Genomic DNA, 144,179 nt, shown 5'->3' with positions numbered 1-144,179 from the left:
ACACCTAATCACCGTAGCTTTTTGACGGTGGATTATAGTTATGAAATGGCGTGGCTTTACCGAATACATGATAGGAGGCTTCTTTTATTAAACATACTTATTTTTTAAAAATAGCCACCAGCATGTAGGATTAGAAACCCCTTATAATTTTATTTTTTATATTAGGCTACGGATGTGATATGTGAGTCATTTATCTATCGTACCATGATAGTTAACTTAAGTCGATAATTGATGAATTTAACTGATATAATTAACTAACTATTATTTAAATTAAGATTTGTTGGGTAAAGATTTGTGTGAGTTATGACCATATGTATGTAAATTATTATTATAGTGTTTTATTTGTATTAGATTTTCTGTTTACATTAAAGTATGAGTCTGATTCAACTGAACTAATTAAATTATTATTTTAAAATGTAACACTGGAGATGAGGAAAAACGAAGAAAGACTGAACAAGAATTACTGTAGTAAAAGGACAGTTGAAGAAGGCAGAAAGATTCCAGTCTCAAGGTAGTCTTACCGTGACTGAGGTGAGTGTTAAAGTCAAAGCAATTGCAGACCAATGGGAACGTTACCAAAAAAATTCAGTGGAGAGAATTGAAGTGTTTAATTGAAGTAATTGACTTAAGACCATATAATGAGTACGTAAATTATTGATCACCTGTTATTAGTTTTTGTTTTGTTTGTATTAGATTTTATTTTTACATTGAAGTATGAGTTTGATTCAACTTAACTAATTTACTTGTTATTTTAAAATGTAACAATAATGCTTCCCTAGCGATAAGTTAGGTCTCTCTACTGGATCTGAATGAGTTGGGTTATGTTCTAGGCCTGTACTAGTATATATAAATTATTTTTATTTACTATATCATTATAAGCAAATCTACAAAAAAACACGCAAAGTAATACATTATCTACGAAGATAATTAATTGATAAATTTATGAAAGAAGATGGCGGTTTACCAAAAGGGAATTCTTATCTAATTTATATCCAATTTAAATGTAAATTAAGGCGTGCTGATACTTCAGATGTTTCTTTTTCCAAGCCAATTAATTTTATAGTTATAATTAGGGAATACACCTTGGATCAGGTGATAAGAATAAAAAACTGTATTTTCAGCTGTAATTTTTATGCTAGCAATTGGTTTTTCTTAATTCAAAGTTCTGTAGGTGTTGTAACTAATTATAAGGTGTACTTTAACTTATTTGATAAAAATCAATTAAAACAAAGGTAAAATGGTAAACTATCTTATAATGGTATAATGTATAATGGTAAACCTGTATTATCATAGCATTTTATTTCAATACCAAGTTTAAAGGATAGTTGCTAGCTTGTATACTTATTTTTAATTTATGATAATTAGATTTTTTTGTTTTCATAACTCTGTTTTTCTAAGAAATTATTGTTTTACTACATAACTGTTATATCATTTACAACCCGTTAACGGATTCCCATATTGCTTTACACATTGAATACAGTTATATTTAGATGGTGAAATCTGAGTCTTAAGGAAATGTTTAGGATCATATGCATAAAAAGGTTGGTCTGATTCTGTTAATTTTTGTTTCTTATTAAATCATATTTATAACAAAAGAATGTAATAGTTACTTGTAATCAAGCTGGGTTATATCTATTTAGAATGAAAAAAAAAACATTACTAAATATATTATACACAATACTGTGAATACCATTATCAACATTTGTCTTATCCCATGGATTATTAATGTTGAAAAACTATATAGTGATAGTTATTTTTTACCTTTCATAGGCCTAGATACTATCTGATGGAGGCAATTCACCTGAGTGATGAGTCAGATGTGAGATTTCTGAGCCTCGAGAGTCGACCAGAGAGAGATAGTTGCTGATGGATGACGTCATCGCTCTAACTCATCCTCACCTTGGTGGTGTGGCAAACGTTTTTTAAAATTACAAGCAACATGTATTATGTTTGAAAGGAAAATATATCTTTAAAAAAGTTGGAATTTGTTTAATTAACGAATCCAGGTTTTATAATCCAGTTGTCAGTTAAAATCAGTTGTTATAGTACGACTAGCTGTACCCGCGGGCTTTGCCCCGTTTTACTTCATAAGTGAGCTCGTTCGCATGGCTCAATCACGTCCTAGTTGAAGTTCGTTCGCTACGCTCACTCACCTTTAGGCTTTAGGACTTTTTTATGGCTGTTTCGTGTTGTTGGAAATAGAGCACACAATAAGGATAAAAGAGTGTACAGTTAGTTATCCCAGATAGTGGAGTTCATCAGAATATTTTCAACTTCAATCTATCTACTATATTAGCTGAATTTGCGTGAATCCTTAAGAATAACAGTTGATTTCGATGGGTTACATTTAGTAATTAATTACATAATATTATGGTATTATCGGTAACTGCTAGTCTAGGTATACGATATAAATTTAATATTTTGTTTTTCTACAGCAGCTATTATTTACTTCAAAATTTTCAAAAATCACAAGTTTCAGTAGTTATTATGCACAATGTCGTTACTCATGAACGTCAGAATCATATTACTACATTTCAATAGACTTTTTATTATAAAAATTACGAGTTGTGTCCGATAATAATTTATGTTGTGTCCGATAATAATTTATGTTGTGTAAGCCTTATGTAAAAATGTTAGCAGCAATGTACATAATTAGGACTTAAAATGTTAACTATACATACAATGCCAACTAATATTGTTGCATACTTTACTGGTGCTAACAATTGAGCAAGAAAAACTTGAATAGCTTACAACTACTGAATACAGAATAGATTAATTTAATCAGTTTACAATAACTGTATACTTAATAGACATATTGCATTTGCCTTCAAATTATTCATACTTAATTGAAAATCAAAAATTACTGTATTCCAAATGGAGAAATTACATTATATTGTAGTAACTGCATGGTACTGATAATTGCATTTACCAATAATTACTGCATAAAGATTGGACAAATCACATGAGCTTTCAATTACAAAATACAGCATAGCCATCTCTCAGTGACAAACTATATTAGCTGACAATAATTATTGCACTCTAAACTGAGGAATCAGGTTATATGACAGTTACTGCATAATGTCCTTTATACTGTTTAAGTCCTTTATAATTTTGCCCATTGATTCAGAACAATGCTGCTAACATAAGCTGATAGATAAAACAGACTATTTAGGAATACCTTTGCCTCTCAACGATAACTACAAAACCGTAAATATGCAAAAATTATAATAAGGATGTGATTTTTATGAACAAAGTTAATAGAAACACCACCCCCTTCTCAGTGGTCTTATTTTTATGCTTATCAGACTAAACATCGCCAATACCTGTTTAATTCTTTAATGAGCAATTTATAATCATCTTTTTACAAAAACGTTTTTGGAGTAAGAAATCAATTTTATTGGATACTAGCTGTGTACCCGTTCTACGCACGGGGATCTTATAGTAATCAGTTGAAACCTTCTTATATAAAGAACAGCATATTTGAATATTTTCAGATATGCTGGCCAAACTATTTATTATACATTTAACTTCATTTTATGTCGTTATAGTAATCAGTTGAAACCTTCTTATATAAAGAACAGCAGTTGGTTTGCATATTTTCAGATATGCTGGCCAAACTATTTATTATACATTTAACTTCATTTTATATCGTTTGTTGTTGTTCCGGATCGGTATGACAATCAATAAAAGGCTAAATTGCCTGTGTCCGCTAGTCGATCCTAATGTATCCTATTACAGGAGATGCATTTCGGCGAAATTAAATCGCCATCATCAGTCCTAATATAAGGTCTTGAGCTTCCCCATTAGGTGCGTCTTGGAGTTTTTGAAACACATACACGAACTGTACACTTATACACATGACGAATAAAACATAAATACACAATAGGCCTACTTTTATTTTTACTATGGACAAGTAGACGCGCGTCGGTCGTGTGCCGAGTCTCGACTGAAAACGCTCATTTAAAAAATGTAAGTTTCCCAGCAATATACAACACTGATTCAAGGTCTATTTCCCGGTTATCAAAACTCAAGAACAATTTTATACACAAATAATCTCTATTTTCATTTATTGTTACCCTACAAATTATTGCACTTGCGATTAATTAAATCCGTTATGTAAGGAAAAACGTTTTTAATCTTAATTGGTTTGGAATTGCTTTCAAAACGTGATCGGAAATGGTTGCGGTATTTGTAAGCAACATTCAATGTAAACATATCAGTGACAGCTAGAAGAAATAATCTTGATTTGAACAGCTGTTCGTTATTTCATAGAAGAATATGTGCTAAACATTGGGAAAAAAACTTTACAAAAATCGCACAAAATTGGGTTTTTAAACGTCCGTCATGTTATTTATAAAGTGGTGACGCCATATTTTAATGGCTAAAGACAATCTCGCCAATCCAGTGAATACATTAAAATGATTTGGAACTTGATAGGTAATCTCGTTTTTCAGGAGTAGGCCGCGTAAAATGGCTCTTGGGTCGTAACAGACTGGAAGACAGACAGAAATTTAGATGAGACTTGTTTCGGTTTCTCTAATGTATAAAACGTAAAAATAACCTAAAAGTTTATTATTCTAAGCAATGTACAGACAAAACTCTAATTTTATTTATATAGATTAGGACGATTTAAATAATTAAATTCCATGTTGATGGCCCCTGGATTACTATGAATGACTATAATATTGTGGTATAATTACCTCGTCAAGTAATCCAAATGATGTGATGTTAGGCTAAAAACCTACATGTTTTGCCGTTAATACGGCATCGTCAGGGTTCAAACACAGAAAGACATTGCTGTCACACGCACATGTGACTGCGTGTGTGCTAAATAAATAAAAATATAACATATGTTAATGAGTGCTCTGTGTTTGTACCCTGACGATGCCGTATTAACGGCGAAACATGTAGGCTTTTAGCCTAACATCACATCATTTGGATTACTTGACGAGGTAATTATACCACAATATTATAGTCAGATTTAAATAAATCGATTGAAATAAGACATGACGACTAAAACAACCCTATTAATATACGAACAGCTAGAAACGTCATATTATCAAAATTCATCGGAAATGTGTAATTCCAAACAAATATTCTTCATATATTGTTAGGAAAAAGATAAAATTTAAAAAGCAATCAGGAAAAATTAAAACGAACCTACAAACCTACCAAACAAAATTAATATACCTATTATTTTTAAAACATTGTCTAGACCTACTTACTACACATTACCTAATGTAGTAATTTTACAATATTTAAAAACATTATTTTTATACACAATAACTATTATTTATTGTACTTTTGAGGACAAAAATTATTTTTCACATTTAGAGGACTTCAGGAGTGTTATGAGCATGTATCCATGGCAACATGGTTTCAACCTAAAGTAAATTAGTCGAATGCTCTATCGAGGTAAGCCAATCATTTGACTGTGCGGTCAGATGAAACATTTATTACGTTTGGTTAGGACTAGTCAAACATTTATAGCACGCTATTCAATGCCGTCCATTAAATTTCCTTATCCCAACTTTTTGTTGTATTATTTTTTTTTAAACATAACTGGCTTTAAACTTCTGTAACGTTTCAAACTCCGAAAGATGTTTATTGTTTTCATTAATTAGCATTTAGTTATCTTGTTGGTAAGCAAATCTATAATTTTGTTTCATTTGACTATATGTGGTAAACTATTACGCGTACTATTATACTAATCAAATATTATTCCTAGTTATGATCCATTTATTGCTCAAGATTGGTTGTTTGTAGACTAGTCTAAATCATATTTCCTAGCATAATATGATCCATTCAGAATATTATATTCCATGCATTCAACTTTTGCTGTATCCACTGTAGCCAAAAATCTAGCAAAATAAAAGTTATTACATTGTGCGTCAATAAAAGTGTTCACTGTTTTCATGTCCTTGTATGAATAATGATGTTTAAAAGTTAGCTGTACTTTTAAATGGCATGTATGTAGTGTGGACTTTCTTTAAATTTATTTTATTTGATAATATATCAATTTCGGGGTCGTGCTAACTATAGAAACATAATGGACTGTAGCTGGAATATGTTTCCGTTAACTTTTAATTGAGTGGGTTAAATCATTTAATTTAAAATTCTAGTTATTAGAACCTTTTTCCATCTCCATTTTCACATTTTTGTGAACTGTAGTACAAAGAAACAGGGGGAGAGGGCTGGTTTGTGGTTAGAGCGCGGGACTTCGGTCTGTAATGTCCTGGGTTCAAATCCTAGCAAATCCAATGGATTTTATCGAAGTGATAGTGCTGCAACGCCTAGGTCTAGCCTGAAATAATGTGACAAAACAGTCCCAAACTCGTGCCTAGCGTCCTGGGACAAAACAAGTACGAAGAGACAATAGGCACAAGTTTTAAATATTCAAGATAAAGATCCCTTTAAGAATAGTTAGAGAAAACTGCACCAGTCCTATAGGGTTGTTATACACTTAAGTTGGAAGTTTGAAGCAATTACCATTCACATGATGCTCTTAACAATAAGAGTTTCCTCTTCAACCTAGTATTATAGTCATGAGTACTTATTGTTTCGTATTCCGCATTGTAAAGTTAACTTCTGTATTTTTTCTAATGTGACACTTGTACTAAGGATTAAAGGACATTATAATTAATTGACTTTTAAATGTATTTGTGCATCATTTGAATAGACCATTGTAATTTAGAACCCATTCGTGTAGCTGCAGTTCAAATTAAACGTCTGCTTAACATCAGACATAGGTACATCATGGCTTAGGTATTACCATTCTATGACATTAGGGGTTTCGTTTCGAATTTCATATATTGAATGTTTTGTATACAAACTAGTATGAATCAATCCACAGTCTCTAGTGTATGATATGAATAGATTTTTTACTGATAAATTATGCTGTATTTGATCAAAAAAAATAATAAAAATCCCAATCAATATACCCTCAATGGAATATTGCATTCACAAATGCATCGTGTATCATTAATACTTACCCACAATACTTCACAATATCATCACTTCACAATATTCACTTATATTTTACCTAGTCTCAGATGCATTTACTAAAATTTTGTATGATAACCAACCATTCAAAGTGAGTCAGTGGCTCAGTCGGTAAGGCCACGATGGACTCCGGGTCCAAGACAGGGATGACGTGGGTTCGGATCCAGGTATTTGCGATTTTTTTATCAGTACATTACCCTTGTACTGTACCAGCTCACCCCTTGCTATGCTAGATAAGTTATAAGAGGACCAATATTCTTAGGAAAAAATAAAAAAATAATAAGAATTGGCCCAATTTACTATTAATACTTAATACTTTTCTTTGAAATGGCGACCATACAAAGTAGGTATTTTAAGCCAAGTATGAATGGAGATGAGTGTATGATGAGTGGCGCGATCCTGTAGTCTTGTTAGTGACTAAGGCTGACATATTCCTTAGACACAGCTATTAATTAATAGCCCATACAGCTAATGGCGACTACATCTTACACACCATTATAATACTTATCCTCACTCATTGAAATTATTTGCAGTAACTAAATAATTATGTATGCTACCTATTAAAAGAGTAAACCATCGGTAATTATATCTTAAATTTTTATTTTTGTTAGTAAAGCAAATTTAAATCTAAAATAAAAACCACTATAGTAACTAACTATAGCAAACTAACTGTGCGATTTTTACGGTAGCAAACTATAGATGTTTTCAATTAATTTTGCAAATACGAGTTTTAAAGTTTTATGATACAAAGTTTTAAAACCATTAAAAAATATTATAACATTTCCGGCGTGGAATTGTTTTGCTTTAATCTGCAAAGCTGACATTGTGTAAATCAGATTTTCAACAACAAAATGCATTTCTGTTGGGCTTTAGCAACCTTTCGAATTTAACGACAACATTTGACGACTTTTATTGGAGCATAAATTAGCTAATGTAATTTTAAACAAGTTTTTTACTAACAATTAAGAGGTGTTAAACCATAATCAACACATTTAACATCAACAATGGTTAAGTGAAGCTATATTAATAATTTGCTAAAGATTTTTTAACTAGTTATATTGGTTCAATTGAACTACATCAATAAATTTTTCAAATTATTAGAATATGCAGTATATTAACTACAAAATGTAATATTAAGCCATAACAGTTATGTTAATGTAAACCACTTATATAGGAAACTTATAGAGGCTAAGTTTAAACAATAACTACTTAACCCTACCACTTACAAAACTGATATAGCAAGATGGCTAAAGTAAACTAGTCTGGGTTTCTTCTGGGCTAAAATGGGTTATTTCTTTTATACATGACGATTATCGTTAAAAACTTACTAATTTGTTAAGCTTGGATGTAAAGTATTTACAATTATTATTTTGTAAACGGTGTATTTTTTTAATTTAACTTTATAAAGAAAGTGTTTAAAAGAGTTATGGGTTTGCAGCATGTTTCCAAAATTGAAATTATTAACCACGGCATATTCCACTGTTAGAGAACATTTGCCACAAAGGATACGGTGAATAATGTAAAGACTGTAAGTGCTCCTCCATAGTTACCGCTCATATCATCAAACAACGCCTCAATATTTGACGAGACAGATATTCCTGAACACAGATGGAGTACGTTGTACAGATAAAACAATTTGTGGAATGAGGCCATTTTATTGGTTGGCACGCACAAGAACCAGCAGAAGCTATTTAAATACTTCTGAAGATAAATGAAGGTTTTGTTTCTTCACATGGGTTGTGTCATAAAACAGTCTGTTTAAACTAACCTAAGCTAAATAAGCTGGGGATATTTTAAAAATAAAACTTTATGAGTGATTACATGACACTTCTATAATCAATGAATATTTTTAATCATTTAATTATAAAAACCTATTTCGACGCAACATTTTATGTTAATTATTGATGAAATAAAAGGATTACCTTATTTCACAGTTAGGTATCCACAGTTGTTTGTATGACAACTAGTTTAGTTCCTTAGAACTTTATCAGGTCATTGTATGCAACCACGTAATTAATTAAACATTGTGGTATGTCAAAATATTCTTTAAAATACTGTCAAAATCACAATAATCAAATCTTGTCATGTTGATTAAATAATTAAAATGGAATAAAAAGTGATGAAACTTGTTGAAACTGTAAAAGCTGACCAGCACTGTCTTATCACTCACTGTCACTGACTAAATAAAACTGACTCATCAAGGTTAAGGTGATCCTTTTATTTTATCAATAATATATTCTAACCAAGTGTCACAATGAAAAATATTGAATGCAAAGAAATAGAGGTCAACGATTTCGTTTCATTAAAAAGTTTTCAGTTATAAGTAACGGAAATATCCCGAGACATCCAGTTAACGTTTAACCAATAACAAATTATTCCAATTAGGCTAAATAAAAAAAAGAAATGTTTATATTAACATCTAAGAATACACTAAACCTATATCTACGTATATTTATTTTTTAATTCAAACTTTAACTATAATGTATAAAGTAATTTTTATACTAAATAAATTTAAATTGATGTAAGAATACAAAATACTACTAAAATATTGACTAAGATCGTACACACATCATAATAATTATAACATTAAAAGGTTGTTATTAGTTATTAACAATTGTGGTTGAATAAAGAAATCTCTCACTCTAAACTGATTGGTGTTTTATTGTGACAGTAACACATAAAACCATATGGGATTCAGGGTTGTAATAATCCATGTGAAGTCTGCATATCAACTGTCATAAACAATGACATTTATTGTAACGGTTGCATGCAGGCAGACAATCAAAGTTTATGTATTATTGCGAATGTATCAATTTTATATTCAAACATGTCTGCTTGGAATATACATCAATCTCGTAATTGGCAGTTGCTTTACATTATTGTCTAATTTCGGGGTGTAATCAACTAGATATTAAATTGCTACATGTCATTTTTCATCTGCCTAAAAGGGGTGCATTTAATCTGTTCTGAAGACAATTTAGATAGCACGAACTATCGATGGCTTTAATTGTGAAATGCAATGATTTAGTGCTTAATTAACGTAGAAAACATAGGTGTTTTAAGGCAAGAAGAATCTTCTTTAAATTGATGAACTTTAATCACTAACAGCACTTAGTAGTTAAAATAATTAATACGAATAATTATTTCAAATGGTCATGGGAAGGCGCCTAAAAAATGCCTTAGGATTTTATTTATTAATCCATCACAAACATCTATATAGCATTTTGAAACAACCATAACATTGGCACAACAATATAGTGTTATAATTGGTCAGATTTGACAAATTAACAGTTAAAGTAGATTGTCGAGGTTGAGGTAAACGTTAGCTACTCTTACCTTAACAAAACAATTTTTTTGCCAATACGAAATAGTATTTTATTGTAAGAAATAGTAGTTTCTTGTCAACATATTTGTTTCTTAAATGCGACATTGAATTTGTTGATAAATTTTGACTAAATACCTATCGACACTGAATAATAATCCAAGCATGTAGGTGCCGAAACCTTTCTTGTTACAATTAATTTAAACTGAAAAGAATATCTTGCTATCCAACATAAAATTGTAATTAAAGTGTGATCCGCACCGAATCCTCTGTCCTACAGTTCGCTTCATATGCATGAGTCTGTAACGGTATGGACTCGCGGCAATGTTTGTTTGATTTGGTAGTCTATTGCATTCCCTGTTTAGATGTATCGTAAATTTAACATGGTTGCAATACAATAATCTATGTAAAAGATTGAATCAGATAATTATAATTTATAATGCATTTAAAAACTAATAAATTTTTAAATCGTGTACATGTATTTGGTATTCCTTTTAAAAAGTTTTTATTTGTTCGTTCACAAGTAAAGCATTCGTTGCGCACTGTTTGGCCTAATTAATTCAATTAGCCTACTTATAACCTATTTAAAACTCTACTCATCATATTATTGGTCATAATAATTTATTGTAATGTTATTTTGATTTTATAACTACTTACCAAAACTTACATTTACTTTTACCAAAGCTGCTTGTATTGTACTAGGAATAATATTTATAAAAAATATATATTCTCATTAATTCATACTACTGATATACGGGGCTTGTAAATCATTGATAGTAGTAAATAGCTGATAGCTCCTTAATGAATTACTAGTCATTTTGGTATGTACTTGTACACTTGCCTACCTTTATGCTTGAAGAGAATACATAATTTCGTTACTCCATTATTTCAAGGATCAACAGGTGATGGATATGCAGCGTACTCACGACCTGGTGTTGAATATTTAACTTAACCGCAGCGCCTGATGATAGGTTTCTCCGCTTTGTAACTGTTGTTCTGTAATTTGCTGGGAAATTCGCAAACTACTTGTGGAGGAAACTATGTTTCAATAACATTTGTTTATTACAATAAGTGTTTATTTAATTATGTTATCTCATGACTGGCATTACAAAAAAAATCTATACCAATCATCATTCATTTTCAATTTTGTATCTTAGTTACTAAAAAGATGTATGAATAGGAAATATATATGTTATTTAATTCAATTTAAGGTTAACAGTACACACTTCTACGTTATTTAAGTATCAACGTAGTTTTACCATTGTATTATCAAAAGTATCAAGATGGTGATTATTATCAATCTCAAAGAGATGTAAAAAATACTTAGTTGAATTTAAATTACCATTAACAAAATCTCAAAAATTCGTAGTATGGCTTGGAATTTGTAGCCTTGAAAACCAACTTAAAAAAAACCTTTTAAAACGTTAATTTATAAGGTGATCCCAGTTAATTAGCCCTTTATACAACCATTCTTGATACCAAATAAAGATTTATCTATAGATTACTTTGAAAATGAAAATACTTTGGACAACATGTTTATTGCTTCTCAGTTATTATAAGTAGTCTTCATAATAAATAATAAAAAGTAAAGATAACAAATAAAAAACGTATTCTGACGGCAAGAAAAAAAAAGTTTTAAATTGTGCATGTTCCAACCCACATTAGTAAAGTTGTCCCATAACCAACTAACAATTGCTGTATACATTAGTAAGAACTTAATAGCTGTTTTAAATGTGCATACATTTACTATAGAAATATGTGGTTATGTGAAAAAATACATTTATCTGATCGGTCGAATATGATAAAGCATGTGTGAGAAATTGACTTAAAAGACCACTTTGTCCCTTTATTTGAGATATTTGAGGATATCTTATTTTTCTTTTGTCCAATCACATATTTGTTATGGAATAGTTTTGTGGGGTCACTCTAGTGCTGTACACGACATTCTCATAATTCAAAAGAAAATCTTGAGAACTATGTGTAGAGTGGATAAAGTGGAACACTGTAAACCATTGTTTATCAGACTGAATATCATGACAGTAATAAACCTTTACATCTACCAAGTACTTATCCACACAAAACTACACCTTTCAGATTTCACCACCAGAGACCACTTTCATGCACATGACACGAGAGGCAAGGCTAAGCTGGATCTACCCCAACACAGGTTGGCCAAAACAGGTAAATCCTTTAAAGCCAACTGTGTAAGGTTTTTTAATAGGCTCCCCCAAACTGCAAAACTCGTCTCATTTAATCACTTCAAAAAAACTATAAAAAATTGGCTAGTTGAAAACCCTTTTTTATTCGCTTGATGAATTCGAAATGTCAGAGTTTAATGTTAAGTTTTAACCTGTTGTACATAGTTTTTGTTAATTTTAATTTAATGTATTAGCATTTAGTAAGAATATTTGACTGTTCCTATTTCTGTATTGCTATAGATCAATGGAATAAATACTCTTGACTCTTGACTCTTGACTCTTGATTTTATTCAACAAGGGGTTTGTAGCTTGTATGATGTACAAAATTCAGCATTGTCAGTTCCAAATTGAGTGAACTCAAATTTAGTACGAGTAACAACGTACCTACATTATAATAGTTTCTTTATTTTCATAAATGGCACTTAATTATTGCCCCTTAATTATTACTTTTGTTTAACACTCTTACCAATCGAGATGGTCTGGCGACTAGAGATAATATATCGTTATGCAGTTTTAAATTAATAAAACGTCAAGTGAGGTATTCTTAAACGTGTAACCTTTGCACTTTCCTTTCATCCAGAACTAATATCGTAGCTAATTTCTTTACAGACACCAAAGAACATGTGAAACATCATGCTCATTGCATCGTCAGCTTATTAAATAATTACATTGTGTTGCTTGACAATTATTGATCGTAAAATTTAACTAACAACTCAATTTTTAATTGACAAATATTTTACAAGGAAAATATTTGGGAAAATTTGAATGTATAATCTTTTTAACTGGTTTACACCAACAGTCACAATTTATCAAATTAATTAACTAATTAAATGGTGTCTATGAGAAATACTATGACGAACAATATTATTGTTGCGATCAAATCTAAGGCAGCTAGAGTTAGGGTATTTTCTTTTGTTTGACGTCGATTTCAAATTTAATAACACTAGACGCGCTCTACACATTGGTAGATATTCAAGAGAAGGGGTGTAAAGTAACTGAGGTTACATCTATGAGCTTAATTTCAGTTGTAACACAAAATGACGATCGCTCTCAATAATTCAGGCTTCAAAGAATTCTCGTTGAATGATATAAAAGCACAAAGTAGTCTTCATAGCTAACTCTCCACACGTGCATTGACATTATCGTTCGACCTTAGAAGAGTGTGCGTTTGCATGATTTTATATTCCATTCACATGTACATTACAAAAAAATAATGTTCTTCTTCTAAACAAGACCATTTAAAACCGTGTTTATTGGTGTCCATGTTTATTATGAATATACTGTATGTTTCGTTGCTATTAATGCAGGGTGGAAAATGTCCTGGGACAGTTATATCTTAAAAAAGATAGGAGAGCTACAAAACTTGTTGCAAAGTCACAGGGCATAAAAACAATTTTAAAGTATGTAAGTATGTAACTCGCAGATTCTGAATTTTTATTTTATTTAAATTGCAACTGGTAACTGGTTATAATAAATCTAATTAAGTTTAGTTGTGAATGCAGCTTTTTTAATTCAACCATAATTATTATTGAACAGTGTGCATATTTTAGCCTTGTAAAAAGGGAGAGTAATTACTTCCGTTATGTTACTTAATTTTTTTCTAGCACCAATAATGTTTTGAGAGTATCTTTTGGTCATAAGTAATATTTTCAAAATAAATAATCGACATCTGACACTTGTTAAACAAGGTTTAGCGGATGTACTCTCCTTTAGATAAGAACATGTGTTTCTTAAAAAAATTCACATTTTTTTATTTATTAATTAAAGATTGAGGACAGACATTAAATACTATCCTTATTTCGTTTAATATATTTAAATTAAGATAAGATTAATAATGTGATATATTTTTAAGTTGGGATGTTTTTTTATGAAAACTTAAGATCGTCAAGTGGACGAAAACTCGACCAAAAATATGTACAGACTTGTCTATTTTTACCCCAAGATGTAAATAAAACATGTGATAGGAATGTCTTCCAGTTGTTTAGATTTTCTGTTTGTATTTCGTTGTTAGTTAGTCACCAACATGGACACCGAAAAAGGACCGGTGTTGATTTAATTTTAATTTTAAAATAAGTATTGTGCTTATTTATGAGTTTCTTAATGTATAAAGAGATTTTGCACATCTACAGGAAAATTTATTTCCAGCAGTATGCGTAGATTTCCCCCGTGAAGTACACGAGCTGAGAAAAAGGGGGTATAAGAAATATAAAGGGCTGCCTATTAATATATAAGATATTCATTAAATAATTAAAGAATTTTTCTATTCTATTCTATAAATACTCTGAACAAATTTATAAACAAAAACATATGTTAATCCATAATACACGTTTTTCAATACGTTTTTTTTTTGCTTAAATTCAATTTGAATTTTTCTTTTGTTATTTATCTACATCCTGTTTATAACGATTTAAAGAGTTAGTTCACTGATACCTCGTTTACAAATTCACATGAATTAGTGTCATAAGTAAATCCATAAAATATTTCATTTTGATGGTGTAAGGTATGAGTGATGGACGGATATGCAAAGAAATGCTGTTCAGAGATTCCGGGGCAAAATGAAAAAAGTTGAGTGATCGTTTGTCACCTGGCTTATGACCGAATCTTTTAAAACAAGCTTCTCTAAAAAATTAAACAAATATTAACTAATAATGGCAGATTTAACGTTAATTATTTTGAGATATTTTTTTTGAAAACTGTTACTATTACATAACTAAGGATGATAACCTTAAATAATTGAATGAACTGTTCTTGCAGGTTCAATATTTAAACACCCCTCGAAAATATCTACTGTATTTACCTTTAATCATTGCAAGCCTTAGAATAAGACCTTTTGAACTAATTATAGTATTATCTGTATCATCACTACGCTTTTATCAATTCAACATATTTATAACTGAAATTTTTAACTAAAAGTCTGAGGTTCATTTAATAAACTTACCGATCTATGCTATCATTCAAAAAATCCTTTCGTGTACTTGTGGATTATTTTTAGATGATGAGAAATCAATAAATTATTCAAAAGTAGATCTTTAAATATATACTGCAGTCGTGATTTTTTACTTTGTACTTTACACAACTGTCCTTGAAGCGCCGTCAATGAGTGGAAACCTTTGTAAGTTACGGTATTGGTGACGATGTTTAAAAAAATGCAAGTTTCCTTGCGCTAATACAACACTGTTTCACGGTATTTTCCCCGGTTATCAAAACTCAACAACAATCGTTGCACTTGCGATTAATTAAACCGGTTAAGTAAGGCACAACGTTTTTAATCTCACTTGGTTTGGATGTGCTGACAAAACTTGATCGGAAATGGTTGCGGTATTTGTAAACAACTTTCAATGTAAACATATCGGTGACAGCTAGAAGTGAGAACTAATCCAAACAGCTGATCGTTATTTCATAAAATGTAATGTAATAGTAAACATTGGGAGAAAATTTGACAAAAATCTAACGAAATTGGGTTTTTGGTGGTTCGTTATTTTGTTTTCGAAGAAGCGAGTCCATGTTTTTATAGCCAAAGACACTCTCACCAATCCAGTAAATACAGAAAAATAATTAAAACCTTGATCGGTAATCTAGTTTTCTAGGAGTAGGCTGCGTAAAATGACATTTTGGCATTACAGACGGAGTCACAGAATGGACAGACAGACATACAGACAGAAATTGAGATAAGACTCGTTTCGGCTTTCTTAGGCTATGAAACGTAAAAATAACCAAAAACCGCATGATTCTAAGCAATGTACAGACAAAACTGTAATTTTATTTATATAGATTTGTGAGGCTTTTTTGCATCATAGAATAATTAAATGACGCTCCCAATTTGTTAGACAATTGCAACAAAAGGTAAAGTCTAATTGTAGATTCTAATTCAGTTACCATATTTGATTGAGTAACTTATCGCTTTCTAAAACCAAGTCAAGTGTATCTCAATTGTTCACTTACGGAAATAAATGATAATCTTATTAAATTTAATCAAGATTATTATATTTTATTTAAACTAGATTGCTTGTCACGAGTTGCTGAATTTTCTTATTTGCTGCAAGTCCTTAAAATATTTCCAATTGAAATCCAATTTATAGTCAAATTAGGACAAGATGAATCACCAGATGTGTGATTTAGAGTCTATAAAACTTAATAAAGTTCATCTAGAACTAATTATCTAAGTGAGTCATTTCTAGTATATTAAGATTGGTAAATATCTCATTAAGTATATACTTCATATTTACATTTTTTATGATGTATGGTATAAACTTTAGTTACAAATTCATATAGCTACCAAATACCTCTTCAAAAGCGTTGTATTCATTAACGTTTCTAAATCCGCAATTCTCGCTATAGTGGGTTTAGTTTGTTAGTTATAAAATGAAGATTTATTATCATTAAAATAATTTTTTTTTTCCATTGACAATGCAAACTGGCAAGTTAAGTTTAAGAAACGGCTCTCTGGATCTAGCTTGGCCTAGTAACATGAGTATATTCTAGTTTTATTTCAAACTGGATCTAGGGAACGTTGTCAGTGATCGAACTAGCGAATCAACTATTTTGATTTAGATGTTTCGTCTCATTGTAATTTTGTGATGTAACTTCAAACGGAGTGGTCCAAGTTTAACTCAACTAGTCCTGGGTTAGTATCACAAATCAATGTGATGTATCACACAAATTATGAAAGAGCAAGAGTGACGTCATGTCGTCATGTCGTCATTCGTCACAAGTTATCTCTCTGTAACCGCCTCTTGAGGTTTGGGTTCAGACATCAATCATCTCACCACGACACTCTGTTGGATTGTGTCTAATGGGTTTGGATCATTAGATTGCCTAGAAACAATTACAGAACAACTTATGTATATCACATAATATACGTTCAATAAAATCATATTTTTACCATAAAAAGATTTAATAAAATTTTAATAAATTATTTCATTCTTTACAATTTAAAATCACATAATACAGTAAAACTGAAATTACTTTGACGAGGAATTCACGTAAATTAGTGAATCCAAAAACGGGTATTAAACCAATAGTGTATACATACGTGTTAAATAGCTTTTTTATAGCTTATATTATAAAAGTATTTTAATAAAGTAGGCATATTCAGTGATGCTGTATGGGTTCCAAATAAAACAATATACATACACATAAATACAATATACATTTTAATAATATATAAAAGATTTAAATGGTAACACAAAACTTGAACTATACTCCGTTTATGTCCATTGCGCTAATCTTATTGAAGCTATTTGTAATTGGCATATCCAGTAAGTTTTTAGTACAAATTTGAAAGTCATAGAAGTAACCAATGGTAATTTTAATCAAAAGCGCATCTGTACTCATATTGAAGAGTATCGTTTATTATAAAAGTTTCAATATAATATATGCGATATCAATTGATATGCAGTTTCAATATAATATTGTATGTACCGTACTTTGAAAAGGAGGAGGAACTCAAGTGTTTGCATACAGCAATCTGAATAGTTAATCTTCCAATCAATACCTTTGAATGTAACAAAATTCCAGCACATACCTTTATCTAGTTACCAAAGTATTTCAAGTACTGAAAGCAGTATTCTTGTTCGTAAACTGCTATGTTATAATCGATACAGAAATGTTCATGTTAATTTAACTTATTTACATAAACATAGCCATAAGCAACATCAAACAGAACATTCAAATTCACCTAATAATTTTAAGGTGTATAGTAAATGTATTTTCTGGGTAAAAAAATAACTAAATAATTAATGTTATATTATTTAATAAATGGTTTTAAGTTACCTTTGTCAGTAGCTCAAATGGTCGTTATAATTTAGCGACTAATTATAGCGTTATAATTTAGACAAAGGTAACTTAAAACCATTTATTAAGTCTAATAGCTCAGGGGCAGAAAAAACAAAAATGTTTAAATTTATATTATTTAATTGGACTTTTCCAACGTGTCTTGTGTCTCAAACTACACAACGTTTGTGGAGATGGATAAACTCTTCCCGTTATCAAGTGAATTAAATAATATAACATGTAATAAACCAACATCATTATGAATTTTAAAAAATCATTATATTTAAGATAATTACATAACAAGATGTCGCGATGATCTATTTTATGGATAAATCAATTTAATATGCAAGCCCTTCACTACAGCCTAATAGAGGAGGCGGTCGCGTCACTTTATGTGATGCATATTTATAAGCAAACCCACAGTCCGACTTACGGTTGACCAAACTACAGTGTATCCTCAACTTCCCTCCAAAACCCATCAGTCGAATACGTACATGAGTTACAGAGTGAATTACGAACTAACTTTTAAATCTGGTTAGTAGTTATGTGAGAATCAAATATTATTTGGTTTAAAGTAAATAATTATACTGTGCAAGCCCCTGTGCTCTCTGTAGCCCCACAAACATATTACTTTCACATATTATTTTTATATTACAAATGTACAAAGAGCAAGATGTAAAACTTACAGCATGTCAATAGTATTTACTGATCTACAAATTGTTATGCATGTAATTGATTGTACAAATGGCGATTTTGCCGTAAATAAATAAATAAATAAATAAAGAGCAAAGAGGGGGTCGAACAGCTAGTATTACATAAAATAAGTTTGCTTAAAGCTCCCAACCCCTTTTCAAACATACAACAAAAAAGCATGCCAGTCTCGGTTTATTTCCGTTACACCACACAAAATGCTGATCGTCCTCAATCATTCAGGCTTCAAAGAATTCTCGTTGAATAATATAAAGACACAAAGTGGTCTTCAAAGCCAGCTTCCCACACGTGCATTGCCATTATCGTTCGACCTTAGAAAAAGTGAGTGTTTTCATTAAAAGATATTCCATTCATATGTACATACAAAATATTCTGACTTCAAAACATTTGTAGCAGTATTTTTTTTATGTTAGTTAGTATTTGTAACAGTCCATTGAAAAAAATCATCAATACACTCTTAAATTAAACTGATTTTCTACAAAAATTAAAATAAACCAGTTTTAAAAAGTTACATTTTTTGTTTATTATATTTCTACAAAACAATTATAACATTATTTAGACATATGCAAATTAATAACATGTGTTTCTCAAAGTGTTGATAAAAAATAATCCAAAGGGGACTAAGTTAAAAAGTTAAACATTTCCAACATTCTCCCCCCTTTTAAAAAAAATCTTCAAACTTTTTCACAAGTCCAATTTGGTTGGCTTTTTTATTCTTCTCCCACTTTGGGTCTGAACTTGTGTTTCATTAGTCTTCACATTTGTCTCTTCTTTTCCTTTTGTCGTATTATAATGAGTTTCAGGTTCAGGTTGATAATTTTGAGCTTTATGAATGTGGTCATCCTTAGATTGAACTTCAAGTGGATAAAGCCGTTGAATAGGTCGTAAATAAATTCCAGTTTTCGTTCTTACTTTTACAAGTCTTGTTACTTTGTCTTTCCCAGGAAATATTTCGATCACTTTTCCAAGAGGCCAAGAAACTCTTCGTTTATTTTCTGAATGGACGAGTACAATGTCTCCCACATTGATTTCACAAGTTTTGTTTACGTTCTTTTTAGAGGAATTTAGAAAACCCAAGTATTCCTTTTGAAATCTTGTTCTTAGTCCTTCTCGAATACTTAGTATATACTTCCATCTACTGTTCAAACTTGTCTTCTCTAATAAATCTAAATCTGATACATCATTACCTTGTATAGATTGGATGAACATAGATGGTGTCAGGGGTTTTAAATCTTCAGTGTCTTCTGAGATGTATGAGAGGTCTACTGTTCATAATACCTTCACACTCACATACCAAGGTGTTCAGTTCTTCATGATTTAGTGAAGCACTTCCTAAGTTTCGTCTCAGTAGCTCTTTCAGAATCCTCACCAAACGTTCCCAGAAACCTCCCCACCAAGGGGCAGCAGGAGGATTGAATTTCCAAACGATATTCTTTAAGTTGAATTCATTTTGAATTTTACTCCAGTTAAGATTCTTAAGTTGATTACTCAAACCAACAAAATTGGTCCCATTATCGGTATAGATGACATTTACTCTTCCTCGACGAGAAATAAATATTCTTAAGGCTAAAATGAAGGCATCAGTGCTCAATGAAGGAATCAATTCAAGGTGTACAGCCCTATAAACTGCACATGTAAATATTACAACCCAGCATTTCTTCTTCTCTCTTGTTATGAGTGGGCCTGCAAGATCAATGCCTGTGACTTGGAAGCAAGAAGTCAAATTCGTCCGGTCTTCAGGTAGAGGAGCCAAAGGAGCTTGACATGGCTTGGTTGAAAACTTTTTACAGGGTATACATTGATGTGTGACTCGACCAATAGTCCTCCTCCCTTTCAAAATCCAAACTTTTTCTCTCAAAATAACTAATAGTGCTTGAACACCAGCATGCTTACTGTTAATATGTTGTTGTTCAATCATTCGTTCTGTTATAATGTAATTAGATGGTAACACAACTGGGTGAGTATATTCTTTTCTGTATTCTTGATCCAGTAATCTTGTATTCAATCTTATAAGACCATCTTCATCAATAATGGTTTTAACTCCACTTAAATGTTTACTTTTCTTCTCTCCATTGAAACTGTCTCTTTGCACAAGTTTAAACAGTAATTTCTCTGCTTGTTGAAATTCTTCTGACGTTATGTCCGAGCTCTTCTTCTTGGTTTTAAACCGTAACATCCAAGCTATGGTTCTTACAATCGAAGAGTATTTAGAAAATCTTTGTCCTAACATGACAGCAATTGATAAGGTCTCAACGGTGCTTGCGGTAATCACTGACTTCTTCTTTTCACTCTCAACTGTTTCTCTGTCAGGTAAATGATTTTCAGTTGGCCAAGCATTGCTATACAACCATGTTGGTCCATTCCACCATTGTGAATTGAGTAACTGTTGTGGTAAGCAACCTCTTGAAATTAGGTCTGCGGGATTTGCATGACTGGAAACATATCTCCATTGCGATGGATTACTAAACTTATTTATTTCTTTGACTCTATTGTTTACAAATACAGACCATTTCCCTTGATTGGTAATCCAAGCTAGTGTAACAGAAGAATCTGACCAATAGAAACAAGGTAAGTCAGGTTTACCTAGACATTGAAGAGCCAAGGTACAACGTCTTACACCAAGGAGTGCTGCCATCAGTTCCAACCTTGGTAACGTAATTGGTTTCACTGGCGAAACTCTAGATTTGGCTAGCACTAAACTAACATGTACAGCATCATCAGCTTCAGTCCTCAGAAATATACAAGGTATCCAATCTATACAAGGTAATGATGTATCAGATTTAGATTTATTAGAGAAGACAAGTTTGAACAGTAGATGGAAGTATATACTAAGTATTCGAGAAGGACTAAGAACAAGATTTCAAAAGGAGTACTTGGGTTTTCTAAATTCCTCTAAAAAGAACGTAAACAAAACTTGTGAAATCAATGTGGGAGACATTGTACTCGTCCATTCAGAAAATAAACGAAGAGTTTCTTGGCCTCTTGGAAAAGTGATCGAAATATTTCCTGGGAAAGACAAAGTAACAAGACTTGTAAAAGTAAGAACGAAAACTGGAATTTATTTACGACCTATTCAACGGCTTTATCCACTTGAAGTTCAATCTAAGGATGACCACATTCATAAAGCTCAAAATTATCAACCTGAACCTGAAACTCATTATAATACGACAAAAGGAAAAGAAGAGACAAACGTGAAGACTAATGAAACACAAGTTCAGACCCAAAGTGGGAGAAGAATAAAAAAGCCAACCAAATTAGACTTGTGAAAGAGTTTGAAGATTTTTTTAAAAAGGGGGGAGCATGTTGGAAATGTTTAACTTTTTAACTTAATCCCCTTTGGATTATTTTTTTCAACACTTTGAGAAACACATGTTATTAATTTGCATATGTCTAAATAATGTTATAATTGTTTTGTAGAAATATAATAAACAAAAAATGTAACTTTTTTAAAACTGGTTTATTTTAATTTTTGTAGAAAATCAGTTTAATTTAAGAGTTTTGTTACAGGTCGTCCTTCAACCCAAGGAAGTTGTACGATGTAGCGGCCAGTCGAGTCTCTTGTCACAGTATTCTCAAAGAACTCTACCACTTGCTCGTCCTTTTCTCCCTTCTCCAGTTTCACACTTGGGTCTGTGATTCCCATCGTCTCAAGCTCCCAAAACTGCTTAACATTCTGTGAGGACTGTAAAGCAATAAACATAGATGAGACAAAAGATGAATCTCTACCAGATGATTCAGATGAACCAACAATCGTCCAGCCCAATCGTGTTTTTATGGCCACAAGTTGGTCATTTACTTTGTGAAACTCCGAAGTGATAATTTGTGACCAAACATCAGCACCCAATAACACATCAATACTAGCAGAGTCTTCTTCGTCAGAGGTCGATATATCGCTCAAAATGATGTTATCTTGCTCCAAACGTTTTATCAAACTGTAGTCACAAAACTTGGGAATCCGGTTACAAATAACTTGTTGTTCTATAACTTGTAAATCTGTTTTAAAATCCAAGTTTAGTGAACTCAAAGTGATGACATAAGTTTTATGGTATTTAGGTCCAGTTTGCTTACCTCCAAAAACTTCTTGTTGAATTAAAACTCTATCATTGCTTTTGAGACCTAATTATGATACACATTGGCTAGAAACAAAACTCTTTTGTGAACCTGATTCGCACAAGATTCTAACCTTTTTTGATTTCCCATTACAATCAATAAAAGCATTCAAAGTCTGTAAGTAAGTAGTTTTGCTTTTATTGTTTACAGTAGAAAACGAATTTGTTGTATTTTTAACAGGGGTTATAGGCTTGTCCTTAGCACTCGGCTCAGCTAAATTATTCGCATGGACTTTTGGATACAAGATTGCAAAGTGTCCACCCAAGCAGATGTGACATTTCACTTGTAATTTACATTTCTGAGACCAGTTCCCCTTTTTCAAACACTTTATACATGCACCCTTTTTCTTTACAAGTTCATTTCTTTCTGATACTGTTTTATCGAAGATAGAAAAACAATCAGGCGAGTTATGGTTTGTTTTTCCACAAAATATGCAAAGATTTCTTCTTAAGTTGGTATTTAAATCTGTACCTACCTTTGCACTATTTTCAGATTGAGAAACAAGTATTGCTGCTGAAGGTGTGCTTGCCTTAGGTTTACCAAACCGCTGAGTTTTGGTTGAGTCTTTTTTAAGATCCACCTCGTGAGACTTCACGCCAAAACAGTTTTCACGCAACCTCCTCAGCTTCAACTTCGGTTCTTAGACACTGAAGGAGTTCTTTCAAACGGGGTTTGAAAGAACAATAAACAGTTATCTGGCTCTGTTGTGGATGCATTCTTATTAACACGATACCTTTCCCATATTTTAAAAATAGGTTCAGGTATGGCTGTTTCAACGAGAGGGAATAGCATGGCAGCATATTTCTCTTTGGTTACTCCCAATGATTCGAGAGCTCTTAGCTGTCCTTCAAGCCTGTCATAAAGGCATGTGATTGACAAGTTATCAGTCTTATTTAAAACTAGAGCTAAAAGTTCCCTGACATAGTATTCAATAAGGAATTCTTCTTTTCCATATCTAGATTTAAGGAGCTCAACTGCTTTCAAATAGTTTTCTTTTGACGGAGGAAAACCTTCAATTAGTTTTTGAGCTGAGGAGCCTGGCTTCACAGATTGTAGTAAGTAATCAAACTTATCCTCATCCCCTAAACTATTATCATCATGGATTTTACTGAACTGAGACCAGAATCCTATCCAATTTTTAAGTTCACCATCAAATCTTTTAAGTTCTATTTTTGGAAGGCGCCTTTTATTGGAATAGGTTTTATTTGATTCACTACCAGGGTTAGCAACTAACTGCAGTTCTTGAATTTTCAAGCTTAATTGATGTTATTTATGTGGCATACTCATTAGTCCCTATAATTTCTGACTCAATTTCATCCTCTGTTACCTCCTCTTCACTAATTAGACTTTGCAAAACTACATCATTTAAAGAGCAAAGCTTTTCATAAGTTGTATTCAATACATTAAACCTGGCAACAATAGTTCTTAAATCTTCATTTTGGCTCAATAGGTTTTCAATAGCAATTACCTCTTTAGTAAAGACTGACCTGTAAGCTCTTCTTTGAAGTTCAGTCATTTTTATAATAAATCAAAAGTATATTACCTGTACAATGATGAATATTTACTTCAAAATAATAACTCAAAACTATCCTGGCAGGGTCGCCATTAAATGTAACAAAACTCTTAAATTAAACTGATTTTCTACAAAAATTAAAATAAACCAGTTTTAAAAAGTTACATTTTTTGTTTATTATATTTCTACAAAACAATTATAACATTATTTAGACAAATGCAAATTAATAACATGTGTTTCTCAAAGTGTTGATAAAAAATAATCCAAAGGGGACTAAGTTAAAAAGTTAAACATTTCCAACAAATAGATCATCGCTAGTCATTCGTCATTATTTATATTTTGAATATATTCCGAATTGGATGTTTTACTAAATTCATTACTTTTTCACAATTTAAAAATCAAACCTTAATACTATATTATCATTAGCTTACTATCTTTTTACTCAGTGCCAATAATATGTTTACAATAACAAAATCTTAACCTCAAATTGCTGTATAAAATGAGCACCCAGTTCAAACGTAGAGTGTCGTGTCCACAAACGATAAATCAAATTTCATGCTTAATCCATGTCGTTACTTTTCAACTTACTGTGTTCTACTTGTGTTGGTTGTATTAGCTACATGCTAAAGTTTATTTCTACTTATAATTGTTGTCAAACTTGATTCCAAATAGATATGGTAATGTAAAATTAAAGTTTTGGACCCACAAAACAATGAACGAGTGTAGCTGACTTCCTAATTTTCCTGACATCCCGAGTCATTTCTTCTTGTAAGGTAAATAAAGAACAAAGTCTACGTGACAAAAAACAATAAAACTCAAGACTTTTGGAACAGCTAAAGCCAATTTTATTGTTAGTTCTGTCCGGTTTTCTGTAGATGTCGTGTTTTGTTTACAAATTAGTTTCTTGTTATTTTCGTAATTTAAAACCTCGTTTAACCAAATAAAACTATTTTATCATTAACAATAACTCGTCCACTAGCTATTTAACAAAACAGTGAGACACAAATAATAAGACACTAACCCTAAAATAATGTAAACAGACTGTAAACAAAACAGGACATATACAGAAAACCGGAGGGAACTAACAATAAAATTGGCTCCAGCTGTTTCATAAGGATAGGAAATCTACTAAGGGACTATGATTTTTTAATTTCCTGTGTTTTTTTATCTATGGTAGAGCTCATATACAATAGTAGAAAAACTGTTGTTATAAGAATGGAAAGTACATTGCAAACCTACACTAAGTAGGAATTTAGTTGCATTGTATATCTGTTTTTGTTACCAGGTAAGCAAAAAAGCTTTTCGTTTTTTTAATTAATAAACATACAAACATGTAACCAATTTAAATTTATATTCTGTTATATACTTGATCTCGGTCTTTGTCTATAGCTGTTGGACCTGAGCCGTACTGAACAATATTGGTATTCAAAATACAGTGTAGAATTCTGTACATGAAACCCTGCAGTGTAAGCCGTGGTTCTTGTTGAGCTGGAAATATCCTAGTTGCCAATGTTATATTGTTGAATTTGATAGGATCTTGTTCACGGCGTATCATTGTATACATTTGATGGTGCCTCATTCTTATACAGCTTCACAGTGTGGTCCCTTATCTCATTTGTGTAACTGCATTGTAAGCATTTCAATTTAGTGAATACACATTTCAATTTAAGATTGTCGTTCGAAAAACATCCTATTTTTTTATAGTACTGTATTTCAAAATTCGCACTCTCTGTCATTCCTGGAAAAAAACTTCTAAATACCAGTTGCTCTAAGACTGGCCCATTTAGTCATATTAGTAAAGAGCTTTCGATCGTTATAAGACTCGTATGAGCTTCAGCCGCACACTTGCATACTGATCCGAGACCCATCCTCACTTAGGCTTGCAGGAGTTTCTCCAGCCAATATCAGCAAGAACCCAGGAAGGGGCAATCACGTTAACTACTGTTCTGCAGCTTATTAGCTCATTAAATAGTTTTTCCTGCGAATAAACTTATTGAAAGCCAAATTATGTATAGTCAATACTTAGTTTACGATTAAAACTCAACTGTATAGTTTTTATTTTTTCAGATGTGATTCACTTGACTCAGCAACATCTAACACAACAACAACATATAAAACAGACTTGATTAGTATTGTAAAAACTTAAAAGGGATCAGAATAAGTCAAAGGTTTTTAAATTGGTACTAAGCTATAGAATATAAATAATAGAAAATTATTAATAGAATTAATTATTGGGATTCCAAAATTAATACAAAGCGACAGTGGCAGGGAAAGGGTTTTTGTGCGTATGCACAGTCCGCTCGCCACTCTAATTGACACGCTCATTGCCTGACTAGATTGGTCGTGGTACAGTAAAATATAATCTATGGGACACGATGGTCCAATGTTTTAGGAATATTGTATTTACTGCGAGCATTAAATATTAACTTACAACATAAGTTTTGGGTACATATAGAATAGTATTATTAAAAGAGATTATAAAACCATCGACAGTCTGAGCAGCCAAGAGTCTAAGTTAAAACTGTCAGTTGTAATCATTGCTGTTGGAACTTCCCGACTTTTATTGGGCTACTCGAGTCGTTTTTCATTATATTTTGTCATTGTTAGGTGGATACAAGGATATGGACTGGTGGTGCAAAGAAATGTGTTGTGATAATGAGTTGTATACTTTTAGATTTTCCAGTTTAAAGCTCCCTAAATCCCTCATTAATTTTTAATATCTATTTTACTATGTAGTCTAAAACATTTGGATGATTAGGGTTGTTTTAGGAATTATAATGATGACTTAATTTAATTTTGGTGTTGGTTTATTTCCACTCACAACAAATAGGTTCATATTGACATTATTGAAGGAGTTTGACAGAATACCATCCTCTCTTTTACTCCTAATCATAATAATCGTCTACAAGAACGAAGGTTACTATAACATTGATTTCAAGCATGTTCCAGAATGGAAAAGGCCTATTCCCGTAGTGTTGGCATAACTTCACACTTATGTATTTCTTACTGGAAAATTATTAACAGTTTTTATATTTGAAACAACTACAGTTGAGGAATTAGGGTAACCAAAGTTTAACTACTTTCATTATAGTTTAATGAGTAGCTATGAAATAATGATGAGATGAAAATTTAATAGCAATAAAAGGCTTGTAGGAATGTAGTAAAAAGTAGTTTTTTTATGTGATGGGCGTGCAAATTAAAATCCCTAAAGTTAATTTGTACTTTAATCAAATAATATATATTTGATTAACTTCCTTCTGTGACCGAAACAAAATATATAATGATTAAGTTAGTATGGAAGAATAGAGAAGTATAATAAAAAACAATATACAGTAGACCTAAAAATATGATCGAATTTTATATTTGGAATTGGAATAATTTAATGAATGTAAAACAGTTTGACTGAGAAATTAACTAACAAAAGTGTTTCATTAAGAAGTTAAATGAAAAAGTACAATAATACTTAACTAATTGAACCTCTCTTCTCTCTTTTTACTATTCAATATGCATTCAAAATGAAACTCTGCTCTTTTTAAAACAAATCTTACATAGAAGTATAGGATAAGATATAGTTAATGTATTAATACATTTGTTAAGTATCCTTGGTTACATTTTGTAAATAATTGCACCGAAAAAGGCAATAATGGTAAAGAGGTACCATTATAATACAAACTGTTTGAATAAACTTTTAAATAAATAAAAATGTTCTCCTATAAAGGAGACTATGTACATGATGAGCACAAGCCTAAAGACATTTAGTTTTATACTTTTATCTTACTAATATTATAAATGTTAAAGTTTTAGACCTTTGTCTGTATGCCACATTGGAGATCCGTGCAAATTGCTTGACCTGGCAAATTAGTTGGCTATAGGTTGAATATTTCAGAAATATAGCTAATGTACAATAGATTGACATATATCTCATTTTATTTTAAAATTTTTATTTCAACATATTTCAAATATCATATTATTTCAAAGATATGACAATTCCAAACAACCTCAATATGAAAACCTTATCCGTAACTCTTTAGCTTTCGAATTATCAACTTTTAACATGTTTTCTCTATATTAAACGCATTTTTATTTTTTGCAGTATCCCTTTAGATATGTTACACAATGTTACAGTTTAGCTCATAAAGAAAGCAAAATTTTAATCAGAGTAGAGATATCTATAATCTTTAGAAAAATACATCATATTCATCATACTGTATCACCAAATTTGTCCGATAAGGAGCCGCCATTTTTAAACGAATAAACATTGTCCAATTCTAGTTTCACCGGAATGTTTGTATTAAAGAAACCTTTAAAGTAGTGTTTACTAAGACATGTTTGTAGTTAACAATTTTGTTGTGATATTTAAACAAGTGAACCTCTGGTTTTAAAACATCTTGTATTTAATAAAGTGGTGAAAATGTTTTTCAAGTTATTCCTAATAGTTGGTTTAGTGAGATAAATGGTTATTTCATCATTTTGGGACTAGTGGTTTGTCTAAAAGCAATTCGTGGACACCTTACGTGATTCGCCCTTTAAAAGAGTTTTTTTAAAGATGAGGAGTGATTAAAACAAAACACTGACTGCAGGGCCGGATAATACCTAGCGCAATACCTTTTCTCTCAGAAAGAAGAAGTTTGGCGGGATATAATTTAAGATTGTCTGCGTCGCGGCTTCACCATTGTTGTTGCTGTAGCGGGTTATAGTATTTCTTTGCCCAAACAATAGACTATCTTTCTTAAGATGTGTGATTTCTTTTACATTAATTATTTTAGCAGTTTTGAAAATAAGAAGAAAAGTTAATGTTGTTTTATATTTGATGACATAAGGAGTGTGCAAATATTGTATTTTCTTTTGACCAACAAGAGTCCATTCAAAGAGGTTTAGGTTTATCAATGTGTTTTGTTAAGAAATAATATATTTTTTGCCAAACTAGGTTACTCTGTTCCTACATAATTAGACTTTACGCCACACTACTCTGATTTATAGGTTTTACAGCTCTTTGCCGGCTGCTTAATGAACTGAGATTTCATCACTATTGACTATTAGACACTGAAGTAGACATCCCATATGATGTCCATAAAAACGTTTCGGGACTTTTGGATATGCATCATCACACTAAAAAGGGAAGAACAAATTTTATTTCAAGGTATGTCCAACAATGCATACCTAGACATCCGCCATTTTAGCGAATTCCCCATATAGGGAATAAGCTATTACCTTAGTACTCATGGTAAGACCTTGATGCGGGACCGATTTTTTTGTTTGTTTTGTGGTCCCTAGAGGCCAAAAACACCATCCGTTCAAATTCATATATATATATATATATGAATAATACTTAAATAATTTTTCTTGGGTACTAAGTTTATTAATGTTAAATCTTTATTTATATATAATAGCTATATTATTCTATTTTTCATATTTATATATATATATATATATATATATATATATATATATATATATGTGTGTGTGTGTGTGTGTGTGTGTGTGTGTGTGTCCGTTAGCACGATAACTCGAGCAAAAATGATCCGATTTTGATGAAATTTGGTAAAAACGTGTAAACCTACGTTTATTCGAACGAGTTCGCGATCCAGCATGATCGGACCAAGGGAACGGGGGGTTTTAATGGGTAAAAATAGGTTTTTCCCATTTTTGACCCAAAAAACATAAAATTTAGCAATTTCTTTCCAAACCATTTTGTAGAGCTTAAAAAACATATAATTTAGTATATTGAAGCGCTATTATGCGCCTAATGGTTACGGAGAACATTCCAAAAAATTTTAAATTTAAAATTCCCATGTTATTCTTATAGAGAATAAGTAAACTTTTGTAGTTTGCTTGTTTATGAACATATTTTGATCAAATTTGGGAAATGTTTTTATTTCTTACTAACTATTAACATTTTACAAAAAAAAAACAGTTTTATTCTTCCTTATGCAGCAAACCTAAGTACTTGTTAAAACTAATTCTATTTAAATCGGGAATAAATGTTATATTTTTAAGTAGACATTTCAGTGTAAATCCAATCAGTCAAATGGAAATTCGCTTAGTCTGCAGGTTTGCTGTGGTGGGGGTATTGTTTTTTATATATAACTATTTTTACATTAATTTGATGTTTTTCAACCGATGATAATGAAACTTGGTAAGCATGTTAACGTACACAAGCACAAGACCTTTTTATGGACACCCTGTATATGCAATGTTAGTAAAAAAACTACGGCTTATATCAACTACAATACTACCGATTATAACAAATAAAAGATGGATCAAAAAGACGATTTTTATAAATGACATTAATCAAAGTCTGCTCACAGAATATACGGAATACTAGTGTTTCCCGAAAAAACTCGGCCCTCAGGTACTAATATACTAACTCACTGTAGGATTATTGTTACCAGCTGAGTTATGAAGTTATGAATCATCTGCTATTTGGTTTGTTTACATTATTGTTTAGTTTTTGTAAATAAACAGTTTTTGGTTGAGTTTACTTAAAATGAGTTTTAATAATTAATTATTCTATATTGGCGACGAGAAAATGCCTAGGAAAACAGACCAGTCTCAGTATAAGAGTGTAATTGACTGTAGTAACATGTCTTGCATACAAGATAGAATGAGCAGATTTTCATTTAAAGAGTATAATAGTGAACAATTGTGGGAAGACTACATAGCTCGTTTTGAGTTGACCTGCAGAGTTAAGGGACTGGGCGGTGCTAACACAGAAGAACAAGCGGCTCGGAGAGATCTTCTATTGGCAAATGTCGGAGAGGAGCACCTCAGGGCACTGTCGGACCAGATGTATCCAAGGGCCTGGGAGGAGTGCACCTACGACGAAGTCAAAGAGGAAGCCAACCGGTTGTTCAAGCCTACAAGGACCCTTTTTGCGACAAGGTTTGAGTTTGAAAGAGCAATAAGAAAAGATGGTGAGACATTTATTTTGTTTTATAACAGATTGAAGTCTTTAGCTAGAAGTTGTAAATATGGAGATAGCTTAGATGAACGAGTACGAGATAGGTTTGCAGTAGGAAGTAACTGTCCAGAATTTGAAGTCGAAGTCAGACAAAGATGGCCCGAGGGAGTTAATAACCGAGGTGAGCTTGTTAAGTCAACAGTAGTACAGTACTAGAGTTAGCTCAATCTATGGAACGCGCGAGAGAAGAAGTTTCCAAACATTCGTGTAAAAATTAGATTTTTAAAGTAAGTAAAAGACAGTAAGGAAAAGAGGAAACCAGAGGTACAGAAATCAACTGGTTTCAATAGGTGTTATAGATGTGGGTTTACACATGACCCTAGTGAAGATAGGTGTCCTGCTATTTCTGCTGTGTGCAAGAAATGTACAAAGAGAGGCCACTTCGCAAGAATGTGTAAAAGTAAAAATAACTTTTTCAAGAGAACAGATGGTAATTTGAGAAAATTAGATGATTCTTGTGATCAAACTTACGATGATGAGTGTAATTCTGATATTGATGTTAGCGGAACACAAATTAGGTCAGTCAAGAGTAAGGTTCCGAGAGCTACAATAGATGTAGAACTGAACGGGTATAATGTTAGAATGGAGTTTGATTCCGGGGCTCGGGTAAGTGCTATAAGTTTGTCTCTTTGGGATAAGGTCAATTCAAGTGGCGAATCTCTCAAAAAGACGTCTGATGTCATCACTGGCTATGGGAAAAATAAGCTAGAAGTCATGGGTAAGGCTTTTGTGGACGTTACTTTACGTAATCGTACTAAGCGATTGCCAGTTATTGTATTACTAGAAGATGATGTTCCATTATTTGGGTTGCCGTGGAGTGTAGCTTTCAATCTTAATTTGCCTAGGGAAGTAAGGGTTAGGCGTATTGATAATGGAAAGACAAATAGTAAAGAGACAGGCAAGAATGAAGAAAGTTATAGAAAAGAGTTACAAAAAGAAGTTGAGGCATTAACTCAGGAGTTTTCTGAACTCTTTTGTGATGAGCTAGGAACGATATCTGACTCTAATGAAGTTATCCATCTAAAAAGTGGAACAAAACCTGTATCTTACGGGGCAAGACGAGTTCCATTCCCCTTAAGGGGGGCAGTGGAGAGATAATTACAGTGATTAGTACAGGAAGGAGTTTTGGAAGCAGTGGACCCTTCCGCAACACCGATAGAATGGAGTACCCCAACAGTCAACGTAGACAAGGGTGGAGGTAGAGTCAGAATCTGTGGTGATTTTCGTACAACCTTGAATCCAAACATCGTTCCGGAGAGGCACATCTTGCCAACCTTTGATGACTTGACTTCCAAATTAACTGATGGAAAGATATTTTCAGTCATAGATCTTCGAGACGCGTACTTGCAAATGAAAGTACACCCTGAGTCACAAAATTATCTTACGATAGCAACTCATGTAGGCTACTTTCGCTACAAAAGGTTGCCTTTTGGGCTTTCCTCAAGTCCAGCAAAATTTCAAAGGTACATGGAAAGTTTACTAAAAGGACTTAATGTCGGAGTTCTACTTGATGATATAATCATTTCTAGTAAGGATAAGACCACCCATATAACCACTCTTAGAGAAGTTTTGAGGCGGCTAGAATCAAGTGGAATAAGAGCAAAACTGTCAAAATGTAAGTTCTTTCAGAAATCTGTAAAGTATTTAGGCCATACAATAGATGGGAATGGTATTCATCCCTCCGAAGACAAAGTTGAAACCATAAGGAAGTTGACAAGGAAGCACTGGCGTTAGTTTTTGCCGTGAAGAAGTTTAGACAATACCTCAGTGGAAGACATTTCAAGGTGAGGACGGACCACAAGCCATTTGAAAGAATATTTGGAATGCATCGAGATCTTACCAAAGTAGTAAACAACCGTTTGGTTCGTTGGGCTTTGTATTTAATGGAGTATGATTTTGAGATCCAGTACATCAAGGGACAGGATAATTGTTTGGCTTTTTTTGTCTCGGTTTTCACTCAAGACACAAGAAGTACTGTATTAGATCCAGATGAGAGAGAGATTCGAGCACTGGTTCAGGAGAAAATTGACGTAGTTTATCCAAATCACGAACTTGTAAGGGAGTATAAGAAAGACCCAAATATGAAGAAACTTATAGACTACCTGGAATATGGTTGGCCAAAGGATACAGAAAACTTACCATCATCTATGAAACCATATTGGAATAAGAGAGAAGAGCTGACATTAGAAAACGGTATAATCATGCGATTAGGAAGAATTGTGGTGCCACAGATTTTGAGAGAACATGTATTGAAAGAACTCCACAAAGGACATCCTGGAATAGAGGCCATGAGATCCCTATCAAGGTATTATGTTTGGTGGCCTAATCTGAATAATGATGTTGAGGTTTATGTCCGTAGATGCCACCCTTGCCAGAGTAACCGATCATTTGACACAGAAGTACCTCTATATCCTTGGAATGTGCCAAGTGATCCTTGGGAGCGAATTCATCTCAACTTCGCAGGTCCATTTGACAACCGATTCTGGTTAGTAGGAATCGATGCTTACTCAAAATGGGTTGAGATCGAAGTTATGGACCGTACGACAACTGCTGCTCTTGTAAATAGATTAAGGACTTGGTTTTCGAGGTATGGTATTCCTAAAAAGATTGTATCCGATAATGGCACTCCCTTCACGTCCCATGAGTTTAAGACTTTTTGTAAGAACAATAACATATGTCATGTCACATCGGCACCGTATCATCCAAAAACCAATGGTTTAGTGGAGAGGATTATCATAACCTTCAAGAGTCGATATAGTGCTTGCAAACAAGAAGGTCTCAGTTCATCACTTGCACTTTTACAAGTATTGCTTGCGTATCGAAACCCCCCACAAAAGACCACAGGACAACCACCATCAGTCCTTTTCTATGGTAGAAGATTACCAACAGCTTTGGATAGGTGGAGGTGTAATAGCAGAGATAGAATAGAAAATCAGGTGTGGCGACAGAAATACTACCACGACTTAAAATGCAATCCAAAGGAGTTTTCTGCCAAACAAGAAGTGTGGGTTCAAAATGAAACGAAGAAGGGCTGGAGACCAGGAACAGTACAAGAAAGAACGGGAGAGCTATCATACACAGTTTTAGTTGGGGGAGATATAAAGAGAAAACACGCTGACCAGCTGAGAGCAAGAGAAGGTGCAACTGATCCACCTCAATGGAAAATGCAAATGGAACCTGAAAATGATGATGTACATAGTTTCGGAAACTCAGCATAAATTGGGTGGGGAGAAATGTAGGATTATTGTTACCAGCTGAGTTATGAAGTTATGAATCATCTGCTATTTGGTTTGTTTACATTATTGTTTAGTTTTTGTAAACAAACAGTTTTTGGTTGAGTTTACTTAAAATGAGTTTTAATAATTAATTATTCTATACTCACCCAAGAGTATCGGAAAGAATATTCCTTTACGATTTCTAAAAAAATCATTAAAACGTTAATAGGTTAACCAACAGGGTTGCAGCACTATTATTTTTTTTAAGCAACAGCTAATTTGCAACCCAAAGGTGAGTGAGCGTAGCGAACGAACTTCAGCCTGGAGGCGAGTTAGCGTAGCGAACGAGCTAACCTGAAGGCAAGTAAGCGCAGCGAACGAGCTCCAACCTAAAGGTGAGTGAGCGTAGCGAACGAACTTCAACCAGGACATGATTGAGCCATGCGAACGAGCTTATCTTGAAAATGAACGAGCATTCGACATAAAACCACATTAGGACAGCACGACGTCTGCCGGACCAGCTAGTAAAAGATAAAAGTAATAATGAAAGGTAAAATTATAATTATAAACATGAAAAATGACGTCATTGAGAGTTAACTTGCTAAACAGCGTAGGTATGCAGTATGCTAATATAGTTTACAACAAATATAGTTTATCACACAGACGAAAACCGGTGATATCTAGAAATTTTTTGTTTCATGCATTACTAATTTTAGCCTTCAGTGAATATATAGGCCTAGACAAATTTTAATCAATAGTGTGATTTATTTTTAACATATGTACGTTTTACAGCTTGGAAGTTTTGCGATTGTTCAGAATGAATTCAACTAAAAACAATTAATCTAAGAGCTTTGTTTACAGCCACCTAAATTTATGACTCAATTTTTCTGGCTGTCAGCCCAACTGAAACAGATCTCAGTCAGTTATAAATTATTGCAACATTCACAGATTAATTTCATTTTTGACGACAGTTGATTGATTATTACATAGTTATTTTATCATTTTAGAGCTATGTGTTTTAAAATAAACCTTTGGATATTAAATTTATTTTATTCAATATAAAAAAATTGTCTTATTGGATCATTGCTAAAATATTTCCATATACGGGACATATTTATTCCTCGTTTAAATAGCATTAGATTTAAAGACTGCTTAGGTTTGCTGCTACGAGGATGGTAGAAAGTGTTTTTAACATACGTTAATAGTATAGGATGAAATATTAAAATGTTCCAGATTTGATCAACATGTATCCATAAACTAGTAAACCGGTTCTGGGTCTGGGTAACAGCTACTATAGGGAAATTCGCTAAAAAGATATTTTCAGTGTATAATAATTGCATTTTGTAGATATAATATAGCTAAATCATTTACATGCTAGATACATACAGACCACAGCAAATCAAAGCTATCAGACTGTAAAGCGATGTAGACCAACCACAGGTCCCCTGGGTACTCTTGATATTGAATCTAGATTCCAACCTTGTGAACCTCTCTGGAAATTTTCAAACTAAAGATATGTGTTTATTGTTTTGATAGGCTACTAGGTAGCTTCAAAACTATTTAATTTATAAGAAATTTCCAAAAACATTTTAAGGTACATTCGTTTACAAAATGGGCCGTGTGGTAAAGTTGCTCATCTTCACAATTTTCAAGCTTAAAGATTCATTCGCCCGAACTCAAAGGGTCATTTGAGTAAAACATGGGGGACGTTCAAATATTCCAAATTGCACGGTAGCTATGTTTAACTCAGTTATTATTTTTAGTTCAAATTTACAGCATTTTATTTTACTATTAGACGTTTGACTTGATTAGCATATCAACCTTTGCGTACGTTTAAGAGTTACTTCTGACTTCTTGCGGGTCGTCCCTCAATGAGGCAGCGTAACATTGAATAATGTGTTAAAGTGATTTTTACAACCAAAAACTTTGTAGCTTATCTTAGCTTAGCTCTATCTATATTATTACTTTTGTAAAAATGTGACCGTCTTGGAACTTTTTTACCACCCTATTGCATTTTAAAATTTAATTCTAATTAGAGGATTGTATGCTAACCTGGCATTGATAAAACTGTACACATTTGAAAAATGCATCAAATTGCATATATAAAACTATAATAAACTATGTTTTTATATCAACACAAACTACATAAAAATAGCAGGCGTTTAGTAGCATCATACATCTAAGGAAATTGTATTTAGTTAAATAACAGATTGAATCATAAAACGTAAATACACATTTATCTTTGGGCTGGTTCAGCTGTCAAGATTCACAAATAATTAATATGGAAACCCCAAAAGCCTCGAGAATCGTAAATCTTCCTCTCGGATTATTAAAATCCAGGATTTAACGAAACTTCCTGTTTAAAATACAATTCGCATACTATTACTCTTTTATTGGACTGCAATTTACTTTATTAGTTTGTTTTGTTCGTTTTCTTAGTTAACCCCCCAATATGTGTATTATGTTTGTAAATAATCATCTTGAAGAGCAGAATAACTTGCTGGGTATTCAATATTGTTTAGGCACTTTAGGCTGAAAAGGCAATATATTAGTGCTACAAAACTTTTTTTTGTTTAATAGATTGTTTGTTGAGTGTGATAATTATTTTACATCATAAAGCTTTATTTATTTAACAGTAGAGGCGTGAAAAAGTTATCTTTTATTTTCTATTTCTTTTATTAGGCGAATGATTTATAAACCAATTCATAACAAGATATGGAACATATTTTCAACTATAATTTCTACTATGTAGCCTATCTAACTATTATGTATCTGTTTTCTATGTATCTAAGAAATTAAACATTATATTATTCAACGTATCCCTTGCAGTACAAAGATTCTAAGATCATTGTGTACGTGTATACTGAATGTTGAGAACAAAGCCAAACACTTCAAAGTTAGAAAATAAAGATTTTAAGCCAGACTTAAAATAGATTAATAACTTAAAATGAGTAATGTTGCTCTTTAAACATTGCTGAGTGTTCTTTTGGCGTGCTTTACATATATGTGTTATATTCTTTGCAACAAGATAAAGTTGACCGCTACTTTCAAACGGTTTATTCGTTCGTTTTATTTACAGATGACCAATTTTTGGAATGTACATAATTATTTTTACCATTTCTAAGTAGGAAGGTAATCCAGTTAAAGCATCCAGCAACCAGCAAAAATGTTTTACGTATGTAAGGTAATTAAAAAATATGTGTTTATCCTATACTATGTTGGCACTAACAGCGTGTTAAGAAAAGGGAGCGACCTCTTATAAATCGAACATAAACATGTCATTCCTTCAGGAAATATCACAGAGTTAAGAATGTTTTAAAACAATGCTAAGCAACTAATACTGTTTACAATACGTTTTTATTTTAATGACGAATAAATGTTACGGTTTATTTATAAAAACATGTAATTTAAATTTAATTGGTGAAACTTGAAAAAATAACAATAATTTATTTTAATTGTTATGTATGTTCATTAGATTTCAATTCTAAAAGAGTTGTGTAATAATGAATTAATTTTAATTTGACAAAATGTTGGTTCAACAATTGTTATGAATACGCTTTTCTTACAGTTAATTTCTTTTTATTGGGGAATTTGTTAAAAATAATTGTTTAACAATGACATAACAGTTTGATACGTATCACGAGGAAATTGTGTTTGACAACTGTACTATGATTATTACATCTTGTTGCTATCCTTTTAACTATCATGTACCAACTGTAATTGTTGTACTTTAACCCATAGGACAAAGTTTTTATAAATTACGTAGACTAAAGAAAAAACTACATTTAACATTCCATAAATCCTTCAGAACTATTTTTAAGAGGTAAATACAATCCTCATTGTCCCTTATTCATTTTCGATATACGATGTGGGATAGGACGCTATTAAAATTAAAAATCAAAGCTTTGTAATTAGGTATTTTTTTTCTATTTGTTGTTTTACATTTGGGTTTTACATTGTATTATTTCTTCCAAAGAAACTACCGAAGAAAGCCAGTTGAATAAAAGATTTACCGTTTGCTTTTCTGTTTGTCTTGTCACTGGTCGAAAATTGGATGGACATTGAATCAAGAGCAATGTTGTTTTCCTGCTGCAGTGTTGTGTTTTCTTTTCCAAATAATCTTCTGGTCCATTGATCATCTCAGGTTAAATACGGCCTGAAAAACTTAATCTTTTAAACTAAAGGCATAGGGGAGAAAGGAGTTAAGCCGGTATTTCTTTTATATGGACTGAAAAATATTAATCACATTTAAATCAAAATGACACCATTGTTTTTTGTTTTTTTTTGCCTTCTGCTCTCACAGAATATTGGTATTACTAACTTGAATTACTAAGTTTTGTCTGGAATTTAATAAAATCAGTGTAAAATTATCTTTAACTCTAGACTTATCTACCTTAAAAATTCAATTTTATTTATTTATTTGACGGTAACGATGATTTACAATTTGAAAGAACTTTAGGTATCAAGATTTCAGAGTCAAAGGACCAACCAGCCAATAGCAGATTCGGTGTGGCACAATAGAAAAGTATTTGCTGTAGATAATGTATGGAAGAAAATATTACATGATGCAGGGAAGCTGTGCTTCTAATATTAATTTCATTTATATACAGACCGTCCCAAAAGTCCCCGACCGGTTTAATATTTTCTAAACGACAACAGATAAATCAATAAGATTTTGCACATCAACACCACACCTAAAAATGTACTTTTTTAAGGAAATATAAATCTTCTGTCACATCATGGGGACGTCCCGCAAGGAGTCAGAAGGAAATCTTAAATAGAAGCATAGGTTGACATGTACATCAAATTAAAGGTCTTTACTAGCAGAATATAATGCCGCAAATTTGAACTCAGGACAACCGAGTCAGGAATGACAGTGGTTCAAAGGATTAATTTAATTTGCATTGCTATTATACGCTTACTCCTCGGGGGGCACAGCCCTAGGAATCAGAAGAAAATTTTCAACGTAAGCATAGGTCGATATGCACATCAAATTAAAGGTCTTCACTAGTAGATTACAATGCCGTAAATTCAAGATAAAAAAACGCTTGAGTAAAAAATGGCAGTCGTTTAAAGATTCAAAATGGCAGATTCAAGAAATCTTTGAACCACTGTCATTCTTGACTCGGTTGTCCGTTTTAGTTCAAATTTGCGGCATTATATTCTGCTAGTAAAGACCTTTAATTTGATGTGCATGTCAACCTATGCTTCTATTCAAGATTTCCTTCTGACTCCTTGCGGGACGTCCCCATGATTGACAGAAAATTATTGATAGTTCCTTAAAAAAATAGATTTTAGGTGAGGTGTTGATGTGCAAAATCTTATTGATTTATCTGTTGTCGTTTAAAAAATATTAAACTGGTCCAGGACTCTTGGGACAGTCTGTATAAATATCAAAGGTTAATTACAAGCATAAGTTAATTAAAATATCATATCCATGGCCACAAAAAAATCAATAAAACATTATTTTCAGAAAGGTTAGAGACAACCCGTAAGCTATATCATTTAGACCAAAAAAGTTTTTTCAGGTGCTATTCCTGGAACTGATAGGTTAAAAACCGAGCTTAGGCTTCAATTTAACACAGGACCAATCAAATACTTGTTTGTGTGCAATTACACGTAGTCATAGGACACATGTTGTTGTTTGCTGAGGTTTATTAAAACTGTACGTTTATTTGTACAATCCCAGTTATACATGTAATGTTGAGTCTCGCTTAGGCCATAGTAGGTAAAGAGTCATTTACAGTTGCCACCACAATAAAATGTACACTTTGCAATGTAGAAGATTGTATTTTTAGCACTCTTATTTAGTATGACAGTGATATTTATTAACTTCAATAGTGCAAATAAACGTGGTTCTATCTGGTTTTCAATCGACATTGTTTCTGGAACAGCCCAATAATAAAACTCGTAAATCAATGTCGATTCTAACTGGAAATAGGATCAAAGTGTGATTAAGCCCGTTATATCCTGCACAAGGGATTTCCGATGATTCGTGTGTATCAGTCTTTAATATTGTTGTAAAAAATATAGGTTTTCCTTAACCAGAATTCATAATAAAATTAACCATTTTTCTTTTCTTATTCAATATTATCCATGGCATTAAAATAAAATATTTAAATTTTTGTTTCCAAATTTATGTTTCGCTGTCCGTTGTATGGCCCGGAAAATGCTTAACCCAGAAAAAAACGTCAAATATTGTTCGTGTAATATGGAATTTTATCAGTGTGATGTAATATATTATTATATATTTTATGTAATATATATTCTAATACCTACGTGTTTTGAATCATTATCAAATTAAACATTTTTCTGTTCCTTATAAATAGTACTACTTTTACAATTAAAAGTATTATCAGTTATAATACAACTTTAAACAAAACTGAAAAAAATTAAATTTCCTTACGGATTGAATGTAAAACTTTGTCTCCGGTGGCAGAGGTATATAATAAATTCAATGCGATTCTATACTACATCAAGTCTGTGAATAAATTATTCGGAAAACTCTCTCTCTCTCTAGTCAAAATATTTTTTTTTCATTTAGGGGGGGGGGAATTGAACGGAAGCCGTTGTTTAAAAAGGGATTTCGAAGCATTTCCAAACAACTGTTGTATACGGATTATTAGCTTCAAATCAGTTATATTTTCCTTTGAGGTCGAACTAAATATGTCTCTTCACCGAAAGCTTTGGATTATCGGTTCCACGTAACCAATAAGGAAGATTTATTTTTAGAGCGGAAACGTTCGATTTAAAGTACATTTTTACTACTTTAAATTATAAAATCTATTATTTAATGTAAGAAACTGTCCCCTAGCATTTAACATCATCATAAGAGCATAAACAGTTAATGCGTTTTAAATTATTGCATTAAATATCGCTTGATTTAAGGCAAAGAAATATTTTGTGAACGTTTTTTTTTTAACTTTTTTTCATTAACACTAATGAATCGTTGAACCGTGTAAGGCTCTCACCAAAGTTTTTCCATAAACTACAGGTGGATCAATCTGTTTGAAATACAAGTTCAAACTCAATTAAATCCATGCGATTCGGAAACTTTACGCTTATTTAGTTTACCTCTAAGGCTTTTCACTTAAACAATACACCTGGTTGAAAGGTATTGCTTAGCCCATCTATTGTTAGCATCGAACTTGTTTTATTGTTTTCTGGTCAAAACTTCAGACCTCGTAACTGTTTAGTTAACAGATTGTTATTGTTATGTTGATTTGGTTCCTTCATTTGAGGCTCTCTCTGGCCCTCTAGGTGTTTTACTATGCATTTCTCTTTTAATGTTCTTATAAAATAATACAATACATTTGTTCAGAAAAACAAAACCTAATTTAAGAGCTAATTAATACATTTATTTTACAATTTATTTTTAATGAAATTCATTTTGGAGTGATAAATCTTCTGTCTATTTAGTTTAAAATAATAAATTATTCAGAAACGCATTCATAAGATGAAAATCTCAGCAGTCGTCTATTCATGTAACGGAAAAATGCCTTTTCCTACAGTCACTCGACAAAGTGGGCTTCCTTGCACAGATTATAGTACAGAAGGCTTTACTTAGACGCACAATTTTTACTTTGGCATACGGTTTTTACTTTGGCGCACACCAGTATTCCAATCAAACAACACAAAACAGCGTGCTTTTATTACGCACGTAATCCGTGTACGCTTGAAAATAAGTTGGCAACAAAGATATAGCCACTGTGATCGGCTGGTGCATCGTTTCCCGTTTCGTCCAAAGTTTGGATTTAGCCTCACCTAAAAACGTGTTATACAGTTATAATTATGTATTTTATTTATAGTAGCTGTATGAGAAATAAAATGTGTAACACGAGTGCAAACTGCCTTTGATGCACTCGAGAAACTTTCCACACTCGCCTTAGGCTCGGGCGTAAACATTTCTCTCGTGAGCAGCAAAGTGCCACTTCGCCCACTAGTTACACAAATAACTATTTACATTCAATGCGAAAATACTTGCATTGGTGAAATTGAATTTTAAGGGAGTGACGACGTGGTTGACGCCGAAAAACACCATCAACTATCATGACGCCAGACTACATGAACAAGTACAGTGTACGTTTGATGACTTGCAACTGGAGTTGTGGTTATCACCCTAGGCTGAAGCGTTTGCGAGGGATTTAGGGCCTACATGTATTTACGTAAAGGCACGGTAAAGTAAATAACCAATATCGAACTTAAACACGGTTATCTGTTAAATTCGCATATCTAAATATGTTCATTATACAGCGTATTGAAAAACGCTATCTTATTTTCCTACTATAGAATCTTAACCTATCTGGCATATAATCAAAAACAATCAACTCAGGGATTAAATCATTTTCCTACATTCTTGCATTTAAATGTAGTAAATGTACTATAGGTGTAGAAGTACATAGCAACTAGAAAATTATTTCTTTACAAAAGTATTCCGGTGATAAATTACTTTCAAACTAAGAGCTGATTGATTGTAGCAAAGCCGAGTTTAAACTCTTTAGCCGTCGTCTCCAACACGCAATTCAACGTTGGCCAAGATTAATGGATACCCTCAAAAGCATCCTGGCTTCATATTTTTTTACTATTCTTAGCCCGATATATAAGGACCAGTTAGTTAATCCAGGAGATCATAGGTTAAGCCGCCTCTTATTGATGGTGCTCTGTTGTTGCTTCACTTTCTTATTTGACTATTCATGCTGTTATAGTGGGATATGTCTTTCTAAGAAATTACGTTCTACACTCTTCTAACTGGGAGGTTTACTACATGTAAACACCTGAATATAATATATTCTTATACTAAATTAAATTATCTTTTTTAGTTCATTTGCCAGAGAAGCTTTGTCTAAATACATAAACTTGAACAATTCCTAAATTAAAATGTATCCCTTTCAAGCATTTTAATCACCTTTAAAGGTTGAAAGCCAATTTCAAGTTAAGAGCAAAAGGAATAAATAGAACTAATGTTTGAATACGAACTGCTTTTTTAGGTATTTCGTTGGTACAGAAAAAAACTTTACACTTTATTGTTGTAAAACAGAATATACGAATCAAAATTTCCAATTTGACCTAACTGCATTTCAAACAAAAAAATAATTACAAATAAACAACAGGTGCGTAATGCTCTGTTACCTTGGAGAGTACGAAAATTGCTTATCTTAAACTTAGTATTTATGGCAGAGGCTTAAGAACATTGCGATATTAATGTAGTTTAAGTTCTAGTAATAAGGCTTAACAAACATAAAAAGATAACAATTATGAGTAATTAATATAAGATATTAAAATGATGAGCTTCAGGTATATTTTTTATACAACATACGTTACATGAAATATATTAATTTATATACTTGAATCTACACTAGGCATTTTAGTCCCATACTTATATGGCATTTTATGTTTGTGTTAGCCCAAGGAACAAGTCCATAAAATATGTCCAGACAATTTGGAAACACCCTGTATATAATATCTCTTATCTATCTATAATAAATACATGAAACATGTGGCTTGAAATGTTGTGATCTAAACTGAGAGACCGGTGGGTGGTTAATTACTATTCTATTCATTTGCCTATTTTCATTCCCTTAACTAAACATTGATTATCATGGACAATTGGCCTTGTTAATGTTTTCATTTAATAAACCATATCAGTTTTGAGTCAGAGTCTCATAGCTAGAAGTTAACCATCAGTTCAATCACAGATCTTACATTGTCCGGGACACAAAGGGATAAGCAGACTATTGAGTCGTTTATGCCTTATTGTTGGACTAAAGACAACCTTTTGTTGCTTGTTGGGGTTTCAATGATCCTTTACCTTTTGTTGATGTAAAGTGAATGTGACATATTTAGATGCCAACAAAGTAAACCATGCTCAGATAATAAGGTTTCTATAATTATGGTTGGTTAAAGATGAAAGTAACGAGCTGTTTCGTAGAAAAGGTTTAAAAGGAGAGTCAGTTAAGTAGTTCGCACTCTTGTTGAAACGAGATTTTTACATTGCCTTCTTATGGTATTAATATGTTTTTTTTTTAATATGTTTAAAATATTAAAAAATCAGAGTATTCTGGTTGAAAACGTTTCATTTTAAAAGGCCCCCGAGTTCTCGAGTAAAATTGTATTTAAAACCATTCCAATGCCCTTCCAACGGGGGAGCGAGCTGGTCTAGTGGTTACTCCGGTTCCTGGGAGACTCCCGGGTTCAAATCCTGCCAAATCACCAAATGGATTTTATCGAAGTTATAATGCCGTAACCCCTAGGTCTAGCCTGAAGTAATGTGGAAAACAATTCCGAGCTCGTGTCTAGCGTCCTAGGGAAAAATGCCCCTCCACCCAAAAAAAGAGACAAATTGAAAACAGGGGCTGTTTATTCGAAATGTAAAAAAAACTCCAACTAGTAACACGTAGCGACAATAGTAATTTGCAATATGTCACAATGCATTTTTTCGTGTTTACTTGCTGTAAATATGCGATTAGGTTTGAAAGCTATGTGCTTTACAAGAATTATGGAAAAAAACTAAACAGTACTATGTAAATAGTTACAATAACAATATTAATAGTAATGATAATAATCAACTGAGCAACAGATTGACAATGAAGCAAACTTAGTTTTCCCTGGATGCTCACTTTGTTGAATCACAGTTATTTGCGTTATTGGTTTCCAAGTTTGGACATTATAAACTATGTTGGAAAGGTATTTTGTGGTTATTATGTGGCTCCTCTATACACATAGGCTTTGTTATAACTAAAGCTAATGTTTATAACTCTGTTATTATTCAAACAAATTCAAATATCATTTTATATCGTGAGCGATAAACGAAAAAATATCTTGTCATCAAATAATCTAAATTGAAGTAAAAAATATTATTTCTACTACAATTCAAAGAACTAAATAATATAATACTCTGAGCCCTTGAAGGAACTTGACAAACTTTCAATATAATCCATTGTTCCACATTTAAGACGAAGAAAATTCGTTTAAACGGTGTAACTTCCCTGGGGGTTTTCAATTTAGGCCCTTTGTCTTTAAATTGGAATTCATGTTAGCTTCTTCAGTTCATAGAACATATCCTGTATTGTTAAGTCAATACGTTAAACATTGGGTATTTCTTAATTTGTCCAACTTAAGATTGACTTATAAAGATATTTTGTACTAAGCTATAAACATTTGCTGAAAACACATTTTATTACCTTCCCTATAACAGGACACCTAATTATTCGTTAAAGTAATCCTATACTCTAATACGAGTTATGTCTGTTTGTCAGTCAGTCTGTCTCTCTGTATGTATGTCTGTCTGTAATCTATATCTCGAAATCCAGAAGAAGGATTTTGACTAAATTTTGGAAATAGGGACTTGTAGCCCTTCAATCGTGATTGGTGACAGTCACTACCTCAGGAAAATTTGTATTTTGCCACACAACTCATTTGAAAATTAAAAATTTATCATTGGTGTAATAGGTTGCCAAGTGACTCTGTGGGTTGAACAAAATAACAAGGAAAAAGTAAACCATGGACTTGTAACATGTGTTTTAAACTAGCCATCCACAGTATTTTTGCAAATTACATAATACAGTACAAAGAGAAAAACACCAGTTGTAACTGTTGAGCAGAGATTACACTAAAGATAACTCGATATAGGGGGAATTACGTGTTGGTGTCGTTTGACTGCACTGGCGTCAACTAAATGTTTCAACATAATTTGGACAGCTGTATTCAGTTGAATAAGTAATTGTATTACAATAATCTTTATAGTAAACAATATACGCTTGAATCGGACTTATCTGTCTTCACCTAATCAATCATACGACAGTATTTAAGAGAGTACGCTCATGCTGAATTTTTTCCTTTATATTGCTTTTCCAAACTCCTAATCTCCTCCTTCTAATATTATTTACCTCGTACTGTTATTTAAATAGGGAATAAATGTTATTTATTTTTTTAAGGAAATGTTTAAATGAAAATTCTAAGAGAATGGAAATTTTCTCAGTCTTCAGATTTGGTGCGATGGGGAATTTTTTTTACCGAAACCAGATGGTAGTAAATCTGTAAGTAGACACAACGAAATATATTGTTTTTTAAACACTCATATAACCCCACTGTTCACGTTAACATTGACGTTACATTGTTGGGTGTACACTGTAATCTGGTAATCCTGTACAATCAACCTCGCCCGTGTTTGGGTTTAAGCCGACAACGACAGCTTCTGGTGATTAATTATTGTAAAGTATCGGTTGTTGGCAAAAACTCAAACAATGTAATACACAAACTTTCATAGGCAAAATTTGCTTGTATACAGGTTTTCTACTTTACAAAAGGACACTATGAATTTGAATTGAATTAATTTTGAGGGCTGTATGAGTGTATGGGTGCATGAGACAAGCTTAGTTTTGAGTAAAACATGATTTGATCAGCAGTGTTTTAATGTCTTTCACGAACACATAGAGAATTAAACATATCATTATATTCTTGTACATATATGTTTGCTTTAAGCAGAAGGTTTATTGATTTTACTGTTACAGACTATTCTGAGGATATTCTTCTTATATTTAATATTTTCATATGTTTACCATTGTACAGGTAGCCTATATTATAAGCCTAGTCTAAACATATATTCGATAAATATGTTACAAAATACTATACGACGATTGGTTTGACGTATGAAGTAGTGAATGATTAGATTATTCACAATACGAATTATTTATATTTCAAAGTAATCAATATTGTATATATTTTTATAAATAATGAAAACTGTTGGTTTTTTTTATAAAAAAAAGGGTTAGTATGTGTTCCTGCAGGAGACATCAGTTAAGGTTCGGACATTTCCCTTGAGATTTTAAGGCTGTGTTTTATTGTAAAAAGACTATCTGGTTTGTGGGAAAGAAATATCACAGTAGCAATTGCTTTTATAATGGATAACTTACGTTTAATCCATGATTAAGTACAGCAATTAACAATTTAACATATTTTTCGCTTCTGCAATAACTATTAATCCATTACATCTCCAAACGGTTGAAGTATCCTGCCTTCGTATAGGTATAGATTCTTTTTACAAAGTCTTATGTTTTGTAAGAATAAAAAAAAATAAGTACAGTACGATATGTAGAGCGCTGTGGCAGTAAGGTTGAACTTTGATATGACTAATAAAGTAGAACCTTGATAACAAGACTCCTTATAGGGATTATAAAATAAGACTTGTTAACAAGGTTGACTTCTTATCGAGGTTTTCAATAACATGATTAGGGGTAAAATAATATCAAGGGGATTTGAAAATTACTCTTGTTATCAAGGGTGACTTGTTATCGAGGGTCTTGTTCTACTGTTATCATCAAGGTTCTACTGAGTGATAAAATAGCAGTGTTGTCTAACTAGTAACTTAACCAGAATCTATCTACAACGCCTGTTCATATCTTAGCAATCTAAAATCACTTCCCCAAGATCTATTTCTTCTTATAATCAAACTTCAATGTCATCTTGATAGATAACTCAACTTACATGTAAGGCAAAACTCTCCTATCAGAGCATTTACTATTGTGACTAAAACTATATAGAATCATTAATTATTGACACTGTCACCATGACTTACATTCTTGTATTTACTAAGCCTTATGTCTAGCCCTCATTTAGAAGGGAAACAGTAATCACAAATCTAAAAAAACTATTTTTTATCAAAGAGACTTAGGTGTTTTTAGTAGTGGTATAGCATCATCCAGGGCAGGTGTCGTACTATTCATAATTTGTAGTTTTTTAAAAACAAGGTTTGACACCTTCTGTCGTGATTGTTTCTTCAACATATAGTAACTGTAAGTCAATTAAGTCATACAAACTTATTGCCGTATCTGTAATGAGTATGTATGGTAGTTTTAATTTTATACCGAATAGTTGTGTTCCAGATCTCATAGTAGATCAAATATTTTCTGGTAAATCAATAGGTATACCGACAGTCCTGTAAATTGTCAACTGATTCAAACCACATTGTCTGCAAAGAAAGTTATTCATAGATCGGAACCCTTAAATAGCATATCGGTGCAAATTTACATATTATTAAAACTTTATCTTATTCTTCATTTTAAAACCTTCGAGTTTTTAGAACGTGCACACACTTTTGATGACTATAAATTTAGAACTTTTATTCCGTTAGTTCGGTAAAAATGTTTGTTTTTTATTTTACACTTTCTCAAGTATTTAACACTAGGAAATTTCTAATAAATTTGTTTGGATGTTTTCATTACAGCCAAAACTAGGGTTTTAGAGTGAAAGTACAATATTAGGATTCCTGGCGTGAAAACACTGCAGTGCTAACGAGCAGTCATTAGGTTGCTTAAAGGGAAACATTTTCTTTCAAATAAACTTACACACAAAAATAAATAACTTTTTCACTATATGATATACACATGAATATAGTGATCATTCGTTTAAGTGGAATTTTCAAGCTTTTGTTAAATATCCAACTATGTAAATAGTAAATATTTGGCCTAAGCATAAAATGTTAAGGCAATTTTAGAACTGTACAATTGGCTTATCTTCAATAGTTTCATGCAACATGACTTTAATATTGAACAACAATAGAGGTATACAGACAGATGGTTAGAGCAATGTTGACGGTATCTCAAATGTTTCTGTATATGAATAATCTATATTATAGAAAATAATTTGGAGAATAGTATTTGCTCACTTTACGTATCACTTACTAAATGTTTCACTATTGAATGCAGCCTAAAGTTTTTTTTCTGTAGACAACGATGCAAAAGAAACACGTATACGACATTAATTCCTGAAGGTATTGAATTTTTACCAGCTGTAAGTTTCAAATTTTTCTGTAGCAATAAACAATTTAACATGCAAAATCTCGTCGCCAGCTTAGGTAGCCTACTAGGACAAAAAATTTAAAATTCCATGACTGCAAGCTACTGAAATCTGTGGTAATAAATCTTAAAAAGTTACAGTAGACAATTGAACAATCGCATAAAGTTTCCAAAACTGCGTAAAATGGCTAAGACTAAAAGTTACTAAGTACGGACTCAACACTGTTAAAACAACGGCATTACTCTTTGTAGGTCTAAAGGCCTCACGATGTCATCCACTTTGATCTTCTTGGTTGTGTTATTTTTTCAATGTTAATGTCCTGACTACAGCTAAAAGCAATTTCAAAGTCACAGAATTCTTAGGAGCTCGTAAATGTATAATTGTTTCGACGTACCAATTTTATTATTCTTGTAAGGACAAAACTGGACAATAGTTAAGTAATAATAAAATAATAACTACACGTTTGTTCTATACCAGTATAGAGGTTTCTATATTTTGGAATAGTATTGTTATTGTAATGTGAGTATGATGTGAAACCGTTGTACTTGCCTCGTAGCATTAAGGACAGTGTAACATAAATAATTATTTCTTACTATACTTGATATTTTAAATAATAAAAGTTTCAACTAATAACATTGAAGAACTGATACCATAAAATGATTAAGCTGGTCTTAGCAAATGATTGACAACAAATTTAGTTGATCAAATGACAGTCAGCCACGTTTACCATAAGCCGGAGCATAGTTTAGAATTTTATATCGAGTGTAAACTTTTTTAAATTATTTCATGGTTTTATCAAATAAGATATTTTTCATCGTAGAACAATTTAGAAAGTTATTACTTCTATTGGCCTTGACAGGGTCGATATTACATTTTAATGTTATAAAATCTGAATGGTATAAACACTATGATGCTAACAATGATTCTATATGCTAAACTATAAAACTAGAAAGCCATTTTACTGCAAATTAATAATTTAAATATGTAATAAATGATCGGAATTTCGCATTTATATATATATATATATATATATATCCAATATAATTACCTACACTAGGACTAGGACTTTATGTAGGACGAATCAAAAAGGTTATTTGTTTGAACTAATTAGTTTCTTATCGAAAAATATGGTTGAAATACAATCCTTATTACATTTGAAGTGTATAAAAAGGTATGAATCTAATATAGTCTTAGCAGTCAGGCCTTGAATATAAAATATAAAATTTGCAATGTGATAAACAAGTGCCTTTGGGAGGAAAGTCAGTGCCATAAATATTAATCTAAATAGCAAATGTGAACAAAGTAAAGCAACTTACTTGCTTTCTTTTGTAATTGACCTGCATGCCAGCTGTGAATAGCTTGGCAAAATATCACGTAATTGCTCCAATATTTTAACTGAATGATATTAATCCAGCAGGAAAAATACCCGTCTACCTGGAAATAATTCACTACATGGTGAAACTTTGCACATGTGCAGTGCTGTGTAGTATTTTCCATGTGTAGTAACTAAATTATTAGCTACTAGTACTATATTTTGTTTAATTCTAAAAATTGTTTTGAATTAAAACGGAGCAAAAACAATCCACCTTTTTCCAACATTTTAAAAGAATGCCAGTATTGCAATTTTATTTAATCGCAGCAATTATAACATTAAACTATCTTTAAACTAGTTCAAACTACATTAACAAGGGAGGGGGACTGGACACACTGGGTAGTGTGATTTCTGCAAAACAAATATAACAATATGAATATCTTTTTGATTTCTGGCTAGACCTTCGATCTGCAGTCAAGCACAACAATTTTGTTGATAAGTCTACTAAATCGTTTTACATTAGCAAGCGATAATACATTAGTGAAGTCCATTGACATAACAATCTTTATTAATAATTTTAAACCCCGATGGTGTATTTACTTTGACACTATTTTAAAATTTTATGTAACCATGTATTTATGTTCATTAAAATATCATAAGCGTTTCATCAAAGCCGATGTATACATTAGTGGTCTATTTCTCTTAACTTTTAAACGTTACAACTTTATGTATATGTACTTTTTCGAACTTATTTCCTTAGAATAGGACAGTAATTTTTTAAGCTATAGAAAGTGCAAATAATAACAGGTGCAGGTGAGTTTTCTCTGTTTTGCCACCCTCTTTAATATTTCATCCCATGACAACAATGGCAAAGTTGCGTCTCAGACCAATTTAATTATTTCCCGCCAAGACGTCGTCTCTCTCTGACACAAAGATTATTGTGTATAGTTAGAGATTGCAAACACAGATTTGTCCAAACACACCTCATTCTGTGGTGAAAATAATCTTTCTTTTACTTTTAAAGGTTTGATATTAATTACTAGGTGAAACCCGTCGAAATCGACGGTTGCTTTAAGGCTTACGATAATTCTTCTGACAGCTACAGAGTGAAATTATAAAAAATATGAGCATTTAGCATTGTTAAATGAGTAATAAATAAATGTAGAAAAAATAATGACTATTGCGTTAGTTAGAAAATATGGTTGATCATTCAATGAATAACATATTTCTTATACCGTCCGTCAGAGGTTTTATTGTTCCTATGTTAACTGGTTTCTCACGAAGAATGCTTTTGGAAGAATCTTTAAATATTATTACAATTGTGTTGGTGGATCTATTGTGGTACACACTTCTGTGACTAGAGCCCTAAGGGAGATTACTTCGTTTTTCTTTTGATGGCTCATCTACAGACCGAGACCTTTCTTTGGACACCTCTACCAATAAATTGTCTAAGCGCAGCCGTCCTCTCAAATTAGTGGAAACAAAGTTTCCAATTAAATATTTAGATTCCGCATGTTAATCTCGTGTGAGTAAACCCAACTTTGATGGAAGATCCTGACAAACTAATAAGGATGAAAAAAAATGAAAAACACTTTGCAGGGCCTTTTTTGACACTTTAATAATTAAAATCAGTCCAAAAATGAGGGAGGAGTTCTGTTCACAAACATCGACTTAGCGAATATATAATATAGATGCATTTGCGACCATTTTTTCTAAGCCGTTACATTGTAAAGGCGCGATTAGTCTTTTTCAGTGCGATTTCATTTTCCTTTGTGTTACTTAACCATCACATTTAAACTCCAGCCTTTTTGAATTTCGTAGATATATGATAAACAGGTCGTATTGCATTTAAAATGGGTAAAAATTGTACGAGTTAAAAAAAGTAATTTAAGGTGTATTAAACGTCACCTTACTAAAGGTATTTCACATATCTTCACTAAATTGCTTAATTTTACTAGCAAAATAATATATTATAAAAAATGATCCGATTCCGCGTTTTAGACAGAAAGAAATAAACAACAAATCTTAATTTTTTTCATACAAAATTTGTTTTACTGACAATATTCAAGAGATTAAGCTCTTGAATATTTTTTTCAAATTTTACCTAAGTTATAACAGGTATAAATAACAACTGTAAAAAATTCCAGAGGTAAACCAACACTAGCTATTCTGCAAGACGAAACCATAACTAGATTACCATATGAAAGGAATCTTCTAACGAATGCAAACACAGACAGGCTTTGCCGTTCCTGTTTGTATGATAAACTAATGCATATCAAGCATCAAATCCTCAACATTCAAATATATTGTTCTCGTATATTCTCAGCCAATTAGAGTTTTCAATCGTATTTTCGTTTATTTCGCCCAACGATTTACTAGGGGAAGGTTACATAATTTAATAATAATATTTTTAAAAGGATAAATTAATCAATGGATTTTCACATAAATATATTTTAAATTCACACAATATTATCTTTCCAAGAACACTTTTTACTTGCTCAGAACCATTAAACCGCATGAATAAAAAACCACTGGTGATTGGCAATATTTGAAACCGGCCCTCGAGGCCAGAAAGTTTTTAACCTTACACAATACAGAAACGAATCTTAGTTCCCAGTTATTATCCTTAAGTAAATTTCGGATTTTCTTTCCTGCAATTTATTATTTGCCAAATATAGTTCACGAACATGTTTTGCACCTCGTATATGAGTTAGATATTAATATTAATCCTAACCAAATTAATGAAACCACATATGATATATACTTTAAGCCTTTGAGAACATAAATAACCAATTTATCTATTGATCTGGAGGGGATTTTGGAAATGTGGGATGGAAGATTACTTTAAATATTGAGCTCTTATATCCAGTTCGGCAAATAATCAAGACTGAACAAACAGCAAACACTCGTGCGGGTGGTTTTAGCAGATTGGTTTTGCCATATACAGAGTTTTACCATTTCAGAACTAAAACAAACAATTCTTTTTAGTTAAAACTACAAGCGATCAACACCAATCTGCTACAAACATATATTTGTGGAGACTTGATTATTTTTTGGACTGGATAAGAGAGCTCAATATTTAAAGTAATCTTTCGTCCTATATAGTTAAAATCCCATCCATTTTATAGGTTAATAAAGGTTGTTGCCAAAGACTCAAAATGACAATGGTATTTTATTTTATTAGTAAGGTTCGGATTTATTATGTGTTAATACAACATTAATAATAGGATAAGGGTATTTTTGTTAACTATATTTTTAAAGTAATGGTTTGGTTTCAAAACAGTGGTTTTTATCTAAGTGATAATTCCATGGGTGGATGGTTCGGATCTCACCTAGCAAGTAAAAAGTGTTCTCAGGAAAAGATACAATCTCTGAGTTTAAAATAGCCTTATGCAAAAAGCCTTCGAGCTATTTAATTTTTATTTACGTTTACCAAAAACTTATGTAGGCCTAATGGAATATATTGTTTATTATAACAAACTAATATATTTCTAAAGACACAATTAATTACTCCAATAATGTATTATTCCTGCTTTAAAGTGTCTAATAAGTTTCCCGGCTTAGCATTAGATACAGCTGGCGTATCATCACGCCTTAATTTCCATTTAAATTGGATTTAAATTGGAGAATATTTAACAGTCACTATCAGAATTGGAATCCCTTCTTTAATCTATATTCAAACATTAAGCATGTCTTTTCTAAAGTTGTTGATTTAATTTGGATGATACCTAAAATCAAAATGAATAATATGATTGACAATTGTCTATCATTATAGGCTAAATTGTATCTGCTATTGTTGCATTACTTCAAATAAAAAAGAAAACTAGATTTTTAATTTTTTTATGGACCAAAGCTTATTCTAACATGAATGAAATTGTTTGGGACGAAGGTCGATATGACAAAACATATAAATTTGTATGTCCAATTTAAAATAGATCGGTTTAGTAATTTATAGTTTCTTTCTCATATAACATGAAAGAGTCTTAAACTTGTAGTCGACAAATCCAGTATTTTAATATACTATCATGGCTAAGTTGGGAAAAAGCATTTTGATTAAATTAGTTTTATGTAAAACGTTACATTTATATATGGTCGTTTTCATTTTTGCTTTTTAGCGAATTTCCCTATAGGGAAGTAGCTATTACCGTAGGTGGCACGGTAAGACCTAGACCCGGGACCGATTTACTTTTTCATTTTGATGTCCCCAGAGGCCAAAAACACTATTCGTTCAAATTTTTATATATGTATATATATATATATATATATAGACTTATATATATATATATATATATATATATACGTCCGTGAACGCGATAACTTGAGTAATTTTCGTCCGATTTTGATGAAATTTGGTTTAAAGGTGTAAAGCGTGATAAACTTGAATGAGTTCGCGAACCAGCACGATCGGACCATGGGAACGGGGCTTTATGGGGGGTTTTATGGGGTAAAAATTGTTTTTTCTCACTTTTGACCCTTAAAACACAAAATTTCCCAATTTTTCTTTAGACCTTTTTAAAGAGCTTAAAAAAACAAATAATTTAGTATATAAAAGTATTTTTGTTCGATTATTAGTAACGGAGAAAATTCAAAAAATTGTAAATTTTAAATTCCCATGTTATTCTTATGGAGAATATTGTTAAATGTTGTAGTTTGCTTGTTTATGAATATATTTTGATCAAACTTGGCAAATTTATTTATTTTGTACTAAGCTATCAATATTTTACTCAAAAACACACTTTATTAGTTTCCTTGTAGCAGCAAACCTAGGTACTCGTTAAACATAATGTTATTAAAATATATTTAACTGAAAATCAATTCCGACAAATGGAAATTCGCTTAGTCGGCAGGTTTGCTGCGGCGGGGGTATTTTACTTAAAAATCGTAAAATAACTAATAAAGTACGTTTCAAAATTTATTCATCTGAAAAAAAAAACTAATAAATACACCGCTTCAAACGGAATAAGAAGTGATCAACTTTTGTCTTGATGCGCAGATGAATACTATTACGGCTTTGTAAAGCACACCAAAAGAATACCCAGCGTAGAAACAGCAACATTACTCATTTGGAACTTTGTAACGTTTGGCTTTGATCTCACTAATTGTGTTCTCTCTCAGTTCCAATGTTTCTTAAAGCATTACTAAGGCTGAGAACAATTTCACGGTTGAACAAAGTACTAAGGGATAAGTCGAATAATTATTTCCCTTTTTGTATTAAATACATACATTGTGACAATTGAGTTTTAGGACGACTTTATAGCTTAAAAACAGAAAGAGATATCACAACCGAATTTGCATATCATTACAGGCAATGGTAAACTATTTGTGTACATGGTGTTTGGATGTCACCTATGGGTGACGGCCCTTAGGGAGGACTCAATAATAATAATTAATTATTAACAAATAAAAAACCTGTAAACTGGAATTAACGATGAATCCGGGTTTGACAATATCTGAGGAAAATATTTAAGATACTTAAGGCTCTGGTATCAGTGGTATTTATATAGTTATTTTTTAATAATAACAGCTTTAGCAGCCCACAGGTAAAGCGCAGTTATGTTTCGTGTTTTGACCTCCTGTTCAACAAAATATATTATCTTCGTTTGCACAATAAAACCTTATATATTGTGTGAATGTTATATTTTAGTACGATTTGATTTTTAACCAACACAAACTTGAGTAGAAGCTAGCTTTATACATAAATGTAAATCTTTTGCTGTATATAATTTGTTTTTTACATCCATCAAATAAAATGACGATTAAAAATAGCAAAGGACGGTCCAACTCTTAACAAAACCATTGAGCATTTGAAAAAGATTTCAGCGTTTATTGGTTTTGTAGCAATGACAGCTATTATCTTAACAATTAACATGTATCTCATGTAGCTCCAACAGAGATGTATATTTAGCATTGTGCCCTAGGGACGTGTGGTTGAGATTCAGGTCTGATAGAATTGATTTGCTGGGATCTGTATTTAGCTATTATATAATCTAAGCTATTATATACTGATACCCTGTGATTTTGAGCTCTCCTTAACCTATACTTAATGTAATAGTAAAAAAAACATGTCTCCAAATGAATTATTCACTTGATTAAGGATTCACTCCGATAACGTTTAAAGTACATTTTAAAACAACTGTTAAAGATTTAGTCCTTAACAGAATTATCCAAGAACTACTTAATTATATTTTATAATTAATTAGATTTTTACTCGTACATCCCTTATGGATGGTGAAAGAATCTGTGAATAGTAATGAATCATGACAGACTGAAATCTGTCTCAGTTGGGCTGACAGCCAGAAAAATTGAGTCATAAATTTAGCTGGCTGTAAACAAAGCTCAGATGAATTGTTTTCAGTTGGATTCATTCTGTTAGCACAAAACTGTTAAGCATCTAAACGTTTTACAGTTAAAATAACATTTACCACTGGTTGAATGGTACATCTCATCACCTGGGACTAAAGTGATTATTTTGAGGAATTGCCAAAGTACATACATAGGAAGGAATACATACAAGGAATACATTTGATCCTGTGTTATGAACTAATTTTTGGTCATACTACATAATCTAGCAAATTAACTCACCACACATAAAAATGGCGAGTTTTGTTAACCTTTGTTACTTATATTCCAATATGGTTTTGGATAGTATCTAGTTTTGCTATTACTGTAATTCGAATAAATCTTTCCATCACTTAGATTGATTAAATGTTGTAAAGCAAGTACCCCCGTCACAGAAAACCTTCAGACAAAGCGAATATCTGTTTGCCTGATTGGATTATAAAGATATCTCATTATGGACATCAAGCCATATTGGAAAATGGTGACTATTTTTATGCAGCGGAATTAGTTTTTTTTTATATTTCATAACAAAACAGCAAAAGTTCTCCATTTAATTGTCTCTCTTAATCTTAAAGTTTCCTAGATAGCAATGGTGCACAGTTAAGTGGTTCGCCCTGTATAAAGAGGTATTTAATGTGGTAAAATTTAACATGATACCGAAAAAGGATCGAGTAACCATATGATTATATATTTTAAATTGTAATTGCCTTTGGTTGATAAATAATTAGATTTGCATATTTGTTACGAATCTTTAAGGATAACAATGTACTGTAATTAAATATAACTGATATTGTCCTAAAAAACGAGCTCAAGATTTCTACTAAATATTTACTAAAACCGTGTCTACAAAATTGAATTTTAAACTTGATTTTAATAATTAAATAACTTACGTCATCAATCCATAAATTTCTGTGGAGTACGCGTTTCAACCATCAGGTCATCCTCAGCTCCACTGTCACTAGGTTGAATCTGTTTCGTCGATATATTAAATAAATAGGACAAACACATTTTACGTTCATTACACATACACGACACGTAAGAAACATTTAAAAGACGATAAAACTACGATTATAACACCATGCGCACGGCTGGACGGGCTTAGGTATGCGGCTACACTGACTTGGTCGGTGTCCTGCATTGAACTTTGGACCATGACGTCATCTTCAGCTGGTTATCATTCTTTCATTGTCCATTAGCCTAATAATAGTGTCGTACATGGGATTCGAGTCAGAATGGATTTTTTCATTTAATATGTTTTGATTTTGTTTAAAACCCTTGTATATATTCAATTATTCTAATCTGTCTAGCCGCTGTCCCTTTTTCTCCTTTACTATAATTTCTAAATTATTGCTTATATTTGTGTATTTATGCCCCTCTATATTTAAGTGTTCCGCATATTTTGATTTTGTACTCAGTTTTGCTCCTGTTCCTGTCCCATTATATATTACTTCTTTGACGTGTTCTTTAAATCTTAGATCAAAAGTTCTGCCCGTTTGCCCGATATAAAATGCGTCATAGTTATTGCAATTAAGCCTGTATACTCCTGAGTTCTTGTATTTATTCTCTCCAATGGATTTATTTGTATTTCCTAATAATCTCTGTATATTGTTCTCTGATTTAAAAGATACGGTGACATTTTGTTTTTTAAATGTTTTACAGATAATATGCTCTGTTTTCTTTGAGTATCTAACAGACACATATTTTTTGTTTATATCTAATTGGGATGGGTTTGAAGATGTTTGTTTAGCCATATGTCTATTGTAAAGTTTGTCAATTATAGACGGGTCATAACCATTCTGCTGAGCTATATATTTTATTGTGTTCAATTCATTATTTCTGTCAGGGGTGCTCATCGGTATGTTAATTAATCTGTGCAACATGGAGTTAAAAGCTGAAAGTTTGTGTGCAGTTGGATGATAAGATGTTTCATGGATTATCTGATCTGATTGGGTGGGTTTCCTGTATATTCTGAAGTGGTGTTTATTATCGACATTAGATATGGATAAGTCTAAATAGTTAATACTGCCATTGGATTCAGTTTCAGATGAGAAGGTTATATTGTTATGTAAGGAATTTAAGTAGTTTTGAAAGATAGCCGTTTGTCTTTTATTGCCTCTGTACAAGCACAACACATCATCAACATATCTCCACCAATAGATTATTTTATTGTCATACTGGTTCCCGTTCAATATTTTTTCTTTCTCTAGATTATGTAAGAATATTTCACTGAGGATGGCTGAAAGCGGGGAACCCATTGCTAGTCCCTCAGACTGCTAAAAAAAATCGTCATTAAACCTAAAGTAATTTTGTTGAACAATGATACTGGTTGCTTTTATCACTTCATTTATCTCTTTATCGCTTAGCTTCCCCCCTTCTGTTAATCTATCCTTCAAAATGATTAATGTTTCCTCTACTGGAATGCTAGTGTACAAGCTCTTGATATCATAGGAAATCAAAGTAGCCCCCTGTGGGATGGTGATGTCTTTTATTTTACTAACTAGGTCAAATGTGTTTTTTACACTTTTGCTGTCATTTAGAACAATGGAATTTCTTATTATGCTGTCGAGTTTTTTTGCTAATAAATAACCTGGGGCTTCCTTAAAATTAATTAGGGGTCTTACTGGAATGTCCTCTTTGTGAACTTTGGGGAGCCCAGTTATTTTGGGAGCTTTCGGGTTTGTTACCTTGAGAAATCTTTTTGTGTTTTCATTAAAAAGTGCATTGCTTTCATTAATAAATTTATTTATTTGCCTGGTGTATTTGGGTGTGGGGTCTCTATTAAGCCTAGTAATGTTATTATCATTGATGAAATCCATAACCTATGGGTTTATCCTATTGTCTCCAAAAAACGTGATACTCAAAGAAAGAAATTGATTAAACTTTTAAATGTTCAGAAGCCTACACAAAAAGTTGTTTCGGATCACGAATTTTACCCAAGGGTTATAAATAATACTGACATCTCATTTGATAAGGATGAGCAAGATTTGCTTGATAAAGGATTGAAATATTGCGTAAATATAAATTAAAAAGAAAATATTGTTAGTTCATTACTTGATGCAGAAAGTGCTACTCAATGTGTCCCCCATGACAAAAGAAACCAGATAAGATATGAAATCGTTAACAAAGTGAACAGCATTCAAAATATTTCACATAATAAGAATAACTTAGGTAAAACTGTTAAATCTATCAGGAATAAATTAGAAAATAACAATGCCTTAATTGTCAAAGCTGATAAAGGTAACACCATTGTTGTCTTACATAGAAATGATTACAACAAAAAGGTTATGGATTTCATCAATGATAATAACATTACTAGGCTTAATAGAGACCCCACACCCAAATACACCAGGGAAATAAATAAATTTATTAATGAAAGCAATGAACTTTTTAATGAAAACACAAAAAGATTTCTCAAGGTAACAAACCCGAAAGCTCCCAAAATAACTGGGCTCCCCAAGTTCACAAAGAGGACATTCCAGTAAGACCCCTAATTAATTTTAAGGAAGCCCCAGGTTATTTATTAGCAAAAAAAACTCGACAGCATAATAAGAAATTCCATTGTTCTAAATGACAGCAAAAGTGTAAAAAACACATTTGACCTAGTTAGTAAAATAAAAGACATCACCATCCCACAGGGGGCTACTTTGATTTCCTATGATATCAAGAGCTTGTACACTAGCATTCCAGTAGAGGAAACATTAATCATTTTGAAGGATAGATTAACAGAAGGGGGGAAGCTAAGCGATAAAGAGATAAATGAAGTGATAAAAGCAACCAGTATCATTGTTCAACAAAATTACTTTAGGTTTAATGACGATTTTTTTGAGCAGTCTGAGGGACTAGCAATGGGTTCCCCGCTTTCAGCCATCCTCAGTGAAATATTCTTACATAATCTAGAGAAAGAAAAAATATTGAACGGGAACCAGTATGACAATAAAATAATCTATTGGTGGAGATATGTTGATGATGTGTTGTGCTTGTACAGAGGCAATAAAAGACAAACGGCTATCTTTCAAAACTACTTAAATTCCTTACATAACAATATAACCTTCTCATCTGAAACTGAATCCAATGGCAGTATTAACTATTTAGACTTATCCATATCTAATGTCGATAATAAACACCACTTCAGAATATACAGGAAACCCACCCAATCAGATCAGATAATCCATGAAACATCTTATCATCCAACTGCACACAAACTTTCAGCTTTTAACTCCATGTTGCACAGATTAATTAACATACCGATGAGCACCCCTGACAGAAATAATGAATTGAACACAATAAAATATATAGCTCAGCAGAATGGTTATGACCCGTCTATAATTGACAAACTTTACAATAGACATATGGCTAAACAAACATCTTCAAACCCATCCCAATTAGATATAAACAAAAAATATGTGTCTGTTAGATACTCAAAGAAAACAGAGCATATTATCTGTAAAACATTTAAAAAACAAAATGTCACCGTATCTTTTAAATCAGAGAACAATATACAGAGATTATTAGGAAATACAAATAAATCCATTGGAGAGAATAAATACAAGAACTCAGGAGTATACAGGCTTAATTGCAATAACTGTGACGCATTTTATATCGGGCAAACGGGCAGAACTTTTGATCTAAGATTTAAAGAACACGTCAAAGAAGTAATATATAATGGGACAGGAACAGGAGCAAAACTGAGTACAAAATCAAAATATGCGGAACACTTAAATATAGAGGGGCATAAATACACAAATATAAGCAATAATTTAGAAATTATAGTAAAGGAGAAAAAGGGACAGCGGCTAGACAGATTAGAAGAATTGAATATATACAAGGGTTTTAAACAAAATCAAAACATATTAAATGAAAAAATCCATTCTGACTCGAATCCCGTGTACGACACTATTATTAGGCTAATGGACAATGAAAGAATGATAACCAGCTGAAGATGACGTCATGGTCCAAAGTTCAGTGCAGGACACCGACCAAGTCAGTGTAGCCGCATACCTAAGCCCGTCCAGCCGTGCGCACGGTGTTATAATCGTAGTTTTATCGTCTTTTAAATGTTTCGTACGTGTCGTGTATGTGTAATGAACGTAAAATGTGTTTGTCCTATTTATTTAATATATCGACGTTGTTGCTACAAAATCAATGCAACATAGAAACAGATTCAACCTAGTGACAGTGGAGCTGAGGATGACCTGATGGTTGAAACGCGTACTCCACAGAAATTTATGGATTGATGACGTTATTTAATTATTTGATAACTCAATCCGTTGTGCTACAATATCAACATTACTTGATTTTAATACACAGAAGCTTTGAAACAGTAAGAAACATTCGGGAAATGTTTAGCATTATTTAAACAATTATCTAAACTATATTGATTAGACTCTTGGTTATTCAATATAGAATATTACTTATTTTACCCATATAAGTATTAAATGAGCATAGTTTAAAACACTATACGATCAAATTACCAAGGAATTTTTTTTTATATCATCCCAATTATTTGAGCCCTTTTATTGCACTTTTAAAGCAATCTTTTTTTCAAACAAAGTGCACAATTAATTAATGAAAGTCAAATTAATTTCATATCTCACTTAAGAGAGATGTTTCATTGTTTGGTCAAGAAATATTGTTCCCCGCGACAACAACAACAATAGTAAAGCTGCGAGCCAGACAATCTTAATTATTTCCCGCCGAACTTTGTCTCTCGGAGAGAAAGAGTGTTAAATCTAGGTATTACCCTGCCTTGCAGACACAAAATTAAATTCATGTTTGCTTTGAAATATGTATTATATATATTTTTCCTACAGTTACCTAACAATGTACAATGTTCTCTCACTGATTTGAGAAAGCAAAGTGGCCAATTCGCTCATCAGTGAGACAATGTTAACATTGTCTCACTCTAATTACTTTGTCTCACTCCAGATTTTCAACGTGAAGGCACGAAATAGTGAGCGCGTAACATGCAGGCAACGTCGTATGCGCGCGAAATACGTTGGCAGCACTGGCTGTAAATCAGCTGGTCAGCTGTTGTACTGTTGTATTTGTCACTTCACATTAAATGTTATTTATTAATGTTAAAAGTTCACTGCTGTGTAAAAATAGGTTATGTTTCTTCACCAATTTATTTGTTTTATGGTAACTGTAGGAAAAGTATAATGTGCAACTCGAGTTCAAAGTACAATTGCCTCACTCGAGAAACCATTCCTCACTCGCCTACGGCTCGTAAGCATTTCTCTCGAGTGAGTCAATTGCTCACTTTTCTCACTAGTTGCACAAATAACTATTTCGTATAATGCGTCGTTTTCTTTATATAGGCATTGTTTATAATTCCTAGACAGTCTATAGAATGCCCGTAACTTCGTCAGTAAGGTATAAATTAAAGATATTTGTTTAAAAAACCTTTATTTAACCGGATTGATTTATTTTGTGTATGGTTAGGTTAGGTTGGTTAATTATAGTTAATATTAGACTAGATTGGCACATGCCAAAAAAGGAAACCAATGTCTAAAAGAAGATCCCTTCGAATAATGTAATATTGTGTATATGGTTTAGTTTACTTTAGATTAGAGGAATTAATGCCAAACAAGGGTACAAAAGTCTCCCAATAGCGTATTTAAAACATTTCCTACAGTGCCAACAGGCATTCTATAGAATGACTAGGTTATGAAGGTAAACATTTCTCTCATGTGCAGCAAAGTTGTTGTTTCGTGTTTACATTCCATTTCCGTTCAAACGCTTGGATTTAACCTAACCCATAACGTGTTGTAGTGTGTGAAAGACTAATTATTTATATGCTTTATAATAAGTGTAGAAAAAAGCATTTTTGTGTAAAAATGGTATGCCTCTATTGAGTAGTAGAAATTCTTAAATAACAATGCTACGGATGTAAGGTTGGTTAGACCTGAAAGAAGACAATCAAGACAAACACAAGAGGAGCACAAAACATGAACGGGTCTGTACGCAGCTTCCGTCATGTTTGGAGCTTGCTGTATTCAGGAACAGAGTTTGCTGAATATGTGTTGTTGCAAACTGAAATACACTGGAAAACACAACTAACTTCAGTGTACCAAGTTGTTTCTGATTTAGCTTTCGTAATGTATAGTGTGTATTATTTGTTAAAAAAGAACTTAATTGTGTGGTATTTTGTTTAAAAATCGTTTTTCAAACAGGGATTATGATAAAACCTGGTCTAATTTCATTCATTTTCCAAATATAAAAATGTTTTACTCTGGAACTGTATGAAACAATTTATCAAAACGACCAACCAAAAATCCAAAAATTCTATTGTTTATAATTTAATATAAATTAAGCTTTGTATCAGATTGACGATTTTAAAACAGATTGGCAATAATTGTTACTTTATTCAAAATAGTATCTAAATTATAAATTAAAAAAACTAATGTACTAATAAAAAAAGTAAACTATTAAAAAAATACTTATTCTGTAGAAAAAGTATAATTAATTATTGACTAACCATCTGATTAGCTAAGACGAATTTTAATTCGTATTTCTTTTAGACAATTTTGAGACAACTGTTCCCTAAAATGGAAATATTTTAACCATTTTATGCATAGATACCTAATACATTGTTTATACATCTTCAACCCGGTTTGATCAATGGTACATTTAAGTCACATAAGTGTCCATCCACATCTCTTAGCTATACTCAGTTAAACATGTGACATCTAAAAACGTGTAAAGGTTCTAGACTAAAGGTAAACATCCAATCAGGCGCTGAGACAACACTTCATCTTGGCTGACGTCCAGTTCATGTCTCGGTAGTCCAGCGTATAGGAAAATGGTAAAGTTTGTTATGCCCAAGACGTTAAGCGAAGCACTACTTGTCAAAGAATATTTTTGGTACCTATGATAGAATTTGGAAAATAAATATTGGTCGATTCATTGTAAAAATTGCCTTCTTCTTGGGCAGAAACAATAGTTTTTAGTTTTTTTAGCATTTTTAAATAGCATTTTGTTGAAATACTCATAATTTGTTTGCAAGTTTTCACATGAGCCAGTTGGATAAATTATTTGTTGTCTTGCTAGCGGATCAATGTAATTCACCATTGTTTTGTTGGAGATTGAGAATAACTTATATGACACTAATTAATTTATAACCTTTCTTTAAGCATAAACCATGTGAAAAAGATAAACACCATTATGGGTAAGGTTCAGAATTTGGAAAATAATGTAAACATATAATATTATTAAAATATACTCAGAGTTATTATTACTTTAACTTTACCTACCTATAGTACAGTTAGTTGTGAGTATTTTAACCGAAATAGTCTTCTGGTGGAATCTTTTTCCGTAATTCTTATTTCTTTCATTGAATTTTGGGCATAAATAATTGTTGAGTGCGTATAAGTAAGAGCGATATTATCTGTGATCATGTATGTATTACCTTAGGTACTTGAAACCTAAGGTATAACCTAGGTATAAATATAATTCTTATTCATCCGTTGAACAGTCAATACTATATCATAAATTTTACAACAATGTAAAATATATACTTGCAGTATAAAGTAATTGAGATTGGGAATGAACACGTATGGTGTATAGTGTCGGGTATGTTCAATCAAAGCCTTTGAAACCGCTTTTGTTTGAAGTGTTTGATGTTTTATCTGTGTAAAATCTGTTATTCACTGAAATAGGAGTCAGGCACGCATCGATTTGGTATTAACAGTTCAGTCACATATTATAAAAGAGTAAAAATAATAATCTTGATATATGACGCAGATGATATATTCAATGATGATGATCAAATATATTCAAATTAATGATCTGTTGTACTCTGCACCGTGTTTTAAAAGTTATTTCCTACCGTGTTTTACACCCAATAAATTACTGGGAAATAAACAATAATACCATAAAAATTAGTTAGACTTAATAATAGGAAAGAAGAGTTATTTAAGACACTAATAACCTATAGTAATACCATCTCAGTTGGTAATGACATTGTAATTCATTGGGACGCGGGTCGTGTTCTATGTATATTCTGGTTCCAATCCATGTAAAATCGTTTCCAGACCCAGATGGCATTTGTCATTGGGCTATGAAATAATGATGCTATCCAACAAAAACGTCGACGTTAGATAGTAACAAGACCAGGCTTTGGACCGTCCCCTTTCAAAACGTAAAAAATGTTGCTGGCATAAAAACACACAAAATTAAAATTTAAAAAATACTAACACGCTCTCAGAAGTTACTGGAAGCTGGCGTTCAAAGTATGATCATCACTATCAGACTTTACATTTATAATATTGATGTGTTTGAGGGATTTGAAGCCCACCTCTTAACTGTGAAGGATGAATTGGTGTTAAAAAATAGTCTCAGAACTGAGACACAAAAAGTCTTAGAAATATTAACATTTCAATTAATATTACTAACAAATTTCATCGTAACTGACGAATTAAAATATGTACTTTCATTGCAGGAATGTGAAAGAGAGCCTTGTTTCACGAGGACGGGAATTACTTTTCAGAGAAACTAATAATTATTAGAATGCCTCTTTTCAGATTTTGTTCCAAATTTAAAAGAAAACTTTGAGATACTACAAAAAATATACATCTAAATGATCTAAAATTTAAGCTTATTTAATAATTTAGCTGAGTTATGAATTAGTTATTCCATATAACCTGTGTAATTTAAGTTATTTGTTGTATTCAGTCACTTTAATAAAATATTGTAGTCAACATCTACCAATTAATGGTGCCAATTGTTATCAAATTTGCGTAAGTGTTAGTATTATAAGAAGTATTCATTTTAAAACAACATTTGTAAGACACGTCTAATTTACTATTAAGTTGATATTATTAGCCTACTTTGTGGAACTTTATGGCCGATTATTCAAATATATTCATAATACATCATTGTTACTTTTAACAATTTATATCTTTGTTTTAATTAGTAATTACTTATTCGGATTTGTATACAACTGTAGAGTAATCCCTTTGTATTTTTAATGTAACCTTTATTGTGTGTTCTCAATAACGTATTTTTATAAAATCTAAAACAATACAGTAAAATTATCTATACAACATTTATCTATACACTGTGAACGGAATACTTACAACACATTATAAAATAGTTTGTTTCAAGTAGAAAGCAAACTTCCGTCAATATATAAAACCACTAACTAGGAAAAAACTCTTACAGAAAGTTGTTAACTAAATATTATTTTAGTACAAATTATGTTCTCAAACGGATCTAGTTTACTCTGCAGTACAAGCCAAAGCTATCAGATTTGTATCCCTATTAGTTCCCTAGAGTATACATGTTGATGTAGATCTGCCTCTGGGATCTCTCTGTAGGAGTATTAATGGAACTGATTACATTCTGAACATACCTTGGGCTGATATACAACTGGTATTCCTAGAGATACCATGGATTAGTACCCACATACCAAATTTCATCAAAACTGGACCACAGAACATACAATAACAACAACTGGTTTAAGGTTACTTGTATTCTGTAACTTGGTAACGCACGATCATACACATAACTTCTAAATCACTTTATTTGGATTCAGAGGGACTCTAAACGGATACTTCTATCCAACAGCTGCAATCAAAGTTCCATACTGGAAAACATTCAAAGACAGTAATTTAGCTCACAAAGGTGATTAAGTGTAGCTAAATTTTATGTTTAGAGTAAGCCACAGTCAAGTTAATTGACCTCTTTCTATTCATTATATTTTTTATTTCTTATATTCTTATACTTTTGTAACATTATTAGTGTAACTCTTTCTTAATACCGTAATAACAGAACAAATAAAATAACGAAAAAATATGTGTTTTTTTATAATAGACTGTAATATCACCAAGTGTAGAACATAATGTCAGACTTTCACTAATATAAGGATTATATTGCGATGTGAACTTAGACTAGGTCATAAAGTAAACCAGAAGTAAAGTAAACATGATAATAGAAACTTATTACAACACAAATATATTGGTCTTCAGATTTAAACACTTTTATGAATTATATTGCTGTAACGATGTAAATCTTCTAAAATATCCAAACGGGGATGTAGTAAACTAACTAGCCAAGTAAGCATGGCTGCATTGCCCAGAGTCCATACCGTTACCGTTACAGACTCATGCATATGAAGCGAACTGTGGGACAGAGGATTTGGTGCGGATCTCCTTTTGTTATTGTTTCAAAATTACTATAGTCTATTTGTTTACCTCAACAATTTGAGTTTTTTTAAAGCATATTTAATTCAATCCACAGAGTTCATACCAAGCTTGTAATCTTTGTGCAAGCAAGCATACATACAAGCATTGTCTATATAGAGGTGTATAGTCAATGATACAAGCAAACATTGCTCATATAAGAGTATAGGATAGTCATTTTGAGCCTTTGAAAAAACCATCCATATTTACCTATTAAACTGGAAGGGATTTCGAATATGTAGTATGACAGATTACTTTAAATATTGAGCTCTCTTATCCAGTACAGAAAATAATGAAGGCTAACAACAAACAGCTAACTCTCTCGGATATGTGTTTGTAGCAGATTGATGTTGATCATTGGTTGTACAAAAAATCAAGTTCGTTTTACTTCTGAAATTGTAAAACTCTGTATATGGCAAAACCAATCTACTAAAACCATCTGCACGAGTGTTTGCTGTTTGTTCAGTCTTGATTATTTGCTGAACTGGATATAAGAGCTCAATATTTAAAGTAATCTTCCATCCCACATTTCAAAAATCCCCTCCAGATCAATTAATAAATTGGTTATTTATATTCTCAAAGGCTTAAAGTAAATATCATTTTGATTTAATTAATTTGGTTGGGATTAATATTAATAACTAACTCATATACAAGGGGGAAAATAAGTTCGTAAACTATATTTGTTAAATAATAAATTGCAATGAAATAAACCCCGGAATTCACTTAAGGATAGTAACTGGGAACTAAGATTCGTTTCGGTATTATCTAAAGTTAAAAACTTTCTGGCCTCTAGGACCAGTTTCAAATATTGCTAATCACCACTGGTTCTGAGCAAATAAAAGGTATTCTCGGGGAAAGATCTCAGGTATTCTCAGATAATAAAATATTATTATCTTAATTTAAAATAGCTTTATGTTAAAACCCATTGAGTAATTTATCCTTATTATTAAAAACAAAACAAAATCATTATTATTAAATTATGTAACCTTCACCAAGTAAATTGTTGGGCGAAATAAACGAAAATACGATTGAAAACTCTCATTGGCCAAGAATATACGAGAACAACATATTCGAATGTTGAGGATTTGATGCTTGATATGCATTAGTTTATCATACAAACAGGAACGGCAAAGCCTGGCTGTGTTTGCATTCGTTAGAAGATTCCTTTCATATGGTAATCTAGTTATGGTTTCGTCTTGTAGAATCGCTAATGTTGGTTTACCTTTGGAATATTTTACAGTCGTTAGTTATATAATATTACCATTGACTATTGGATTCTCAAAGATATTACTCCAGGTGAAATTTTACTAAACTATTCAAGGGCTTTGCTTTTTTGAATATTGCCATTGAATCACATTTTTATAAAAAAAATTTTATGCCATTCCTTGTTTGTATCTTACTGTTCAGAACGCAGAATTGGGTTTCGTGTCTACAATAAATCCATGCCCATAATAATTTTATTTATTATATATTGTTTGGCTAGTAAAGTTAAGCAATTTTGTGATGATATTTTAAATACCTTTAGTGAAGTGGCGTTGAATACACCTTATATTACTTTTTCAAACTCGTACATTTTTTACACATTTTAAATGACAATACGACCTGTTTAGCATATTTCTATTGTAAGAATTATTGAAGCCGGAACAGTAAAAGTGACACATCCGATATGTGGCATTACCTGACTTTTACTATTGAATATAAACGGAGACATTTATTTAATCCGATAACCATGCAAACAAGTTTTTTTAATCACTCTGTATTCGAAAATATCTGCCAATTTAGCTTAGATCTTCGAAAATCGTTAATTTTCTTACACCAAAAACAAATCGTGATCACCTGACTTTTCATGACATAAACATTACTTTAGCTAGATGAACATTACTTATATATTTCTATGATATTTAAAAAAGGCTGGGGTTTAAATGTGACAGTTAAATAGCACAAAGGAAAATGAAATCGCACTGAAAAAGACTAAACACGCCTTTACAATGTAACAGCTTAGAAAAAAATTGATGCAAATATATAATTAATATTAAACTTGTAATACACCCGCCGCAAAAAACCTGCCGACTCAGTGAATTTCCATTTGTCTTAATTAATTTTTAATTAAATCAATCAAATTGATCCTTTATTTATAAGGATACTGACTGGTGCTCCTGTTGAGCTGAACGGAAACTTCATAAGTTTGGAAAAGTGAAAGGTTTAGTAAGGACAGGAAAAGTAATGTTTAGGTAAGTAAGAAACCATATGCTTTGATAGAATGGAAAATTACGATTTTCGTAAAGCTCAACTGTTCGGCTAATATCAGCTATTTTCGTAAATATAGTGATAAAACTCCTTTTGTGTATACTCTCTATCAAAATAACACACTTGTGTATGTCAGTAACTTATGAACTTAAAAATTTATGCATTGATCATATGAAGCTACGGAGAAGCACTTTAAGCCTTTAGTTGTTCATGTCATCCTTTGTCACAAAAGGATTCATAATGACATATGTCATAGTTGATCTTCCCATCCAAATGAAACTCCGAGGTCTATATTTTTATTTAACATTGTAAACTATTAACACATTTCTTATAATATTGTTAAGTTAAATTTTTAAACTTGAATATAGTATCCATGTCTCGTTGAGGCGGTTAAGAAGTGTGGTTCAGTATGAAACCCCGTCAGATGTATACGTACTGATACCTGATACGCTGTTAACAAGATCCTATAAAGTTCAACAATATCACATTGTCAAATAGGATATCTCCAGCTCCAGGAACCACGACTTACACTGCAGGGTTTTGGGGACGACCACATCGATTGTGTAGTAGCTAACAGGCTTAACCAGGCGTAACATTACTATAACTATAACAGGCGTAACAGGCTTAATCTATGCTAAAACTCTTCTATAGAATTCTACGCTGTATTTTGAATACCAATAGTACGGCTCTGGTTCAATAGCTACCAATCAAATCAGAACTCGTTTATACAATCCAAAATAAATTTCAATCTGCTACATTTTTGAAACAAATTAAATATTTACTTGAAAAGTAACGAGTAAGATAAAAACGCATATAAATTCTTACATGGCATACGTCTGCAGCGTGTTTCTACAGTCCTACCATACTCCATTACTAAATAAAAGGTAAATCATATGTCCACATACTAGCATATATAAATTACTATTCTGTATAGTATTTAAATCACTTTGTGAAAAAAATTATGAAACCGTTTGAGCCTCAATTAATCAAAAGATTGAAATTGTTTCTGTAGAGGCGACAGCCAGATAAATGGAGCTATAAATTTGAGCGGCAGTAAACAAAGCTTTTAGATGAATTGTGCGTGGACTTGGATTCACTTAGAACAAATTGCTTTGAACTTATTACTTTCATTTAATTGTTTTGAAACGTAAAACTATACAAAATGCACAAGATAAACTACCTGCTTATTTTATTTTGTTTCTAGTAAAATAGCCTTGAGACTTATACAAATAGTCCTATAGCTGACTGTTATAAAACTGTACTTGTAGTGAAATAAAAGCTAAAAATTGGAAGCCCTAATATGAATCCATGGAATTTAAATGAAAAATTTATATTTTGACATTCACTTAAACAAATCTTAAGTTCATAAGCAAAATATTTAAAAGGGGAATAAGATAAAAGATCATATGAAAATAAAATCTCAAAATTTTTTTTCACCATTACCATAAATATTCATAGTATGGGGGGAAGAATTTACCAGTTTTAATTGTTTATCCCCTAAAAAGCAATACAATAATAGAACGATTGTATTTTTTTATCAACGCTTATAAAGTATTTTTTTTTTTTTATTTGTAATAGGCCAATGTTACGGTCCGTTTGAATCTAAATAACATGTTATAACTTTTAATTATGTAAAAGATTTACGGTTAAAAATTATTGAAATCTGTGTGAGTTTATCCATAAAATAGTATAGTTACTCCCATCGCTTACCCATCACAGGGTTTTGCCGTACAGTTTGTAAAAAGTAAACTCTACCCAATATTATAAAAAATAAAGAAATTAAATAGACAAAACTGACTTTTGTAAATTTAGATAAATAATGAAAAAATTATATATTTGTTAATGTAATGTGCAGTCGTGCAATCACACACTCTTCTAAGGTCGAACGATAATGTCAATGCACGTGTGGGAAGCTGGCTTTGAAGACCACTTTGTGTCTTTATATTATTCAACGAGAATTCTTTGAAGCCTGTATGGTTGAGAGCGATCGTAACTTTGTGTTAAAACTGAAATTACTGATAGTGGACACGATCATTCGTATTATATTTGAAATTTATACTGTTGAAAGCACGCCATAAATATTAACGCTTTAATACTAGAACTTTTATCAAATGCATTAAAGTTATATGTTCAATATTAAGGGTAGAGAACTTTATGAGAACTATGTAGTAGCTTCAGACAGAACTGACGGATACTATGTAAAATACGTTATATCGTAACTGCAAGAGTTAACCCTTTTTTAACAAGAGCTACCAGCCACTTGTGGGTCCCGGGGCGGGTTCTATGGGAGGTAGTCGCTGTGAATGTATGTTTGTGGTGAGTAAGGTGCTTTGTGAGTTTGTGTAGGTATGAGTGGTCTGTGTGAATGTGTTAGGGCCATGTGTGTGGAATATATGTGCCAAGTCTCAGGCATTTCAAATTATGTGTTATTTCTAATGGGATAATTTCCTATATTTTTAACGTGCAAACTGAACGCTTGATATATGCATGCATTCATTTTTCATACACTGTATCGTTTTGTATATATTTATCTCGTTTTTTATTATTTATATTTTCTTGTATACAAAATTCTGTGTACAATATATCTTATTTTCCCTTTTTAAATATAGCCTAAATTTATTGTTTTAATGTGCGGATGATGGACTCAATCCCCAACCACAGGTATTAGCCCATTTGGTAATTACATTTCATAAATAGTTTTTTGTACCATTGTAACTGATGTACTATACTGAAATAATAAAGCATTCATTCATTTTTTTATTGCAGTTCATACCTATGATCGTTACTGTTATCATGTACTGATTTTGTAGCTGATCTCATTGGAAAAGTCAAACCCTTGTGATAAGATTATTGTGTCATTACATTGTTGATAATAGTTTATTATAATTGAACAAATACAACGAATTAACGTTGGTAATATGTCTTTGAACCAAAATGTTTAGCAAATTCCAACTAAAACACATTTGTTTATTATTATAATTATTAAATTAAGATTAATTATTGTTTATTCCTGGCACAGCAAGTAGCAAATGAACCTACAAATGCTTGGTAATGTTACAAGTCAGGCCTCGCGCAACAATAGCCAGGCGCCGTCTCAAAAGGGCTGTTTGTCAAAACGGGTTTCTCCGAAAAACAATAGACCCATGTCAACGGACTACGTCAATAGGGTCTTTGACATCCACCAGAAGCTTCCACGGTGATCTGTAAACAGCTTTGTTTGGGCTACTAGGTGCCTCCAGAATGTTCCACGGTAAACTTATATAAGGGACCGTCTTCCGGCACACGGCAGTAGAGTTGAGTTGAGCCTTCCGAGAATCGTCGCAGCAAGTGCCCGTCGGTGTTAGTGACCAGTGCTAGTGCTAGTGGCAGTGACAGTTTAGTGACAGTGAGAGTAACAGTGTAGTGACACGAGTGACAGTGTAGTGACAGTGCTGTAACAGAAGTAGTGATAAATCCTGTAGAGGCTAGCTGTAAGTAGAAACATTGTAAACTAGAATAGGCATTAGCTAGGTTAGATAGGGTTAGTTAGTTGTTAGGAAATTGTAATTAATTATTGTAAATATAGAATATTAGTGTAAATAAAATAGCTATTATAAAATCGCCAAGTTTTTATTGTAAAGAACCTGTTAAGCCCGTAACAATTGGTGTCAGAAAGCGGCATTATTTTGGCGATTTTAATTGTAAAGTATTGAGTTACATTTTAGTTGTATTAAATATTAGTAATTTCTGTCGTAAATTTGTTTACAAAGTAAAATCAATTAATTGCTTTTGTTAAACTAGTAGGCCTATATCTAAGAGAAAAAATATTTATTATAAAATTATTTTTATTGTTTGGCATAAAAAATGGCTTTCAAAGGTGTGAAACTTGATGAGTTAAAAGTAGCTGATCTTAGGAGAGAATTAGAAGAACGAGATCTAGATACTAGTGGAACTAAATCAGCCCTTCAGGCACGCCTTAAACAAGCTTTAATTGATGCGGGTGAAGACCCAGAAAACGTTTTATTTGAAACATCTGATATGAATAAAATGCTTAAGAACTTAGAGTCAAAAATGTCGGAAAATAGTAAAGCATTAGAGTCAAAAATGTCAGAAACTAGTAAAACTTTAGAAAACCTAGAAGCTAATATTGAGGCAAAAATTTCAGAAAGTAGCAAAACATTAGAGTCAAAAATGTTAGAAAATAGCAAAACATTAGAGTCAAAAATGTTAGAAAATAGCAAAACATTAGAGTCAAAAATGTTAGAAAATAGCAAAACAATAGAGTCAAAAATGTCAGAAACTAGTAAAGCGTTAGAAAACCTTGAAGCTAATATTGAAACAAAAATGTCAAATGTAGAATCAAAAATGCTAAACAAGTTAGATGAGTATTCTAGCAAAGTTGATGATTTAGAAAGTAGGATGAATGAAATAGATGAGAAATTTAATTGTATAGAAAAAAATCTAGAAGATAGGCTAGTTAAGCTTAGGCAGGAAATGGCTGCATCGGGGAGCTTCACACCTGCGTCATCGGCTAGCACCGGTGAACTTCAGCAGGATAACGCCCTAGAAACGATCTCCAAGCCAGCGCCCACCATTGCTGCCGTTGCCCCTCAGAATATCGTTCCTCACTTCGATGGCAAAACCCCCTGGGAGGACTACATGCTTCTCTTCGAGACAGCGGCTATGGTCCATGGGTGGACCGAGGAGACAAAGGCTTCAGCACTGTGCCTTGCACTACGGGGCGATGCATTAGCTGTTCTGCATGCTATGCCAATGGCGGAGAGGAAGAATTTCGCAGAATTAGTAAGAAGATTGGACATGCGCTTTGGTCATCGACATATGGACCAGCTCTATCGATCACAGCTGCGGAACCGGATCCAGAAGCCCAGCGAGTCACTCCAGGAGTTTGAAGCCGACATTGCTCGCCTGGTGAGAAATGCCTATCCATCGGTCACGGATGATGTCTACGAGAGTTTGGCGGTGGATAAATTCCTAGACGGTCTACGTGAACCTGAGACTCAACAGGCAGTGAAGCTCGCCAGACCAAAGACCCTGAGTGACGCACTGACACAGGCACTGGAGTTCGAGGCTGTACGGCAGTCGGTGTGAGGTCAGGCCCGAGTCCGTGTAGCAGACGCAGAACCTACATCTCCACTCGACATCGAGGAGCTGGTGAAGAGAGTGCTGGAGGCACTAAAAACTCGTCGCCGGCAGATACGCTGTTGGAGCTGCGGACAGATGGGACATCCCCGGAGTAAATGTCCTTCGAGTAATCAGAACCGAAGCAGGAAAACTAAGAAGGGTTGATGGAAAGGGGCAACCGTCAGCCCGTGATTCGAAGGCCCCGAGGAAAAGTGTTAAAGTTGCTTCACTGGGAAGTCAGTCAAGCAGTTTCTACATCGACGGGAAGGTGAACGGGCGTCTCCAAAGCTGTCTTCTGGACACCGGAGCGACTATGACCATCCTGAATCCAAACACTGTGTCGACTGAAGATATTTCACCAACATCATGGTCTCTACGTACAGCTACAGGTCAGCTGGCTCAGGTCTATGGGCAGACGGTTGCTACCTTCCATATTGGCGGCTGCGTATTTAAACATTGCGCACTAGTTGCCGACATAGACGAGGACGTGATTTTGGGAACTGATATAATGGTGAAGTACGGACTGAAGTTGGACATGTCAAGAGGACTAGTGACTCTCGGAGACGAAGATGTCATACTTCGGCGTGGAAAAGATATCTCTGCACGCGTACTTCTACTGGAAGACACAACGCTACCAGCGCGCAGCCAGGTCATCGTTCAAGCTACAGTCGAAGGAGATTGGACTAGTGGGCAAAGTGTTCTGCTGGAGCCAGCAAGTGACAGTGAATCCCATCTTGGACGTGGTGTCTTTGTCGCCAGATCCTTATTTAACTTAGGACATGAAAATCCGGTGCAACTGATGAACTTGAATGGTTTTCCTGTTACGATAAAAAGAGGAGTAACGATCGGAACGTGCGTGGCTGTTAATTCGGTGGTACGTCAACTAAAATCATGCCCGCCATCTCCAAATGGATTACCGAAGGAGCTAGAAGATTTCGTGGAGAGCACCTGTCAGGAGCTGACGCATCAACAAAGTGCAAAAATAAAGGACTTTATTATTAGATGGCAAGATGTCTTTGAGTACGGAAGTGGCCCTAGAGGAAGGACGAATATAGTACAACACAAGATAGACACCGGAGATGCAAAACCCATACGTCAGGCCCCTAGACGACTCCCACTGGCAAAACGTGACGAAGCCGAGAGAATCATAAAGGAGATGGAAGCGGATGGTGTCATCGAGCCTTCTAGCAGCCCTTGGGTGTCACCTGTGGTACTAGTGAAAAAGAAAGACGGCTCAACAAGATTTTGCGTAGACTACCGCCTTCTAAACAATGTCACCAAGAAAGACAGCTACCCTCTACCCAGGATTGATGACACACTCGACACTCTGGAAGGATGTCAGATATTCTCAACCTTAGACCTCAGAAGTGGCTACTGGCAGGTCGGGCTCGCTCCTGAGGACAAGGAGAAGACAGCGTTCTCTATTGGGACAGGACTTTGGCAATTCACTGTACTGCCTTTTGGACTTTGCAATGCCCCTGCTACTTTTGAAAGGCTGATGGAGAACGTCCTCAGGGGATTGTCATGGGAAACATGCCTGGTATACTTGGATGACATTATCGTCCTAGGCAAATCCTTCGAAGACCACCTGAAGAACCTGGAGAATGTCTTCATGCGACTGCGGATGGCTAATCTCAAGTTGAACCCCAAGAAGTGCAACTTGTTCCGCAAACAGGTTAATTACCTTGGCCATGTTGTATCAGACAAAGGAGTATCTGTGGACCCGGAGAAGATCATAGCTATCACTGATTGGCCAATACCTCAGGATAAACACCAAGTTAGGAGCTTCCTTGGGCTGTGCGCTTACTACAGAAGATTTGTAAAAGGATTTGCTAATATTGCCAAACCACTAACTAAATTGACCGAAGACAAGAGAACCTTTGTTTGGGACGAAAAGAAACGTCCCAACGACTGCGAGAAATCTTTTGAAGAGCTGAAGGCCAAATTATGCAGCGCACCCATATTGAGCTATCCACGACCAGACGGAAAATTCGTACTAGACACGGATGCCAGCAACACCGCCATTGGAGGAGTCCTTTCTCAACTTCAGGATGGAGAAGAACATGTGATCGGATACTTCAGTAAGGTACTGTCAGCACCTGAGCGAAATTACTGTGTCACCAGGAGGGAGCTTTTGGCAGTGGTGAAGTCCATAGAACACTTTCACAAGTATTTGTATGGAAGAAGGTTTCTCTTGAGAACGGACCATGCCGCACTGATATGGCTTTTAAGATTCAAGTCTCCAGAAGGGCAGGTTGCTAGATGGTTGGAAAGGTTACAGGAGTATGACTTCGAATCAGTCCATCGTGCGGGACCGAGCCACAGGAATGCGGATGCACTTTCAAGAAGACCATGTGGAGACACCTGCATGCACTGCACACGCAAGGAAAACAAAAGTGCATCAGTTCATCGTGTGACCGCCGTTGACGACGAATGGGACAGCAAGAAACTGTCAGAGGACCAGAAGGAAGGCCCAGACCTAAGACACGTCATGCAGTGGAAGATGGATAATAAAGGAAGACCATCGTGGCAGGATGTTGCTCCATTCTCTAAGAACGTCAAGACCTACTGGGCGCAGTGGAACTCGATTTTAATGGAAGAAGGAGTTTTGAAGCGAGTCATCGAATCGGAGGAAGGGGGACACCGAAAACTCCAAATAATAATTCCAAGGAAGAGGGTTCCTGAAGTGCTAAGGGAAGTGCACGATGGAATTTCCGGAGGCCATCTAGGGGTACATCGTACACTGGTGAAAGTAAGGGAGCGCTTCTACTGGGCTAATCAGAAAGATGACGTCATAGACTGGTGCAGAAGATGTGTGACCTGTGCAGCATCAAATGGCCCTGTCAACAAACGAAAAGCCCCAATGAGGAAATACAACGTAGGTGCCCCGTTTGAGCGCATCGCCATTGACGTAGCAGGACCGTTCCCCATGTCTGATTCTGGAAATAGATTTATTATGGTTGCAATGGATTACTTCAGCAAATGGGTAGAGGCCTATGCATTGCCTAACCAGGAAGCGGTAACAGTTGCAGATGTATTAATCAAGGAAATGGTGAGCAGATTTGGCGTCCCGCTCGAACTTCATTCTGACCAAGGAAGAAATTTTGAGTCAGCAGTATTCTCCAGAATGTGTGAAGTTCTTGGTATCCGGAAGACTCGAACAACACCTCTGCACCCACAGTCAGATGGCATGGTAGAACGCATGAACAGGACGATGGGAAGATATCTGTCAAAAGTTGTCTCCGAACATCAGCGGGACTGGGACCAATACCTGCACCTGTTCCTACTTGCGTATAGGAGTTCTGTCAACGAAACAACCGGCCAGACTCCAGCCAACGTAGTTTTCGGCCGAGAGCTCCGGATTGAAGCCAGATGAATGTGTGGTTGGCGAGGACTACGTATCCAATCTGCGGAAGAGGATGGACGAGATACATGAGAAAGTTCGTCGCAACATATCTGGAGCATGTGACAGGATGAAGGAGAGGTACGACGTGAAGGCCGAGAAAGGAGGGTTCACACCTGGAGACCTCGTTTGGCTACACAATCCCCGAAGGCGTCGTGGATATTCACCAAAACTCCAGAACTCGTGGGAAGGACCTTATGAAGTTATTTCCCGTCTAAATGACGTCATCTACCGGATTAAGAATCAACCAAATGGCAAACCCAAAATAGTCCATTTCAACAGGCTTGCACCCTACAAAGGAGATCACGGCCACCAAGATGAACAACAAGTTCGCAGCATCTCAACCGAACCAAGAGACGTCGTGCCCGAGAAACGTGGAAAGGCGGAATTGAAACTGTTATATAAGGACCTCTTCACATTGCCAGTGGATTATGCCTTGGCCCACTGCGTAGCAGAAGACCTAAGAGCGTCGCGAGGTTTAGCCACAGTCTTCAGGAAAAAGTTTGGGGGGACTGAAGATCTTGAGCGTCAGAGACCCACCATTGGCACCACCCTTCACCTGAAGCGCAATGGGCAGCATTTGTTCTACCTCGTTACGAAGGAAGCGTCAAGCCAGAAGCCCTCCTATGAATCGTTGAAGAAAAGCCTGCAAGACCTGCGAGACAAACTTCATCGGATTGGAATCAAAAAGCTTGCTATTCCAAGGCTGGGATGTGGTTACGACGGACTGGAATGGAAGACTGTAAGAAATATGGTGCAGGAACTTTTCGAGGACACTGGCATCGACATTGTGGTCTGCGTGTTCAACCCGTGGGGGACCGGAGACATCGGTCCAGAAGATCCCAAAATTCGAGAGAAATCTGTTCTGGGGCAGAACAGTCTTAAGGAGGGGGCAGTGTTACAAGTCAGGCCTCGCGCAACAATAGCCAGGCGCCGTCTCAAAAGGGCTGTTTGTCAAAACGGGTTTCTCCGAAAAACAATAGACCCATGTCAACGGACTACGTCAATAGGGTCTTTGACATCCACCAGAAGCTTCCACGGTGATCTGTAAACAGCTTTGTTTGGGGTACTAGGAGTATCCAGAATGTTCTCCGGCAAGCTTATATAAGGGACCGTCTTCCGGCACACGGCAGTAGAGTTGAGTTGAGCCTTCCGAGAATCGTCGCAGCAAGTGCCCGTCGGTGTTAGTGACCAGTGCTAGTGCTAGTGGCAGTGACAGTTTAGTGACAGTGAGAGTAACAGTGTAGTGACACGAGTGACAGTGTAGTGACAGTGCTGTAACAGAAGTAGTGATAAATCCTGTAGAGGCTAGCTGTAAGTAGAAACATTGTAAACTAGAATAGGCATTAGCTAGGTTAGATAGGGTTAGTTAGTTGTTAGGAAATTGTAATTAATTATTGTAAATATAGAATATTAGTGTAAATAAAATAGCTATTATAAAATCGCCAAGTTTTTATTGTAAAGAACCTGTTAAGCCCGTAACAGTAATATATTTATAAAAACTACATAGCAAAAGTACGAGTCGAAACTACTTTTTGGTACTAGTACTAAAAAAGTAGCTTTCCAAAATAGATTATAACCATTACACCACTAAAAGAATTAACTAAAAAATCACTATTGACATTTGATTAGATCAAGTTGGAAGGGTTAACTACATTGCACAAGCTAGCTGTTTGACAACAAGTAACTTTTATAGGCCAATATTGGTTTATGTATCAAGCCTTTCCAGATGAGCTTGGTTCACAGTTTAGTTAATGTGACCAACTAGATCAATGAATGATATTGTGTATAGATGCACTACATGTTTTTATAATTATTTAAACATTTCGATTTTCAGATATTCACTTGTTTAATTATTTTTTTAATATAATTTAACTATTAAATTTAAGTTACCTTTAATAAAGGATTATTAAGAGCAGAAATTACAGTTTTTATATAAAAATAAGGCTCGGCCCCCGAGATTTGTAAGTTCTTAGGCTTTTCAATTTAAATTATTGGTCTCTATGTAAACAAATTGGTGGAGTCAAACATACTTTCAAATGGTTTTGAACGCTACCACGAAGTCGATTTATACGTAACACATTGATTATTTTGTACAAGTGTGGAGTAATTTTATTTATTTGAACGTTATGCTAAAGAATGTAGGACATGCTTAAGAAGTAGCTCTTATAACCTAATGGAAATACAAACTTTTTGCAGCAGATTTAAGGAGTTGATGTTTTCTGGTTTCATGACACGTATCAAGAGTTGGTGAATACACACATTTAGGTATATAATAAGCTATTACCGAAGGTCTCGTGGTAATACCATAGATAAAACTTAGTCCTTTAATACCTAGACCAGGACACAATTATCCTTTCGTTTTCATATCCCCAGAGGAAAAAACACCATCCGTTTAAATTGATATGTACAGGGTGTTTTTTTTTAAACTTGCATCTTTATTTATGTAAAACCCGCAATAGATAGAAATATGCAGTTGGTGGGAATCATCTGTTGACGTAGGGGGCACAATTTTTTTGAATTCAACGTTACATTTACATTCACCCCCCTTTCCCCCCTGCCCCAAACTTATTTTTTTTTTGAATAGCAAGATACCCCTTGTGACACATCACATTAAAGAGCATGAAAAAAGAAAATGTTTGATGAAAAAAAATTGAAAATCGATTCATAAATTTGTGAGATATTCCCCCCCTCCAACCCCCGGAACTTATTTTTTTTTTAATAGCAAGGTACCCCTTGTGACATATCAAATAAAAGAGCATGAAAAAAGAAAATGTTTGGTGAAAAAAAATTAGAATCGGCTCATGAATTTGTGAGATAATCCCCCCCCTTTTCCCCTACCCATGACTTTTTTTAATAGCAAGGTACCCGCCCTTGTGATATATCAAATATAAAATAAATTTCACCAAACATTTTCTTTTTTCATGCTCTTTCATTTGATATGTCACAAGGGGTACCTTGCTATTAAAAAAAATTAAGTTGGGGGCAAGGGGGGAAAGGGGGGTAATTTAAATGTAACGTTGAATTCAAAACAATTGGGCCCCCTACGACAATAGATGATTCCCGCAAACTGCATATTTCTATCTATTGCGGTTTTTACATAAATAAAGATGCAAGTTTAAAAAAAAGCACCCTGTATATATATGTATAATATTATTTTCATATATATATTTGGTTGTGTCCGCTGGCACGATTACTCTAGTAAAAATCACTCAGCTGATTGAATTTAGTAAAAACGTGTACAACTACGATAACTCATACAAGTTTGCTAACCAGCAGGATCGGGACGGAATCCATTGGGTAAAAATGTTTTTTTCTTCAATTATACTCTTAAGATACTAAATTCCGCAGTTTCATTCAAAACCATTTTGTAGAGCATAAAAAAATGGTATACTGGTACATAATATAATGGTAACAGAATTTTCCAAAAAACTGTACATTAAAAATTTTCATGTTATTCTAATTACAATAAGTAAATGTTGTAGATTGATTGTTTATCAATACGTTTTACCAAATTTATAAAAAATGATTATGCCATAAAAAAAACATTGGACGTTTCATTAAAACACCCATCATTGCCTCAACAATAATTTAAATTGTTTAAAAATTTATGCAGGGTGGAAAATGTCTTGGGACAGTTATATCTTAATAAAGATAGGAGAGCTCCAAAACTTGTTGCAAAGTTACAGGGCATAAAAACAATTTTAAAGTATGTAAGTATGTAACTCGCAGATTCTGAATTTTTATTTTATTTAAATTGCAACTGGTAACTGGTTATAATAAATCTAATTAGGTTTAGTTGTGAATCCAGCTTTGTTAATCCAACCATAATTATTATTGAACAGTGTGCATATTTTAGCCTTGTAAAAAGGGTGAGTAATTACTTCCGTTATGTTAATTTATTTTTTTCTAGCACCAATAATGTTTTAAGAGTATCTTTTGGTCATAAGTAATATTTTCAAAATAAATAATCGACATCTGACACTTGTTAAACAAGGTTTAGCGGATGTACTCTCCTTTAGATAAGACACATGTGTTTCTTAAAAAAATGCACACATTCTTTGATATTTCTTGATGAAAGATCAAGGACAGACATTAAATACTATCCTTATTTCGTTTAATATATTTAAATTAAGATAAGATTAATAATGTGATATATTTTTAAGTTGGGATGTTAACTATCTCACGTTTTTTATGAAAACTAAAGATCGTCAAGTGGAGGAAAACTCGACCAAAAATGTGTACGGACTTGTCTATTTTCACCCAATGATGTAAATAAAACATGTAATAGGAATGTCTTCAAGTTGTTTAGATTTTCTGTTTATATTTCGTTGTTATGTAGTCACCAACATTGACACCAACATAGGACCGGTGTTGATTTAATTTTAATTTTAAAATAATTATTGTGCTTATTTTTGAGTTTTTTTTAATTTATAAAGAGATTTTGCACATCTACAGGAAAATTTATTTCTAGCAGTATGCGTAGATTTCCCCCTCGAAGTACACGAGCTGAGAAAAAGGGGGTATAACAAATATAAAGGGCTGCCTATTAATATATAAGATATTCACTAAGCAATTAAAGAATTTTTCTATTCCATTCTATAAATACTCTGAAAAAAGTTATAAAAAACAACATATGTTAATCCATAATACACGTTTTTCAATAAGTTTTTTTTTTCTTAATTTCAATTTCAATTTGAATTTTTCTTTTGCTCTTTATCCTCTATATAACGATTTGAAGAGTTAGTTCACTGATACCTTGTTTACAAATCCACATGAATTAGTATCATAAGTAAATCCAAAAAATATTAATTCATTTTGATGGTGTAAGGTATGAGTGATGGACGGATATGCAAAGAAATGCTGTTCAGAGATTCCGGGGCAAAATGAAAAAAGTTGAGTGATCGTTTGTCACCTGGCTTATGACCGAATCTTTTAAAACAAGCTTCTCTGAAAAATGAAACAAATATTAACTAATAATAGCAGATTTAACGTTAATTATTTGAGTTATTTTTGAAAACTGTTACTTTTACATAACTAAGGATGATAACCTTAAATAATTGATTGAACTGTTCTTGCAGGTTCAATATTTAAACACCCCTCGAAAATATCTACTGTATTTACCTTTAATCATTGCAAGCCTTAGAATAAGACCTTTTGAACTAATTATAGTACCATCTATATCATCACTACGCTTATATCAATTCAACATTATTATAACTGAAAATTTTAACTAAAAGTCTGAGGTTCATTTAATAAACTTCCCGATCTATGCTATCATTCAAAAAATCCTTTCGTGTACTTGTGGATTATTTTTAGATGATGAGAAATCAATAAATTATTCAAAAGTAGATCTTTAGATATATTACTCAATTTGCGAGGCTTTTTTGCATCATAGAATAATTAAATGACGCCCCCAATTTGTTAGACAATTTCAACAAACGGTAAAGTCTAATTGTAGATTCTAATTCAGTTACCATATTTGATTGGGTAACTTATCGCTTTCTAAAACCAAGTCAAGTGAGTCTCAATTGTTCACTTACGGAAATAAATAATAATGTTATTTAATTTAATCAGGATAATATATTTTATTCAAACTAGATTGCTTGTCGTGACTTGCTGAATTTTCTTATTTGCTGCATGTCCTTAAAGTATATCCCAATTTAAATCCAATTTATATTCAAATTAGGACAAGATGAATCACCAGATGTGAGTTTTAGAGTCTATACAGCTTAATAAAGTTAAACTAGAACTAACTATCTAAGTGAGTCATGTTTAGTATAGTCAGAAGTATTTATTTCATATGTACATTTTTATGATGTTGTATCGTATCAACTTTAATTAAAAATTCATATAGCTACGAAATACCTCCTCAAAAGAGTATGATCATAAATCTATCTAACCCCGCGATTCTCACTATAGTGGGTTTAGTTTGTTAGTTATAAAATGAAGATTTCTTATCATAAAAATAAAATTAGTTTTCTATTGACAATGCAAACTCAGGTCAGGTTGAGTTCAAGGGGTCAAGGGCTCTGTGGACCTAACTTGGCCTAGTAAAATAAGTACATTTTTCTAGTTTTATTTTAAACTGAATCTAGAGAATGTTGTCAGTGATCGAACTAGCTAACCTTCCTAGTGGCTTAACTTACAGTTATATATATTTCATTAATCTACTATTTTGATTTTTATTTTTCGTCTCATTGCAACTTCGTGATGTAACTTTAAATGGAGCAGTCCAAGTTTAACTTAACTAGTCCTGGGTTTGTATCACAAATCAATGTGATGCATCACACAAATTATGAAAGAGCAAGAGTGACGTCATGTCGTCATTCGTCAGAAGTTATCTCTCTGTAACCGCCTCTTGAGGTTTGGGCTCAGACATCAATCATCTCACCACAACACTCTGTTGGATTGTGTCTAATGGATTTGGATCATTAGATTGCCTAGAAACAATTACGATACAACTTATGTATATCACATATCACATAATATACGTTCAATAACATCATATTTTTACCATAAAAAGATTTAATAAAATGTTAATAAATTATTTAGTTCTTTAAAATTTAAAATCACATAATACAGTAAAACTGAAATTACCTCGACGAGGAATTCACGTAAATTGGTGAATCCGAAAACGGGTGTAGATTATACCAATAGTGTATACGTGTTAAATAGCTTTTTATAGCTTATATTATACAAGTATTTTAATAAGGTAGGCATATTCAGTGATGCTGTATGGGTTCTTAATGGCAAAAAATACTGTGTAGATACAGTTAAATTTAATAAGGTACAATATTAAAATGGCAACAGAATAACATTGAACTGCTTATGTCCATTGAGCTAATCTAATTAAAGCTATTTCAATTGGTATACCCAGTAAGTTTTTTAAATAAAAATTTGAAACTCAAAGAAGTAACCAATGGTAATTTTAATCAAAAGCATATCTGTACTCAAATTAAAGAGTTTTGTTTACGAATACAATTTCAATATAATATTGTATGTACCGTACTTTTATTTACATAAACATAGCCATAAGCAACATCAAACAGAACATTCAAATTGACCCAATATTATTAAACTGTATAGTAGGTACCATTGACTCTAGTGATAGGCAATGATAGTATATGTATTTTCTGGGTATATAAATAACTAAAGAGTTCGTGTTTCTACTGAAGTCTTACGTGCGTAATGGAAAAAATGGGAACTATCATACTTACTTGTAACTATCTAATATATATATATATACCAAACAGTAATACTTTTTCCTAAACAATGTTACTAGTCGTTTCAAGTCCTCTATAAAAGCAGAATATTTTATCTTCAGGGCTAAGCAATCGTATGAACCTATTTTTCTTAAATTATTTAGGTTACTCATAGGATTTATCAAATTCGTATTATACGTATTATTCGTGGCTGTGCTCATTTTTTTATATTGCTATTTTCTAATAATAAACAAATTCTGTTATTTTTTAGCTAAAACATTTATTCTTAGCCAAAAGATCATTTCAAAATGTCGGTTTCTTACTGGCTTGGACTTTTAATATTTATTTTAGAAACATTAGATTTAAGATAATTACATAACAAGATGTCGCGATGATCTATTTTATGGATAAATCAATTTAATATGCAAGCCCTTCACTACGGTCTAATAGAGGAGGCGGTCGCGTCACTTTATGTGATGCATATTTATAAGCAACCCCACAGTCCGACTTACGGTTGACCAAACTACAGTGTATAACTTCCCTCCAAACCCATCAGTCGAATACGTACATGAGTTACAGAGTGAATTACGAACTAACTTTTAAATCTGGTTAGTAGTTATGTGAGAATCAAATAGTATTTGGTTTAAAGTAAATAATTATACTGTGCAAGCCCCTGTACTCTACGTAGCCCCACAAACATATTACTTTCACATATTATTTTTTTATTACAAATGTACAAAGAGCAAGATGTAAAACTTACAGCATAGTCAATAGTATTTACTGATCCACAAATTGTTATGCATGTAATTGATTGTACAAATGGTGATTTTGCCGTAAATAAATAAATAAATAAAGAGCAAAGAGGGGGTCGAACAGCTAGTATTACATAAAATAAGTTTTTTTAAAGCTCCCAACCCCTTTTCAAACATACAACAAAAAAGCATGCCAGTCGCGGTTTATTTCCGTTACACCACACAAAATGCTGATCGTCCTCAATCATTCAGGCTTCAAAGAATTCTCGTTGAATAATATAAAGACACAAAGTGGTCTTCAAAGCCAGCTTCCCACACGTGCATTGCCATTATCGTTCGACCTTAGACAAGTGTGTGTTTTCATTAAAATATATTCCATTCATATGTACATACAAAATATTCTGACTTCAAAACATTTGTAGCAGTATTTTTTTTATGTTGGTTAGTATTTGTAACAGTCCATTGAAAAAAATCATCAATAGATCATCGCTAGTCATTCGTAATTATTTATATTTTAAATATATTCCGAATTTCATGTGTTACTAAATTCATTACTTTTTCACAATTCCAAAATCAAACCTTAATACTATATTATCATTACCTTACTATATTTTTACTCAGTGCCAAAAATATGTTTACAATAACAAAATCTTAACCTTACATTGCTGTATAAAATAATGAGTAGTTCACACGTAGAGTTTCGTGTCCACAAACGATAAGTCAAATTTCATGCTTAATCCATGTCGTTACTTTTCAACGTACGGTGTTCTACTTGTGTTGGTTGTATTAGCTACATGCTAAAGTTTATTTCTACTTATAATTGTTGCCAAACTTAATTCCAAATAGATATGGTAATGTAAAATTAAAGTTTTGGACCCACGTAAACAATGAACGAGTGGAGCTGACTACCTAATTTTCCTGATATTCCGAGTCATTTCTTCTTGTAAGATAAATAAAGAACAAAGTCCACGTGACAAAAACAAAAAAAACATGAAACGCAATGAACTAAGAAAGAAAATAAGCCATCTTAAAATAGTGACAAAAGGACTCCCAGGTAGACAGTCTATGATTCCAACAAAATGAAAAAAAAATGGAATTTCACTCATAAATTGGAATGGGAACGGCATTTCCTTTAAAAAGTTAGCCTTTTAGCTTTACTGTAATTTTGTGTTTACTTTTATTGCTTTATATGTTAAACATTAATTTAGTATAACACTGATTGCATAAGACTCAGGTTCATCAGACGTAACACAATAAAAAAATTTGGGAAATATGTATTATTTACAAATTTTTGAATTTATTAAAAATACCAAAATGTTTAACATTTTAAAAGAAATTAAAAGCCTATTATCCTTTCAAATTATTGTTTTCTTTTCTGTTATTCAAGTTTATCCTCCTTTACCAGACTGTCACGTATACCGACACAGTAGCAATTTTTATATTAAGTAACAATAAAATGGGTCTATAGGTTTTTGTACAATGAGATCAAAAATTTATAAAAGAATATTAACTTAGTACGAAAACAAAAGGGTCAAAATTATTGGATTTACCTTTAATTGAGTAAGTAGAACCATAGACTTTTGGAACAGCTGAAGCAAATTTTATTGTTAGTTCTGTCCGGTTTTCTGTAGATGTCGTGTTTTGTTTACAATTAGTTTCTTGTTAATTCCGTAATTTAAAACCTCATTTAACCAAATACAACTATCTAATCATTAACAATAACTCGTCCACTAGCTATTTAACAAAACAGTGAGACACAAATAATAAGAAACTAATCCTAAAATAATATAAACAGACTGTAAACAAAACAGGACATCTACAGAAAACCGGAGGGAACTAACAATAAAATTGGCTCCAGCTGTTTCATAAGGATGGGAAATCTACTAAGGGACTACGATTTTTTTTTATTTCCTGTGTTTTTTATCTATGGTAGAGCTTATATACAATATTTGAAAAACTGTTGTTATAAGAATGGAAAGTACATTGCAAACCTACACTAAGTAGGAATTTAGTTGCATTGTATATCTGTTTTGAGCCGTACTGATCAATATTGGTATTCAAAATACAGTGTAGAATTCTGTAGGTGAGTTCAAGCTACATACACGATTAATGTTGTCGCTCTGTACATGAAACCCTGCAGTGTAAGCCGTGGTTCTTGTTGAGCTGGAAATATCCTAGTTGCCAATGTTATATTGTTGAATTTGATAGGATCTTGTTCATGGCGTATCATTGTATACATTTGATGGTGTCTCATACTTATACTTTCGTTCAGAGTGTGGTCCCCTATCTCATTTGTGTAACTGTATTGTAAGCATTTCAATTTAAGATTGTCATAAGAAAAACATCCTATGTTAATTTATTTTATTTCTATTCTATAGGATTGCAAAATGTGCAAAATGTGCAGTCTCTGTCATTCCTGGAAGAAAAAAAACTTCTAAATACAGTAGTTCCTCTAAGGCTGGCCCATTTAGTCATATTAGTAAAGAGCTTTCGATCGTTATAAGACTAGTATGAGCTTCAGCCGCACACTTGCATACTGGTCCGAGACCCATCCTCTCTTAGGCTTGCAGGAGTTTCTCCAGCCAATATCAGCAAGAACCCAGGAAGGGGCAATCACGTTAACTACTGTTCTGCAGCTTATTAGCACATTAATTAGTTTTTCTTGCGAATAAACTTATTGAAAGCCAAATTATGTATAGTCAATACTTATTTTACGATTAATACTCAACTGTATAGTTTTTATGTTTTTCAGATGTGATTCACTTGACTCAGCAACATCTAACACAACAACAACATATAAAACAGACTTGATTAGTATTGTAAAAACTTAAAAGGGATCAGAATAAGTCACAGGTTTTTAAATTGGCACTAAGCTATAGAATATAAATAATAGAAAATTATTAATAGAAATTAATTATTGAGATTCCAAAATTAATGCAAAGCGACAGTGGCAGGGAAAGGGTTTTTGTGCGTATGCACAGTCCGCTCGCCACTCTAATTGGCACGCTCATTGCCTGACTAGATTGGTCGTGGTTCAGTAATCTATGGGACACGGTGGTCCAATGTTTTAGGAATATGCATTTGATAAACAAAAGCCTGTTAACTATTTTATTTACTGCGAGCATTAAATATTAACTTACAACATAAGTTTTGGGTACATATAGAATAGTATTATTAAAAGAGATTATAAAACCATCGACAGTCTGAGCAGCCAAGAGTCTAAGTTAAAACTGTCAGTTGTAATCAATGCTGTTGGAACTTCCCGACTTTTATTGGGCTACTCGAGTCGTTTTTCATTATATGTTGTCATTGTTAGGGGGATACAAGGATATGGACTGGTGGTGCAAAGAAATGTGTTGTGATAATGAGTTGTATACTTTTTGATTTTCCAGTTTAAAGCTCCCTAAATCCCTCATTAATTTTTAATATCTATTTTACTATGTAGTCTAAAATATTTGGATGATTAGGGTTGTTTTAGGAATTATAATGATGACTTAATTTAATTTTGGTGTTGGTTTATTTCCACTCACAACAAATAGGTTCATATTGACATTATTAAAGGAGTTTGACAGAATACCATCTTCTCTACTCCTAATCATAATAATCGTCTACAAGAACGAAGGTTACTATAGCCTTGATTTCAAGCATGTTCCAGAATGGAAAAGGCCTATTCCCGTAGTGTTGGCATAACTTCACACTTATGTATTTCTTCCTGGAAAATTATTAACAGTTTTTATCTTTGAAACAACTACAGTTGAGGAATTAGGGTAACCAAAGTTTAACTCCTTTCACTATAGTTTAATGAGTAGCTATGAAATAATGATGACATGAAAATTTCATAGCAATAAAAGGCTTGTAGGAACATAGTTAAAAGTAGTTTTTTTATGTGATGGTCGTGCAAATTAAAATCCCTAAAGTTACTACTTTGTACTTTAATCAAATAATATATATTTGATTAACTTCCTTCTGTGACCGAAACAAAATATATAATGATTAAGTTATTATGAAAGAATAGAAAAGTATAATAAAAAACAATATACAGTACACCTAAAAAATGTTCGAATTTTATATTTGGAATTGGAATAATTTAATGAATGTAAAACAGTTTGACTGAGAAATTAACTAACAAAAGTGTTTCATTAAGAAGTTAAATGAAAAAGTACAATAATACTTAACTAATTGAACCTCTCTTCTCTCTTTTTACTAATTAATATGCATTTAAAATGAAACTCTGCTCTTTTTAAAACAAATCTTATATATAAGTATAGGATAAGATATAGTTAATGTATTAATACATTTGTTAGGTATCCTTGGTTACATTTTTTAAATAATTGCACCGAAAAAGGCAATAATGGTAAAGAGGTTTAGAATAATACAAACTGTTTGAATAAACTTTTAAATAAATAAAAATGTTCTCCTATAAAGGAGACTATGTACATGATGAGCACAAGCCTAAAGACATTAAGTTTTATACTTTTATCTTACTAATATTTTAAATGTTAAAGTTTTAGACGTTTGTCTGTATGCCACATTGGAGATCCGTGCAAATTGCTTAACCTGGCAAATTGGTTGGCTATAGGTTGAATATTTCAAAAAATATAGCTAATGTACAATAGATTGACATATATCTCATTTTATTTTAAAACTTTTATTTCAACATATTTCAAAATATCATATCATTTCAAAGATATGACGATTCCAAACAACTTCAATATGAAAACCTTATCCGTAACTATTTAGCTTTCGAACTATCAACTTTAAACATGTTTTCTCTATATTAAACGCATTTTTATTGTTTGCAGTATCCCTTTAGATATGTTAAACATTGTTACAGTTTAGCTCCTAAAGAAAACAAAATTTTAATCAGTTGGTTACTATTATTCCTAATAGTTGGTTTAGTAAGATTAATGGTTATTTCATCATTTTGGGACTAGTGGTTTGTCTAAAAGCAATTCGTGGACACCTTACGTGATTCGCCCTTTAAAAGAGTTTTTTTTTTTAAGATGAGGAGTGATTAAAACGAAACACTGACTGCAGGGCCGGATAATACCTAGCGCAATACCTTTTCTCTCAGAAAGAAGAAGTTTGGCGGGATATAATTTAAGATTGTCTGCGTCGTGGCTTCACCATTGTTGTTGCTGTAGCGGGTTATAGTATTTCTTTGCCCAAACAATAGACTATCCTTCTTAAGATGTGTGATTTTATTTTACATTAATTATTTTAGCAGTTTTGAAAATAAGAAGAAAAGTTAATGTTGTTTTAAATGTGATGACTTAAGGAGTGTGCAATTATTGTATTTTCTTTTGAACAACAAGAGTCGATTCAAAGTGGTGTAGGTCTATCAATGTGTATAGTTAAGGGCCGCTTTCCCCAAATCAAGTTTAACTCTGATCGCGGTTTAAACTCTAGTTTAACCTCAGATTCACTTTCCCCAAAATAATTTCTCCGTTTAAACTAGGTTTAAGTTAACCCTAGGGGTGAGGCTGGTTTAACTGGCGATCCGTGGTTTAACCCAGGAGAGAAGAATAATAGCTTGATTTTGATTGGCTCTTGGCTGACTTGTTACGTTCGGCAGACGGCAATGGCAAATATCCTTGTTTGACATTTGTTAAACATAACCTAAAATAAATTGAACTGGAAATTGGAAATAAATTAAGAAATAACAAACCAGAACCTATGTAGACAATTAATTCATGACTATTTCAAATTTAAAGATATAAGGCTACAGATATACAGTAATGGTTTTAAGGTTTTTAAATGCGTAGAGTAGGCCTAAATTATTATATTTTCGGTAGGTAGGCCTAGTATCGTAGTTGTGAACAATCGATAGGTTACCTTGTCCACAGCAACGCAACAGTGGTTGGAAAGTTTTTTCATAAGAAGCCTTTTGGTTTGATTTTATTTTAACACGAGTCTTACATTAAACAAAAGTAAATATTAAACATTCGGGCCTAACCACTAGTCTATTATTATCATGTGTAAATTAACAAATACTGCAGTACGCCTAAAATTAAATTTAGTTTAGAAACATCGAACGTGTCTAATGCTGAGTAGCCTAGGCCTGCTATTACAAAGGATAGGCTCTAGTTTTTAATCCACAAACATTAATTTTGCGTCTTTCCCAACATTTTATTTTCCCATGATTGTAAATGCTTTTATTTGATGCGTACAGTAGGCCTACTGTTTAATTAAGTTTGAGCTTAAATAAACACAATAAATGAAATGCTTATAAATTATCATCAGTACAATTTATTAGCCTGCAAATAAAAATGTTTCTTTTTAATGTCAACAATTGGAGACTATGACACGAAACCTAATACAAATAACCAAAACACGAGAAAATTAATGACAGATATGTCATAGTGGGAAGTTAAACAGCTAATATTGCAGACAAAATTGCATAACAGTGTTGCCAACATTGTTGCTTGCAAAGAAAAGCTAGGTTAAACTAAACTTTCATGACAAAATAGTGGGGAAAGCCATCCTAAGTTTAACCCACAGATTAAAGTTAACCGAGATTAAGTTAAACTTGATTTGGGGAAAGCGGCCCTTAGAAATATATTTTTTGTCAAACTAGGTTACTCTGTTCCTACATAGTTAGACTTTGCGCCACACTACTCTGATTTATAGATTTTACAAGAATGGATTTAGTCTGAAAAACAGCTCTTTGCTGGCTGGAAGTGAGATTCCATTACGTACTACCATTGACTATTAGACCCTGTAGTATACATCCCATATGGTGGCCTTAAAAAACCTTTCAGGACTCTTGTATATGAATCCTTATACTAGAAAAGGAAGAAAACAATCTTATGTGAAGGTATGTCCGAAAATGCATATTTACCTAGACATCCGCCATTTTGTTTTTTAAAGTATATAACTATTTTTATCTTTGAAGATTTTCAACCGATGATTATGAAACTTGGTAAGCATGTTAACGTACACAAAGCCTTTTGTAAAAGAATTAAGTTGGTCCAAAAATAAGTTTCATAATGGTGGCCGAAAATGAATAGGCCTAATTTTATTAAAAATGTCAAAGATACTTTTTTAAAATTTGTAATTCACGATCAAACGACACCAAGATCAAAACGACCGAACTGCAAATACTGTAACTGAAATAGAACGGTCTTTAGTTTTAAGATAAGGTTAAATAAAGGGCACCCTGAGTAACTGCTTTATTTTTACACCAATCCAACCAACTTTATCGGACATTTTACCAACTTTTTTTTATCAGACCAACTTTATTTTTTTCTATACCAAGTTTCATAATCATCGGTTGAAAAACTTCAAAGATAAAAATAGTTATGTATTATAAACAAAATGGTGGATATCTAGGAAAGTATCCATTTTCGGACATACCTTCACATTAACTGTTTTCTTCTGTTTAGTATGACGATTCGTATCCCAAAGTCCTGGAACGTTTTTTATGGACACTCTGTATATGCAATGTTAGTTAAAAAAACTACGACTTACATTAACTACAATACTATCGATTATATGAAATAAAAGATGGATCAAAAAGTCGATTTGAATAAATGACATTAATCAAAGTCTGCTCTCAGAATATACAATATACTAATAATATTCCCCAAATAAAGCTCGGCCCTCAGGTACTAATACATAACTCACCCAAGAGTATCAGAAAGTATATTCCTTTAAGATTTCTAAAAAAATCAACCGATCTATATAAATCAGCCCCGTAAGAGAGAAATTTTAATAACCTTCGTAACTCTGCAATAATTTCGTCTACTAATCTTTAACAGCTTTACTCATATAAGCAAATAGAATAAAAGATAAAAGTAATAATGAAAGGTAAAATTATGATTATAAACACGAACAATTACGTAATTGAGAGTTAACTTGCTAAACAGCGTATGCAGTATGCTAATAAAGTTTACAACAAATATAGTTTATCACACAGACGAAAACCGGTGATATCTAGAAATTGTTTGTTTCATGGATTACTCATTTTAGCCTTCAGTGAATATATAGGCCTAGACCAATTTTAATCAGTAGTGTGATTTATTTTTAACGGATGTACGTTTTAATGCTTGGAAGTTTTGCGATTGTTCAGAGTGAATCCAAATAAAAACAATTAATCTAAGAGCTTTGTTTACAGCCACCTAAATTTATGACTCAATTTTTCTGGCTGTCAGCCCAACTGAAACAGATCTCAGACTGTTATAAATTATTGCAACATTCACAGATTAATTTCATTTTCGACGACAAATGATTGATTATTACATAGTTCTTTTATCATTTTAGAAATTATTTGTTTAAAAATATACCTTTGAATATTAAATTGATTTTATTCAATATTAAAAGTGTGATTTTATTTAATAGAATAAGTGATCTTGAATTTTAATTTGCCTGATTCGATCATTGCTAAAATATTTCCATAAACGGGACATATTTATTCCTCGTTTAAATAGCATTAGATTTAAAGAGTGCTTAGGTTTGATGCTACGAGGATGGTAGAAGTGTTTTAACATACGTTAATAGTATAGGATGATATATATATATATATATATATATATATATATATATATATATATATATATATATATATTACAAATTTTATCAACATGTATCCATGCACAAGTAAACCGGGTCTGGGTCTTACCGCGCCACCTACGGTAATAGCTACTATAGGGGGAAATTCGCTAAAAAGATATTTTCAGTGTATAATAATTGCATTTTGTAGATATAATATAGCTAAATCATTTGCATGCTAGATACATACAGACCACAGAAAATCAAAGCTATCAGACTGTAAAGCGATGTAGACCAACCACAGGTCCCCTGGGTACTCTTGATATTGAATCTAGATTCCAACCTTGTAAACCTCTCTGGAAATTTTCAAACTAAAGATATGTGTTTATTGTTTTGATAGGCTACTAGGTAGCTTCAAAACTATTTAATTTATAAGAAATTTCCAAAAACATTTTAAGGTACATTTGTTTACAAAATGGGCCGTGTGGTAAAGTTGCTCATCTTCACAATTTTCAAGCTTAAAGATTCATTCGCCCGAACTCAAAGGGTCAGCTAAGTAAAACATGGGGGACGTTCAAATATTCCAAATTGCACGGTAGCTATGTTTTTTTTTTCTTTTTCTTAGGGAGAGGAGGAAAAATGCTTTTACGCACACAGGTAGCCAGCCTGTAGTGTGAGACTCCTGAAAATTGTCAGACTACTCACTAAAAAACCCCCTCTACTCTGTTGGACACAGACCTGGAATTGTTTGTCACATTACTTCAAGTCAGGCCAACATGTGACCTAAGCCCTCAGGGCTCGCACCGTTTCTGGCATTTAGATTCTTAATGACCTACACCGCATCCCGGTCAAGGTCGAACTTCTTGGCGCGGAGAATACCCTGGATATAATGTGACACACAGGTCCAATTGTCCTCACCCTCCGTCATAATCGGTATGACCGTGTCCACCGACAGCAGTCCTACTAACTGTTGAGCCTCCAGGCGGGGCGGCCTCTCCCAGCGCTGGCAGTGGAAAAATGTATGTTCCACGTCATCGAGAATGCCTGGGTAGCTATGTTTAACTCAGTTATTATTTTTAGTTTAAATTTACAGCATTTTATTTTACTATTAGACGTTTGACTTGATTAGCATATCAACCTTTGCGTACGTTTAAGAGTTACTTCTTTCTGACTTCTTGCGGGTCGTCCCTCTAAGGCAAACATCTAAGGAAATTGTATTTAGTTAAATAACAGATTGAATCATAAAACGTAAATACACATTTATCTTTGGGCTGGTTCAGCTGTCAAGATTCACAAATAATTAATATGGAAACCCCAAAAGCCTCGAGAATCGTAAATCTTCCTCTAGGATTATTAAAATCCAGGATTTAGCGTAAATTCCTGTTTAAAATACAGTGCGTATACAATTACTCTTTTATTGAACTGCAATTTACTTTGTTCAAATTTGTTTTGTTCGTTTTCTTAGTTTGCTCTCCGATATGTATAATGCTTGTAAATAATCATTTTGAGAAGCAGAAAACTAAGGCAATATATTAGTGCATCGGTACCTTTTTTATTTGTTTAATAGATGTTGAGTGTGATAATAATTTTAAAATAATAATGATTTATTTATTTAACAGTAGACACGTTAAAAAGTTATCCTTTCTATTTCTATTTCTTTTATTAGGCGAATGATTTATAAACCGCCACAACAAGCTGTGAAACATATTTTCAACTATAATTTCTACTATGTATCTACCTATTATGTATCTGTTTTCTATGTATCTAAGAAATTAAACATTATATTATTCGACGTATCCCTTGCAGTACTTTGTTCAACCGTGAAATCGCTTTAAATTTTAGTAGTGCTCCAAGAAACATTGAAACTAAGAAAAGATTCTAAGATCATTGTGTACGTGTATACTGAATGTTGAGAACAAAGCCAAACGCTTCAAAGTTAGAAAATAAAGATTTTAAGCCAGACTCAAAATAGCTTAATAGCTTAAAATGAGTAATGTTGCTCTTTAAACATTGCTGAGTGTTCTTTTGGCGTGCTTTGCATATATGTGTTATATTCTTTGCAACAAGATAATGTTGATCGCTACTATTTATTCCGTTTCAAACGGTTTATTCGTTCGTTTTATTTACAGATTACCAATTTTTGGAATGTACATAATTATTTTTACCATTTCTAAGTAGGAAGGTAATCCAGTTAAAGTAAACAGCAACAAGCAAAAATGTTTTACGTATGTAAGGTAATTAATAAATATGTGTTTATCCTAAACTATGTTGGCAATAACAGCGTGTTAAGAAAAGGGAGCGACCTCTTATAAATCTATATAAATAAAATTAGAGTTTTGTCTGTACATTGCTCAGAATTATATACTTTTAGGTTATTTTTACGTTTTATACATTAAAGAAGCAGAAACGAGTCTTATCTCAATTTCTGTTTGTCTGTCTGTCTGTCTGTCTGTCCCTTTGCCTGTAACACTCAAGATTGCATTTTACGCAATCTTCTCCGTGAAAACCAGAGTACATATCAAGATCCAAGTCATTTTAATGTATTCACTGGATTAACGAGAGTGTCTTTAGTGATTTAAATATAGCCTCACTACTTTGTAAATAAAATTACGGACGTTCAAAAATGCAGTTTTGTGCGATTTTGGTCAAATTTTCGTCCAATTTTTATCACATAATCGTCTATGAATTGTTTACGCCTTTATATTGTTTATGTATCAATAGTTCGTGGCCTTTGTTGGATTGTTGTATTGTATTGTTTTGTTGTATGTTGGTAACGCATTAATGTCCTTATTTCTCTGTGTTTCATGGAATGGACAAGAGCACCTTTGATACTGAAAATGTCAACAGGAATAAAGTGTTAAATGGTGAGGTTGAGGTAGTACTTTAAATACGTTTAAGTTAACCGATGTGGAAAGTAACTTTCAATTATAGGCCTACTTTAGGGCTACGCTTCATGGATCTATAAAACATTTTTTAGTTTAATCATTGGACATATGGACCAACACGATCCGGGTGACATTTAATTGCGAAGCATTTATTTTGGCTTGAAATGTCAGATACTGTATTTGCGAAGGTTTATATATAATAGTTTGCCAGCATATCTGCAAATATGCAAACTAATTGCTGTTCTTAATCTTAATATAAGAAGGTTTCAACTGACTACTATAAGATCCCCGTGCGTAGAACGGGCACACAGCTAGTCTATATAAATAAAATTAGAGTTTTGTCTGTACTTTGCTCAGAATTATATACTTTTAGGTTATTTTTACGTTTTATACATTAAAGAAGCAGAAACGAGTCTTATCTCTATTTCTGTCTGTCTGTCTGTCTGTCTGTCTGTCTGCCTTTCCCTTTGTCTGTAACACTCAAGATGGCATTTTACGCAATCTTCTCCGTGAAAACCAGAGTACCTATCAAGATCCAAGTCATTTTAATGTATTCACTGGATTGGCGAGAGTGTCTTTAGTGATTTAAATATAGCCTCACTACTTTGTAAATAAAATTACGGACGTTCAAAAATGCAGTTTTGTGCGATTTTGTCAAATTTTCGTTCAATTTTTATCACATAATCGTCTATGAAATAACGAACAGCTGTTTGGATCAAGATTATTTTTTCTAGCTGTCAATGATATGTTTACAAATGTTGTTTACAAATACCGCAACCATTTCGAATCACGTTTTGAAAGCAAATCTCAACCAAGTGAGATTAAAAACGTTTTTCTTACATAACGGATTTAATTAATCGCAAGTGCAATAATATAGTCTAATAGTGTAACCGTAAATGAAATTAAATAACTAAACATCGTCCAAATCGGAACCAGAAAAATTCTTTGAGTATAAAATGTTTCTTGAGTTTTGACAACCAGAAAGAAGACCTTGAATCAGTGTTGTATAGGGCTGGGACACTGAAATGATCGTCGCCAATAGCTTACAAAAAAGGTTTCCACTCATTGACGGCGCTTCAATGGCGGTTGTGTAAAGTGTAAAGTAAAAAATCACAACTGCAGTGGGTGATTGTAACAGAGGTTTAACAGAGGAAGTGCTAAACTCGCTTTTCCAATGTGTCACTTTCTGTTTCTACTCCCCGTGTGATGCAATCGCTGGACCATACAGCCAATAAGCCCATAGCTCATATCTTGGGTACGTAAGCCTACATATTTATTCATAACAACCTTTTTGACGACGATCCTTGATACCGGTACTTTTCCATAGAATACATGGCCTACCTACTTAAGAAATATAATTACAAATGAGCAAAACCCCAACATTGTGTGATTTTCGTCACATTTCCTTCTAATGTTAATAGATATACTAATCATTGTTTAGAGAATGCGTAATCTATTAAATAACAAAAAGTTGTTTGGGTAAGGTTTTTTTTTCAAACTGACACCGATAAGTTTACGCTATAACTTTTTACGAGAAAATCCAAAAGCAAGAGATCAATAACCTCGGGACTAGATATTAATGTATTTAATTGGTCGGATGTACTATAGTTCTTAGGTAGGTTCTTACGTAGGTACTGGTTCTTTTCCTTAGAACCGTTGGTAGCTGCTAGAATCATTTTTACGTAGGTACCAACACATCACTGTAGTTTACAAATTAGTTATCATTGGTGTTGCACCTTATTTATTAGAGCCGTCCGTATTCAATTTAAGTGATGTCTTAACTCTGCATAAGTTTAGCTTTTTCTGTCTGGATTCCAAATCTTAGCTTACCCGGTATGCTAAGAAAATGATAACCTATTTGAGTAAAACATTTGTTGGGCAAACCATCATGAATTGTTTACGCCTTTATATTGTTTATGTATCAATAGTTCGTGGCCTTTTTTAGATTGTTGTGTGTATGTCTGTTGGTAACGCATTAATGTCCTTATTTCTCTGTGTTTCACGGAATGGACAAGAGCACCTTTGATACTGAAAATGTCAACCGGAATAAAGTGTTAAATGGTGAGGTTGAGGTAGTACTTTAAATACGTTTAGTTAACCGATGTGGAAAGTAACTTTCAATTATAGGCCTACTTTAGGGCTACGCTTCATGGATCTATAAAACATTTTTTAGTTTAATCATTGGACATATGGACCATAACGATCCGGTTGACATTTAATTGCGAAGCATTTATTTTGGCTTGAACTGTCAGATACTGTATTTGCGAAGGTTTATATATAATAGTTTTGCCAGCATGTCTGCAAATATGCAAACTAACTGCTGTTCTTAATCTTAATATAAGAAGGTTTCAACTGACTACTATAAGATCTCCGTGCGTAGAACGGGCACACAGCTAGTCGAACATAAACATGTTATTCCTTCAGGAAATATCACAGAGTTAAGAATGTTTTAAAACAATGCTAAGCAACCAATACTGTTTACAATGAGTTTTTATTTTAATGACGAATAAATGTTACGGTTTATTTATAAAAACATGTAATTTAAATTTATTTGGTGAAACTAAAAAAAAAAACAATAATTCATGTTACTTGTTATGTATGTTCATTAGATTTCAATTCTAAAAGAGTTGTGTAATAATGAATGAATTTTAATTTGACAAAATATTGGTTCAACAATTGTTATAAATACGCTTTTCTTACAGTTAATTTCTTTTTATTGAAGAATTTGTTAAAAATAATTGTTTAACAATGACATTACAGTTTGATACGTATCACGAGGAAATTGTGTTTGACAACTGTACTGTGATTATTACATCTTGTTGCTATCCTTTTACCTATCATGGACCAACTGTAATTGTTGTACTTTAACCCATAGGACAAAGTTTTTATAAATTACGTAGACCAAAGAAAAAACAACATTTTTAACATTACATGGATCATTCGAACTAATCATTGAAGAGGTAAATACAATCCTCACTGTCCCGTATTCATATTCAATATAAGACGTGGGAGAGGATGATACTAAAATGAAAAGAATAATCTTTGTAATTAGGTTTTTTTCTATTATTGTTTCACATTTGGGTTTTAAATTGTTTTGTTTCTACCAAAGAAACTACCGAAGAAAGCCAGTTGAATAAAAGATTTACCGTTTGCTTTTCTGTTTGTCTTGTCACTGGTCGAAAATTGGATGGACATTGAATCAAGAGCAATGTTGTTTTCCTGCTGCAGTGTTGTGTTTTCTTTTCCAAATAATCTTCTGGTCCAAAGATTAACTCAGGTTAAATACAGCCTGAAAAACTTAATCCTTTAAACTAAAGGCATAGGGGAGAAAGGAGTTAAGCCGGTATTTCTTTTATATCGACTGAAAAATATTAATCACATTTAAATCAAAATGACACCATTGTTTATTTTCCTTCTGCTCTCACAGAGTATTGATATTACTAAGTTGAATTACTAAGTTTTGTCTGGAATTAAATGAAATCCGTGTAAAATTATCTTCAACTCTAGACTATCTACCTTAAATATACAATTCTATTTATTTATTTGACGGTAACGACCATTTACAATTTGAAAGGGCTTTAGGTATCCAGATTTCAGAGTCAAATTACCAACCAACCAATTTTAGTTTTGCAACTGTGATACAATAGGAAAGCATTAGCTGTACATATTGTATGGAAGAAAATATTACATGATGCAGGGAATCTGTAATTATAATATTAATTTGATTTATATATCAATATAAAAAGTTAATTACAATTTTTCAAGACCTGTATTAAGATATTATATCCATGGCCAAAAAAAAAAACATGAAACATTATTTTCTGAAAGGTTAGAGACAACCCGTAACCTATATCTAGTGCAGTGCAGTTAGGTAAAATTATGACCGAACCCGGACATCCCGCGTTAAAAAGCGAAACCTTCTGGAAAGTGTTCCTTACACGTCCCTAACCATTTCCTGAAAATTCCCAAAAATTCCCACTTTGGCAAAATCCGCCATCTTGAAAAAATGGCCGCCAATGCAGGGTTTTACTATAAAATTAATATCTCAAGAATGAAAATACTTAGAGAAGCCTAACTTTCACGAGTCTATTCTAATTTAACTACTATACGACATACAAAATATTCTGTTCACTGATTATTGCGTAAAATGCAAAAATAAATATACAATATGAGTGAAAACATACTTTTATTTAACAAACTATTTGCATTTCTAATTATTACTCTTTTGTTTGTTGGTTTATCGATTTTTTTAAACTAACGATTACAGCTTTAAAAGGCGTACAATATCATGTATTACACGTGTGTTTACGATAATTATAAAGGTCTCTAAGAACCCATAGATGCAATGCTTCCGCGTAACCGCCTTGCCGACATGACGCCTCTGAATGGCGCTCCTCAACGAAAAAGTCTGTACTTTTTAAGTTGTGTCGAGTCGATTCAAGCAGTATCGAGTAATAAATCGTGTGGTTCAGGTGTGTTTGTGTTGTATTGATGTAGGCCTACCCTGCCATCCATTATAGAAACGTGTGTTATTTGTAGCACCAAAGAAGGTGATTTAAAAGTGGTTAGTAGAGGCCTAGAAAGGTTGTTAGAGTACAGTGCCATTATTCAGGATGAAGTCAAAACCCGAGTGGTTCAGTATCATGAGCTAGAAGAAATCGTAAGAATGTACATTAGAGCAGAGCAATCAGGGGACTGACCACTACATATTTACTGTGTCCAGATTATGTTGATAATTTTCTATGCACCGGGGCATTTCAACTATGCTAAGACCGCATAGTTATGCTAAGACCGATGAAATCCTGAAACACGAACTAGCACCGTGGCCAACAGCTTTATTTGAAGAAGGAGCTATGCGGAAAGGTTCTGGGAAGGCAACATTGCAAAAAGTTATCGAAACTTATTGTAAGCCAGAAACGTCTTTACCAAATGACATTGAAATAGCTTACACCTTAGATGGAGGAAACTTGTTGCATAAGTGCATTTGGCAGATACATAAAAGCTATGGCGAAATAACAAAAAAGTATGTTGGATATGTTAGAGCTCATTATGGTTTAACTAATGTAACCGTTGTGTTTGACGGTTATGGTAAAAGTCATCAATTAAAGTTCATGAACATTTCCGGCGCGGAATGTCCTCCGAGTGTGTTGTAGATGTAAATTCCTTTGCGTTACTATCACACGAGTCATTTTTTGTACAACTCTAGGATTAGGAACAAAGAAGAACTAATAAAACTACTATCAACACATCTTAGGGCAGCATGAGTCGTTGTCTTACAAGCCGACGATATTGCAGACACTCTGATAGTATCAACTGCTAGTGCTATTGAGAAGGCAAATGAAGGAAAAACCTCAGTTTTAGTTGGAGAGGACACTGACTTATTGGTACTAATGATTGCTCCCCTGGATTGCGAGACATTCATGGTGATACCCGAAAAAGGTAATAGAGGCCGCAAAATACACAGCAGTAAGAAACTACAGGAGGCCTTCGGCGAGATGAGAAAACATTTGTTTTTCATAAATGCAATATCAGGCTGTGATAGTAGGCCTACATCTGACATTTTTTGGCAAAGGAAAGATGAAGCCTTTTCAAAAGGTCAAGAACGACAAAAAGATGCAACAGGTTAAGTAAGTTTTTAACAACGGTTTCTCTTCCCCCGAATTTATAGCTAAAGTAGGCGAGCTATTTATAGGTTCTCTCTATAGAGGAAAGAAAGACGAGAGTTTAAATGTTTTGCGATACAGGATCTACCTTAAAAACTTGGAAATTGGATGCAAATTTTAATCTGTGCTCACTCCCACCAACGTCTGCTGATGCTGCAAGATTCCATTCATTTCGAACGTTTTTTCAAGTTCAAGAATGGAGTAATGTTAAACTGGACTCTTTAAAATGGAGATGGAAGTTGGTAAACAAAACGTTCTATCCAGTTCAAACCAACCAAGTGTTAGTTCCTAAACAATCACTTCACCTTGTAGCTTGCAACTGCAAGAAAAGATGTCAGAGTAGAGCGTGTGCGTGCGTAAGAAATGGCTTAACGTGTTCAGATATGTGTGCAAACTGCACAGGATATGGATGTAGCAACCACCCGGATCAAATCGAAGGAAAGACTGACGATGAAGATGACATCAACCCAGACGATGTGTCGAACTAATAGCAAGGTAATATTTCAAACGCTACTTTATAAAATACTTCTTGATATTGTATAAAAAAGTTTTTTGCTGTTGTAATAACTACTAGATGAGTAGTTAATGCCAACTTTTAGGAAATGTAAGTGTATTAAAGAATAAACATAACTGTACTTTAATACTATGATTGCATATATACCGATATCTAGTAAGTAAACATGTGCGTCTTTCCAGGGCCGCCCGGTGGCGGGTTTCGGCATATCGGGAGCGCGCCAGTTTCGCGTTATCATCGCAGTTAGGACACCCTGGATAACATTATAATTTGAGTAAACACACAAATTATACATGAATATTGTACGCCTTTTAGAGCTCTACAACCTTTGTTTGAACAAAAACTGTAAAAACCTACTAACAAAGGAGTGTTATTAAAATATGTATATAATTTGTTAAATAAAAGTTTGTTTCCACACATAATTTACATTTACTTTGAGTTTTTACCCAATATTTAGTGAACAGAGTATTTTTTATGTTGTATAGTAGTTAAATTAGAATAGACTCGTGAAAGTTAGGCTTCTCTAAGTATTTTCATTCTTGAGATATTAAGTTTATAGTAAAAACCTGCATTGGCAGCTATTTTTTCAAGATGGCGGATTTTGCCAAAGTGGGAATTTTTGGGAATTTTCAGGAAATGGTAAGGGAAGTGTAAGGAACACTTTCCAGAAGGTTTCGCTTTTTAACGCGTGATGTCCGGGTAATTTTATAACTGCACTGCACTAATCATGTAGTACTTAAGTTTCTAACATGACATATACAGTAAAAAGTGTGGAGACCCCCTGTTATTTTTTGAACGGCCCATACTGGAAAAACTAAACTCGGCACACCATTATGGCATGTTATGAAGTACTTTTTGGGCATAACCACCACTTGGTGTTCATCCCCAAAATGGGGGATTTTGGGGGAAACTCAAAAGTTTTAAATACAAAGACCCATCAAATGACCCCTCATTTTAAAGGTCCTGGTAAAAGAAACCCAACAACGAAAATTAGAGGTCTCTATCTCAGTTCAGTAAAAAATGGCAGCCAATTGAAATTCTCATAAGTTCCCAAACCCAAAATGGGGGATTTTGGGGAAAACTCAAAAATTTTAAATGATAAGACCCATCGAGTGACCCCTCATTTTGAAGGTCATAATAAAATAAAACTAACAACGCAAACTATAGGTCTCTATCTTAATACAGTAAAATATGGCAGCCAATTGAATATAAAATTGCAAGTTATTACCGATTTCTAAAGATTTTGATCAGCTTCCATTTTTTACTGGATTGAGATAGAAACCTCTAGTTTGCGTTGTTAGTTTTCTTTTACCAGGACCTTCCAAATGAGGGGTCACTTGATGGTGCTTATCATTTAAAACTTTTGAGTTTCCCCCGAAATCCCCCATTTTTGGTTTGGTAAGCAAGTGGCTATTAGGCTTAAAAAGTACTTCATAACATGCCAAAAAGGTGTGTAGAGTTTAGTTTTCCTAGTGTGAGCCGCTACAAAATTTACAGGGGGTCTCCAGACTTGAAAAGCTGTAAGTTAAATTTAACTTCTGAGAATTTCAATTGGCTGCCATTTTTTACTGGATTGAGATAAAGACCTCTAGTTTGCGTTGTTGGTCTCTTTTTACTGGCACCTTCAAAATTAGGGGTGCTTTGATGGGTCTTTGTATTTGAAATTTTTACGTTTCCCCCAAAATCCCCCATTTTGGGGATGTACATCAAGTGACGGATATGCCCAAAAAGTACTTCATAAGATGTCATAAAGGTGTGCCGAGGTTAGTTTTTCTAGTAAGGGCCATTAAAAAATAACAGGGGGTCTCCACACTTTTTACTAACCCTGTATAACGTGACCAAAAAAGTTTTTCAGGTGCTAGGATTCCTGGAACTGATAGGTTAAAAACCGAGCTTTGGCTTCAATTTAACACAGGACCAATCAAATACTTGTTTGTGTGCAATTACACGTAGTCATAGGACACATGTTGTTGTTTGCTGAGGTTTATTAAAACTGTACGTTTATTTGTACAATCCCAGTTATACATGGAATGTTGAGTCTCGCTTAGGCCATAGTAGGTAAAGAGTCATTTACAGTTGCCGCCACAATAATATGTACAATTCGCTATGTAGAATAATGTATTTTTACCACGCTTTATTTAGCATGACAGTGATATTTATTAACTTCAATAGTGCAAATCAACGTGGTTCTATCTGGTTTTCAATCGACATTGTTACTGGAACAGCCCAATAATAAAACTCGTAAATCAATGTCGATTCTAACTGGAAATAGGATCAAAGTGTGATTAAGCCCGTTATATCCTGCACAAGGGATTTCCGATGATTCGTGTGTATCAGTCTTTAATATTGTTGTAAAAAATATAGGTTTTCCTTAACCAGAATTCATAATGTAATTAACCATTTGTCTTTTCATATAGAATGTCATGGCATTAAACTAAAAAATTTATATTTTTGTTTCCAAGTTTATGTTTCGCTGTCCCTTGTAAGGCCCGGAAACTGCTAGACATAGAAAAAAATTTCAAATCTTTTTCGTGTAATATGGAATTTCATCAGCGTGTTTTAATAACAGTATATTCTAATTATTAATAATACTACTCGCACAATCAAAAGTAAAATCAGTTCTAATACTAATTAACAAAAAAGAAATACAGAAAGAAAATTTCATTTTCTTATGGATTGAATTTAAAACTTTGTCTCCGGTGGCAGAGGTATATCATAAACTCATTGTGATTCCATACTATATCAAGTATGTGGAAAAAAAATATTCGGACAACTCTTTGGTCAAAATATTTTTTTATATTTAGGGGGGAGGGGGTTAATTGAGCGTAATTGAGAATTCCTTAAAACGTAGTAGCAATGTTAAACTAAACAAATAAGTATCCTTAAGCTGTTGTTTAAAAAAAGGAGTTCGAAGAATTTCCAAACAACTGTTGTATACGGATTATTAGCTTCATTATTCATTCTACGGATTATTTGTCCTTGAGGTCGAATTAAATATGTCTATTCACCGAAAGCTTTGGATTATCGGTTTCACGTATCCAATAAGGAAGGTTTATTGTTAGAGCGGAAACGTTTGGTTTAAAGAATATTTTTACTACTTTAAATTGTAAAATCTATTATGTAATGTAAGCAACTGTAACCAAGCATTTAACATTATAATACTTTGGGAATTAATGTGAATTCGGGTTGTAGATTTTTGCCCACAATTAACCATTTAACTGGTAGTGTGAAGTGTGATCCAGTGATCGTCCAGGGCTACCAGACCCAATATAGCCGACCCACCTTGTGTGTTTTAATTTTACATATTTCTTAAGTCATTTTGTATATGAACAAACAACTAAAATAGATTACTGGTGTCACAGAAATTAGTAATGAAACGGTTCAATTTTCAAAGTCAACTTTTTACATTTTATCACAGAAAACTGATGTTTGTTAATGATTTTGATTGAATAAGCGTCTATGATATATTTGGTCAGTAGGCTAATATTGTTTATTATTAAAACTTTTATTGGTATGTCAGGTTTTGTTCTAGAATTTCAAATTGTACCAAAGAAAACACGGACAAAATGAACAATTAGTGAAAAATGTTTATTGACAAAAGCTATTATTTCTTAGCTTGTGTCTATAAAATATATTTTTGAACTTTGAGAATCAGGGACACTTAATTACATATATAATTCTACCAATAAAATATCGGGGCTATTTTTGCTTAGCTTGAGTGAAATATTGATACAGAAATTTCTTAGGTGATGAAAAGATATGATAAGAGGAACACCTCACTAAATTTTTCATTAATGGATTTTCGTTTCATCGAAGATGTATTTTATACACGTTTAATTTCCACCCCCTCTTTATTTATTTATTTTTATCTTATTTTTTTTGGTTGATGAAATATTTATTTACAGTACTATAAACGTTGAGATAAATATATGTTTCGTTTCTTAAAGGGGTTACTGTTCACATAAAAAAACATCCCGGGTCATTGCCCAGGTTCAAATCCCGCCAAATCACCAATAAGATTTTATCTAATTGATACTGCCGCGACCCTCAGGGACTAGCCTGAAGTAATGTGTAAAACAGTTCTGTGCTAGATCATAGGATGTGAAGATGAGACACAAAAAACTGTCCACATGAAATACATATTTCGCTTTTAGTGGCATAGTATAAGTGTACTATCATTTAATGCGTTCAAGATTATCGCAACAAAATATCGCTTGAAATATCGCTTTTTGTCGAAGAAATATTTGGTGAAAGTTTTTTTCTTTTTATTTGCAACTTTTTTACATTGACACTAATGAATCGTTGAGTTGAACCGTGTAAGGCTCTCACCAAAGTTTTTTTCATGAGTTACAGGTAGATCAATCTGTTTGAAATACAAGTTCAAACTCAATTAAATCCATGCGATTCGGAAACTTTACGCTTATTTAGTTCACCTTTAAGGCTTTTCACTTAAACAATACACCTGGTTGAAAGGGATTGCTTAGTCCATCTATTGTTAGCATCGAACTTGTTTTATTGTTTTCTGGTCAAAACTTCAGACCTCGTAACTGTTTAGTTAACAGATTGTTATTGTTATGTTGATTTTGTTCCTTCATTTGAGGTTCTCTCTGGCCCTCTAGGTGTTTTACTATGCATTTCACTTTTAATGTTCTTGAAATATAAGACAATACATTTGTTCAGAAAACATAAGCTAATTTAAGAGCTAAATAATACATTTCTTTTACAATTTATTTTTAATGAAATTCATTTTGGAGTGATAAATCTTCTGTCTATTTAGTTTAAAATAATAAATTATTCAGAAACGCATTCATAAGATTGAAAATCTCAGCAGTCGTCTATTCATGTAACGGAAAAATACCTTTTCCTACAGTCACTCGACAAAGTGGGCTTCCTTGCACAGATTATAGTACAGAAGGCTTTACTTAGACGCACAATTTTTACTTTGGCATACGGTTTTTACTTTGGCGCACACCAGTATTCCAATCAAACAACACAAAACAGCGTGCTTTTATTACGCACGTAATCCGTGTACGCTTGAAAATAAGTTGGCAACAAAGATATAGCCACTGTGATCGGCTGGTGCATCGTTTCCCGTTTCGTCCAAAGTTTGGATTTAGCCTCACCTAAAAACGTGTTATACAGTTATAATTATGTATTTTATTTATAGTAATTGTATGAAAAATATAATGTGTAACACGAGTGCAAACTGCCTTTGCTGCTCACGAGAGAAATGTTTACTAGTTACACAAATAACTATTTACATTCACTGCGAAAATACTTGCATTGGTGAAATTGAATTTGTAAGAGTGACTACGCGGTTGACGCCGAAAAACACCATCAACTATTATGACGCCAGACTACATGAACAAGTACAATTTACGTTTGATGACATGCAACTGGAGTTGTGGTTATCACCCTAGGCTGAAGCGTTTGCGAGGGATTTAAATGTATTTACGTAAAGGCACGGTAAAGTAAATAACCAATATAGAACTTAAACAGATTTATCTGTTAAAATCGCATATCTAAATATATTCGTCATATAGCGTATTGAAAAACGCAAACCTATTTTCCTACTATAGAATCCTAACCTATCTGGCATATAACCAAAAACAATTAACTAAGGGATTAAATTAGTTTCCTAAATTCTTGCATTTAAATGTAATAAATATACTATAAACGGTGTATAAGTACATAGCAACTAGAAAATTATTTCTTTACAAAAGTATTCCGGTGATAAATTACTTTCAAACTAAGAGCTGATTGATTGTAGCAAAGCCGAGTTTAAACTCTTTAGCCGTCGTCTCCAACACGCAATTCAACGTTGGCCAAGATTAATGGATACCCTCAAAAGCATCCTGGCTTCAAACTATTTCAAAAGATTGTAAAATGATATCTCTTTATATTAGTGGACCGGCTAGGTATGAATGGTTTTTGTTTGAGTATAGGTTGGTTTATACTGTGCTGATTTAATTATTTTCATATTTTTTTACTATTCTTAGCCGATATATAAGGACCAGTTAGTTACTCCAGGAGATCATAGGTTAAGCCGCATCTTATTGAGGGTGCTCCACTTTCTCATTTGACTATTCATGCTGATATAGTGGGTCTTTATTACAGGGACGTAAAATGAACTTACTTGAAATATATCACCACATCAGTTTTACGTTGGTGCATAAGAAGAAAAACAGTATTTTACCGAAACGCATTTTGTTTACTCTTGAAAGAACTATTGTTTTCACTGAAACACCTGGCTAAATAAAGGGGCAGAATTCTTAATTTTGGCGGTGTATCTACAATCTAATAAATTGCGTTCTACACTCTTCTAACTGGGAGGTTTACTACCTGTAAACACCTGAATATAATATTTTCTCATACTAAATTAAATTATCTATTTAGTTCATTTACCAGAGAAGCTTTGTCTAAATACATAAACTTGAACAATTCCTAAATTAAAATGTATCCCCTTCAAGCTTTTTAATCACCTTTAAAGGTTGAAAGCAATCTCAGGTTAAGAGCAAAAGGACTAAATAGAATTAATGTTTAAATATACTGCTTTGTTAGGTATTTCATTGGTACAGGAAAAACTTTACATTTTATTGGTGTAAAACATAATATACGGATCAAAATTTCCAATTTGACCTAACGGCATTTCAAGCAAAAATTAATTACAAATGAACAACAGGCGTAATGCTCATTTACCTTGGGGAGTACGAAAATCGCTTATCTTAAACTAAGTATTTATGGCAGATGCTTAAGAATTCTTCTAAGATAATCTTAGCATTAATTAAGGAGCTCCTTCTTTGAAAATGCTTTGCGGTACAATTTAAATCCATAAAAAGTTTTGTGGGTACATTGCGATATTAATGGAGTTTATTTATGTATGGTTTACAGTTCTAGTAGTAAGGCTTAACAAACATAAAAAGGAGAAAAATTATGAGCTATTAATAGCTTCAGGTATATTTACAACATATACCATGGCAACATACGTTACATAAAATATCTTCATTTATTAAGGATACTTGATATACTTGATGGATATACTTGATATACATATATATGGATATACTTGATAAAAAATACATAAAACATACGATTTAAAACATTCCCTTTTTTACCAAACATTGATTATCATGGACAACAGGCCTTGTGAATGTTTTGAGTCAGAGTCTCATAGCTAGAAGCTAACCGTCTGTCCAATCACAGATCTTACATTGTCCGGGACACAAAGGGATAAGCAGACTATTGAGTCGTTTATGCCTTATTGTTGGACTAAAGACAACCTTTTGTTGCTTGTTGGGGTTTCAGTGATCCTTTACCTTTTGTTGATGTAAAGTGAATGTGACAAATTTAGATTCCAACAAAGTAAACCATTCTCAGATAACAAGCTTCCTATAATTATATTAACAAAATTATCCACAAAACTACTTAACTCACTATCCTTTTAAACCTTTTCTACATAACAGCTCAGTACTTTCATATTTCAACCTAAGTAGTTCGCACTCTTATTGAAACCAGATTTTTACATTGCCTTCTTATGGTATTAATATGTTTTTAAATTTGTTTAAAATGTAAAAAAAGCAGAGCATTCCTGTTAAAAACGTTTTATTTTAAAAGGCCTTTGAGTAAAATTGTTGTTTAAAACCTTTCCAATGCCCTTCCACCCAGAAAAAGGGACAAATTGAAAACAGGGGCTGTTTATTCGAAATGTAAAAAATACAGGGTGGTCATAAATTATTGTAAACATTTTAAGATAAAATAAATAAATAACCAAGCAACCTAGAGACATGGGAATTGTTTCATTAAATAGCAAATTTAAAACAGTTTTATACAGTAATTGCAAAAAAACAATTATAAAAATGAAATGTCAGCAATAATGAAAAGTAGTTATAGAAAGACCATAAAAATCACCTAAACTGTTGTTGTAAGTTATGTTCATCTGAGGTGATGACCCTTTAAACTATATTTTAGACTCTTTCCAGTCGTTCTAATTGTCTGTTGTACAACCGTTTTATAGAATTTTTACACGGAGAATTACGGCCACATACACTCTAAACGAAGCCTTCTTTGAACAGTTATTACAGATTTGCTTTCATGAAACCAAAGACGTTGCTTTTTATTGCACACTAGTAATTTTGTTACTTGATTCGGTTCAAGGTTTGATTACCAAATGTCATACACAGCTGGTGTAGAAAGGTCCATTGTTGGTTTTGCTATACTAACTATGCCATGCTATCTATGCTGACTAGGTCACAACACAAGTCATAACAAAAACAACTTACATTCACTGTTTGAGTGATTTTTGCACATTTTTTATAACCACTTTTTACAATTAATGACATTTATATAATTATTGTTTTGCAGTTGCTGTATAAAACTGTTTTAAATTTGCTATTCAATGAAACAGTTCCCATGTTTCTAAGTTGCTTGGTTATTTGTTTATATAATCTTAATATGTGTCCAATAATTTATGACCACCCTGTACAACTAGTAGCACGTAGCAACAATAGTAATTTGCAATATGTCACAATGCATTTTTTCGTGTTTACTTGCTATAAATGGATAAAATCCATTGGTGATTTGGCGGGATTTGAACCCGGGACCTCTTGAACCGCCCTCTAACCACTATACCAGCTCGCTCCCCACAATAAAAATAGTAATATAATAATAACTTAGCAACAGATTGACAATGAAACAAACTTAGTTTTCCCTGCATGCTCACTTTGTTGAATCACAGTTATTTGCGTTATTGGTATCCAAGTTTGGACATTATAAACTATGTAGTAAAGGTATTTTGTGGTTATTAGGTGGCTCCTCTATACACATAGGCTTTGTTATAACTAAAGCTACTGTTTATAACTCTGTTATTCTTCAAACAAATTCAAATATCATTTTATATCGTGAGTGATCAAGAAAAAAAAATAATATCTTATCATCAAAAATAACCTAAATTGTGGTAAAACATATTGTTTTTACTATTAACACTTCAAAGAACTAAACAATACTCTGAGCCCTTGAAGGAACTTGACAAACTTTCAATATAATCCATTGTTCCACATTTAAGACGAAGAAAATTCGTTTAAACGGTGTAACTTCCCTGGGGGTTTTCAATTTAAGCACTTTGTCTTTAAATTGGAATTCATGTTAGCTTCTTCAGTTCGTAGAACATGTCCTGTATTGTTAAGTCAATACGTTAAACATTGGGTATTTCTTAATTTGTCGAACTTAAGATTGACTTTAAAGATATTTTGTACTAGGCTATAAACATTTGCTGAAAACAAATTTTTTTACCTTCCCTATAATAGTACACATAATTATTCGTTAAAGTAATCCTATACTCTAATACGAGTTATGTCTGTGTTGTCAGTCAGTCTGTCTGTCTGTATGTATGTCTGTCTGTATTCTATATCGCGAAATCCAGAGGAAGGATTTTGACTAAATTTTGGAAATAGAGACTTATAGCCCTTAAATCGCGATTGGTGACAGTCACTACCTCAGGGAAATTTGTATTTTGCTAAACAACTCATTTGGAAATTTAAAAATTTAACATTGGCCTTACGGGTTGTCAAGTAACTCTGTTGGTTGAACAAAATAACAAGGAAAAAGTAAACCGTAGACTTGTAACATGTGTTATAAACTAGCCACCCACAGTATTCTTGCTTATTACAAAATACAGGACAAAGAGAAAAACACCAGTTGTAACTAATGAGCAAAGATTACAAAGAAAATATAGTTCCAATCAAATACAGATTACATTGCTTAGCCCTCCATAACATAATCCCCAAAGTAGTAGGGAAATTAATTTGTTAGCAAACCTTGGTAGGGAAAACATTGGATGTAACTATTGAGCAAAGATTACACAGAAGAAGATATAGGGTGAAATAGAGCAAGTGTTCACGAGTGTTTCGTGTAGGTGACGTTTGACTGCACTGCCGTCAATAGTTTCACGGGTAAATTTTACAATTGTTATGGTCTTTTTTTATAGTTTACATAACTTGGACAGCTGTTTTCAGTTGAATTAGTAATTAAGTTAATTGTATTACAATAACCTTTATAGTAAACAATATACACTTGAATCGGACTTATCTGTCTTCAGCTAATCAATCATACAACAGTATTTGAGAGAGCACGCTCATACTGAAGTTTCCCCTTTATATTGGTTTTTCAAACGAATTAAACTATACCAAACCACAGCTTGTGCTCCCCTTGTACTGTTATTTAAATTGGGAATAAATGAGAAATTGTTAAGGAAATTTTTAAGTGAAAATTCTAAAAGAATGGAAATGTTCTCAATCTGCAGATTTGGTGCGATGGGGAATTTTTTTTACCGAAACCAGATGGTAGTAAATCTGTAAGTAGACACAACGAAATATATTGTTTTTTAAACACTCATATAACCCCACTGTTCACGTTAACATTGACGTTACATTGTTGGGTGTACACTGTAATCTGGTAATCCTGTACAATCAACCTCGCCCGTGTTTGGGTTTAAGCCGACAACGACAGCTTCTGGTGATTAATTATTGTAAAGTATCGGTTGTTGACAAAAACTCAAACAATGTAATACACAAACTTTCATAGGCAAAATTTGCTTGTATACAGGTTTTCTACTTTACAAAAGGACACTATGAATTTGAATTGAATTAATTTTGAGGGCTGTATGAGTGTATGGGTGCATGAGACAAGCTTAGTTTTGAGTAAAACATGATTTGATCAGCAGTGTTTTAAAATGTCTTTCACGAACACATAGAAAATTAAACATATCATTATATTTTTGTACATATATTTTTGCTTTAAGCAGAAGGTTTATTGTTTTTAATGTTACAGACTATTCTGAGGATATTCTTCTTATATTTAATATTTTCATTAGCCTATATTATAAGCCTAGTCTAAACATATATTCGATAAATATGCTACAAAATACTATACGACGATTGGTTTGACGTATGAAGTAGTGAATGTTTAGATTATTCACAATACGAATTATTTATATTTCAAAGTAATCAATATTGTATATATTTTTATAAATAATGAAAACTGTAGTTTTTCTTATTAAAAAGGGTTAGTATGTGTTCCTGCAGGAGACATCAGTTAAGGTTCGGACATTTCCCTTGAGATTTTAAGGCTGTGTTTTATTGTAAAAAGACTATCTGGTTTGTAGGAAAGAAATCTTACAGTAGCAATTGCTTTTATAATGGATAACTTACGTTTAATCCATGATTAAGTACAGGAATTAACATATTTTTCGCTTCTGAAATAACTAGTAATCCATTACATCTCCAAACGGTTGAAGTATCCTGCTTTCGTATAGGTATAGATTCTTTTTACAAAGTCTTATGTTTTGTAAGAATAAAAAAAATAAGTACAGTACCATATGTAGAGCACTGTGGCAGTAAGGTTGAACTTTGATATGACTAAATCATCTGAGTAGAACCTTGATAACAAGATTCCTTATAGGGATTATAAAATAAGACGTTAACAAGGTTGACTTCTTATCGAGGTTTTCAATAACATGATTAGGGGTAAAATTATATCAAGGGATTTGAAAATGACTCTTGTTATCAAGAATGACTTGTTATCGAGGGTCTTGTTCTACTGTTATCATCAAGGTTCTACTGAGTGATAAAATAGCAGTGTTGTCTACCTAGTAACTTAACTAGAATCTATCTACAACGCCTGTTTATATCTTAGCAATCTAAAATCACTTCTCCAAGATCTATTTCTTCTTAAAATCAAACTTCAATGTCAGCTTGATAGATAACTCAACTTACATGTATGGCAAAATTTTCCTATCAGAGTATTTACTATTGTGACTAAAATTACGTAGAATCATTAATTACTGACACTGTCACCATGACTTACATTCTTGTATTTACTAAGCCTTGTGTCTAGCCCTCATTTAGAAGGGAAACAGTAACCACAAATCTAAAAAAAACTATTTTTTATCAAAGAGACTTGGGTGTTTTAGTAGTGGTTTACCAACATCTAAGACATGTGTCGTACTATTCATAATTTGTAGTTTTTAAAAACAAGGTTTGACACCTTCTGTCGTGATTGTTTCTTCAACATATAGTAACTGTAAGTCAATTAAGTCACACACACTTATTGCCGTATGGTAGTTTTAATTCTATACCAAATAATTGTGTTCCTGATCTCATAGTAGAAAAATATGTTTCTTGTAAATCAATTGGTATTTCAACTGTCCTGTAAATTGTCAACTGATTCAAACCACATTGTCTGCAAAGAAAGTTATTCATAGATCGGAACCCTTAAATAGGCTATCGGTTCAAATTTGCATAATATTAAGACTTAGTCTTATTCTTCATTCTAAAATCTTCGAGATTTTAGAGCGTGCACACACTGTTGTGGACTATAAATTTAGAATTTTTATTACGTGAGTTCGGTAAAAATGTTTTTTTTTTTATTTTACACTTTCACAAGTACTTAACACTAGGAAATTTCTAATAAATTTGTTTGGATGTTTTCATTACAGCCAAAACTAGGGTTTTAGAGTGAAAGTACAAAATTAGGATTCCTGGCGTGAAAACACTGCAGTGCTAACGAGCAGTCATTAGGTTGCTTAAAGGGAAACATTTTCTTTCAAATAAACTTACACACAAAAATAAATAACTTTTTCACTATATGATATACACATGAATATATTGATCATTCGTTTAAGTGGAATTTTCAAGCTTTTGTTAAATATCCGACTATGTAAATAGTAAATATTTGGCCTAAGCATAAAATGTTAAGGCAATTTTAGAACTGTACAATTGGCTTATCTTCAATAGTTTCATGCAACATGACTTTAATATTGAACAACAATAGAGGTATACAGACAGAAGGTTAGAGCAATGTTGACGGTATCTCAAATGTTTCTGTATATGAATAATCTATATTATAGAAAATAATTTGGAGAATAGTATTTGCCCACTTTACGTATCACTTACTGAATGTTTTACAATTGAATGCAGCCTATAAAGTTTTTTTTCTGTAGACAACGATACAAAAGAAACACGTATACGACATTAATTCCTGAAGGTATTGAATTTTTACCAGCTGTAAGTTTCAAATGTTTCTGTAGCAAAAAAACAATTACAAAAACAATAACATGAAAAATCTCGTCACCAGCTTATGTTTGGTAGCCTACTAGGACTATAATTTAAAATTTCAGGACTGTAAGTCACTGAAACCTGTATTAATAAATCTTAAAATGCTACAGTAGACAATTGAACAATCGCATAAAGTTTCCAAAACTGCGTAAAATGGCTAAGGCTAAAAGTTACTAAGTAAGGACTCAACACTGTTAAAACAACGGCATTACTCTTTGTAGGTCTAATGGCCTCACGATGACATCCACCTTGATCTTCTTGGTTGTGTTATTTTTTCAATGCTAATGTCCTGACTACAGCTAAAAGCTATTTCAAAGTCACAGAATTCTTAGGAGCTCGTAAATTTATAATTGTTTCGACGTACCAATTTTATTATTCTTGTAAGGACAAAACTGGACAATAGTTAAGTAATAATAAAATAATAACTACACGTTTGATCTATACCAGTATAGAGGTTTCTGTATTTTTGGAATATTATTGTTGTTGTAATGTGAGTATGATGTGAAACCGTTTTGCTTGCCTCGTAGCATTAAGGACAGTGTAAAATAAATAATGAATTCTTACTATACTTAACATTTAAAATAATTAAATGTTTCAACTAAAATAAAGTTGAACAACTATACGATATACGATGCCATACAATGATTCAGCTGGTCTTATCAAATGATTAACAACAAAGTTAGTTGATCAAATGACATTAGTAAGCCACTCTGACCATAAGCCGGAGCATGGTTTATCATATTATATCCATTGTAAACTTTTTTTCAAATTATTTTATAGTTTTCTGAAATAAGATATTTTTCATCGTAGAATAATTTAGAATTTAATTATTTCTATTGGCTTTGACACGGTCGATATTAAATTTTAATGAATTAAATTTGAATGGTATAAACGCTATGATGCTAACAATAATCCTTTATGCTGAACTATAAAACTTGAAAGCCATTTTACTGCAAATTAATAATTTTAATATTTAACAATATTCAATATAATTACCTTCACCAGGACTAGGTATTCATGTAGGACGAATCAAAAAGGTTATTTGTTTGAATTCATTAGTTTCTTATCGAAAAATATGGTTGAAATACAATCCTTATTACTTTTGAAGTGTAAAAATGTATGAATCCAATCTAGTCTGAGCATTCAGGTCTTGAATATAAAAAATCAAATTTGCAATGAGATAAACAAGTACCTTTGGGAGGAAAGTCAGTGCCATAAATATATATCTAAATAGCAAATGTGAACAAAGTAAAGCTACTTACATGCTTTCTTTTGTAATTGACCTGCATGCCAGCTGTGAATAGCTTGGCAAAATATCACCTAATTGAGGGCAATATATTTACTGAATAATATTAATCATTTTAAGGAAAAATACCCGTCTACCTGGAAATAATTCCCTACTTGGTGAAACTTTGTACATGTGCAGTACTGTGTAGCATTGTGCATGTGTTATTAGCTGCTAGTACTATACAGGGTGTCCCGTATCTCTCTGGACACATGTAATATAGCGTTATTGCTTAGGTCAAGAATATTACATTTCACCATAGGAACATGGGTCTGTGGTGTCTACTTTACCGACTGTCGGTATTTATGCGTTTTTTACAAAAACATTAATAACTCCTTAACGGTTTGAGATACAGCTTTGATATTTTACAAAAATGTTAATCTTATTAAGACCTATTATCGTTAGAAATTATACTAAATATCATTAACCGTTTCAAAATGGCGGCCATTTAAAATATTTTATGCCAAATTTCACGAAAACCGTTAACTTTACAAAAAGATTGCAAGACACAAAAAAAATTTCAAATTTTATTTAGTTTTCAATGATATCTTATTTGTTAAGATTGGATAAATAATAACAGAGAAACGTGCTGTTTTCATAATGTATGACAACTTTTCTCCATTTAAACAATGCTAAACAACGTAAAAGGAGTATTAGCATTGTTTAAATGGAGAAAAGTGGTCATACATTACGGAAACAACACGTTTCTCTGTTAGTATTTATCCAATCTTAACAAATAAGGTATCATTGAAAACTACATACTACAAATTTACAAACTTTTTTGTCTCTTGAAATTTTTTTTAAAGTTAACGGAGTTTCGTGAAATTTGGCATCAAATACTTTAAATGGCCGCCATTTTGAAACGGTTAATGATTTTTTAGTATAATTTCTAACGATAATAGGTCTTAATAAGATTAACATTTTTGCAAAATATCAAAGCTGTATCTCAAACCGTTAAGGAGTTATTAGTTTTCTTTTAAAAAATACAAAAAAAAATACGACAGTCGGTAAACTAGACACCACAGACCCATGTTCCTATGGTGAAATGTGTTTGTCTTGACCTAAGGAATAACGCTAGGCCTATATACAAGTGTCCAGAGAGTTACGGGACACCCTGTATTTTGTTTAATTCTAAAAATTGTTTTTAAGTACAACAGAGACACATTAATCCACCTTTTTCCAGCATTTCAAAAGAATGTCAATATTGCAATTTTATTTAATCGTAGCAATTATAATATTTAACTATCTTTAAACTAGCTCAACCAACATAACCAAGGGAGGGGGACTGGACACACTGGGTAGTGTGATTTCTGTAAAAAAAAGCACAACAATTGTGTTGATAAGTCTTAAAGTCGATTTACGTAAGTCAATTGACATAACAATCTTTATTACAAATTTTAATCCCCGATGGTGTCTTTACTTCGACACTATTTTTTCATTTTATGTAACAATTTATTTATGTTCACTAAAATATCATGAGCGTTTCATCAAAGCCGATGTATACATTAGTGGTCTATTTCTCTTAACGTTTAAACGTTGCAGCTTTATGTAAATCTTAATATATATATACTTTTAAACTTATTTCCTTCGAATAGGACAGTAATTTTTTAAGCTATAAAAAGTAAAAATAATAACAGGTGCAGGTGAGTTTTCTCTGTTTTGCCACCCTCTTTAATATTTCATCCCCTGACAACAATGGCAAAGTTGCGTCTCAGACCAATTTAATTATTTCCCGCCAAAACGTCGTCTCTCTCTGACACAAATATTATTGTGTATAGTTAGAGATTGCAAACACAGATTTGTCCAAACACACCTCATTCTGAGGCGAAAATAATCATTCTTTTACTTTTAAAGGTTTGATATTAATTACTAGGTGAAACCCGTCGCAATCGACAGTTGCTTTAAAGGCTTGCGATAATTCTTCTGACAGCTACAGAGTGAAATGATAAAAAATATGAGCATTTAGCATTGTTAAATGAGTAATAAATAAAAGTAGAAACAATAATGACTATTGCGTTAGTTAGAAAATATGGTTGATCAGTCAATGAATAACATATTTCTTATACGGTCCGTCATAGGTGTTATTGTTCCTATGTTAACTGGTTTCTCACGAAGAATGCTTTTGGAAGAATCTTTAAATATTATTAAAATTGTGTTAGTGGATCTTTTGTGGTACACACTTCTGTGACTAGAGCCCTAAGGGAGTTTACTTCGTTTTTCATTTGATGGTTCATCTACAGACCGACACCTTTCTTTGGACACCTCTACCAATAAATTGTCTAAGCGCAGCCGTCCTCTCAAATTAGTGGAAACAAAGTTTCCAATTAAATATTTAGATTCCGCATGTTAATCTCATGGGAGTAAACCCAACTTTGATGGAAGATCCTGGCAAACTAATAAGGATAAAAAAAATGAAAAACACTTTGGGTCTTTTTTGACACTTTAATCATTAAAACCAGTCTAAAAATGAGGGAGGAGTTCTGTTCACAAACATCGACTTAGCGAATATATAATATAGATACATTTGCAACCATTTTTTCTAAGCCGTTACATTGTAAAGGCGCGATTAGTCTTTTTCAGTGCGATTTCATTTTCCTTTGTGTTACTTAACCATCACATTTAAACTCCAGCCTTTTTTAATATCGTAGATATATGATAAACAGGTCGTATTGCATTTAAAATGGGTAAAAATTGTACGAGTTAAAAAAAAGTAATATATGGTGTATTAAACGTCACCTTACTAAAAGGTATTTCACATATCTTCACTAAATTGCTTAATTTTACTAGCAAAATAATATATTATAAAAAATGATCCGATTCCGCTTTTTAGACAGAAAGAAATAAACAACAAATCTTAATTTTTTCATACAAAATTTGTTTTACTGACAATATTCAAGAGGTTAAGCTCTTGAATATTTTTGTCAAATTTTACCTAAGTTATAACAGGTATAAATAACTGTAAAAAATTCCAGAGGTAAACTCTATAACTATTCAACACTATACAACACTAGCTATTCTGCAAGACGAAGCCATAACTAGATTACCATATGAAAGGAATCTTCTAACGAATGCAAACACAGACAGGCTTTGCCGTTCCTGTTTGTATGATAAACTAATGCATATCAAGCATCAAATCCTCAACATTCAAATATATTGTTCTCGTATATTCTTAGCCAATTAGAGTTTTCAATTGTATTTTCGTTTATTTCGCCCAACGATTTACTAGGGGAAGGTTACATAATTTAATAATAATATTTTTTAAAGGATAAATTAATCAATGGATTTTCACATAAATATATTTTAAATTCAGACAATATTATCTTTCCCCGAGAAAACTGTTTACTTGCTCAGAACCATTAAACCGCATGAATAAAAAACCACTGGTGATTGGAAATATTTGAAACCGGCCCTCGAGGCCAGAAAGTTTTTAACCTTACACAATACAGAAACGAATCTTAGTTCCCAGTTATTATCCTTAAGTAAATTCCAGATTTTCTTTCCTGCAATTTATTATTTGACAAATATATTTTACGAACATGTTTTCCACCTCGTATATGAGTTAGATATTAATATTAATCCTAATCAAATTAATGAAACCACATATGAGATTTACTTTAAGCCTTTGAGAACATAAATAACCAATTTATCTATTGATCTGGAGGGTATTTTGGAAATGTGGGATGGAAGATTACTTTAAATATTGAGCTCTTATATCCAGTTCAGCAAATAATCAAGACTGAACAAACAGCAAACACTCGTGCGGGTGGTTTTAGCAGATTGGTTTTGCTATATACAGAGTTTTACCATTTCAGAACTAAAACTAACAATTCTTTTTAGTTAAAACTACAAGCGATCGACACCAATCTGCTACAAACATATATTTGTGGAGACTTGATTATTTTTTTGGAGTGGATAAGAGAGTTCAATATTTTTTAAAGTAATCTTTCGTCCTATATATTTAAAATCTCATCCATTTAATAGGTTAATAAAGGTTGTTGTCAAACGCTCAAAATGACAATGGTATTTTATTTTATTAGTAAGGTTCGGATTTATTATGTGTTAGTATAACATTAATAATAGGATAAGGGTAATTGTGTTAACTATATTTTTAAAGCAATGGTTTGGTTTCAAAACAGTGGTTTTTATCTAAGTGATAATTCCATGGATCGGTGGCTCGGATCCCACCTAGCAAGTAAAAAGTGTGTGCAAAAGTCCATCGAGTTAATTACTTTTAATTAACGTTTACCAAAAACTTATGTTATGGAATAAATTGTTTATTATAACAAATTAATATATTTCTAAAGACACAATTAATAACTGCAATAATGTATTATTCCTGCTTTAAAGTGTCTAATAAGTTTCCCGGCTTAGCATTAGATACAGCTGGCGTATCATCACGCCTTAATTTCCATTTAAATTGGATTTAAATTGGAGAATATTTAACAGTCACTATCAGAATTGGAACCCCTTCTTTAATCTATATTCAAACATTAAGCATGTCTTTTCTAAAGTTGTTGATTTAATTTCAATGACACCTAAATTCAAAATGAATAATACGATTAACGATTTTCTATCATTATAGGCTAAATTTAATTTTATTGTACTACTTGAAATAAAACAAAAAACTACATTTTTATGTTTATTTTTAATGGACCAAATATTATTCTAATGTAAATGAAATTGCTTGGGACGAAGGTCGTTATGACTCAAAAGTATAAATTTGTATGTCCAATTTAAAATAGGTTGATATAGTAATTTATAGTTTTTTTCCTTAGGGGCCTTAAGCTTTTAGTCGATAAATCAGTATTTTAATATACTACTATGGCTAAGCTGGGAAAAACATTTTGATAAAATTAGTTTTATGTAAAACATTACATATTTATATATGGTCGTTTTCAATTTTGCTTTTTCACTTACAGATCGTTAAAAAACAAATGATGTACGTTTCCAAATTTATTCATCAATAAAAACTTATAAATGCACCGCTTCAAACGGAATAAGAAGTGATCAACTTTTGTCTTGATGCGCAGATGAATACTATTACGGCTTTGTAAAGCACACCAAAAGAATACCCAGCGTAGAAACAGCAACATTACTCATTTGGAACTTTGTAACGTTTGGCTTTGATCTTACTAATTGTGTTTTCTCTCAGTTCCAATGTTTCTTAAAGCATTACTAAGGCTTAGAACAACTTCACGGTTGAACAAAGTACTAAGGGATAAGTCGAATAATTATTTCCCTTTTTGTATTAAATACATACATTGTGACAATTAAGTTTTAGGACGACTTTATAGCTTAAAAACGGAAAGAGATATCACAACCGAATTTGCATATCATTACAGGCAATGGTAAGCTACTATTTGTGTACATGGTGTTTGGATGTTTACCTATGGGTGACGGCCCTTAGGGAGGACTCAATAATAATAATTAATTATTAACAAATAAAAAAACCTGTAAACTGGAATTAACGATGAATCCGGGTTTGACAATATCTGAGAAAAATATTTAAGATCCTTAAGGCTCTGGTATCAGTGGTATTTATATAGTTAATTTTTAATAATAACAGCTTTAGCAGCCCACAGGTAAAGCGCAGTTATGTTTCGTGTTTTGACCTCCTGTTCAACAAAATATATTATCTTCGTTTGCACAATACAACCTTATATATCGTGTGAATGTTATATTTTAGTACGATTTGATTTTTAATCAACACAAACTTGAGTAGGAGCTAGCTTTATACATAAATGTAATTTTTTTCTGTATATAATTTGTTTTTTACAACCATCAAATAAAATGACGATTAAGAATAGCAAAGGGCGGTCCAACTCTTAACAAAACCATTGAGCATTTGAAAAAGATTTCAGCGTTTGTTGGTTTTGTAGCAATGACAGCTATTATCTTAACAATTAACATATATCTCATGTAGCTCCAACAGAGATGTATATTTAGCATTGTGCCCTAGGGACGTGTGGTTGAGATTCAGGTCTGATAGAATTGATTTGCTGGGATCTGTATTTAGCTATTATGTAATCACTGATACCCTGTGATTTTGAGCTCTCCTTAACCTATACTTAATGTAATAGTTAGAAAAAAAAACATGTCTCCAAGTGAATTATTTACTTGATTAAGGATTCACTCCGATAAAGTTTAAAGTACATTTTAAAACAACTGTTAAAGATTTAGTCCTTAACAGAATTGTCCAAGAACTACTTAATTATATTTTATAATTAATTAGATTTTTACTCGTACATCCCTTATGGATGGTGAAAGAATCTGCGAATACAGTAATGATTCATGACAGACTGAAATCTGTCTCAGTTGGGCTGACAGCCAGAAAAATTGAGTCATAAATTTAGCTGGCTGTAAACAATGCTCAGATGAATTGTTTTCAGTTGGATTCATTCTGTTAGCACAAAACTGTTAAGCATCTAAACGTTTTGCAATTAAAATAACATTTACCACTGGTTGAATGGTACATCTGAAACTAAAGTGATTATTTTGAGGAATTGCCAAGGTACATACATAGGAAGGAATACATACAAGGAATACATTTGATCCTGTGTTATGAACTAATTTTTGGTCATACTACATAAACTGGCAAATTAACTCACCACACATAAAAATGGCGAGTTTTGTTAACCTTCGTTACTTAGATTCCAATATGGTTTTGGATAGTATCTAGTTTTGCTATTACTGTAATTCGAATAATTATTTCCATCACTTAGATTGATTAGATATTGTAAAGTAAGTACCCCCGCCACAGAAAACCTTCAGACAAAGCGAATATCTGTTTGCCTGATTGGATTATAAAAATATCTCATTATGGACATCAAGCGATAATGGAAAATGGTAGCTATTTTTATACAGTCAAATCCATTTTTTATTTCATAAGGAAATAGACAAAGTTCTCCATTTAATGGTCTCAGTGGTCTAGGTAGCAATGGTGCACAGTTAAGTGGTTCACCCTGTATAAAGAGGTATTTAATGTAGTAAAATTTAACATGATGACGAAAAAGAATCGAGTAACCATATATGATTATATATTTTAAATTGTGAATACAATAGTATTTTCTTCGGTGAATTCAGTGGATAAATAATTTGATTTTCATATTTGTTACAAATATTTAAGGATAACAATGTACTGTAATATAACTGATATAATCCAAAAAAGAAGCTCAAGATTTCTACTTAATATTTACTAAAACCGTGTTTTCAAAATTGAATTTCAAGCTTGATAGCTTTGAAACAGTAAGAAACATTCAGGATAAGTATTGCACAACATTAGTTAGACATTTATCCAAACAATATTAATTAGACTCTTGCTTATTCAAAAAAGAATATTACTTATTGCATATAAGTATTAAATTAGTATACTTTAAAACGCTATACAATCAAATTACCAGTTCGTTTATTTTGTTCATACCATCACAATTAGGTGAGCCATTTTATTACACTTTTTAAAGCAATCTTTTTTTCAAACAAAGTGCACAATTAATTAATGAAAGTCAAATGCATTAAGAAAGATGTTTCATTGTTTGGTCAAGAAATATTGTTACCCGTGACAACAACGACAATAGTAAAGCCGTGAGCCAGACAATCTTAATTATTTCCCGCCGAACTTTGTCTCCCGGAGAGAAAGAGTGATAAATCTAGGTATTACCCTGCCTTGCAGACACAAAATTAAATTCATGTTTACTTTGAAATATGTATTATATATATTTTGTGTATAATGCGTTGTTTTGTTTATATAGGCATTGTGTATAATGCCTAGACAGTCTATAGAATGCCCGTAACTTCGTCAGTAAGGTATAAATTAAAGATATTTGTTAAAAAAAAACCTTTATTTCATCGGAGTGATTTATTTTTGAATGGTTAAGTTAGGTTGGTTAATTATAGTTAATATAAGACTATATTGACACATGCCAAAAAAGGAAACCAATGTCTAAAAGAAGATCCCTTCGAATAATGTAATATTGTGTATATGGCTAGTTTACTTTATATTAGAGGAATTAATGCCAAACAAGGGTACAAAAGTCTCACAACAGCGTATTTAAAACATTGCCTACAGTGCCAACAGGCATTCTATAGAATGACTAGGTTATGTTGGTAAACATTTCTCTCATGTGCGGCAAAGTTGTTGTTTCGTGTTTACATTCTATTTCCTTTCAACGCTGGATTTAACCTAACCTATAACGTGATGTTGTGTCTGAAAAACTAATTATTTATATAATTTATAATAAGTGTAGGAAAAAGCATTTTTCTGTAAAAATGGTATGCCCCTATTGAGTAGTAGAAATTCTTAAATAACAATGCTACGGATGTAAGGTTGGTTAGACCTGAAAGAAGACAATCAAGACAAACACAAGAGGAGCACAAAACATGAACGGGTCTGTACGCAGCTTCCGTCATGTTTGGGGCTTGCTGTATTCATGACCAGAGTTTGCTGAATTTGTGTTGTTGCAAACTGAAATACACTGGAAAACACAACTAACTTCAGTGTACCAAGTTGTTTCTAATTTAGCTTTCGTAATGTATAGAGTGTATTATTTGTTAAAAAAATAACTTAATTGTGTGGTATTTTGTTTAAAAATCGTTTTTCAAACAGGGATTATGATAAAACCTGGTCAAATTTCATTCATTTTCCAAATATAAAAATGTTTTACTCTGGGACTGTATGAAACAATTTATCAAAACGACCAACCAAAAATCCAAAAATGCTATTGTTTATAATTTAATATAAATTAAGCTTTGTATCAGATTGACGATTTTAAAACAGATTGACAATAATTGTTACTTTGTTCAAAATAGTATCTGAATTTTAAATTAAAAAACTAATGAACTAATAAAAAAAAGTAAACTATTAAAAAAATACTTATTCTGTAAAACAAGTATAATTAATTATTGACTAGCCATCTGATTAGCTAAGATGAATTTTAATTCGTATTTCTTTGAGACAATTTTGAGACAACTGTTCCCTTATGATTCGTGTGAATAGTTCTCTAAACCTATAATTATTTTAATTTCAACCTGAGTTTCTTCAATTTTTTACAATGTTTTTGAATGTATCTATGAGATTTTTTAAAATGGAAATATTTTAACCATTTTATGCATAGATACCTAATAAATTGTTTATACATCTTCAACCCGGTTTTATCAATGGTACATTAAGTCACATAAGTGTCCATCCACATCTCTTAGCAATACTCAGTTAAACATGTGACGTCTAAAAACGTGTAAAGGTTCTAGACTAAAGGTAAACATCCAATCAGGCGCTGAGACAACACTTCATCTTGGCTGACGTCCAGTTCATGTCTCGGTAGTCCATCGTATGGGGAAATGGTAAAGTTTGTTATGCCCAAGACGTTAAGCGAAGTACTACTTGTCAAAGATTATTTTTGGTACTTATGATAGAATTTGAAAAAATAAATAATGGTCGATTCATTGTAAAAATTGCCTTCTTTGGGGTTGCACCATTACGGCCAATGTTGAAGTGAAAACGAAATTGACGTTGAGTAGAAATGAAAGTCAAATTATTCTTTAAAAAAAGTCTCTGTGACAAAGGCACGATGTTGCGGTAACCATTGATGATCCATAGTACCTATACATAACACTAAATGGCATCAAATAAACTTTCTTTTGTCGCATCAATGAACTCTCCAGCCTTTATAACAGCTGAGTAATAAAATTTTAAAATTGTCCCTGTTTTTTTGGTCCACCCTTTAGATTTATATATATATAGCCTATATATATATATATATGTGTGTGTGTGTGTCCGTGAACACGATAACTTGAGTAATTTTTATCCGATTTTGATGAACCAGCATGATCGGACCATGGGAACAGGGTTTTTTGGGGGGTTTTATGGGGTAAAAATTGTTTTTTCTCACTTTTGACCCTCAAAACACAAAATTTCCCAATTTTCCTCTAAATCTTCTTAAAGAGCTTAAAAAAACACAAACAATTCAGTATATCAAAGTGTTTTTGTACGGTTATTGGTTACGGAGAAAACTAAAAAAATGGTCAATTTAAAATTCCCATGTTATTCTTATGGAGAATATTGTAAAATGTTGTAGTTTGCTTGTTTATGGATATCTTTTGATCAAACTTGGCAAATATATTCATTTTATACTAAGCAATAATTATTTTACTTAAAACACACACTTTATTAGATTCCTTGTAGCAGCAAACCTAGGTACTCGTTAAACCTAATGTTATTTAAATAGATCAATTGAAAGTCTATTCAGCCAAATAGAAATTCGCTAAGACGGCAGGTTTGCTGCGGCGGGGGTATTTAAATAACATTTTGTTGAAATACTCATAATTTGTTTGAGTATTCACATGTACTCAAGTTTTCACATGAGCCAGTTGGATAAAATATTTGTTGTCTTGCTAGCGGATCAATGTAATTCAGCATTGTTTTGTTGGAGATAGAGAATAACTTATATGACACTAATTAATTTCTAACCTTTCTTTAAGCATAAACCATGTGAAAGAGGTAACACCATTATGGGTAAGGTTCAGAATTTGGAAAATAATGTAAACATATAATATTATTAAAATATACTCAGAGTTATTATTACTTTAAATTTATCTACCTATAGTACAGTTAGTTGTGAGTATTTTAACCGAAATAGTCTTCTGGTGGAATTTTTTCCGTAATTCTTATTTCTTTCATTGAATTTTGGGCATAAATAATTGTTGAGTGCGTATAAGTAAGAGCGATATTATCTGTGATCACGTATGTATTACTTTAGGTACTTGAAACCTTAGGCATAAATACAATACTTATTCATCTGTTGAACAGTCAATACTTTAGTCGATACTATACCATACATTTTACAACCATGTAAAATATATACTTGCAGTATAAAGTAATTGAGATTAGGTGGATGAATGAACCCGTATGGTGTATAGTGTCATGTATGTTCAATAGCCAATCAAAGCCTTTAAAACACCTTTTGTTTGCGGTGTTTTATCTGTGTAAAATCTGTTATCCACTGAAATAGGAGTCAGACGAGCATTGAATTTGGTATTAACAGCTCAGTCACATATTATAAAAGAGTAAAAATAATAATGTTGATATATGACGCAGATGATATATTCAATGATGATGATCAAATATATTCAAACTAATGATCTTTTGTACTCTGCACAATGTTTTAAAAGTTATTTCTTCAGTGTTTTACACCCAATAAATTACTAGGAAATAAACAATAATACCATAAAAATTAGTTAGACTTAATAATAGGAAAAAAGAGTTATTTAAGACACTAATAACCTATAGTAATACTATCTCAGTTGGTAATGACACTGTAATTCATTGGGACGCGGGTCGTGTTCAATGTATATTCTGGTTCCAATCCATGTAAAATCGTTTCCAGACCCAGATGGCATTTGTCATTGGGCTATGAAATAATGATGCTATCCAACAAAAAGGTCGACGTTAGATGGTAACAAGACCAGGCTTTGGACCGTTCCCTTTCAAAACGTAAAAAATGCTGCTGGCATAAAAACACACAAAATTTAAATTTAAAAAATACTAACACGTTCCCACATTTCCAAAATCCCCCCCAGACCAATAGATAAATTGGTTATTTATGTTCTCAAAGGCTTAAAGTAAATATCATTTTGGTTTAATTAATTTGGTTGGGATTAATATTAATGACTAACTCATATACAAGAAGAAAAATAAGTTCGTAAACTATATTTACCTACGACCGTTTTTTTAAAGTAGCCATTTCAGTCCAGTTCTTAGAATTGAAAAGTTTCACTTTACAGCTGTTTACTTTCATATCCGCATAGTTTCATTTCATATCCGCATAGTTTTCTCATATCCACACAGGTAACGGACCAATGAGGTTCAAGTATTGAGAGAAAAGAATTAAAATTGTAATGCTTCGAACGTCAACTAATCAGCTGATCAGCTGATCAGTTGACCAATTTAATTGTTGATCCGACTTGTTCATGTTGATACTCGCGTATTCTTAATTAAGTTGGTGGAAGTCTAAAAATAAATTAAATATTTGCCGAATTGTACCTGATACAATATTATTTATGGTAAGAATGCTGCTAGCAATGTAATATTTAACGAAGTTTAACAAACACGTAATTACAGGAAATCAGCTGATTATACAACAAGTCGTTGCATCACTTTCAGTGGCAATGACAATACACGAAAACATAACCTCTCTAAAAAATTATCAGTAGTGATTGTTAGTAATTAAATCCAGATTGATAGTAATTAAAAAACGGTCGTAGGTAAAGTAGTGTACGCAACTCGCGTTAATAGTCTTTACGACACTCGTAGAAGTTTTTTCTACTCGTGTCGTAAAGACTCACTTAACGCAATCGTTGCGTAAACTACTATTGTTAAATAATAAATTGCAATGAAATAAAACCCGGAATTCACTTAAGGATAGTAACTGGGAACTAAGATTCGTTTCGGTATTATCTAAAGTTAAAAACTTTCTGGCCTCTAGGACCAGTTTCAAATATTGCCAATCACCACTGGTTCTGAGCAAATAAAAGGTATTCTCGGGGAAAGATCTCAGGTATTCTCAGATAATAAAATATTATTATCTGAATTTAAAATAGCTTTATGTTAAAACCCATTGAGTAATTTATACTTATTATTAAAAACAAAACTAAATCATTATTATTAAATTATGTAACCTTCACCAAGTAAATTGTTGGGCAAAATAAACGAAAATACGATTGAAAACTCTCATTGGCCAAGAATATACGAGAACAACATATTCGAATGTTGAGGATTTGATGCTTGATATGCATTAGTTTATCATACAAACAGGAACGGCAAAGCCTGTCTGTGTTTGCATTCGTTAGAAGATTCCTTTCATATGGTAATCTAGTTATGGTTTCGTCTTGCAGAATAGCTAATGTTGGTTTACTTTTAGCGAATTTCCCTATAGGGAAGTAGCTATTACCGTAGGTGGCACGGTAAGACCTAGGCCCGGGACCGATTTACTTTTTCATTTTGATGTCCCCAGAGACCAAAAACACAATTCGTTCAAATTTGTATATATGCATATATATATATATACGTCCGTGAACGCGATAACTTGAGTAATATTTGTCCAATTTTTATGAAATTTGGTTTAAAGATGTAAGGTGGGATAAACTTGAATGAATTCGCAAACCAGCATGATCAGACCATGGGAACGGGGTTTTACGGGGGGTTTTATGGGGTAAATATTGGGTTTTCTAATTTTTTACCCTCAAAACACAAAATTTCCCAATTTTTCTCTAGACCTTTTAAAAAAGCTTAAAAAACAAATAATTTAGTATATCAAAGTGTGTTGTACTGTTATTGGTACAGGAGAAAATTAAAAAAATTGTAAATTAAAAATTCCTATGTTATTCTTATGGAGAATATTGTAAAATGTTGTAGTTTGCTCGTTTATTGATATATTTTGATCAAACTTGGCAAATATATTTATTTTGTACTAAGCTATTAATATTTTACTAACAAATACACCTTATTAGTTTCCTTGTAGCAGCAAACCTAGGTACTCGTTGGACCTAATGTTATTTAAATAGATTTAATTGAAAATCAATTCATACAAATGGAAATTCGCTTAGTCAGCAGGTTTTTTGTGGCGGGGGTATTTTAATATTTTACAGTCATTAGGTATATATTACATTACTCTAGGTGAAATTTTATTAAACTATTCAAGGGCTTTGCTTTTTTGAATATTACAATTGAATCACATTTTATAAGGAAAAATATTTTTGTCATTCCTTGTGTGTATCTTTCTGTTTAGAACGCAGAATTGGGATTCGTGTCTACAATAAATCCATGCCCATAATAATTTTATTTATTATATATTGTTTGGCTAGTAAAGTTAAGCAATTTAGTGAAGATATTTTAAATACCTTTAGTGAAGTGGCGTTGAATACACCTTATATTACTTTTTCAAACTCGTACATTTTTTACACATTTTAAATGACAATACGACCTGTTTAGCATATTTCTATGATATTTAAAAAAGGCTGGGGTTTATATGTGACAGTTAAATAGCACAAAGGAAAATGAAATCGCACTGAAAAAGACTAAACACGCCTTTACAATGTAACGGCTTAGAAAAAAATGGATGCAAATATATAAATAATATTAAACCTGTAATACACCCGCCGAAGAAAACCTGCCAACTCAGTGAATTTCCATTTGTCTTAATTGATTTAATGAAAAATCAATTAAGACAAATGGAAATTCACTGAGTTGGCAGGTTTTCTTCGGCGGGTGTATTACAGGTTTAATATTATTGATATAAAATCTGAATATTATTTATTTTAATTAAATCTGATTATTAAATTGATCCTTTATTTATAAGGATACTGACTGGTGCTTCTGTTGAACTGAACAGAAACTTCATTAGTGTGGAAAAAATAAATGTTTAGTAAGGACAGGAAAATCGATGTTTAGAAACCATATGCTTTGATAGAATGGAAAATTACGATTTTTGTTAAGCTCAACTGTATGGCTAATATCAGCTATTTTCGTAAATAGAGTGGTAAAAACTTCTTTTGTGTATACTCTCTATCAAAATAACACACTTGTGTATGTCAGTTACTTTCGAAACTAAGGCATTGATTATATGTAACTATGGAGAAGCACTTTAAGCCTTTAGTTGTTCATCTCATCCTTTGTCGCAAAAGGATTCATAGTTAAATATTTCATAGATTATCTTCCCATCCAGACGAACCTCTGATCTCTATATTTTTATTTAAAATTGTAAACTAATAATACATTTCGTATTATATTTTTAAACTATATAACTAAACTATATAACTTAAACTATACTGAATATAGTAATACATGCCTTGTTGAGACAGTTAAGAGGTGTGGTTAAGTATGAGACCCCGTCAAATGTATACTGATACGCTGTGGACAAGATCCTATCAAGTTCAACAATATCACATTGTCAACTAGGATATTTCCAGCTCCAGGAACCACGGCTTACACTGCAGCGTTTTGGGTACGACCACATTGATTGTGTATGTAGCTAGAACGATAATCTATGCTAAAACTCCCCTATACGCTGTATCTCGAATACCAATATTGTTCAGTACGGTTAAGGTTCAATAGCAACCAATCAAATCGGAATTCATGTATACAATCAACAAAAACAACAATGTACAGATGTACATTAACAATGTATGGATTACAATTTGCTACATTTTCGTAGGTTAAATATTTTACAACATGAAACAAATTAAATATTTACTTTAAAAGTCAAGTGTAAGATAAAAATGCATATATAATTCTAGCATGGCGTATGTCTGCAGCGTGTTTCTACTGTCCTACCATACTCCATTACTAAATAAAAGGTAAACCATATGTCCACATACTAGCATATATAAATTACTATTCTTTATAGTATTTAAATCCATTTGTGAAAAAAATATGAACCGTTTGAGCCTCAATTAATCAAAAGATTGAAATTGTTTCCGTAGAGGCGACAGCCAGATAAATGGAGCTATAAATTTGAGCGGCAGTAAACAAAGCTTTTAGATGAATTGTGCGTGGACTTGGATTCACTTAGAACAAATTACTTTGAAACTTTAGAGTTGTCTTAAACCTCTAAACCTAATATAAAAAATGTAAAAGTTTAATTACCTGTTAATTCATTTTCTTCTGAGAATGATAGCCTTCAGTCTTGTATAGATAGTCCTATGCTACTTGTTATTTATCTTATACTGCACTTGTAGTGATATAAAGGCTAAAGGAGATTGGAAGCCTGAATATGAACCCATGAAATTTAAATGAAAACGTCATGGAAAATTTATATTTTATAATTCAAGCAAAACAACCCAGTCCACAACCAAAATATTTAAGGCGAATAAGATAAAACATCATCAGAAAATAAAATCTCTAAATTTGACTCTTTCCCCTTCATACTATTAGATTTTTGTGATTTCCCTAAAAAACCACACATTAATGGAAGAAATTGATTTTTTTTTTTTAAATGGCTCAAACTATTTTTATTCAAACGTATCAGGCTTATGTTATGGTCCAGTTAGCTCTAAATAATACTGTACAACTTTCAACTCTATAAAAGTCACTGTTCAAACCTTTTGAAATTTTTGCGAGTTTACCCATAAAATAGAATAACTATATTATTACTATAGAATATTTAATAATATAAGCAAATTAACTGGCTTAAATAATACATACCTAATATATTTGTGAATGTAGTGTGCAGTCGTGCAATCACACACGTGTCTAAGGTCGAACGATAATGGCAATGCACGTGTGGGAAGCTGGCTTTGAAGACAACTTTGTGTCTTTATATTATTCAACGGTAATTCTTTGAAGCATGTATAAATGAGAGTGATCTAACTTTGTGTTACAACTTAAATTACTGAGAGTGGACACGCGCATTCATATTATGTTTTCCTACGGTCACTCGACAAAGTTGGCTTCCTTGTACTGTTTATAGTACAGAAAGCTGCTAATTGCTGCATATTTATACTTTGCCGTACGGTTTATACTTTGTCGTACGGTTTATACTTTGCCGCACATCAGGATTCCAACGAAACAACACAAAACAGCGTGGTTCTATTATGCACGTAATCAGTGTACGCTTGGAAATAGGTTGGCAACACTTAAAGATAATAATACTATGAGCAGCTGATTAACTATTATACCTACGATTTAACCTGTCATTTCGTGTTTATCGTTTCGGTATTTCTGAACTTTCTGGACTTTTCTTTTAAACGTTTTTAAAACATTCCTACGATGTTAATAAACAAGAAAATACCTTTAGAGAATTTTTTTAAGGCGCGGAAACCACTTCAAATTACAAAAACATACGGAACTATATTCTCAAAAACGCGGAGCACATTTCTTGCCGAGGAAAAATAGCGGAGTGATACGGACCGCGGGTACTACTTTCTCTAGGGCACCATTTGTGTTGCCAGCTGAACCTAAAAACGTGTTGTATAGTGTTTGAAAGACTAATTATTTATATGCTTTATAGTGACTGTAGGAAAAATATAATGTGTAACACGAGTGAAAAAGGCCTTTGCTGCACTCGAGATCATTCCGCACTCGCCTGCGGCTCGTGCGTAAACATTGCTCTCGTGTGCAGCAAAATGCCACTTTCACCACTAGTTACACAAATAACTATTGATGAAAAAATGCCACAGTTTTAAGCATGCTATTAATATTAATGCTTTAATACTAGAACTTTTATCAAATGCATTAAAGTCATATGTTCAGTATTAAGGGTAGGTAATGAATGTAGTGGCTTCAGGCAGAACTGACGGATCCTATTTTATATCGTAACTAGCTGGCCCGACAGACGTCGACCTGTCCTAATGTGGTTTTATGCCAAATGCTCGTTCATTTTCAAGATGAGCTCGTTCGCATGGCTCAATCACGTCCTGGTTGAAGTTCGTTCGCTACGCTAACTCCCCTCCAGGTTGAAGTTCGTTCGCTACGCTCACTCACCTTTTGGTTGCAAATTAGCTGTTGTTATAAATTGAAAAAATAATAGTGCTGCACCCTGTTGGTAAACCTATTAACTTTTTAATGCTATTGAACATCACAGGATCAAATTGTTTAGTTGAACCAGCTGTTAAGATTCATTGAGCGGAGCGAGCGAAGCGAGCGAAGCGAGCGAAGCGAGCGAAGCTCTTATACGTCGACTCTTATGCATTTCGTAATACGCAAACTCCTCCTAGACGGATGAATCAATCGTTTTCAAATTTTGCATGGTGATAAAGACCATATCGGTGAGTGCCAACATCTATATGGCGTTAAAAAAGTCTCTCAGGAATCCGCCCCACTGGGTCTCAAAGTTTCAATGTAATCCTTATGGAAGCAGTAATTGACACATAAACAAATACACATGATCAGCTGTTGACTTTTGAATGCAGTAGATAAAGAAATAGCCGATAGCATTGTTCCACAGATATTAGAACAGAAACGGTATGGATCATAAATTATAATCAAATTACGACACTAGCTTGAGGTCGGTGACGTAGGAAGTGGTGAAGGAAGTAGTAAAGGTGAGCAGTCTGGAGTGTGGAAACTGTTTATAACGATTAGATTAGGGTATCTGTAATCTTAAAATGCTATAGAAAGGGAGAGAAACAGGTCCGTGACGTAGGAAGTGGTGAATAAATTAGTCAAGGCGAGCTGTCCGGAGCGTTGGAACTGTTTAGGGTATCTGTAATCTTAAAATGCTATGGAAAGGGAGGGAAACAGGTCCGTGACGTAGGAAGTGGTGAAGGAAGTAGTAAAGGCAAGTTGTCCGGAGTGTGGGATATGTTCATGACCATTAGATTAAGGTATTTGCAATTCAATAATGCTAAGGGAAGGAGGAAAACAGGTCCGCGACGTAGGAAGTGATGAAGGAAGTAGTCAAGGCGAGCTGTCCGGAGTGTGGAAACTGTTTATGACGATTAGATTAAGGTATCTACAACCCTAAAATGCTATGGGAAGGGAGGAAACAGGTCCGCGATGTAGGACGTGGTGAAGGAAGTAGTCAAGGCGAGCTGTCCGGAGCGTGGGTACTGTTTATAACGATTAGATTAGGGTATCTGTAATCTTAAAATGCTATGGAAAGGGAGGGAAACAGGTCCGTGACGTAGGAAGTGGTGAAGAAAGTAGTAAAGGCAGGTTTTCCGGAGTGTGGCATATGTTCATGACCAATAGATTAAGGTATTTTCAATCCAATAATGCTAAGGGAAGGAGGAAAACAGGTCCGCGACGTAGGAAGTGATGAAGGAAGTAGTCAAGGCGAGCTGTCCGGAGTGTGGAAACTGTTTATGACGATTAGATTAAGGTATCTACAACCCTAAAATGCTATGGGATGGGAGGAAAACAGGTCCGCGATGTAGGACGTGATGAAGGAAGTAGTCAAGGCGAGCTGTCCGGAGCGTGGGTACTGTTTATAACGATTAGATTAGGGTATCTGTAATCTTAAAATGCTATGGAAAGGGAGGGAAACAGGTCCGTGACGTAGGAAGTGGTGAAGAAAGTAGTCAAGGCGAGCTGTCCGGAGCGTTGGAACTGTTTAGGGTATCTGTAATCTTAAAATGCTATGGAAAGGGAGGGAAACAGGTCCGTGACGTAGGAAGTGATGAAGGAATTAGTAAAGGCAAGTTGTCCGGAGTGTGGGATATGTTCATGACCATTAGATTAAGGTATTTGCAATTCAATAATGCTAAGGGAAGGAGGAAAACAGGTCCGCGACGTAGGAAGTGGTGAAGAAAGTAGTCAAGGTGAGCTGTCCGGAGTGTGGAAACTGTTTATGACGATTAGATTATGGTATCTACAATCATAAAATGCTATGGGAAGGGAGGAAAACAGGTCCTCGGTGTAGGAAGTGGTGAAGGAAGTACACAAGGCAAGCTGACCGTAGCGTGGGAACTGTTTATGACGATCAGATTAGGGTATCTGCAATCTTAAAATGCTATGGAAAGGGAGGGAAACAGGTCCGTGACGTAGGAAGTGGTGAAGAAAGTAGTAAAGGCAGGTTTTCCGGAGTGGGGCATATGTTCATGACCATTAGATTAAGGTATTTTCAATCCAATAATGCTAAGGGAAGGAGGAAAACAGGTCCGCGACGTAGAAAGTGATGAAGGAAGTAGTCAAGGCGAGCTGTCCGGAGTGTGGAAACTGTTTATGACGATTAGATTAAGGTATCTACAACCCTAAAATGCTATGGGATGGGAGGAAAACAGGTCCGCGATGTAGGACGTGATGAAGGAAGTAGTCAAGGCGAGCTGTCCGGAGCGTGGGTACTGTTTATAACGATTAGATTAGGGTATCTGTAATCTTAAAATGCTATGGAAAGGGAGGGAAACAGGTCCGTGACGTAGGAAGTGGTGAAGAAAGAAGTCAAGGCGAGCTGTCCGGAGCGTTGGAACTGTTTAGGGTATCTGTAATCTTAAAATGCTATGGAAAGGGAGGGAAACAGGTCCGTGACGTAGGAAGTGGTGAAGGAAGTAGTAAAGGCAAGTTGTCCGGAGTGTGGGATATGTTCATGACCATTAGATTAAGGTATTTGCAATTAAATAATGCTAAGGGAAGGAGGAAAACAGGTCCGCGACGTAGGAAGTGGTGAAGAAAGTAGTCAAGGTGAGCTGTCCGGAGTGTGGAAACTGTTTATGACGATTAGATTATGGTATCTACAATCATAAAATGCTATGGGAAGGGAGGAAAGCAGGTCCGCGATGTAGGAAGTGGTGAAGGAAGTACACAAGGCAAGCTGTCCGGAGCGTGGGAACTGTTTATAACGATTAGATTAGGGTATCTGTAATCTTAAAATGCTATGGAAAGGGAGGGAAACAGGTCCGTGACGTAGGAAGTGGTGAAGAAAGTAGTAAAGGCAGGTTTTCCGGAGTGTGGCATATGTTCATGAGTAGTATAGGGAGGGTGCATTTGGGGCAACAGGTGTTGCCCCCCGCAAAGCAATACCTTGTTTATTGTTTACGATCCTTGACCCCTGACCTCCAGTAATCAGCCGATAGCGCCAATCAAACGTTTAACCCCAATTGACCCCAATTAAAAAACAATTAGATAAAAGATATCGCATTCCGGCGTTATCCGTTATCGGGTATTCCCCGACCCGCGGGTCGCCGCGTCTGTTTACATCGTCCGCCATTGTTGTTTACACTTCTTTATCTCCTTTTGCGCGCGTGATCAAGTCTGTCGATGTGTGCTAACAGCTATTCGCGCTCTATCTGTTGGTAAAACAGTGAACTAGATGAAATACTAGATTTTCATAATTAGTGTTTTAAAAGTGTGGCAAAAAGAAGTCATGCCGCCTCAATGAGATTTTTTTAGTTTCCCTAACACTCACTATTTACAAAGCTAAGACGTTACCACTGAGCCAGCATGACTTCTACAGACTGCCTTGTATTTTATGTCATATAGCCAACCTAATGAATTCAGTCTTAGTGTGTCCATCGATCTAGTACAATGTCTGGACCTAATCAAGAACGGTCAAATTCATCTCTTGGCTCTTCAAATGCCAACAGAGCCAACCTTACTTTGGATTTTTCCAGACCACATCAACGCAATTATGAACGCATGGCTGGAGATAGGAATCGTGAACAGAGTGGGTTCGTGTCATCATCTACTTGGACGACTGGAGATGACAGGTGGTACAAAGCTCAATCTAGCGATGTTAGCCCAAACGTTGTTAATCGTCCAATCCAAGTTTCAAAAGTGACTAACAGCCGGAGTGATATAGTTGAAAACCAATTGAGGATTTTGTTTGGCTAGACAGAATTCTTGGTATAAAAGCCATGTTTCAAGTTTGTATGGTTTCAGTATACTTTGATATCCGACTGTGTGGAAATGTCTATAGCAGTAAATATGGAATTTCACGAAGAATTTATTATAACAAATGATATGAAAATTCAATTCAAAAATGACCAATTGGAAACAAAAATAATCATTAGTGTATACACACCAAATGGGAGATAAAGCGTTTCGCTAGATGTTGACAAGTGGACAGAATTTAAAAAATCAATCAGTGATGTGGATCAAGAGTTTTACAGAAGATTTAATCACCAGCCATCTTTGTAAATTGTGATAAATTGACAAAAAAATTGTTGATATAATCATTAGTTGTCATTAGTAACCCTACTGAATTTTACTCATTCATCATCTAGTCAGCGACGAGTGCACTCTTTTGCGGAGATGGATTATTTACTTGATATTCAGGGATATAAGGGTGATGGAGAAGAGTTCATTGTAAAGGAGCTAGCTCTTATTTCCACTGATTGTCAGATTTATGAACTGCATTTATTCAAACCACCTTGTAATTTTGTTACTTTACCAAACCATGTGCAAAAACAAGTGATGTGGCTTGAAAAACGACACCATGGACTTTTTTGGGGTTCGGGATTTCGGGAGTATGACCAACTTAAGGATGTGTTAGCAAGTGTTCAAATACAGGGTAATGTATATGTGAAAGGAAAAGAAAAACAAAAAGTAGTTACTAAACTTTTACCAAGTGATGGTGTAAATGTGGTCAACCTTGAAGATCTAGGATGTCCAAACCTACAGGATCTTAAGTCGAACTTTTATCACTCTCAAATGATAAAACCATGCAATTTTATTCACAATCCATTAAAGTGTGCTTATATAAATGTTTATGTTCTACTTCAGTGGTGGAAAATGGAAAAACTTATTAATGAAAGGCTCAAAATGGCCAATATGGCTATTGTGGAGTGTTACAGAAAAGGGTACAATGGCTTGAGCTCAGAACTAGTTAAATACCTCCCTAAAGAGTTCTTAATATCGCACTATGAAGATATTGAAAATATTTTTGACAGACTTCCAGGAATGTTAAAGAATGATGTCAGCATATTATTAAACATGAGATGCACAGATCACTACAACGGTACATCGAATGGTGATATGTTTGATGGACCCAATCCAAAAAGAAAACACTGTCCTCATTGTGTAATTACATTTTATCAAAAGTCTAAAGTCTAATGTGGATTGATAAGCTAATATTATTGTGTTATCCAACTCTCCTTCATTTGTCATAGTGAGGCTGTTTGGATAACATCAATGGACTCGTCTTCATTTACATCTATTACACTGTCATCACCCTCCTCGTCAACTTCATCTGTTTCACTTCCATCGCCTTGGGAATCTTCCTTCAATACTGACTTTGGTTCAAATATTTTTAATGCACGAGAAGAAGATCTTGTAAAATCGGGTTTTTATAGAACAAAATGCTATGAACAAGTAATATGCTGTGGTTGTGGTTGGCAGTCGGATAGTGAAAAATTATCACTTAGACACTTGAACTTTCTTCATAAAGTATCGAACCCTAACTGTAAAATGAGTGAATATATTGAAGGAGACTATACTAATTACTTAAATTATAAAAAATCTATTGAAAATACTGAAAGCATGATGAGAGAAACTTTTATTATATGGCCAAAGCTATATCCAAATATTGAAGATATGGTAAAAACTGGATTCTACTACACAGGAGTGGAAGATTCTGTTTCATGTATCAACTGTGGTGTCGTCTTAGATCATTGGAATCTCGATGATATACCTGCGGCGGAACACAAGAAGGCTTCACCTCATTGTAAATTTGTACACTGATTTAAGTATGATAATAAATTGTATAAAACCAATTCTACTGTCTTTTTTATCATCACTCTGACCTAGTCTTTAAGATGGCAGCATCAATTAGATCTTGTATAGCAAAAGAGTTGCATAAACAGGCACGTAAAAATTATCCAAGACGTAATGTTGTATTAAAAGGTATGCATGATTTGTATCAAGCGGACTTAGTGGACATGTTGAAATTTTCAAAATACAATAAAGGATTTAAGTATATTTTAACAGTTATCAACTGTTTCACAAAATTTGCTTTTGCAATCCCACTGAAAACCAAGAGTGGACCTGAAATGGTTAAAGCTCTTATGCCAATACTAGACTCTAATCCAATGAAACATTTCCAAACTGATCAAGGAACTGAGTTTTTCAATTCAAATGTTAAATCTTTAATGAAAAAGTATAATATCAATCATTATTACACATTTTCTGATAAAAAAGCATCAATTGTTGAAAGGTTCAATCGAACACTAAAGAGTAAAATGTGGATTATGTTTAGTGAGCAAGGGACTTACCATTGGCTTAGTAATCTCTCAAAGTTGGTTTTAAAGTATAACAATACAGTTCATCGCACTATAGGAGTTAAACCAATTGATGTTAACAGTCAAAATGAAAGTTATGTAATGGAAAACATAATTAAGAGCCGTAAAAAATATCATTTGAAACAAACATTCAGGGTTGGTGATCGAGTGAGGATAAGCAGAAAGCAGAACGAATTTTCAAAGGGTTACTGGCCGCGTTGGAGTAATGAGATTTTCACCGTATATAAAGTTCAGTTTACCGAGCCAGTAACATATATTTTAAAAGACGATAGAGGTGAAGTTGTCAAAGGTGGATTTTATGAGCAAGAGTTGAGAACGACTAAGTGCGGTGACACATATTTAATAGAAAAAGTAGTTAGATCAAGTAAAGACAAGGTTTTAGTTCGTTGGTTGGGGTTTGATAAAACATATGATAGTTGGATTAATAAAAGTGATTTGGTAAAATGAGATTCATCAAACAAAAGAAAAGTTTGCCAATTGTCAATTTGGATATAATGTTATATAAAACTAGTAAGAATCTTAAACGTCGTCATGGACAGTTGTTACCTAATGCAATAAGATGTATTGTTTGTGGACCATCAAACTGTGGTAAAACAAACTTAGTTTTAAACCTTATATTTTCCCCTCAAGGGTTACTATTTGAAAATGTGTATGTGTATTCAAAATCTTTATATCAACCTAAATATGAGTTTTTGTCATGTATCTTAAGTAAAATTCCTGAAATTGAATACAAATCATATTCTGATAACGATGATGTGCCACATCCAAGTGATGTCAAACCAAACTCCATCATGATATTTGATGATATTGCCTGTGGTAAACAAGAAAACATTAAAAATTATTTTTCCATGGGCAGACACAAGTATGTTGATACATTTTATATATGTCAAACTTACAGTTATATCCCGAAACAGTTAGTTCGCGATAATGCAAATTTAATAGTAGCTTTTAAACAAGATGATCGCAACTTACGACATATTTTTAATGACCACGTGATACCAGATATGACCTTTGAACATTTTAAAGAATTGTGCAATAAAATTTGGCAGATAGACATTAATAGTTTTATCGTAATAGATAAGGAAGCAGAATTAAACATGGGACGTTACCGATCAGGATTTGATACATTTGTAAAACTGTGACGAGTCATTCTAGTGTGAAACGTTGAGCCGTTAAGATGGAAGATAGTGTAAGTGATAAACAAGCTTCAAACAAGACAAAAGAAGATACTGTCAAAGAAATAACGGAATTAAGAAAAAATATTAAACATAAACATAGATTGCTCAAAAGAGACATATTAGAGAGTGATGAAATGTGGGAAAATAGACTCAAACCGATCACGGAACCACTCAAGTTACTGGTGGAGGAAAGTGAACAAATTCAGCAGAAACAACAGCTACCGGATATTGCTCAATA

The sequence above is a fragment of the Macrosteles quadrilineatus genome, unplaced genomic scaffold, assembly GCF_028750875.1.
Source record: "Macrosteles quadrilineatus isolate MER2022 unplaced genomic scaffold, UCM_ALF_1.0 Scaffold_9__3_contigs__length_116548681, whole genome shotgun sequence".
Taxonomy (NCBI): Eukaryota; Metazoa; Arthropoda; class Insecta; order Hemiptera; family Cicadellidae; genus Macrosteles; species Macrosteles quadrilineatus.
Note: the sequence above shows the minus strand (reverse complement) of the source record.